Source organism: Sander lucioperca, chromosome 13 (genome assembly GCF_008315115.2).
Source record: "Sander lucioperca isolate FBNREF2018 chromosome 13, SLUC_FBN_1.2, whole genome shotgun sequence".
NCBI lineage: Eukaryota > Metazoa > Chordata > Actinopteri > Perciformes > Percidae > Sander > Sander lucioperca.
Genome location: NC_050185.1, coordinates 19,736,112 through 19,880,290, shown reverse-complemented (window position 1 = coordinate 19,880,290; position 144,179 = coordinate 19,736,112). Strand labels below are relative to the sequence as shown.

Below are 144,179 nucleotides of genomic sequence, written 5' to 3'. Positions count from 1 at the left end.
TACTTGGCACGGCCTTGACATCTAAAATAGCCCACCCCCACCTTGTAGTAAAGGGTGCATTGGATATATGTCAGAACAAGTTGAGTTTGTCATACGCGAGTGTAGCAATGTACTGAACTTCCTAAGCCCCCAGGCTTCCCTTCATTTATGTCCATCGATCCATCTTCGTCCGCTTATCCGGGGTTGGGTCACGGGGGTAGCAGCTCCAGCAGGGGACCCCTGGGTCTTCCCCGAGGCCTCCTCCCAGCTGAACGTGCCTGGAACATCTCCCTAGGGAGGCGCCCAGGGGGCATCCTTACCAGATGCCCAAACCACCTCAACTAGCTCCCTTCGACGCAAAGGAGCAGCAGTTCTACCTCCTCCTTCATTTATGTTCACTTTAAAGTGCCCATATTATGAAAAAATCACTTTTTCTGGGATTTGGGGTGTTATTTTGTGTCTCTGGTGCTTCCACACACATACAAACTTTAAAAAAAATCCATCCATGCTGTTTTGAGTGAGATACGGTTTCTGAATGTGTCCTGCCTTCAGTCTCCGGGTGAGCTGTTCAAAATCTGCACGGCTTGTGACATCACAAGCCGAAACGAGCAGGCTAACCGCAACCATTAGCATGCTAACGCTAATGCTAGCATGCTACCTCGTTCTCAATAGCAAAGCACTGCTACAACACACACAAGTTCACCATAATCTACAAAAGAACTACTTACATGTGCGCCCTCATTTAGAAGTCTCCCAGCTAATCCTGCCTTGTAACTGACCGAAGTTGTAGAAACAGCCTTTCTTTTACTGTCTATGGAGCTAGCTAGCTAGCTGACATGATCTGAGCTACTGCGCATGTGCAGTGCAATCAAAGATAGTACAGAAGAAGAAGAAGAAAAGAGGTCTCACTCTGTAGCTAAAACAGAGAGCAGGTGAAAAGAGGAGCTGCAGCAGTGAGAGAGAGCGGTGCAGTACAACAAAAATATAAACCTAGTCTGGTACAACCTTAAAATACAATTATGAACCTGAAAATGAGCATAATAAGGCTGCTTTAATATAAAAGTCCAATAAAGTACATAAAAGTGTATCATAGGGTGGCCGGGTTGGTTCAGTGGGTAGAGCAGGCGCACATATACTGAGAGGTTTATGCCTTGAGGCAGAGGTCCAGGGTTCGAATCCGACCTGTGATGATTTCCTGCATGTCTTCCCCCTCTCTCTCCCATTTCTCACCTAGCTGTCCTGTCAAAATTAAAGGCGGAAAAGTCCAAAAAATAATCGTAAAAAAAAAAAAGTGTATCATAGGTTCAACATTCACTGTTCACTCAACGTTTGATGATGCAGTGAAAGTACATCATGTGGCCAATATGTAATAGCCTTCTTTGCTCTTAGAGAGGCAGTAGCTCTCTACTCTGTGTGAATCAGAGCACAATGATCTAATTTGATATTAAGCTGTGCATCATGCATGCATGGCTGAAGACAGAGAGAGGCACTGCCTGTACAATACTGTGAGGAGAGAGCAATGAGAGAGACAGGGAGGGAAAATGACGAGTAATCGAGACAGTCAACTGATTACCATAATTGCATTTATGCATTATGATGAATATCCAGAACTTCAAAACTAAACAGCTTGTTACCTCGTTTATTATGCAAATAGTGAGCCTCCAAGCATCACAATGCTGGTCGTAAATGTTTTCTTAAGCTAATGATCAACTTTGTTGATCGTGTTTTTGAGTTCTAAGAGGAAACATTTTGAAGGTGTGTTGAAGTGTTAATGTATAATAACAGTATACGATTAGCGACCTGAATAGCTAATCAGTTTAACATAATTTAAAGGAAAAAGTCCAATTTTCTCTTCAAGCATACAATTGTTGGATTATTTTGAAAGTTGTGACCATGGTAGCAAAATATGTGTTGGATAGGGCACAGTTTGGTGCTAAGTACATTTGCTTGACTATCTGGTTATTTGACCATGTTGTCTTAATTAGCATTTGACTGTTATCCAATCTCTGTTTTCTAAAACACTGTTACATGTACCGTAAACAATACCATTTGACCGATTAAGATTTTGTACTTAGAATTTTTATATGTGCAAAAGATGCAAACATTAAATGTGTTGGTTATGTGTGTGTCACAACACTGTAAACTGTTGGCACATTGCTTGCCAAGACTGTAACCTGCTGCACAAAAAGTTCTTCACATCAATTAGTGACTTTGCACAGTCTCTCACAAGTTGAGTGGAATGCAGGCATTGTATGATTGAGCTAGCCATTGAGTGCCCATGAGTCTCTATTCAAACACACACATACACAATGGTGAGCATCCGTGTGTGCATGTACAGTATATGACATTATACATTTTAAAATCATATTCACAAATGTCTTGTGCAACTTCACATACAGATGTCAAGTCAATTCATCAGAAAACTCAACTTTTAAATAAAGTAAGTTTATTCACAAACTCTTCATCTGAAACAAATGCCAACTTCCTGGCACAGTGAGCTATTTCCACTACAGTCTGGGAACTCTCCATTCATTGTGCAGTAGCTGCTGAGCCAAAGAGCACATATTTTGATTGGTTGTCACATTTGAACGCCCCTCACCATTCTATTTACATTTCACTATGAGGTTTCCTGGAATTAGAAAAAAGGAAACAGTGATTTGTGAGAATCCAATAGGGATATGCAACCAGTGTAGGTGTTCAGGTTATTTGGTTATATTATATCTACAATGGTCTGGATATGAGGCACGTACTAATGACGTGTAATGGGGTCCTAATTGCATAATATGCCAAAAAGACTTAACAGACTCTGGACTTAGGACCCCAGTGTAATGACTAATAAAGATAAGGCTTAGAAATACAAGTATATTATCAGGCTAAATGACAAAATGGGGTTGCAGCAGATCATAACACCTCTCCAGAAGAGACCCTATTTCTTCTCCATGTTGATGCCCTAAATGAAATTTCGGTGCCAGCAAAGATTACATGCAGGAAACGTTCTAGCTGCACTTGATTTGACAAAATAGAGCAGTGATAGCAGGTCTATCTACCGAAAGTTGGACCTTGCAACAATGGTTGACCCTATACTATACATCTTGGCGTTTTTGCTGTATGCTGTATGTGCATACGCTTGATTTTCTATTTTTCAATTGCACTTATTCTTTCTTTATTGTTTGTGGCTAATCTGTGTCTTACTCTGTCTTGGTCCAGTGCGTCAAAGCAGCATTATGCATTATGTTTTTCGCTGTCCATAATATTTATAAATAGTTAAAGCCACAAGGTTTTACGAGGCCCTGTCAGAATTAATTTTTTCTGCTTGAGCTATTCCCTTTGAGTTGCAATAGGGTCCATAGGCCAATTACTTTCAGGATCCTGGAGGGAGCGGTTCAAACTACTGCTTCTGCCATTGCATGTGCTACTTTTAACTGCTGAGCTGATGACTCCTGAAATAATCATGAAGTTATCCTTACCCCACTGAGCAGCATTGAATAAATCTAACTGTTATGATGGGTAGGCTGTGACAAAAAGAAAAGTGATAGAAAAGAAGAATTTCAGTAAAAGCTCACCGCTTGGGGCAGAAGTCAATCATCCAGAGAACAAAAAAGTGCTGTGCTCTCTATTTACTACAGAGCAACATGCAATGTGCCCTCTTACATATTATTCATAGATGAGGTACACGTTTTTTGAAGGCCATGTTTACAATTCCCTAGATGTGCGCAATACTTAGGTTATTAATTTGTATTAACGTTTTTGACATAGTGTAGGTTCAGTGTCATACCACTATGTGAATATATTATAGCATGCGAGGAATGCTTCTAAAACTTTGTAGAGTTACCAGTAGAGAAAGTGACTATGCACCAGGGGTGAGGCAATTCAGCATGAACACTTATTATTATTCATTCTTCTCTTTGTTCATATAACACATATGTGAGGTTTTGATCGTTCAGCTGTAATGGTGGGGCTGTTACATAAATAACAGAGAAACACAGCCCTGTCCATAAATAGGCCACACTAGCTTTCATTAATAAATAAATAGGCAAGATGATTAAGTAAATTTATATTTTATTATGTCGGGTACTGCAGGGAAAAAGAGATACCGGCATACTTAATGCCAACATTTGTGGTTTATAAACTTAAAATATGGATGAGCAATGCTAGTTTTCTTTAGTGGAAATCTATTATCCACAAAATATACAGTCAGGTGTATTTTTATGTACAACACTAATTCTCATACATATCGGCGTAGGTACGGTACCATAAAAGTTAGGGGAAAAACGCAAGTACAGAATATAAATGATGAGTCACATTTACACTAATGAATGCACAAATATGAAATGATGTCAGCTGAGTTGCTGCTTGCTGTGGTATGCTGGTGTTCTGAATTATTATGTTTATGTCATGCATAGTGAATAAGAACACCCCCAGCAAGACCAGATTCCAGGTTTCCAGTCTTTTTAGTTGCTCTAATCTGAAGCTGAATACTATATTGTAAAGTGTGATGAGTTAATCTATATAATAAAAATCTGGAAAACATCTGCACAATTTCTTCACTGTCAATTGAGAAATATAATCGTAACGACATTTCTTCTTCTTTTCACATTGGAAGTTTTTTTTCTTAAAGATCCATTGGTGAAAATAATGTGGAGTGCAGCTGTAGATAGAGTAACATAATGGCAGGCTAGGGTTGGTGGCAGTATGCAGGCAACTGCACAATGTTTTAAAATCAATGTGGCTTGAATTCTTGTGCTTATGATAGATCCTTTTGTGTGTGTGTCTACACATGCCTGTGTGTCTGTTTCTTTGTGTTCGCATGTGGAAAATCACTGAGGGCTTACGTGTATATGTACATTTGTGTCTCTGTGTGTGTATTTATGTACTCCAACATGTTTAGTTTATGCACATATGTGTTCTTGCACACTGCAACAAGATCCACATCTTCTAAATGATTTATAAAGCTAAGCATTATTATGCTCATTATTATTAATTCCTGCCTGCATCACCCCCAGAAACACAAAGATGCTGTATGTACACAAGCACATACAAAACATGTAATGCCTGTACATACACATCTACCCATGAATACACATGAGCATGCATTCATGTACACACACAAACACACAGGTTCCTTCAGCTGGACTCTGCTGTCTGTCCCTGTTTGTGTTGGTTCATTTGAGTTCTGAATCAACTGTTAGAAGAGGCCGCAGTGCAATGAGGGGAGACAATTAGCCTAATGAAGTGCAGGAGCAAATCACACTCAGTGCTGTGCTAACAGTTGCTCAATGAATATTCATGTGCTGCTGGCTTTGCAGATGCATTAAAAGGCAGTGCTGCGTTGCTGAATAGCAATCGTTACATTTCCACCTGTCGCTTGTCTGCTCCCTCAGTGAAAATAACATCCTAATCAGCCTCATTGCTGTGAGGCTTTTTGGAGCGCATCGCGTACACTGGCCACATTTATTATGCTATCCAGCTACATCTGCTGCTGTCCGCCATTTACAAACAGAAGCACATTTTCACCTTTTACAAAATAATGAAGACACATCATGGTACTTAGGATAGAATAGATTATGTCAGACCAGAGAATTGTATTTGAAGGGATTGTATGCTTTATTCCTGTTGAGATGATGTTTTTAATGTCAAAGCCCTTTTGTGTAGTATTTTTATGTTATTATAGCATATTTAAAAATATTCTGATTTCATAATTGTGTAAAAAAATTAGACTATTACCTTAATGAAATTGTCTGCTGCATTTTATTTTTATATTATCACTAGAGGTTACCAAAGTCACAAATAGTATACATCTGAGACATAATGGGCTTTAACGAGTCAATGCAGACATAATTTAGCAAAACTGTTCCTTGTCTTTCTTTTTTATTTTGAGTGAGAAATTTCTATGCAGAGAGAATTTCGCTGTTCATGCTAACATGCACCTTTCTTGGGTTTATTCTAAACAAAATGCTGCATTAATATAATAATATATTTTTTGGTCACTTGGAAGCAGAGGAACAACAGTTTATAGACGCAACATCTGGCTGGAAACAAGACTGATGAGAGTTTGCAGGCCGGGAAACCAAAACAATGGACTAAATTAGGCTAAAAAGCTCTGTACAGCTGTTGGACAATGCAGTTTGGTGATAATTCCCTGTGGGTTTATCAATACTAGTGACATAATTCACATTAAACATAGTGATTTTAATACACATGAGCATGTAACAAATATTGATTAGTGCAACTTTAAAATATTCAAGCCCTCACCAGTAGTGTTATATAGCTCTGAGTCCTTATGTTTTTTTTTCCGCCCAGCATATTTTCTTGGATTAGGCTGGCACCAAGATCTTGGTTGCAGCTGTCGCTGTGGTCGTGCTGCACTCCCTGCTACATCCTGCTACGCTCTGCGGTGTCCTGCTGCACTCTGCAATGTCCTGCTACGTCCTGCTATGCTCTGCTATGCTATGCTCTGCTGTGCCACGCTACATCCTGTAACGCCCTGCAGTGCCCTGCTATGACATGAACTACTACGACTACCATTTGAAGTCACTGTTCCATTATCTTTATTGTGACTATTATTGCCACTGTTCATCACATCCCAACCGGCACCGTCAGACACCGCCTACCAAGAGCCTGGGTATGCCGAGGTTTCTTCGTAAAAGGGAGTTTTTCCTCGCCACTGTCACACTAAATGATTGCTCTTGGGGAATTACTAGAATTGTTGGGGCTTTGTAAACTATAGAGTGTGGTCTAGACCTACTCTATCTGTAAAGTGTCTCGAGATAACTCCTGTTATGATTCGATACTATAAATAAAACTGAATTGAATTGAATTGAATATGCATGCATTCGATTCATTTCACACCACTGACTGTGGATCAGCCACAGGATCAGCAGGTGAAACAAAGAATATAATAGGCTATTTGCTTTCTAAACATTTAGCCTTACATTTAAGATTTAGATTCAATATTTAGATTAAGGAAGGAAGAGGAAGATTAACACCACTTTTTTTTTTTATCATGTTATTAAGCTCATGACTACTGTATGAGCGCAGAGTTCACATTAAAAAGACAAAATGTCATAAAGAAATGAAGTATACAGCTTCCAGTTGTAAATGCATAACAGTGGCAGTCTAAGAAAAATGTTTTAAAGTTAAAGTTTGATGTACAACAAATCCTTTTGGGCATCAAAGAATATTGAGATTCATCTGGATGCTGTGAGGTGCATTTCTAGACATTCCTAAGACATGCAGCCCTATAGCCTGTTCATGCCACATTCACAATTAATGTGTTAAACTCATTTTTATACCGTTTTGTAACTAAGAATTTATTATGGTATGTGTTTTTCTTCTTTTAGCATTTAGTACAACTCCAGTCCGTTTCCATCCTCTCTTTCTCTCCGCCTTTATCCCTACAGCTCGATCGCTTAATGCATTTAATGCTTTCTAGCAGAGCAGGCGACGCTTTCATCATTAGCTGCTACTCACCAGTCAGCAGGGCCAGTAGGCTGGCCAGATGGAGGTGAGATTATCCTCCATTAGATAACATAACAGTACGGTGGCCCTTATTCCCAGGAGACAAGCAGACCAGTCAACTAGTCAGCTCCTTTTAAAGCAGCTGGTAATAATGAGGATGCTGATGATTATTTGCATTGTTAACAGTATTAACAAGTAGTGACGGGAAGAACAGTGATAGCAGTAGCAGCATTATTGCATGTTAATTGGGTATTATACTTATTCCAGTGATCACTATTAATCAGAATGTTTATTGCCAAGTAAGTTTTCAATTACATGGAATTTGCCTTGGTGTTTGGTGCATACATTAAACATATTAAAAGGAAATAAAAATACAGGCAAAGTATTGCAAAAGTCAAGAAAATAAATAGAAAATAGAGAAATAAAAATATAAACGTTTATAACACTTTTTTCACCAGGCAGAATTTATACCATTCAGCAATATTGTTTTTTTTATTGCAGTTTTCCCATTATTCTCACTTAAATGTTCCACCCGGAATTATTTAAGTTACACTAATAGGGTTATATATTGTGCAATAATAATCATATGTTGGAAGCCACATATACATTATATTAAGGGTTGTTTCAAATGAGAGAGAGCAAACATCACTTGAGAGGAACCTTTGTATTTCAAAGGAAACTTATAAGAACAAATGCTAAATATCACTGCATCACAACCAGAGGAGTTAATTTATGTAACAGCTGTAGTGAAGAGATGAAATCATGTACAACAATGAGCAATTTTAAGAGACTATTTAAAATGAATATACTGAATGGATATGAAAAGGACTCAAGGTGGTAGTATATATACTGACTGTATGGTTCCTGGGCTTATATACTAAGTCTAGTTTGGATGGGTTATTATTCGGTTTGATATAGACAGACGGAAACAAAGAAGATAGATTAAAAAGAAAATAAAATTGTAAATGTGTGTGTGTATGCATGTATGTATGCATCTGTGTCTGTATGCATGTGTTTATGTGAGTGTAGGTAGGTAGATATACGGTATATGTATGTGCATGTAAACATGTATTAATAAGTGAAGCATCCAATTGTTTGTATTCAACTAAAGGATAAAAATAGAAAAAGGGGGTAGGACCAGAAAAGTTTTTTTTTTAACTTCTTCCTACTCCTTTTGAACATGGGGATTTCTTATTTGAATCACTTACAATAATTTGGAAGATTGTGCTGAGATGTACATGTTCTTACTTATCTGTTATTTTAATTGTATTATATATATATATATATATATATATATATATACACACACATATATTTTTTACATGTTCAAAATAAACTAAACTAAAAATAAGGGACAAAATTAGGGACCGTTTGGGATTTCTCAGGGCACACCCATGGTAAAAGTAAGGTATGTGTATTCAGGATACTTTAAGTTTTAAAAAAAATGCATCCACCAAATGGCATGTTCCGCTATGTTATGTAAGATGTGATTATCCTACAAACTATAATCAAACAAGGAGCCAACCAAACAGATGTGTAGACAAAAGACCCATAAAACAGTCTGAGCAGTGAGTCAGTTGGACTGCAGCTCCTCATAGATGCTGATCTGATCCAGAGTGAGCCATATATTTCCTCATAATGACTGTAAGGAAGTTTCGAAAAAGATGTGGGGATATAGTCATTGCTCCAGGGGAAATATCAAGCTGTAGCCAATGAACACAGCAAAAACAATATTCAATCGGCCAAGAGGACAGACTATATGTAACTCAACACTGTCCTCTGGAGGCGGTTGGGTGTAAATGTTTCAGGAGGTCACGAAAAACAGGATGACAGCTCTTCTCTCGTACTTGTATTGGTGCTGATTTTATCGTTTCAAAAGCCATCTGGCTCCCATCAAGATTTCCATAACTTTAAGTCCAGTAAATACTCAAAATAGTTAAAGAAATAAAGATCGCAAACAGTCAAGTGGTTTGAGATGAACTTTCCTGGTTTCAAGCTTTTTTTATTACATCCACTATGTGAACACAATGAATCGTTGACTCATCACCTGTTATAAATGGAAGATTATGCACGGTCAACTCGATTAAATCCGGCTATGTAGAACATAAAAAACCCAAGTTTTAATGGTTATATTACATTGTGGATAGGAATTCCTGCAGCTGTTAAAGCCAGGCTTAAAACTGCACATTCAGAAAATTCTAAAACCATATTGGCCCCATAGAATGATAAAATACTGAAACAGAGCAACAGCTGCATACACAAGTAATCACAGTTCTCTATTAACGCTGACAATATGATTTGCTAATCATATATATTGCATTTTTTATTCAAAGATGTAGCACTACAATTTTCTGTACACACTAATGTAAAGATTTCTGTAAATTTTGTTTTGGTCAAGTGCGTCTAAAATAGTCCAGTATATTTTTGAATGCATCATACATTTGACTGAAAACTACTTAGTGTTAAAAAAAGGATTTAAACCATGGTCTTGGCACACGATCAGTTACTGTAAGGCATTTTCTGCTCTATCTGTACTACAGAATTGTTTCTGAGTACAACCTGTATACGTATTTACATGGATCATGAAACTATTGTCTGTCAAACCAGTTTGCTGGTGGTAGACATTAGACTATTATTTGAGAAGCAATCAAATGTACACAATAGAACATAACTGTACACTGTGTAAATGAAAATGTTTTCTCTCTTTTTGTTGTCCCATGAAGAGCCAATCCTAAACAGTAATGCAACATGTTAAGATACAACTTGTTTTATCCAAAATGGGGGCTTTTGTCATCAGCTGATAATAAGTCTTCAACTTTGAGTGCGATACGATTTTTACAGCTTAAAACTATTTTACACAAAGGAGAGAGAGTCACACTAACTTCTTTATACCGAAACATAACCACAGCAATGCACAAAGTAAATGTATCTATAGTTAGGACAATTAGATGGTGAAAAGGATAAAAATAAGGACTTGGTTAAAGGAAAATATGGAATTCTGGAAGGTATTCTTTCCTTAGGACCAAAAGGAAAAATGTGAGACTCTGAGATACCCCTGAGTGAATCCAGATGCAAGATATTGAAACCTGACAGGAAACTGGCTGAAACCAGATACTGTACATACACGAAGGGTGTGTGAATGTCAACATCCTGCTCACTTCACACCCAGTGTCTTCAGCTGTTTCTGAGATCGCCAGAGCTGAGATGACGCAGAACTGCAGCATCATATAGAGAGCTGCCTGAGAGAGCAGACTGCTCCGGGTTAGGTTTGCTTGAAATGCTAAGTTTCTCCTTGATGTTGAGTTTGCTGGAATAGGAAAAGCACTCAATTTTTTCATTTTTGAATTATTCATTCCTCCAAAGTGGGTTATCGTCCATTTAAGGAGCCCCTCTGTGTATATGTTTTGTGTATGTTAGTGCAAGGACAACCCAGAAGGGAGAAGAAAAAAATAATTGTGTTCTAATCATAAAATTCAATATTTCTTCTTAACCTTCTGTTTAGGTTATGCAAGTTCTTGAATTTTAAAAGCTTTACTTAAAATAAACACGTCAATCAATGCTTTTTTTTTTCTTCTGTAGGCTGACCAATCTCCTCCACACAAGCTCATGAATAGTTTGAGTTATGGTGGTTTCTATTCCCTTGAGGGTATGTAGTTTCACTGATCAAGATGACAAAATTAGACTTTCCAACAACAATCCCTGCAGAAATCTGATCTGCAATTTTCAGTAATATTTTATTGGCAACACTCAAGCTATCAAAATGGCAGAAATTACATACAGTGGTGCGTGATTACATATAAAGTATTTAATTGAGAAGTGTGGATTTGAAGAAAACTATTTACAAGTCAAATATCACTGTACACAGTTAATATGTGGTATATTACAACTAGAGATGTACCAGTATCGGAAAATCCGCCGATACTGCCTAAAATGCTGGTATCGGTAAGTTTATGGACCGATCCGATACAATGTAATTTAGCCATGAAATGAAAAAATCTACTTTAAAGTTTATGTTCTCTTTCCGTTATGACTGACTGTCAAACTGGATAAGAAAAGAAAGTTCTATGACATTCATTGTTTGTGTTTGTTCATGTTTCACAAAGACTTTAAGCTAAGCCAGGCAATCATACCCCATCCATACTGGGATAGCAGTATACAGCTGTTATGACATAATAAAATATATGACACACTGGTATCGGATCAGTACTCGGTTTTGGCCGATACGCAAGTTCAGGTATCGCAACCGGTATCGAGAAGCAAAAAATAGGATCTCTAATTACAACCACATATTAAAACCGGAAGATATGAAGGTGTGATTGAAGATGAAAGAATTTGTGAATATTGTGAGCTAAATCAGGTGAACAGCATTCAATTTAATTTATATTGTCCTTTATATCATGATATTGTAAAAAGATGAGATATGATAGCTAAGTCCCTTAGACTGGTCAGTATCTACTGCCTAGTTGACAAAAAATTGAATGATGCTAGCTATGAACTGCTCAGCTGAAAGTTTAGAAATGAGCCAATCACGATAACCAACCTATCCTGAACATGTGAAAGGTAGAAAGCCTTGAGTATTTGAAACTGATGACTTAAAAAGTAGAAATGCTCTTAGGGTAGAAGCAGGAGAGGTGATGTGTGGATAACACTGCCCTCCCCTGACCAAATTCTAGCGCTGGAGGTGTAAACATTAGGGTTGGGAAAAAAAAAAATCGATACAGCATTGTATCACGATAGTTTCCATGGAAATACTGTATTGATACACAGACTCCAATTATCAATCTATTATTATATATGTGTTGGTCAGTTTGTCTGCTTGGCAATCCCATTTTGCAGCAATACAATTGAAGTGAGATGAACAAACAGAAATTTTTTTTTTTTAGATAAAACAAATGTTGACAAAGTTTAATTTGGGGACATAAGTTGACATTTGGAAAAAATTTAAGTTTGAAAAAAAAGGTAATAAATGGCAATATATTGCAGAATATAAAAATAAATAAATAAATATAAAAAGAGGTTATACCACTTCTTATATTTATCTGCATGGCCATAAAATGTACCTTTTAATATAACAAGTCAGACAACCTTCAAAGACAACTTTAATGTACATGAGAAGACATGAACAACGGATCATACATCAAAGCATACAGAGTGAGTCAAATCTAAAATAAAGATTTAAGACATAGGAAGGCTGCAAATTAAAGCAACAACCTATAGAGACATGTCTGTACCTAGAAATATACAGTATATCTCAGACTATCATTTATCAATATCTAAACAAATTGGTTTTGTGCTAACTTTGTTTTCTCCTTGAAAGGCATCAAAACTCAAATGAATCTCAAGAGAATATAATAAAACAGCAATACATGAGATATAGATATAGCAGAGCAACTGTTTTACAATAAACATCAGATCACTGCTGTGATGAGCAAATGATGATGATTCATGACTCCAAAGTTTGAAAAAAAAAAAATAAGATGCAGAGGAGGGTATCCCCCATTTTCCATTTCCACCCACCTTTTCTGGGTGGAGAAGTAGAATGAGTTACTGTAGTCTTGTGCAGCAGGAAAGTGAGTGTTTCCCCTAGTCTTGCAGCTGTAGAATCTATAGATGTTTGTCAGAAAAGGCTCACAACAGCTTTTGCAAAATTCATGATGAGGTTTGCACTGGCTCCAAATTAGGCTGAAGGGTTTGCGGAGGGTTTGTTATCAGTCCTTTTTGGAAATTGAGAACCTTTTCCTGTCTATGTCCTAATTAAATTGTCTCCTCAGTCTTCCATTGTGTGAAATGATTGCTTCCCCTTCATGTCCTTAAAATCATAGGACTGTACTAGGCCATTCAAGGCTTAACATGGTCCACAGGAGTTTTTTTTCACCTGGTTTATTCGACAGTCCTCTCCTTTAAGATGTATGAGGGGATCAAAGTGGAGAGAAGACATGAGTGAGACAATACACTCCAGTCTGCGAATGGTCAAGTCGGAATGTAGTGAGAGGTGGAGGCTTATAAAGGAAAAGAAAAATACCTTGGTGCCGTTTTAGACAGGAGCGCTCTTTTTTCTGCAATAACAGTGTAACTGGCCGATAATTACAGTAATTACACTGATGCTAATTAGACTGAAATTACAGAAACAGGGGAGAGGCTATTTTAAAGTGTTACTCGATTTTTTTTAGAAGACAGAAATGAGTGCAAAGACCCCATATAGGAGAGCGCACGGGTAAGCAACCAACAGCTGTTGCCCATCCATGGCCAACGCCGAGATGAAGATCTTTGAGGCTGAGAGACTGCACCAGCCAATGATTGCTGCCGTTAGTATAATTCCCACCAAGCCCCTAAAGAGGACAAGAAGGAAGGTTAAAGTTAAAGTTACCTTTCACTGTTTTAACAGTTAGCTGAAGTAAACCTGCGTTTATATGTTATATTTATTATGTTATGTTTATTAAATGTACAGCTATTTGTGAAACTCCTATCAAAAAAAGTTACATAGTCCAACACATTCATATCATACTTGAGCAGAGTTTATTAAGCAACCAATGCAAATTTTAAAGTTGTACAATACCAATACAACAAAACCCTAAACGGGAAATTTAAACTACTTGACAGTGTCTAGTAGGGCTGTAACGGTTCATGCATTTGTGCCGATCTGTCATGGTACTCGGGGGGGGGGTCACGGTTCAGTGCACACAGCCAAGTTCAGCAACATGTGCTGAGGTTAGCACAACAAGCTGATATGCGTTCGAGTCAGTTATATTTTGGCTAGCGCAAATAAAACGCTGTAGCTAGAAGACCCTACTGCAGGTTCCTGCTCAGCTACACTAGCAACAGCAGTTGTGTATAAGACAAGGACGGTGCATAGCGTTGCTCCACCGTTTTAGCATATGTGGAAACACATCAAACATGCTTACGCACAGTTGACAGCATTACCCAGATGTGCTGTGGATGGACGAGGAAAAAGCAATCAGTATTTATTAATTTCAGGCATTACAGATGCTTTTCAGTTTTATAGCCTATTGAGACCTGTTGCCTTTTGGGAAAGTGTTTGTTCAGTGTTTACACAGCACAGAAGTGATTGAAGTGTTATAATGAAAATAGTTTGCCAAAGGTGCCAGTGGGCAAAATGTGTCAGTCCCCAGCAAGAGGATTTGGTCGTCTTTGGCACTACTGTCTGTTCAAAGAAAATGAAAACAAACGTATCCTTTTGCATTTGTTTTTTTTTCCCCGCTGTACTGAACTCACACCGAACCATGATTCCTAAACCTAAGTATAAACCGAACCGTGGCTTCTGTGTACAGATTCACCCCTGGTGTCTAGTACTAGACAGTGTATGGTACAGAAATAAATAAATGTGTACTTACAAAATAAAAGTCCCCTGAAATAAATAAATGTGTACTTCTGAAATAAGTCCTCTAAAATAAATAGTAAAACCTTTTTATTAAACTATATTGACTCATTTATATATGTATATTTACATTCATTTATTTATTTCAGGATATATTTCATAGGCATATTTATGTGTTCATGTATTTATTTATACATTTATTTAATATTGAAAAAAAACGGCATTCCATAGAAAAGCCTTGACTTGATTTACAGGTTATAGTAACATTAATTAGCTTTACTGTTTTCCTGTGTACTCACTGTAAAGAGAGGAGAACTCCAAAGCTGGAGAGGAGGATCATGGGCAGGAGGCAGTATCCCAGGACACTGGCCACACAGCCGAAGGAGACACCCGTCATGCTCATTAGGTTGAGTAGGCAGTACATCCCAAGGCAGCCAATTGCACTGATACCGTACACATAGCCAAACTGGATCTTACCGGACTGTTAACAGAAAAGAAAAAATTAGGGCTGTCAAAATAACGCAGATTAATCCATTCCATATTGACGTTTGACCTGGAGCCGTTCTAGCCACCATTGGACTGTAAAATGAAGGAGGGAGACGAGAATGTGCTGCCTGTATCATTGTTTGGAACATTTACTTGTAAAAATCTTCTTCCTGAATAAGGTTGGGTACCGAAATCTGGTGCCACTGATATGTCTGCACTTCTCTCTGATGCTCTGAAGACGATACAAGTAACACAAACACCGCTGCACGTGACGCTACTTAACACTATACTCAACAGCAGCTAACGTTAGCCTACCGCTAGCTAGTAGCTGGATTAAAAACGGTTAAAATGCTGACAGCTAACGCTAAACGGTGTAAAGTTTGTCTGTATTTCACTGTAGAGGATTCAACACCGGGGAGTAACAATCTGCAGCTGCCGACGTCGGAAAAACACAGACGGTGCATTCAACGAAACTGGTAAACTACAGCCTCGTGGTGTATTCGAAGTTATTGGTAAATGTCCTTTTCCCATCTGGTGGTTGTTTTTGTCGTTCAACAGCAATTTACTAGTGAAATAAGTTATAGTTATAGTACATTATTATTAAATCATTTCATTTTGACCATATGGCTTTAGTAATAAACAAGATGTTCTTTAATGTCGCCGACTGTTGTTTAGCGCCCTTCTTTTTTTTCTTTTCTTTTTTTAACTTTATTAAAAAGTTTTGGTTCAGGCACCGTTAATTATGTATGCGATTAATTTAGATTAATTAATCACAGAGTATGTAATTAATTCAATTACATTTTTAATCGATTGACAGCCCTAGAAAAAATATATATATCTTATTAATCATTGCATCGCGATGTGAATGTGGATGATTCTGCAGTGATGCAGTGAAGGACAATAATCGATTATTGCCTAATGATGTTACTTTACTTTTTACATTCAGGACGTGTCTTTTTTTAGGGCAGATGCAATACAAATGTGAGTTCTTATATATCTGACTGCTTGAATTTGTTGATGAGGATGGATCGTGATGCATCGGGATATCGAATCGCTGAGAGGATAATCGTAATCGCATTGAATTGTGAGACCTGTGAAGATTCACACCCCTAATTCATCTATAGAGTCAGATATAGATATGCACACACCTACTGTACATGACAGCTGTACAGATTGAGTGTGTATATATATATATATATATATATATATATATCTCATAAGTGTTGCAGGATGTCAGTGCCAACATCAACCAAATGATTTACCAGGAGAAGTGTCGCTCCGAACGCCAAACAGAAGACCATGGGGCCAGCCAGGTCTGTCTCATTCATGATGCTGCCGTCTGCTGCCTTCATTGGATGGAGCACCGTCAGAGTCTTCTGCCAGATGTGGTCAAAATTGATTCCTAATTCTAAGACAGAGAAAACACACATCAGAAACACTGGATAGTGGAAGTATGATCAAACACAGTTAGTAGGGAAACAAATGACACAACTCAGTTTGCAAGAGTTGTACAGGAACTTTAAAAAGGATAATGACAGAATAAAGATGGAGGAGATGAATTGGCACACAGAATGCACAACTGGTTTGCTATATAAACACACGAATCTCTTCCAAACAATATTTTTTAAAGTTTGCCACACATGTATTTACAAGTACAGGCATGTATACAATGAGAGCAATGGAGAGTGACCTCTAGGTCAAAGTGGTCTCAGCTGTATCAAACTGATTTAGTCTCTAGTTGAGTCTCTAGTCGGTAAACAGTGCGACTAGTTATTATTTTCACTAATTGTTTACTTCGCCACTTTACTCCAAATTACCAGTCCAACAAATGCATTCAATTTGCAGTTTTGAGAAGCTGTGACGAGCTTGAATTACATGTTTTATCAATTATAACAATAGCAATCAACTGACAGAATAACAATTAATTAAAACAAATAATTGTAGCACAGTTAACAATAAACATAGTGAAAAGTGCTATTTGCATTGCTGTCTGTGCTAAACTGAACTAGTCAGTTCCCTTGCAAAATATCTGCATTAACAAGTGAGAAATATTATAAGACAAGTCATATGAGAGCCAAAGAAGGATATAGAAGTCATAGACTACAGGTTGTGGTTCACCTACCTTCTAGCAGTGGCGGCTCATCGTCGAAGCCGCTACTATACATGGATTGTGACGAGGATGGGGTGTAGGTGTGTGTAGGCTGGAAGATTTGTCCCGTGTATGGCTGCTGGGGCTGCATCATTCCTGGTGGAGTGTAACCCATGGGCTGGGAGTAGTCATACTGACCACCGTATGACCTGGGAAATACATAATTATAATGCTCAATTATTACAGTACTCTTTGACTGAAAGGACATTAAATGACCAAGGATGTTATTTAGGGCTGGGCAATATGACAATAAATAACGACAAAACGATATAAAATTGTCTACTGTATAAATATTTTTCTATATCGCTTACCGCAATGTTGAAAAACCAGCAGCTGACTACGGCAATATTTACCTCCTTTGTCAGTTTGAAATACGAAATGTTTCCATATTGGCTGCACTGTTTTAGCTTCCTTTGAGCCATATATTGTCTCCGAACCCCAAAAAACACATGAACCTTCTAGTAAACAAACGCAACATGCGCTGCTCCTTCCTCCCACCGCTAGTGAAATGTGATGACCTTCACAGCACCGCTCGGCTCTGCTCTAAATTGCTGACACTACAGGTGAAACCGGAAATCTACCAGAGTCTAGTTGTGATCCTTGCACGTTATATTGATTTTGCACTAAAGTTCTTTAAAAAAAATGAGAAAACACTCAGTACTTTTCATTTGTTTGTCAAGTAGCCTATTCAATTCTCACAGAAGTTTACAAAATAGGCTTTACTATGTGGTTATTTCATATAGACTTTCTGTATTAAATTACCAGAAAACATGCTAAATCGAGATATATAACGTTATGGAGATATGAAATGACCTAAATCAGGATAGAAGATTTTGAGTATATTGTCAAGCCCTAGTGTTGTTTCAATTAGGTAGTATTACCATTTTTAAAAGCAGTTAATCAATGCAAACTTGCCCTTCACCTTAATTACAAACACACTTAACAGATGTCAAAGAAGGTATTCAGCAAGGCAACAAAATGTTAGGTAGGTAAGTCTTCAGCCGCTGAAATGGCATAAAAGAATAATAATATTGCTCTTGAAGTTGTTAAAGGTCCAATGTGTGGGAATTTTTCCCATCTAGCGTTGAGATCATATATCGCAATCAACACTCTCGTGCCACGCAGTTCGAAGTACGTATTACAGCTACGGTAGCCTTCACGTTTTTTTCTGATGACGCCAGTCTCTTGCTCTTTTCAATATCCTTTTTCTTGGTGAAGAAGAAGACTCCTGTCCCTGAAATTTGGATTTTGAATATATGTGGTCCTCCATGTTTCCTTCTTCATACTTGCCGGGGCCGGGAAGCGACGATACCCATTAGCACCACCAGTTTATCATGTGACAGCTAAAACGCGAGAGGCGGAGCAGTATGTCCTGTATGTCCCTTACCGGCTAACGTATTTCAAGATGGCGCTAGTTTCAAAGAAGCAAAGTATTCCCTCAGTTCAATTTTAAACACCATTAGGGATGGATTTTTTTTTTTTGCCATTTACATTTATGGATATGGTATTTACCCATAATTGTTATGATATTGTAAATTCTAAAAAGTTCTTTCGGAAAGTTTTCATTACCAAAAAGAATTTGCTCTAACTTTAATTGTGTCATTTTCCCCATTTTTGTTTCCAGCCAATTCATGACATCTTGCCAGAATCTTTTTATCACTGAACAAGAGAAAAACAAATGTTCAATAGTTTCATCTTCCTGGGAACAGAACACACATGACTCCACTTCAAAACCAAATCTCTTTTTAAGCATTGCTGCTGCTGGATAATATCCATTTATAATTTTGAATTGCATTTCTTTAATTTTAGGAGGTATAGGCCATTTCATGAATTTGATGTATTTATTTGTTATTTTGTCATCAAAATGCCTTATTTTTATATTTTGGTTAAAATCATGAAATAGTTTACCTTTGAATATTTTGCTAATACAATTATTGTTACATTTTTTGCTATTCAGGGGAATTTGGTTTAGTTGCAGTTTAGGCAAATTTATTTGATTTTTGGAATAATGTAAATAGTTTTGTATCATATTTAATAGGGCTATTGGTATTGCTTTACATATCTTATTATAATCCCTTATCGAACTTTGTATATTAAATTTTGTTTTAAAATCCATAAACCTAAGAAATTTACCTTGTTTATCTAATATATCTGTGATGAAAATAATTCCCTTTTCAAACCAATTTTTGAAAAAAAGTGTTTTTCTACTTATTGTTATCACTCTGTTGTTCCACAAGGTGGAGCCATGTGGTGTAAAATTATGAGTAAATACCATCTTCCAGTAATGAAGAACTTGTTTATGATAATCAGACAGTTTAACTGGCAATTTGGATACCTCGAAATCGCACTTTAAAAGAAACTCTAAGCCTCCCACTTTATCAAAAATGTTTTTGGGAATATGATACCATAGAGAATCAGGTTTATCTAAAAAAGCTTTTACCCAGTTAACTCTAAAAACTCCAACCATAGATTCAAAATTAATTGTTTTTAACCCCCCTTTATTATAGTCCTTTACAAGTTGTGATTTTTTAATGTAGTAAGTTTTATTACGCCAGATGAATTGGTAAATTATAGTATTTGCTTTTCTTATGTTTTGTGAACTAATATATAGAGAATAGCTTGGGTAAATTAATTTAGAAATCCCTTCTGATTTTGACAATAGGTTACGTCCTAAAATAGTTAAGTCTCTTGTTAACCAATGATTTAGGTTTCTTTTTATTTCTTCAAGTTTCTCTGTGATATTTTTGGATTCTCTTATTACCAAGTTTTTAGAAAGATGAATACGCAAGTATTTTACCTCAGTCTTAACTGGAATCATCTCCAAGTTTGTCTCAGTGCAATTATACAAAGGTAGTATTTCACATTTTTTAAGATTAAGGCAAAGGCCTGATGCCCTGGAGAAAACAGAAATTACATTTAAAGCCTTCTGAAGAATTGATTTGTCCTTTAGAAATATCACTGTATCGTCAGCAAATTGGCTTATTTTCAATTCGGTGTCACAAACTTTTATCCCTTCAAGGTCTTTGTTATTTACTACAAAATAGGCCAAAAGCTGCATACAGAGAATGAATAATTTTGGTAAAATTGGGCACCCTTGTCTTATTCCACAAGAGACATTGATTCTTGGAGTGATGTCTGATTGAAGTGAAATATAACTATATATTTGATCATAAAACATTCTGATTACCTTACAAAAGTTATTGCCAAACCCAAAAAGTTGAAGCGATTTCAGTAAAAAGTCATGTTCGATGGAATCAAATGCCTTGAAAAAAATCAATAAACAATATTAGGCTTTCTGTGTTAATAAGGCTCTGGTAATCTAACATGTCCATAATTAGTCTCACATTGTTATGAATATGTCTACCTTTAATAAAAGCTGACTGAAATTCGTCTATTAACTTGTTCAAGACATTTTTTACTCTGTTAGCATATACCAAAGCTAGTAATTTATAATCATTGCAAAGTAAAGATATAGGTCTCCAATTATCTAATAATAATAAGTCTTTATTGGGTTTGGGCAACAAGGTTATCAGACCAGTTTTCATTGTTGGGGATAACTGACCCTTTTTTATGCAATCGAGATACGCATTAAAGTGCCCATATTATGAAAAAAATCACTTTTTCTGGGATTTGGGGTGTTATGTTGTGTCTCTGGTGCTTCCACACACATACAAACTTTGAAAAAAATCCATCCATGCTGTTTAGAGTGAGATACGGTTTCTGAATGCGTCCTGCCTTCAGTCTCTGGGTGAGCTGTTCAAAATCGGCACGGCTTGTGACATCACAAGCCGAAACGAGCAGACTAACCGCAACCATTAGCTCGTAGCATGCTAACGCTAATGCTAACGCTAGCATGCTACCTCGTTCTCAATAGCAAAGCACTGCTACAACACACACAAGTTCACCATAATCTACAAAAGAACTACTTCCATGTGCGCCCTCATTTAGAAGTCTCCCAGCTAATCCTGCCTTGTAACTGACCGAAGTTGTAGAAACAGCCTGTCTTTTACTGTCTATGGAGCTAGCTAGCTGACATGATCTACATCTGAGCTACTGGGCATGTGCAGTGCAATCAAAGATAGTACAGAAGAAGAAGAAAAGAGGTCTCACTCTGTAGCTAAAACAGAGACCAGCTGAAAAGAGGATCTGCAGCAGTGAGAGAGAGCACTGCAATACAACAAAAATATGGTGTTTTTTGAAAATTAAACCATGTAAACCTATTCTGGTACAACCTTAAAATACAATTATGAACCTGAAAATGAGCATAATATGGCTGCTTTAAATAATACATTTTTAATATCTGTCCAAAAAGTCTTAAAAAATTCTATAGATAAACCATCAATACCCGGTGATTTACCGTTTTTCATTTGTTTTAAAGCTGTTTCAATTTCTGTTAAGGTTACATCTTTATCTAGTAAAAATTTGTCTTCATCTGTTAGTTTTGTTACATTTTCATTTACACTTTTCATAAAGGCATCACAATCGTCACTCTGAATTTTTTTCTTATACAATTGCTATAAAATTGACATACTTCCTCTTTTATTTTTTTGTGTCTTGAATGATATTTCCATTTTGGTTTAATTTTGTTATATATTTTTTAGTCTGTCTCCGTTTTTCAAGGCTATAAAAATATGATGAGTTTTTTTTCCCCCCTGTTCAATCCATTTGGCTTATGATCTAACAAAGGCGCCTTTTGCCTTCTCCAAGTATATACCATCTAATCTGTTCTGGAGCGTATGTAACTGTTGTGTCTCTTCTACAGTCATGTTAGGTTTTCCACATAATAAACTTATCTTTTCAACTATTTCCTTTTGTTTACGTTTACGGTTGTCGGCTATTCTCTTTCCAGCTTCAATAGCTTGTTGCTTTACTCGAAATTTAAACCACTCCCATTTACTTATATCTGACAAATCCATGTCATTAGTTTCAAGACATATTATTCTAATCTGGCTACAGAATTCTTCGTTCAGCAACAAGGTATTGTTAAATTTCCAAATATTGTTTGATTTTTGTTTTTGTTTGACTATTGATAGTGACAAACCAATAAGACAATGGTCCGTGAGAGGAGATGAATGAATATCACATTTTGGTGTAAGATTAGTAATATTTGGAGACACAAGCCAATAATCTAACCTTGAGCATAGGTTAGCATCTGCTGGGCTGATCCATGTAAATTGCATTGTGTTAGGGTGTGTCACTCTCCAATAATCTACCAAGTTATTGGATAGACAAAAGTTGTGTAACATGTCATTATATTCTGGTTGTAACCCCTTGGGAGGTTTTCTGTCAAGCCAGGAATTAGGTGCTATGTTAAAATCACCTCCTATTATTATGCTATCCGTGCCATAAGTTGCACTCCATTCCCTGATGGCTTGAGTTAACTTTAACATCATATTTCTATTGAGAGACCTGTTGTTGTACCCATATACATTAATCAAAATCATTATGGCGCATGAATATGGAGCGCCTACCCCAGTTCATGCGAATGCAAATGTAAAATTTCAAGCCAAAAGGAATACTTGGAATTGATAGTGGTGGTAAATATTCATAAAAAGGACAAGTTTGTGAACGGGCAACACAGATTTTGATAATGAACAACTAAACACGTTACACACTGGACCTTTAACAGCTGAAGGAGCATCGGGCAAGGGGGGCTTTCTTTACTTACTTGTCGTAGGGGGTTTCAGCGTTGGGGTAGCCATGGCCTGCCTGGCTTTGGTCATCTACACTGTAGCTGGACTGGTAAAAGTCTGTGTTGAAACTGTCAAACCCTGCCATCTCTCACACTGTTAGAAACACAGGGGAAGAAACAGGAACACGACTAATCAGCTAGGTCGAATTATTTTAGCCTATAAGGTGGTACAGAGGGTGTCAATTTAATTATTTAGTTATTGCACAACTATGCTCTGTAATAGATCGGTAATATACACTGCACTGTCTAGCTAATGTTAGTTATTTAACGTTAGTACAGCGGTAACGTTACCTCCGTATGAATTTAACTGTGAGCTAAAGTAGCTAGCTAGCTAGCTAGCTAACGTAAGTCAGCTAACGTAATCAGCTTTAACGTTAGCGTTACACACAACACCAAGATAACGTTTTATGTTGTTAGCTAGTCTGTTATGATTCTATTATTATTAACTATATGAACTATCAAATGGCTACACAATCACAATCACCTGAAAAGGATAAGTTAACACATCTTGTCAAAATACAATAGTTACTAGCTAATCGTTGGGTGGCTAACGTAACGTTACCGTTAACTTTGCTGCTAACGTTAGTTGGTTAGCTAATGCTAACGTTAGCTATAACAGTTGTGAAGACCTGGCATGCATACCTCGCGCATGTCAGCGGTGGTTTTAATATTGTATTTAACTTTTCTTACATAATCGTTATTCTTAAGCTATGAAGCATCGCAAATGCTAACACATACCTGTGATGTTTGACAAATCTATGCACAACCCTGCCAACTTGGTTGTGGTTGCTACGTGTCAGGAGAAAGCATAAAGGTAAATCTTCCGGGATGAAACGTAGCCGACGGGAAGCCGTTAGCGACAATTTTCTGAAAATCGCCCTCAGCAGAAAGAATGTGGCGCAATCTAAAGGCGAGTGGTGGTATTACATGATATTTCACCAACTGCATGATCTTACAAGCTTGGCTATTGAATGTATGAAAATAGTAAATACTATAATTTGTATGCGTCGTAGTACAGTTTTCTGGTTGAAATAGTGCAGTGCTGAATGTCATAGACCTGTGCTGAAAAAGTCCTTATGCAGTTCTTTTTGCCTGATATTGAAGTTTTTAAAAGAATGAGACATTATGGAAGCAGAAGTATTTTCATTCTAAAGGTCAAACCACTTGTTCAAGTAATTTCTAGTTTTATAAATGACCCTGATGAAAAACAAACATCTGTAGCCTATAGCTACATTATACAAGGTCATGGACACTGTGCAAATATCAATAGGCTATTAAGTGGTATTGATGCGGACACTATGGTTTAAAGTAGGAAAGGCTAAAAGGTCATTCACAACTGTGTGCAGAAACATAATAAGTCTTTTTTTAATTTTTTTTTTTTTACAAATATTCAGTTATTCTTTTATGATTAATAAACACATTCAAGACCTAAAAACATGTTGAATTCACAAAGAGTTATGGTTAGACATTTCAAACTACTGCCGGTTTTGCCCACCACTGGGTTCTGACCCATAGTTTGAGAAAACCATGGTCTAATGGTAACAAATAGTGACAGAGGTTGGAAGATGATTTAATAGGACAAGCGCTGGGCTCCTGGCAAGAACAAAGATAGCCCCTTTAATCAGGATGCAGAGGAGCAGATCAATCACTCTGCCAGTGCAGGGGAACTGCACCGCTAACAATATCTGCACGTGGAGCCATCCTCTTTGATGATGACAGATATAAAATAATAGGCTGATGACCTCTGATGAAAAGGAAATAGGGATGGGCAGGAATGAGAAGCAGACAGCATCACAGATGTGGGTTTGACCTTTAATGAATGGAGGAGTACAAATTAGAAACAGAAATACAAAAATAATCATTGTTTATCCCCTCTAATACTCATAACATTTAGATTTTTAAAGAGAAATAGCCAACAGGAACAAGAAAATGTTTATCAATATAGATGACAGAGACATATGATGAATAAAAAAATGATCAAATTGACTTTTCCTGATACTGGAAAAGAAAATTCATACCCATGTAATTCTGTCACATCTGTAAAATTATTTCTGCCTCAGTGCTGAAACAAAAACACCTCTGGCATCCATAACAATAAAATGTTTGACTTTTAGCCATAGATTAACTGGTGAAGTGTGACAAGGAACTAAATTATACAGAGTTGGCTCTGCTCATTGCCTGAAGTTACACAATTCTTTACAGAATGAGAAATGGAAAAAATAATACAGTGGAAAAAGGCATGAAGGAAAAAGTCATTATTCAGAAGAGACATACAGTATTGAGCCTCTTCCGTCTTTGACAGAGAAACTCTTATTGAGTTATGGGTCTCAGGGCCACAATACATAGAGAACCCTTTTGGTCAGTGCTCCACAAAGCACGTTGCCTCAGCAAGGCTGCATGATTTCCAAGGACATTTTCTTGCCCAGAAACTTTGTGACTAATTGTCAAATTCTGTTTCCTGTTGAAGGCAACTCTGGTAACTAGATTCCAGCCTTTATGTTGAATCACTTGTTATTGCAGGTGTCTATTCATGCTGAAGGAAGAGCAAATGCATCTCATGACACGTGAAACGTTGGGGTGGGTGAGAAAACAAAACAAACAAACCCAATAAACAAAAAAATGTCATTAACAAACCTGTCAGCTGTGCAGGTCTAACATGGATCAATTCTCTGCCTCATGATGGACAAAATCAATTTGATGCACAAAACATGAATTCCTACAGCAAACACCCATGACTAATCAAGGTGAAATGAGTCTCCTTCCCTCCATTGCATCTCATCTTCCTTTAGACTTTTAATCATTTCTAAACGTGAAGAACATGTCTTTCTTCTTAATCCACTTAATGAAAGAAAATTGAAAAGTGCCAGAGAGGGTAATTGAATTTAGGGCAGTGTATTGCTATATGCTGTCATAATTGGCTTCTTTTATACAGTCTCGGCTGTAATCCTGCTGTCACTGCCTGGGTGGATGAGTGGATTAAAACTACTGAATTTCCTCTACTGCAGCAACCCCTCTTCTCTAACCACCTACTGTACCCTCAATTAAGATTTCTCTCTCCGCCTTTCAAGGCTCAGGGAGAGAGGAAAAACCAAGGGATCAAGATATGTTATCAAATGTTCTTCTGGGTACAAAAATATGCAGATGGGAGATTTAGCTCCTTCTGCACACAACATATTGAACATGTGAATGATCATAAAACAAAAACACAGCGTTATCTTTTAGCAGAAATGGGTGCACACATTTCCTCAAAACATTTATAAGATTAAATAAATTCCATTAATTAATCTAATTCAATTTCCTGCCTCCCCATTGACATGACTGCTGCACAGATCATAAATTAGTTGGCATCTGGTCCTCACAGGATCCTTTCTCTGAAGCAGCTGTCTTCACTCTGTGAGTGGGCTACATGAGAACTAAAATAACAATCAGCAGCTAAAGAGTTTGTTAAGTTTGTTTGTTCCCAAATTAGATTTTCACCCACTCGAGATTTTACAGTTTCTGACAAAATGATAAGATGATATCTTATTCTGGAATCTAGTCATGATACTGGTAATAGCAAAGCCTTTAAAGATACAGTACCAGTCAAAGGTTTGGCACGCTTTTTCATTCACTTGAATGGGAAAGCGTGTCCAAACCTTTGACTGGTACTGTATGATGGGTGCAATTGCTCTCATGTACAACTATTTTGGACAAAAATAACAATTGCTCTTCAAAATGAATATGACTGTTGTTTTTTTCAGGAATCACATTATTATGAGAAATTTGTGCTGAATAAAGGCATTACTCAAAATAGACAAAAAGTGCATACTATAGATTATAAAAATGTGTTTCACAGAAATGTTCATGCTTTGCTTCTTATTCTATATTTTATATAAATGAACACACGCACAATTAAATAAGTGTCAAGTGTTCTGAAATGGCAGGTCAGTCCTGATGCTAGCCTGACGTCGTCATACTCAGATTCTAGTCAGAATGATCGCGGTTCTCTGTTCCTCTTTTAAAATTAATTCACTGTTGATATCTTCTATAACAGACGCGATGGCGGAATCTACACATCTCAATTCTCCAGCGGCATCCATCTTTGTTAATTCAACCCAAGCGCTCTTTGGTGACGTAGTTGATTACGTTACTGTTGATCATCTGTCAATCATCGTATAAAGCCCGCCCTCACAATTTGATTGGTCCGAACAGCTCTCGTTCGAGCATAGTTGCTCCACAACGGATCAAGTCCAGACCGAACTTCCCAACCTCAAATCTTGTGGGCGGGGCTAAGTTCGGCTGGCATCCAGGCTACACTGATACAGGACTGATGCTTTATGACTGAGTGTACTGGAGTTTTGTCATCCTTTTCTTATCTGCCTCTAGTTGGCATCAGGGACAGCACCAGTCAACCCACCAGTGTTCTACATGTTAAAACAGATTTAGAGGCTTCTAAAATAAGTCTCATATTATAAACAGCAGCATGGCCTTGGCTCTCCTTCTTCCATCCCACCCTAACAGCCACTCTGCCAAGTTTCACCTCCCAATTCCCTTAACTTTGGTTATACAGTTTGGCCATACTGATTATATTCCCTGCAAGATACTGTATGCTATGCTTGACATAAATTAGTTTTGGCCCAGTGGGTCAACGCTGTAGTATTTTGGTATTGCAGATCAAATGAAATAAAGTCAATATTTCTTCCACTTGACAGCATCTTGGGGGTTGTTGTCCATAACACTTCCAGAGTGCAGAAACAACATTTTACAATTAAAATCCTGTGTCAATAAAGTTCTTAAATTGTTGATGCAAGGATCAATGGGATTGAGGTTAGCATCAAAGTTGATGACCAGATCAATTTGTTTAGAAAGAGAACTGCTAATAAGAAATATTTGGTGTCAATGTGAAATATCTTTCAACTAGCAATTTTCACAAGGTTGAAATTTTCTTATAATGATGGAAAAGACTCGGAAATTCACAAGTGCATCTACAGAACTGCTATTGCTTCTAATAATAATAATAATAATAATAATAATAGGAATATGAATATCACAGTTCCATGCACACTCAGTTATATACATGAATATTCAATCATTCTGACCAGGCTAACATAAGGCCAATCGTAAAACTCATCCTCTGAAATGTTCCTCTACAAGTGTATTTTTCCATCTAACTGAAATGTATGACTTGACGGAGAGTGAGTCCAAGACTAAGAGGCAGATATTTATTTTGGGACTCCAGTGGAATTGCCAACTTACATTATCTGATCATCAGTCTGGCCACAAAGTTCCAGAAAATCCTCCCTCAAATGCTCTCACATTGTTTTCTAGCATCAGTTTATGCTGTTTAACAAATTCAGAAGTTTCCGAAATTATGATAAAGTGTTGCAATTTCTTTTGTGTTTTTTGTAGGCCTACCCACTGCCCCTTCATCTGCCTCCTCTATTTCTACTTCATCCTATATTTCCCAGAAGCCTTTTGACAGTCCTTTGAGAACAGGTATGATCTGTTTTAATCTCTTAACTGGACGTCAGTTGAGAAAAAATGACAGTGTGTCTTGAGGCCCTGTTGCATTGCTAAATTATTAAAGCTATTGTCAATAGAAAAATAAATATACGTCCATTGATGATGAATTTCTCTCTGTATGACTGTAGAATGTCACTGCTTTAAGATGAGATGAGACAGAACCCCTTGCTCTGATACTGTGGGACACAACAACTGAAGTATACTATTTTGTTGTAGATGGCTGGAAGATCTGTTAATAAACACCAGCTGCACTGGCAATATCCAATATTTCACACCATCAATAATAATTACAACACAAGGAAATTAGCCCACAAAATCAAAGAAAATATTTCAAAGAAATTTTCAAAAATAAATTCATTGAAAATAACTGAATATCACAATATTTGGGGTGGTCTGTCCTTTAACTTTGGATAAAGAAGATGACAAAAACTACAACTATACAGCATCTTGTGACATGCACAGTAAGTAAGGTGTATTTCAAAGCGCAAATGTAGCTGCAGACATAGCCAAGAATTCCTGTCGTACTTTGTCTGGGGTGACTCCCTACTGGACCTGGTCCTGCTTTCCAGATGAAATTACTGATGACAGGAGTGAACAGAGACCCACCGCACATTCAATTATATATCCTCTACTCACTGTCGCCTTCACTTTCTCATGCTGAGAGAAATTATTTATTTTCACTGTGTGCAGAGAGCTTCATGCAGTTCTTGATCGCTCCATTCATTGCTTCATTCATCTCACTTTATACAGTGCTGTATCTCAGTTTGAGAACGCGCTGTAGAAGATTGAAGGGCAGTCTGGAAAGTTATATATAATATAAATTATATGACTATATGTTAGTAGTATATGTGAGTATACTGTAGGCCTATGTTTCCTGTACTTCAGCAACACCTTTGCAGCATTAATCATACAAGTGAACATCCTTTAAAGCATTTACAACAAATTGCTGATGGTATTAGTTGAAGAGAAAAATTGGATACTACACCCTTAAAGCTAGGGGAGGAAGTTGCAACTAGTGTTACAGTGAAATGTAGATAACATTAAATCAGAAAGCTATGCAGTATTATGTTTGCATGTGCCTTAACTTGCTAACACATAGCTAACATTAGCTTAATAGCTTATTTATTATTTCAGCTAGCTACAGGCATTTTGTTAGCGTTTCAGCCCTTGGTTGCATATTGTGGCGCAGATTATTTTCCCTTGCAGTGGGCGTGGTTTTCAAAATATGACGCAATGTGCTCTGTCTCTATAAAAAGGCGAAGTCCCTCTTCCAGTGGACCTAATGGGACCTTATTTCAGAAAAAAAACCATCATTTTTTGATCCTGTTTGAATTGAGCCATGAATTACACATATGATGGTTGCCAATTTAAAAGATAATTTTGCAACTGAAGAAAGTCACAGTTTGTTCTAGGTTTGTTGTAGTACGAGTTTTATGTGAAACTGCTCAGTGAACTACGTATCTCGTCTCCCACAATTTACGTCACCTTGCTTGATACTTGGCTTGCTCACTAGCTCGCTAGCTTAGCTATGTTCCACAACACAGGTAATGTTCTATTTCTTATGTGCTCCGCCCTCTAACGGGCTTCGCTATTGGTTTACCCTCTCGAGGCTCTCCCTGGGCACTCTGAGAAAGATTTCTGCACTCACCACCCTATCAGGGGGGAGCAACCTGAGGCACCTGCCCCCTATAAAGCCCCAGCACTTGCGTTGTTCGTCTCCCTTTTTTACTAGGCCATCTTGAGTTACATCTGTGATTATATTTTTTTGTCACCATTGGGTGTCGCATAGTTATGGCTTCGACTAAGAACTGCACTTCTTGCTCTTCTGCTCTGATGCCGCTCGACCTCCGCAAGGAATGTTTTTTATGCCTTGGGCATATCTTACCCGATGTGTTTTATCCAGCGAAGTTTTATCAGCCGAGAAGCAAAAGAACAAGCAAGATCTGTTGCTTGTGTGAGTAACTTTACATCCCGGTATGAAAGACAGAAGCATCGTAGCTTCAGTGAGATGTCACCCATGCGACTTTGCAGTGTGTAGTCTTTCTACGTATTTTCACAGCCTTATACTTCAATAGTTTTATGACAAACTGAGACTTTGTTTACTTGTGGAACATAGCTAAGCTAGCTAGCTAGCGAGCAAGCCGAGCATCAAGCAATGTGACATAAATTGTGGGAGACGAGATATGTAGTTAACTGAGCGGTTTCACACAAAACTAAGAGGTACTTCAATAACCCTACAACTGGTAACTGTGACTTTCTTCAGTTGCAAAATTATCTTTTAAATTGACGAACATCATATGTGTAATCCATGGCTCAATTCAAACGGGATCAAAAGATAATTTGTCTCTCCCTACAGTACATATTTCTTCCGAAAGGTCCCATGGTGGTCCACTAGAAGGGGAGGGACTTCGCCTCTCTATAGCCAAAGACTCAAGGCTGCAGCTTATTCAAGGCTAAACTATAAATTATAGTTAGAGACTTTTTTTGTGATTATTCTATATGCATATAGGAACGAAATTGTGTAAGAATGTGTACAGTTATTGTTCAGGAAGCGGACATTTTTTGTGAAAACAGTCGGGAGAGATGGTCTGCTGGGGTTAGGATTTAGCATCGGACAAGCACTGGCTCATTTGCCGTGTTAACGTTTTACTCTCACACGGCCTCTGGTCTGTAGCAGGAAAATGCTGCCAACCGAACGAGGACACGCGGTAGACAAGTCTGTAGTTTAGCCTTCGGCTAATCCTAGGTCACGGCTAATTCAAATTCATGTTTATGAAGCTAACTAGAGCCTCGAATCACATCATGTTATCTCAATGGGCTTTACAAAGACAACAGGACGGTCATCCTCAAATAACTGCCGCTATATAACGTAAATGGCATGCCATCGGGATGAAATGAATGATTTGTATTTGAAAATGTTACTGTATAAAGCAGGTGCTCTTGCTAGCTTGATGGGTGGTGCTTGACATAGAGGGGATAGCTGCAGAAAGAGAGCTCACTCTACTACAAATTCTGATGTTTTTATTTTGTTTTGTTTTTAATTTACCTCCTGCAGCTTTAAATGGGTTTTACAGTTCTATGGGCTTTTGGAGATTTGGCCCCATCAAGAGATTTTTCACACATTGAAGACCTGTGGAAACCTCCCATTAATCCCAGGAGCCAAAGAGTAAAGCATGGAAAATACTGGAGGGAGGGAGAGAATGCGAGAGAGAGAGAGATGTCACACACACTAACACTCACACTACACTCAGAGGCAGAAACACACCACAGGAGAGCTGACTATGGCAGTAAACTAGCACAGCTATCTACCCCTCCACAGTGTTCCCATGGCCTTTATGCTGGCAGAGGGAGAGTGGATGCTTAGCAACATCTTGTATGGTTGCCAAATCAACATGGTCAAGATCCCTTTAGGCTTGGAGAACTCCACTGCGCTATGCACCGCCAAGAAGTGGCCACAGAGATGGAGAGAATGGTATGGATATGGGCTAACTCTCTTATTGGCAAAAAAAAATCCCTTCTTAAGTTGCTAAGTCTGAGTCTTTAGCCTTCAGGATGTATTCTTCTTAAAAAGGGCTGCCAAAGCTGTGAGGTGATCTGTACATCTGTTTTTTTTCTCTTGTTTTAGGGTTTTAAGTGTCAGAATTTGATTTTTAAGGAAGATAGCTATCTGCCCCAAGTGCCAATTGAATTCAGACTTGAATAAAAAAAGATTTGAAACCAATTGAAATGTACTACAAATAGGTTGACTTATTCAACCTAAACAGTAGTATTTGTTTTTAAATATACAGTAAACACAGACAGTGCCACCCAAAGACATAGATTGCTTAAATCCTCAAATCAAGACTAAATGGGAGATACTGGAAACAATCTAAAAGCACATTAACACAAACTTTGTCCTTCTCTTAGCTGATATGGTCTACTGAAAAATGTGCAGAACCTCAAGAATGTCATTACACACAAGCAAACCAAACACAAAAAAATTAAATAACAAGGGTTACTTGAATTGCCTGTAAATTAAGCATGCACACTCTGTTTTATTTCAATTAGGGTATGTGACATGTTACTGAAGAGTAAACCACAAAATGCTGCAAATGTACATGAATCTGACTGAATGGTTACTCTGGACATGCTCATCACAGCTCATCTGCATCTGATGCAATCCAGAAAGAAAGATGGGTCAACACACACACTGTCTTTTTTTAACAAACAGACAGTGGAGCTGTCAGATACCCCGGCCCGTCCCATCCTATCACTGCAACCACAACTTGATCCTGGTCAACTGCTTTCTCAGCCCCACATATTGAATCAAACGCCAGCTACTGTTCTGTAAGATACACACAAAACCTCCTGGTTTTAACACTGCATACACGTTTGATTATCTCTCGAAGGGATAGGCTCCAGTCCCCTGCAACCCTTGATGGAATAAAAGATACATTTTTTGATGGATGGATTATTTATCTGTTGCCTTTTTGTTTGCTAAAATATGTAATGCTGAAATGCATCATCTTCGTTAAGAACTGAAGCAAAATGTAAAACTGTTCTTCTAATAAGTCATTGTTTTGCAGTTAAGGATGGGAAATCTTTGCTGCATGAGCAATTTCTTGGATCAGCGTTTTGACACATCTGGACTTTTTCACAATAAAAGCTATAGTATGTGAGACAAGTGATTTAGATCAATGATCCAAGAAGAAGAAAGGTCATTCATCGACAAGACATACCACCAACATAAAGTAAATATGTCCACACTACACCAGCAAATACAAAACTGAGAAGTAAAAAAAAGAATAACCAAGTAGAAAAAACATTTAGATGCTTACATTCAAATCAAGTAATAAGTCTATAAAAGAATATAAATATGCATCTGAGTAACACACTGACCCCAATATTTAATTATTCTTTAAGTGAATATTTAAAAATGTAAAAAAATATTTGGATGCATAATATATATATATATATATATGTCTTCAAGAAAACACATGAATGCATTCTTGTCAAAACATCATCTAAAAATCTCACATGCAGATTGGTTTAAAACAAAGTTGTAAACAAAAAGATGTGAAAAAACAAGATCATTTGCTACTACTGCCCAAGCAAATATGTAAACACTGAAAATCACAAGTTATCAATGTGATCTGAGCCCACAAACCAACAAAAACATTATAGAAATGGTCTGATATTAATTTAGCATCATCTAGCATCGCCCCTGCTGTCAGATCCACCAAATGTGAACATATAGGCTAAACACAAGAATTAACTCAGCTCAGCTCAGCTGGCTGCATCCAAAATACGCATTCTCAAGGATGAGTTTCTATGATATTATCGAAAACTTATGTATGATATCCTACAAAATTAGGCGACCGCCGGCTGGTCACGTGATGACCGGTCATGTGACAGTTAAGTTTAATGGTCTTGCCAGTTAAATTTAGCCGACAAAAGGTGAGCCAGGTACAGGGCACTGCAAGGTGACGGTCCTTTCAGGGACCGTTGCAGTTATGTTTAGCCGACAAACGTGACCCTCATGCGGCAACGATGCGTAAAGTTTAGACACCAAAATGACTAGTTAAGATAAGAAAAAAGATTGTGGTTTGGATTAAAACACCAGTCACGGGACACAATCACACGTTTCCTGAACAAAAGTCTTGTTTTCCCCGGTATACAAAGTCAGTGCCCCCACTTGAAAGCCCTGTGTTCCCCACTTCCTCCCTACGCGGACCAGAACGCTCTTATACAGCAGCAGTCAATGTGGTGAATAGTGCAATAAATATGCGGAAAACATTTGAATTACAGTGCATAACTCTTTGTAGCTATACGTACAGATGGTTCATGAGAACAGCATGAATAGCTTTGTATCCATTTCCCTACTCTGCGCGCAAACACGCACGCATGCACGCACGCAAACACACACACACACACACACACACACACACACACACACACCTGCAGATGCAGAGTCAGTAGCGTTGGGAGTGGGATGACAGCTCTGCTGCTCTGTTGCTGGCCAGAAGACAAGCGGAGACGTTAAACTTCCCGGCTCTCTGTGGTGTCTTCCAGAGTTTTACTTATCCTGGCTCCAGGAGTCGCGTGTCTGTCCCTCACCACCCTGCTCTGCTACGGCTGCCAAAGCCCTTAATGTTTTGTGGGCTTCCTATTAAATAGCCTTGTCTCCAGGGAGAGCAGTGGACCGAGTTTAGCAGGGAAAGCTGCCTCGGCCTGTGCAGAGTGGATGAGGTGGGGATTGAGGGGCAGCAAAGCAACACAAAGAAAGAAGAAAACATTTTGACCTGCTGAATTGGGCCGAAATCCAGAGGTATTGTAATTGTATTGCTCAGTACCCAAAATAATATCACACTGTAACATTTACAACAAACATGCCCCCAATTTGTCAGTCTGCTGGCATTTAGTCTGTTTTGAGCCACAGAGGAAATAACTTTCTGCAATAATCTATTTGTAGATCATAATATTGATGTCATTATTTGGGATGTGATGATTACAGTGTAGCAACTAAATCTACATCCTCAGTTCAACTGACTCCTGTAGCATATCTGAGTGAAAGTGGAAAGAGGCTTTATGTTTGCTTGGAATCAGCTCAAAATATACTTTTTTGATACCATATCTAGGGCATTGGTTTGAAGATCAATACTGCGAAGATGATGTTTCTTAATGATTATGAGTTCATCAGCAGACTTTTAGAATAAGCTGAAAACCTTGCCGAGCAGTCTTTGAAGACACATTTCAGGTTGATGACTCATTGCATTAGCTAGAGGTGTGAAGTGTATCTGCTCAGTAGGACAGTAGGAGTTCAGTACAGGCATCAGCCTGCTAAGATGATCTCATGGGGACTGAGCATCAGCAGGCTATTTTTGTGTCACAAAAAAACTAAATAAACACAGATTTATTTTTAAAGAAATATGTCACCACAAAGAAGACTCCCATGAGAACTTTATCTGCCTTAAAATAGAAAACACTGACTCGTTGTAAGTTAGAAGTAGGTAGTAGTAGAACTAAGAAAATAGCTGTGCAACATTACTGATTATTTTTTGTATTGATTCATACTGTTGTTTTAATTGTTACTTTTACTTGACTGTATTTCTTCACATTTTGCTGGTTTCCTCAGGGCAGTTTCACAGAAAGAAATGCTCCCTTTGCAGGAACACCCTAATCATATCTCACATGCATTCACTTCTGGAAGCTACCCAGTACAACCAGTCTGACTTGATGGCTCCACTGGAGTAGGAGGGGTTAAGGACCTTGTTTGATAGGGAAAGTCTTTTCCTCCCTCCCAGACATATCCTGCCAATCTGCTTCTAGTCTGGATCAACGGAAGTACATTTCCAGGATAATTGCCTGATTGTGTGTTGTAGTTCTCGAAATACCTTCTCTACGGGAAACAACAAAAAACTTTGAGCTAGCAAGCTACACGCTAAAATTGGCAAGTTTTGAAGAAAATTTGGATCGTGCTATAAAGCAGGCCTCCATGTTTTTTCGGGGAATGGTTGTTAAGATTACCAAAGAATATGTTTCATCTTTAACTGGGACGTTTTTGGACTGATTGGTGGGATTGCTATGGACGAAGTACACACTGCGATACACTGTTAAGAGCAAACTACGTTTAACCATGCATCCAGCTAATTTAAATAGCTCACGTTACTGGGCTGTGTGAGCAGTTAACTTCATTTAATATTGTATGTGGCGTTTCCTTTTGCCAAAACAAGTTCCTTCCCGATTTTGCAGAGCCACTGTTGCTGCGTCCAGAGCTTAGCGCCGCCCAAGACGATTGTGATTGGTTTAAAGAAATGCAAACAACCCAGAGTGTTTTTTTTGTCTATCCTAGAATGTATCTGTGGTGTAGCCAGACCTTACTCCTCAGCGCTGTGGAGATAGGTCTGGCAATGCGAGACTAGTCTGCTTCTAACCTTTAGGCCACCACAGATTTTTATTTGTGGAATTTACCTTTTTTCTTGGGCTTTTTCTCACACACAAGGAGTGAAATAAAAAAGATAAGTTTGGTTTTGGGCCTCCCTTGACCCAGGGCAACTGACCCGGTGTTCACCCCCTATCTGCGGCCCAGATTTTGATCATAGTCTTTCAGTCAAGAGCTGTATGTGTGGATAAATATGATACTAACAATATCAGTTACATACTAACTGACATAACTGATGTCTGACTATGTATGATGTCATGGTCCTCATTAAAAGATGGTACAAACACACACACATGATGTCATGGTCCTCATTAAAAGATGGTACAAACACACACACATACACACTCTCTCTCTCTCTCTCTCTCTCTCTCATGCAAAAAACACACACTGCAAGATCAAAATAAACAGACATTATTCCTTCAGCAATGTCTTTTTCATGACATCTGTCACTTTCACACCGATGAAAGGTTTTGTGGTTTTTGTCATCCTCAACAGAATTCCCCCCTGCATACTTTTTTCTAACACAATTCTAAACTGACATTTAAAGTTGCTGCCTGTTGAAACTTTAGAAAATTATAAATAGCTGACCAAGTGTAAATAAGAAAAAAATAAACATACAAGTTTGAGGGATAGCTGAGGTTTACATAGAATCTCATTTTGGTAAATACTCTCTGAAACTGAATTTATGCATTGAATGTCTGCCTGCTGTACTTGCAGATTTCCCATCTAAGGCCTGGCATCATTCAGTGTGGCTGTAATGAGAGATGGAAGTGGAAGTAGTATGCTGTTTATTTCAACCATCTGTGACCAGCCTGAAAATTCCTTCTAATAGTTTTCTCTGAACTGCACAGGAAGAAAATGATTGTGCTGTGAGTTCAAGGAAGCAAAGTGCTCATGATTTTACTTGGAGTGTAGAAAGGGTATTTCTTTGGCAAGTGAAAAATTAAAAATCTCTCAGATATTGCGTCTCTCGGAAAAACAATAAATTATTAATGTTGCCGCTGTGCTTGTAGAGTAAATATTTCATCATATATTTTGTTTTGACTACCATGGAACTGAAATGAGTTTTCAAAGATATAAAACAGCAAAGAAACCAAGAAACTAAAACAAATGCCTGTTTGATGTAAATATGTGTGTCCTTTTAGCTCAGGGATTTGTTTCACTAACTGAATATGTCTTTTCAAATAACCATTTACTAAGACATGTTTCAGTCTACCTTAATATATTTCAAAATGCATGGAGAGAACAACAACCATGGAGGAATGTGTTGTATGCTTTGGTGATGAACCTGCTGGGTGATTTGGAAGGTTTTATGCCATTAACCTGTGTGCTCCTTAAGGACTGAGAAGGCTGAGTTGAAATGAATTGTGACGTCCCAAACAGGTTTAACTCCTTACAGGTGGTCAATCACCGGCCTTTAAATAGCAGAGCAGCAGGAAGCGTTGTACTGGCTACATGTATTTATGATGAAGCTACCAATGTGGCCTACTTCTGGGTGACTACTCAAGTCCCAGGCAGGCACAGATAAAGGGAGATAGGAAGAGAGATGGAAAGGGAGTGACTTTGTGAGCCAAATGAGAACACAGCCCGCTCTCTCTCTCTCTCCCTCTCTCTCTCTCTCTGTGTCTTTTATTCACTTTGTTTTGTTTCACTTGGATAATAGGACTTATTGTTAATAGTCAGGGATTGATTTTGGACCTCAGGGGTTAAGTGTCTCAAATTGTACTGACATTTGATTCAAGAAATACTTTCAATATGATTATACAGTTTGACACATACTATTTACCACTTTTATATTACCAATTCTATATACAGTACATGCTGTATATTATTCTTAATGGTGTACTAATTTGTAGATATTATACTGAGCTGCAACTTTAAAATAACCTTGAGTTTCAAATTTAAAACCACATCACAGATATAGGGCATCAATTATAGTTCCGCAGTTGGAACCAGAGTGTCCATTGATTTTAGGAGGCATGTTTGAATTTTAAAATTATTTTTGTAAATGCATCAAGTTTGACCATATACATCACGAAAACATGTTTAGAAAGTTGACACAGAGGGATAGAGTTTTTATTATAATAATAACTGGACTACTGCAACTCCCTTCTCACCGGTATCCCTTCTAAGCTTACAAACAGACTCCAACTCGTTCAGAACTCTGCTGCTAGAATCCTCACTGGTACCAGATCATCTAAACACATCACACTTATCCTTGTCAATCTGCACTGGCTCCCTGTGCAATAACGTATTGAATTTAAGACCCTCCTCATCACCTACAAAGCACTCCATAATCTCGCACCCAGCTACATCACTGACCTCCTACCAGGCTATGTCCCTTCTCGCTCCCTCCGCTCTTCCTCGACTGGCCTCCTTGTCACCCCCACATTCCGCCTCTCCACCATGGGCGCCAGGGCCTTCAGCTGTTCTGCACCAAGACTCTGGAATGCCCTCCACTTCCACGTTCGACAGGCAGACACAGTCAATTCATTTAAAAAAAATGTTAAAGACCTACCTTTTTAAGAAAGCTTTTAATCTCTAAGTCTTCATAGTACTGCATTGCCATAGAAACCCTCCCAACACACTTTTTTTTTACTGCTTTTCTGATGTTTCTTAGCACTTTTCAGATGTTGTCTATTTTGTTAAATGTATTTCTATGAAGCTAAATGTATTCTATTGTATTTTCTTCTTTTATGCCCTCTTAAACATGTAAGATGTCCTTGTGTATCTAGAAAGGCGTCCACCAAATAAAATGTATTATTATGATTATTATTAATAATAATAGTAGTAGTAGTTGTAGTAATAATAATAATAATAATAATAATAATAATAATAATAATAATAATAATAAATATTATTATTATTGTTAATAATTAAGGGCTCATACAGGTAGGGCTGCTTGAGAGGCTACAGGAGTTGAAGTCTTGCTTGCTGATTTCCTTGTAAAAGTGATGCCCAATATTGCTGAAGTGCCTTAGAGCAAGAACAAGCTCCTATTGATTCTTGTACATATACTATGAAAGTGACTGCCTCAGTGGCTCGGCCTCTGTAAACTACAGTTAATACAAGGCTAAACAGACTAAAATCTCATCATGTCCTCAGAGGTAGAACACATCTAAGTGAAGGAATGCTCACAAATGCAGTTTTGCTCGAGGCAAGGTTGGTTAAAAGTGGACAGATGACAGCAAAAGGAAAATAAAAGCATCATAGAGTCAGAAGCCAAAATAAGAACATTGTTGAGTATAAACTAGGTTTTCTGAGATACAGCAGACTGTGTATATTTTATACTTTCACCCCCACAATATTTGTATTTAATACAAGCCCTGATTTGGCCATGCAGCTGGAGCAGATGGTGTATGTTTGTGAGACTACAGATTACACTATTACTGGACTAGTTGCATTGTTTTTGATTAATCGCAAAGTGAATTATGTAAAAATCTAATGCATGTAAACTCTACCTGATAAGTCATGTTTATCTAGTCACTTTGGTCTCATGACGTCAATGATGTGGTTTTATTGTTACTTTATTTTTTGTGTGGGTGTGAAGCATGATGTAGCAAAAAAAGGAAAAAAAATCTATCTTAGTCAATTCATATATATATATATATATTAAATAAGACAGCTATCACACACTAATTCTGTCACTTTTCTGTTTGAGGATCTGTCCATGATGCTAAAAGAAGAAGTCTGGGCTTGTCACAATACAAACAGAGGGAGGCGCTGTTGCTCATGTTACAAAGACAAAAACGTCACATAAGTGCCAGTTACAGCCATTTATCTGGGTCTTGAAAATGGTATTTTCGTTAAGAGAGTGTAAAATGGCTCCAAAATCGAAGTATGTTGCAGTCAAAATGCAAAACTATGTTGGTTATCCACGGTACAAATTGTGAGCAATACTCACAATTTGTACTGTGGATAACCAACATAGGTCTTGTATTTACATACTCAAACTAAATGTCATGCAAATGGATTCAAGCTGGGGGTCAAATTGTGAGCGTTTAGCTTATTATAATAATGGCACAATGATAGATGCAGCAATTCCTTGACTATGTACTGGAATTGCTGTGAAAGCCTAGAACTTTATTTTTAAACAGTAGCATGCAGTTATTTAACCTTTGACAGCACCAAGGTACCACATGTGCATGTAGTGAGGGGTAATATTATACATTAGATATAATAATATACCGACATGTGATATATATGAATATAGGGCTTTTTTGACAATAGGACTGATTTCTGTTCAATGGTTCATGGTGATTATTAAGAGACTTTTTTCCCCACCAAGCAGCCTAGAATCGCCCCGTGAGCCTGCCTGTGTATGTATGTGTGTGTGTGTGTGTGTGTGTGTGTGTGTGTGTGTGTGTGTGTGTGTGTGTGTCACCCAGCTCTGTAGGAGAGGGGAGGCGGTGTGGAACGGAGGGTGAGAAGAGGGGGCTGAGATGCTCGTTTCAGCACCGCGGACAGCTCCCGGTGAAAGCAGCCAGCTGCAGCGGTTCTCTCCTCTCCGCTACTCTGGAAAAGAAGAGAACAATCAAATTTGAGATATTTTTTCACCTCTATAAGACCGAAAATAAGATTTTTTTCGAGGAGGGGACTAAGTTTAATTCAGTCCGGATCAGGCGACATATTTGTAGCGAGAGGCTACAGACAAAACCATTACAGGACTCCCGAGGTTTGCGTGTGCAATCTCTGCGAAGTTTCTCGCCACTGAAAGGTATTCTGCCTTCTCCCACTGGTCTGCACAGCCCGGAAAATCGGTTGGTGTTCAAGGGAAGTTGAAGAGAAAGTGACACCACATCAGCACCTTATCCTGGTTGGACTATATCCTAATATAAGTTGTTCTTTTTTCGTTTACCCAGTTCTATTGCGTAATTTTTGGTTGTGTGTGTGCAGAAGGATTTATATTTCTTGGATAATACTTCTAGTAGCAAATAGGCAAGCAAGACAAGTTTTTTTTCTTCATTCGGTGCTATAGGCATCGTACAGCCTCCAGCCTGCAGAACCACCGGTCCACCCCACCACCACCTCCTCCCCATGTAATGCTCTTACATTAGCCACTGATGCAAGGCTTTGATGCGCCCGGATACATTTCTCTCTCGCAGCACTGATTCTTTCCTCCTCCAAGTCGCCCGTCTCAGCCTTCTTTCAATTTAACAATCACAAAGGGACGCCCCGGACTGCAATCCTCCCCCCATTTTCGACAACTGCTACAGACTGGTAGGTGATAATGGCAATGGATCGATGATAAATGCTTATTTAGATTATTGTTGGATGAAGTTGGAGGCCCTGCATCCACACAAAATAACCAAAGTCACAGCTTAGCAACTTTTAACATCCTGATCCGTCGCTTTTTCTTCTTTTTTGAGACTTGCTGTAGAGATAGGTGTAGTAGTTTGTAGCAGTCCATGACGGAAACGATGGCGCTGAGTGGAAACTGTAGGACTAACCCCAAAGAGCAAGCATCAGTTCAGAACAGTTTCCCAGATGTTGTTGAATTAAACGTAGGGGGGCAGGTTTATTACACCCGTCACTCGACTTTGGTGGGCACCCCGAATTCATTACTCGGTAAGCTATTCTCCTCCAAAAAAGATGCATCTAATGACTTGGCGAGAGACCCCAAGGGCCGTTATTTCATTGACAGGGACGGGTTTTTATTCCGATATGTGTTGGACTACCTCCGAGACAAGCAAGTCGTCCTCCCGGACCACTTCCCGGAGAAAGGGAGACTCAGGAAAGAGGCGGAGTACTTCCAGTTACCCGACTTGGTGAAGCTCCTGACCCCTGACGATATCAAGCACAGCCCGGACGACTACTTCCACAGCGACTATGAAGATGGGTCGCAGGGCAGCGACAACCGGCAGTGTCCGCCGCCCTCTCTCGTCCCAGCGGACAGAAAGAGCGGCTTCATCACGGTGGGGTACCGGGGTTCGTGCACCATGGGCCGAGAGAGTCAGACCGACGCAAAGTTCAGGAGGGTGCCTCGGATACTGATATGTGGGCGGGTCGCCCTTGCCAAAGAAGTTTTTGGGGAGACCCTGAACGAGAGCCGGGACCCGGACAGAACCCCGGATCGGTACACCTCTCGGTTTTACCTCAAGTTCAAGCACTTGGAGAGGTCTTTTGACATGCTGTCGGAGTGTGGTTTCCAAATGGTGGCCTGCAACTCATCAGTCACAGCCTCGTTTGTCAACCAGCACACAGAGGACAAGATCTGGTCGAGCTACACAGAATACGTCTTCTACCGTAAGTGACACCTTTGTTTTTATTAAACAGCAGGTCAACATTCACTTGCGCACACACAAAGTTGGAATCACCACTAGAAGGCGCACTTGTTTTACTGGTCCTGTGTGTGAGAGAGAAATCTGGTCATTGAGGTTGATGGGCGTTTCAAGCATAGGACAACCCTTCTTTTGAATGATGTGGGTGTATTGAACACTTCAGTGTGGTGACACAGAATACAGGCAGTGTGATCAGAGCTGCTTCCACCGTTTCTATTCCCTATAGTCTAAGTTATGTCGCTTTTTTAAAACTTGGACAGGGCCAAATTATTTTAAAAACAGCAGAGTACATCTACATGACAAACACAGAGATTATAAAAGTTCCACTTGTCCATGACATGTGGGTAGCCTGCATCACCTTGGTTAAACACAAACATAGAGTCAAACTTACACGCTCAGTTAGCGTCTGAAGTTTTGTGTTATCTCCCCCTGGAAGTGATGAAACCTTAGCAGCAAACACAACTGGCAGGCTACTTCATGTTCTGATCACAGTGTGTTCAAACCATACAGTCTATGGTTTAAACCTATTACAGCATGTTGCAGCATTCGGTACTCTTGCAGGCTAGTTTATATTTCACAAGATTTAACCAGATTTTAATAATTTCACTCACATCTGAGCCACAGCAATCGTCAGAGCAATGATTTGTCAATGCTTTCCTTTTCTCATCTTGGTGCAATTTTCTACTCCACCTCCTGTCTGCTTTCATCCATCCCATCCTTTCAACTTCTTGCATTTCCTTCTGGTTTTTTCTATTCATTTTGTTTCTCCATCGATGCTCACTGGCTGGAATCTGACAAGAGCAGTAGTGAAGAAGAGATCATCGTGACTTTTACATTAGCTTCCATAAGATTTTATGATACAACAAAATAATCAATATTCTCTGACCTGACAGTGTATAATCTATCACAAACTATTTAATAGCTGCCATAAAACAGAGTGTAAGTAATACTGTAAATGTGCTTAAGGTCTTAGTACCCCTAAACTACTTGGATGTTATAAGACAAAACTATCTTTGAAATACAGTGACAGTAACACACTAAAAGCAGTGGCCATTTTTGAGATGCCATGAAAGATTTGGAAAATAACTAAAAACAGGTCTCTAAAATTAAAACCAAACTTTATTTTACATGTGTAACCCATAAGGAGACCCAAATGCGTAAGTGCCAGACATATCATTACAAAGAGCAGAATAAACTGTGCTTTTTTTGGAATGTATCTGACACTTACTAAACTGTGCAGATGGGCTGTAATAGGTCATACTCTTTTGGCTTTCCAAAATAGTTGCAGCGCTTTGTTTTATTTTCTGTAACTATGTCCACACAAGCCCTTCGAAATGTATGTTTTGCAGCAAGTACGCCATGGCTTTATAAATATTTGCAACATACTAGGGGACCCTGTTTTGGTCATATATAGTTCCCACAACTACTTGAGTATAATCATTTCAACAAATATGTGGACATTTGTGTTAGTGGTTTTCTATGTTAAAATCCCCAAACACTAAATCAAGTATTGTTACAGACAGATACAGTACAACAAAAAATAAAACTGGAGAAGCTGCCAACAGTACTGAGATCAATGTGGCATGGCAGCTATCATGATATCCGTTAATAACAGTTTTTCTCATAGGGACAGGGGTTTTAAATGCTTTTTTTATTTGCCTTTAAAAAGATTACACTTCGAAAACGAGTGTGACACAAACCTGTTCTCTCTGTTAACACATTTATACTGAAATCTTCAGTACTGAGTAGGTGTGGGTTTTTATTGGTATTTAAATATTGTATGTAGACTTTATATGTATCATCCCATGTGTCCTACACCCTCTCAAACTCACATTTTATCAGACAATTCTGATCCTTTTGGCATATGATGTGGTGGAGCCTGTTTTATATTCGTAGGAAACATTTTTCAGTTCAACTAGAAGGAAATCTAAGCAAGCTCTTTTTACTACTGGCTTTGCTGCCTTGTTTCAGTGCCCAAGCGTCCAGATGTTTGGCAAGTAAAAACAGTTATGGGCAGATATGCAAACATCCTTAAAAAAACTAATTTGTAGTTTGCCATGTGACTCAAGTTATATTTTATGGCGTTGTTATGGAATTATCTGCAAAATTCTTTACATCAGAAAAATATCTTTTATTCATCTTGTTCCAAAATGTCCTTGTAATGACTGGAAGGGAGAACCAGTGGATAGAAACCACTGAGCCATGCGTTCACCACCACCTTAGGGAAAACCACTGCCAGCCACATAAATCACATAAGTCAAATGATCACATGGTCACAGAGCAAACAGTAGTAAAAAAAAACATGAGAGCGATTTGCTTGGCTGACTCCAGGCTAAAGGAGCTCTGCATTAACGGCCTGCATGAAGCAGCTACAGTGACTGGATGGCTCTTGGCTCTTATAACCCCCACAAGTAGCACTAACAAGCCAAATCAAGTGGTGGTGGGGGCTACTGACACACACACACACACACACACACACACACACACACACACCTCTTGTTTACTGGCAAACAACAACTGCTTCCTGGCTTTGTTGACAAATGTTCAGCTTGTTAGAGGGTGCACACTTAAAGCGAGGGCACAGTGGCAGATGTTTTGGGCTTATATCTGAACACGGTCACACAAAAGCCTACACACACCCATGCAGAGGCAAGAGGGTGCACAAGCGCAGGTAACCGGCATAATCACAGAGACATGGTGTGCACAACACAGAGACACACACGAACAAAGGTTTAGCATGCATACACACACAGAATCAAGCAGGGAGTTTGTTAAATGCTGCAGTCACCCAGTGGATTAAATGTAGTCACTCACAGTCTCTTGTTTATCTGCCTGTCACACTTTTGGTGGGCTCGTCTTTCCCTTCCCCCCATCTTCCTCGCCATCCTTGTCTTTTCTCTCCCTCTTCTCTTTTCATGTCGTCTCATTTTGCTTCAGTCAATCATACCCGGCTTCTCTTTCTTGTCTCGGTTCCCGCCCTACCTCTTTCCAGTTTCATTTGGTCGTCCTGCCGCAGGGGCAAGGAGCAGCGTGGCGGCACCAGTTGCCTTTACATGCCTCACTGCGCCGTCACACCTCCTGTCTCGTTTCATATTCATATCTCTGTATGTCTGCCTGCCCATCTCCATGATTGTTTACTTACTTTCATCTTCGGCTGTTTCATTCAAAATTTCAGGCATTTTTGTCTGCCTCTTTGGGTTGTGCCTCTCCTTATTATACATATGCCAGAGAGTCTGTCATTCTTATTTGATGGCCCTCTATTGGCCATATTGGGCGTTCTAATTTTAGACAACATTGAGCTTTTAGGAAAGTTTAGGGAATGTCTGTTCCTGTTCCAATTTGACAATGCCCTTGGAATAAAGAGAGGTCCTTAAAGAAATGGTTTCCCCATCTTGCACGGACCTTAACCTCACTAAACATTTGAGAATTAATTGGAACGTCAGCTGCGAGCCAGGCCTTATGGCAACGTCAGTGGCCAACCTCACTAATGCTCTTGTGGTTCTTTTGGAATCCTCCAAAATCTTGTGGAAAGCCTTCCCAGAAGAGTGAAGGCTGTTTAGTATCACATTCATGCATTTGTGAATCTTTTATTGAGAGGAAAGCCTCACTTTTGCAACTGATCACACTCACACAGTTACACACATTCACACCTGGAAACTGCCCAGTACAACCACAAGTCAATCTGCTGGCTGGGTGAGGTTAAGGGCCTTGCTCAATGGCACCTCAGTGGTGGTAATCAGGGAGGGGCAAGTGCTGCTCTTTCACTTTCCCCACCCAGACTTATCCCGTCTTCGCTTCTCTAACCTTAGGCTACCACTGCCTCTGTCCTCATACTTTTGGCCACGTAGTGTATCCGCCTTTTTGACACATTTGATTTGCTGAAAAGTGGACAAAAGCTACAATTAGCATCCGTAGCTGCAAGTCATCAGCTATTAACCCTATTACCTTGCTTTGCTAAAGTAGCCTGTTGGACAGTTAGCACGCTAATATGAGCAAAACCTCGCTGTTTGTTGAGATCAACTGAGCAGCTGACTCATCTTTCAAGAGTCCAGGCTAAACTTTACAGTAAAAAGGGAGATCAATGTGTCCTGGAAAGCTACATTTGGGAACAAAGTTTAGCATTAATGAATCTGCATACCCACCACAACAATCTTTTGTTCAGGTATCTCGTTATTATTTATTTCAGACACATTCATTTCTTCATGTGGCCTCTATAAGGGAGCCATATATGTTTTGGGTAAAGTGTTTAAGGGCACAACAACAGTAGTTCACTTTCCGTTTCCAAAACAGCTTTGCCAACTTCCACTTGAGTTTCATGTTTTTCTTGCCAGAAGCCTGAACCACCTTTATCTCTTTAAATACTCATTTAGCTGGCTAACGAATGCCCTGGATTTTACACTCCTCTGATTGGGCCTATCACTCTTTGTTCAGTTTGTGGCTATTCAAATTCAGCTTCTGAAACCCCAGAAGGCAAATGTATTTAAACATTTTGTTGCATGGCTGGAGTGACTGACAATTAATCATCACTGTTGACAGTTGGTTCTGTGGTATTCACCGCAGGGCTTGACAAAGCCTACCGCAACAGAACCATCGAACAACACATTGTCTGTGTGGCAAAATAAAAAGCAAAAGTCTGGTGAGAGGATAGGAAAATAAAAATGTTTTGCCTCAGGATGTATTTCCCCAGGCTTTATTTTACCTCTGTTGAACATGCCAGAGTAAAGTATGTCATTACAAATTTTCATATGACCATGTGTGCTGGTGTGTGACACATTGTGCCATTAGCTTGTTACACACACATTGGTAACTCCTTGTGTAGCAAATGTGTTTTGGCAGGTGGGAATGAAGGGGCCGTAGTAATGTTGATGGTGTCTGTGTGTGTTAATGCGTGACCCATGTTGCACTACCTGAGGCATTTGCACACCCATTGAGCTGCTAGCTAAACACACCTGCACACCCCTAACCCCTTACACACACCCACTTGCAGACACACACACACACACTCATCACCATATGAAACTACATCACGCTCATCCTGCGAGCTTCTCTCGGCCTAGTCGGTGACGACATTAGCAACGGCGGTCCCATGCTGCAGGCCTGTAGGAAGTGATTAGCCGAGGAGCAGACAGGCCGTGACAGCTCTGAGGAGAGTCTTGATAGGGACAGCTGCTACCCTGGCCTCAGCTCCACAGGGAAGTCCACCACCACACACCTCAGCTCTGCATTATTCAGGCTGAGACCAAAAGGAAGATGAGAGGATCAGGTGGAGAACACTGTTTGATGTATGAAAGAAGAGGAAATACTGCTATTCTTCTTACTACTGTTCTGTTACTATGACTACTGGTGACGCTACTTCTTCGACTACTACTCTTACAATTCTACTAGGACTGTTACTACTATAATGCTAAATGCTACTACAACCAGAGGCGCTTTGTTAATCCAAGTACTGCTATATTTATTACTACTATAACTAATAGATTACTAAAAGTATTGCTTCTGCTAATGACTACTGCTATTAGCACTGCTATTACTACTACTTATGTTAAGTTTTTAAAACACATTTTAAAACCTCTTCATAAAATAGTACAAAAAAACAACGTCACATAAAATCAACAGCAAATGCAATACAATAGAGGATCGTAAAAGCAAGGCCAGGGCCATTGAGAATTAATTTCAAGTCATTTACATTGTAGGAAGGCTTCACAAAAATGAGAATTTGAAAAGATGACACGTTTCACATTAGTGAAAAGTGTGTATGCAAGCAACCTGGGAGATGGTTTGGTAAGTAGGCCTAGTCTATGTAGTAGTCTTTATTTACAAATACTTCTGCATCTTGTTGCTGCCTTTCATAGTGATATGCTGCTTTGGAGAGTTGATATAGCCAGATAAAACTGGAATACAGTCAAGAATACAGAGAGTTGAAATGATAGCACATGACCCTATCCCCACCTCACCGAAACGATAAAAAACTGCATTATACTGGGAATATTCTTCAGATAGAATAAACTAAATTGAAAACAATACCTAATTAATTCTGTTTTGTAAAAAGAACGCCTGATTTTAAGCAGCAATGGAAAGATTTAAAAGTTAAAGCTTGAATGTACAGTAGTTGAGAGTAAAAAAATGAACTCAATTTTCATTTTTGAAATAGAGTTTACTCACCTTTTCAAGATGATAGGCAATATGTTACAGTAAATGTTAAACCAAGTGAGTAAGATGCAAATTGAGTCTTTTCAGGGAAATAAACATAGAGTAACCTCATCCTGAAACAATACATTTTTTGCATTTATATTGCTGGTTTTCAATTGATTTTGCACAAGAGCTCACAGTGGGAGGTGCAGGTGGGGTTGTATAAAAGTAACGGGTGGACGAAATAGATTAAATAATGGATAAAGGGCAAGTGGGTCATATGGAAAGAAGATGGACTTTCTTGTTTGTCTAGCTCCCCCTTGACCTTCTCCCCTGGAAGCTTAGTGTAGCTACGTAGCGTAGATTCCCATAATCCTCAGCGTCAGGAGGATACAAGGAACTACTCTGGGAGAGAGAGAGAGAGAGAGAGAGAGAGAGAGAGAGAGAGAGAGAGAGAGAGAGAGAGAAAGAGAAAGGGAGTGAACACCGGAGTGTCAACAACAAGCTACCATAAGCCCTCTGCGACTCCCTCCTCTATTGCCGTCTATCAGCCCTTTTCTCCTCCTCTGTGACTCTCGACACTCTATTCTCTCTGCGGTGGTAGGCACAGTTGATAAAATGCTGATGCTCTTCCCCTGTTGTGTTGGAATAAGTGCTCTGTGGTGCGATGAGGTGTGGAGCGTTGCCATAATGACAGAAACTGCAGCTGGAGAGCCTCTTCACTCGCTCAACCCACCGGCTGGCTGCTGCAATGCATCAATGCTTTAATGGCCCTGCGAGCCCAGTTTGGCTGGAAACACAATTTAAAGGATGCACAGAATTCCCATCACATCAGTAATTGCATTGCCTAATCACACCAACGGCTGTTTCCACTGTGGGAGCGCATGTCCCAATTTGTTAAAGTTTCTCAAATAGAGGATCTGATGCAAAAAAAAAAAAAAAAGGACCATCCTGTTTGAGAAGTTCAGAGAATAATAAAAGGTCAAACACCTAACTTCTGATGCAGTGTTTTCGGAGTGAATTTTATGTGGGTGCTTAGGGAGAGTCTTCGCTTCAATTTTCTTCTTGCTCTCTCCTCAGTTAGCTCAGTTCCTCATTTACATGTGAAAAAATTAGGACACCCATGCTAAAGTTGACTAAAAAGAGGAATAAAAAAATCATCTTTTGGAAATTGCATCCTGATAAAGTTCCCTTGGCCTTTGGAATTAAAATAGCCCCACATCATCACATACCGTTCACCATACCTAGAGATTGGCATGGGGTACTTTCCATAAAATCATCTCTCAATGCAAATCAAACCAGCTATTAGGCTAACTGAAATAAAGCCATGCCAATCTCTAGGTATGGTGAAGGGTATGTGATGATGTGGGGCTATTTTAATTCCAAAGGCCAAGGGAACTTTATCAGGATGCATAGTATTCTGGATCCATGAAATAACCTTTAAAAATAAAAAGCTGCCTGCCTCTATGGGAATTTAACATAGGGGTGTACTTACTTATGCCCCCTGTATTTTAAGGAAGAACATTTATGTATTTACGATACATTATTCATTCACAAAGAAAATTGGTGTCCTTAAAGGTTGGATTTTCCCTCATTTTTTTAATTAAGGCACTAAGATCAATTTCCTAAAGATGTTTTTTTTATTCCTCTTTTTAGTCAACTTTAGCATGGGTGTCCTAATTTGTTCACATGACTGTACCTCTACCAGCCTCTTCATTTATCTTCTTCAGTCTGAAGCCAGTGTGACTGGTCAACATTCAAACTATTAGTATTTAAACTTCATGATGAAACTTCACAGTTTGATCGGGTTTTGGATCGTTTCGTATTCCTCTGTGCCTCATTAGAATCACACAATGTCACTCACACAGCAGTGATCTACAGCTTGATCGAGCATATGGTCATACCACTGTAATTTCATTCTGCAGTGCTTTATAGCTTCCTAGGGCAGAATGACAGTGGCATTTCATTTGTAAGTGGCAATGAAGTCTTTAAGAAAGCCAGAGGCATTAATATAGCAACTCCAGAGGAAATTAACTCCAGAGGAAATTACTGAAACCCCCAATGGTAACTTCTGATAATACCCAAATGTGTCTTGATGTTTCATAAAAATATAATATCACAGTTCTTTTCTTCTCATTTGTAGTGAAGGATAAAGGGCAGTTTGCTTCAAATTTATTTGTTCTCATTATTGTCACAGGAAGGGATACAAAAAAGCTCATCCAAAGACATACATACTTTTTTTTGCCTGTATTTAATAGACACAGAGGAAAGAGAATAGAAACATAGAGGCAGAGTTGGGAAGCATTTGTCAAATGATTGAGACTTGAGATTGATAATTTGTCATTACAGGTTTCCTCCTAGAGAACAATGAGGACACTTTATAACACATACTCAGATAGGGCTGTGTGTACTATGTAAAGAAGTTGAATAGCTTCTAGCATGATTCCAGTAACTGCCACTGCAGAGGATTTTTCAAAACTCCAATACTGTGTCTCATTAGTAATACATCGGTGTAATTTCAGAGTACTCAGCTGCTTGCTAGAGCATACCATCATCACCATTTCCTTCTTAAGTGGCTGTGAAGCCCCCTGTCCATTAAAACACACACGCACGCACGCACGCACGCACGCACGCACGCACACACACACACACACACACACACACACACACACACACACACACACACACACACACACACACACACACAATTTGGGATTGCAATAGTCTGACTCACCGGATGTAGACTGTAGGTATAAGCCTGCCATTGGCCGCCTATTTCAGACAGATCTATTTTGCAAGGGCACTGTCGCTGCATCCTGGGCTTAGTGCCACCGAAGAGGATTGTGATTGGTTGAAGAAAATACTAGCAAGCCAGAGCGTTTTTTCCCCCTATGCCAGAATGATAATGGGTGCAGCCAGACCATTCTCCAGCGCTGACACAGCACCGTGGAGATCTGACTATGCGAGACTACGATTGTAATGAATAAAGGAGGAAACACCAGCATCAGATTGGTTGGTTTCATTTGGCTGTGCTTCATCAAACATCCAGTGGATTTGAAGAAGAGTTTGCGGTTAATGACTTTGTGTTTTCTGTCTCATAGCAATGATGATTCATATAAAATGAGACTGTCTGCTATCATCCCATCTCGCTTGCGCTAGTGTTTACTATTCACGGTGTAATAAATAATTGAGTTCTGTTCAAAGAGGACGGCGCAGTCTGTGGCAGCCACACAGAGTGCCGTGGCTGTTTGTTTGCAAACGTAATGGGTTGCTACCTGGGGTCCTATGTACACATACTACCTGTATTATGGTCTCTTAACTAAACAAGCCTGTATTAGCTGTGTGTAGATAATGATTTGCTGGCTGTGAACCTGTGTGATTATGGTCTGCAGACAGCCAGTCTGTGGTAAATTGGTTTTGCAGGACAACAGCAAGCACATCAGGACGTAAACACTCGACAAGATATATTCACACACACACACACACACACACACACACACACACACACACACACACACACACACACACACACACTGGTCAAAGCTTATTAGTAAGCACTGTGTGTGTCTCTCTATGGGAACACAACCAATGTAGCCTACCAACACACTTATAGTTTTCCAATCTTCAGACCTATGTTTATGTTTGCATACCAACATGGCCAATACCATACACTGAAAATCTAGATCTGATCGCCGCAGCGCTGTACGCCTCATTTGTACATGCTTGTGTGTGTTGGGACGAGAAACAAGCAAATGAAGCAAGACATTTATCATCATCCATCACCTCAGAAACTCATTTAGCCAATTAAAACCGTTACAGGCTGACATTTAGGTGCAACAATCCCTTTTAATCATTAAGGTTCTCTGCTTCATACACATACATACAAGCACACACACACTAAACTTCACACTGTTAAAATGGAGGGATCAGAGCAATAATGTAGTTGTCTCATAGTGTAATAGCATGTCCTTATTGAAGAGCAGATCCCATTCATCTTGATTAGGCCGTTGTGTGTGTTAGATTTGCACGGATGTGTGTGAGGTGGAATAGAGGACACTGGCCTTTTCAGATCTCACTCTCCTGTTTTCATGCAACACCCAATGACAAACCTCACTTTGCCTTCCACCCTCAATAATCACTCACCCATTTGGAGAGGTCCTTCTCTTCTCTTTTTCTCTACTTCACCCAGCTTCACTTCACTTTCATGCATGTACCTCCAGTTAAAATGTCCCTAATGAATACACAATTAGCTATGCTTTGTTGTTTTTCTCAGAGCAAAGTATTGTATGGTTGGAGAGATGTGCCAGATTGTGCAGGCAAACAAACCAAAAATAGGATAAATATGCATATTGAGTTAATCAACCAATGAGCCAAAACTGAAGATTCAGAACAAATATTCAGGGTGTGTTTGCTTTGGAAATCCAAAATCTTGGCCAAATTTTGGCCCATGTTAATACTTGAACTTCTCAAGGGCATTAGAGGGCTTTGCCATGTTTGGTTTCTGATCCTCAGCTTGTTTTACTGATCAGGTGGTTTGAGTTCTCGCTGTAACACTTTGAGCATCACAATGCTGTGCTGTTAGACAGACCACATGGGCCTTCTGGGTATTCGTTAAGAAAGTGTCCAGCATACAGCATAAAATATATTATATGACACCAAATGGCACATGGCAGTATGTGCTATGAGAGACAGAGCAGAAAGGAGAACAGGAAATAAAGGTGAAAAAAATAAGAGATGGTGGGAGCAAGAAGAGCATTTCTCTCTCTCTCTCTCTCTCTCTCTCTCTCTCTCTCTCTCTCTCTCACACTCTCTCTCTCTCTCTCTCAATCTACAGTATCTCACACACACAAACACACACACACACACACACACACACACACACACACACACACACACACACACACACACACACACACACGGGGCACAGCTTAATCTCTGGTGATGGTATATCTGTGCCTGTTCAGTTCTTACCATTTAAAAGCTATGGGTAGTGGAGACAGCTGAGTGTGCATATCTATCATGGATGACAAACAGGTTTGCAAAAAATACAAATAGACGCTTATATTTGGCTCACTGGAAACATGTATCAAGTATGTATGCCACAAGCATGGTTTTTTTAGATTTCTTGTTTTTCGTCTTGGGTCCCACCTTCCTGTACTGTATCTGATGCTGCTTTGAGCATTTGACTCTCTGCCAGTTGTGCAGAGCCGATATTTTTCTCTGGTGCATTTATATACATTTATTACATAAAGGTGTTGTGCAGAGAGAGCTCAGCCTTTGTGTCTTCCGTAAACAATCTCTGGCTGGTGTTTCGCTGATTTCAAACATCTCTCCTGGAGTGCCCAGCGTGGTATAGCTGCCAGTGCTTAAGCTGCTGGCAGATGTTTTTGACTGCTGTTGCTTTCGCTGCTCTTCCTGTTCTGAGCTTCTGTTTCACTTTATAGCCTTTTTTCTTATTAACCCTCCTCTATCCCTTTCCTTCCTTCCATGCATGCCTCCCTCTGACAGCTGGAGTGGAGTGTTTGGTCAGTGCTGTTTTCAGTTCCAGGCCTTTGACTCTGTCTGTCTGCCCTTCTTTCTGTATCTGCCTCTTCTCTGCTTTTGTCTTCTTACAAGAGCTTGAGTTTGCTGTGATTTGGCTCTCATTTTCTGTAAGGGTTGTTACCATTGCTTTCAATGTCTTTATCCATTTCTCTTTATTTGGTTTGTGTCTCTATCTCTTTTTCTCTCCAAGCGCCTAAGGAGTAAAATCAACATCAGCCAAAACAACAGTATTACTGGTCCTTTTCATTCTGTTGCATTTTATTTTCTGCTCCTCTCTCACTCTACACTATTGGCTCAATTTTATTTTGTTGTTCCTTGACTAGATCATCAAATCTTCTCTGTTGGTTACTACTACCAAGGAGAGAGAAGGAGAGACTCACAGCAAGTAAGAGCAATGGAAATAGAGTCACCCTCAGAACACTTTGCTGCTCTTATATTTTATTTATTTTATTTATAAAGACAACGCACATTAAACAATATTTCTGTAAATGTACCAGTATGAACCACCTGTAGTTAACTGTAGTTCTTTGGCGAGATGTTTTCAGACCAGAGCACCAGGAAACAGCAAATCTATATTACATAAATACTCCCGTGGGGTAACCGACCGTACATTTGGGTCGACCACAGGACTGTAAAATAAACCTCTAAAGGTCAGCACAAGAAGGATGAGTGGGACTGGGAGTCATTTGTAAGTGAGGCTGGGTGCCGTGTTACGGGTATTCTATACTCAATTAGGAGGCACTGCTGCCCACGTGTGAAAAGAGAAAAGTTGGGGGAAAAAAGGTCAAAATGTAACAATTTGTCAGGGCCCTCTGGTGAAGGTTTCTGTTATTTCTGTAAACAAAATGTGTAGCTACATTTCTGAGGTACATGTTAGCTATGGTGTAGGGTAGGCACACCTTCATATCCTAAACATATAGCCTCCAAAGGCACAGTGTGGCTCCTTGAAGGGGAAGTGTGATGATTTTACACACTGTGGGTCCTATTTTAAACAATCTAAGCGCACGGCGTGAAGCGCATAGCACAGGTGCGTTTAAGGCGTGTCCAAATCCACTTTTGCTAGTTTGACGGCGGAAAAAAGAGTCCGTGCGCCGGGCGCATGGTTCAAAAGGGTTGTACTTAGTGTCTTTATTAAGGGACAATTACGGCACAAAACGAACCTAGGGGTTAATAACGGATGTGTACCCACTCTGCCGTTCTCTGGGACATGTTTTCATGCTAATTGATTGTGTGTGTAGCTTGAAAGAAGTTAGCGCGGACTGCTGATTAGCTTACAATGCTAGTATTCGGGGCACAGGGAAAGTAAAAATAAATCGCTATTTTGTACCACTAAAAAGGCTCAAAATATCACCAAACAACTAGCATAATGAGGGCCCCCTACATGTTAACCGAAGCATTGAGAACTTTGTAAGTGTACAGACAGTTTATTGAACGAAGAGCTGCGGGAGGTCCGTGAAAGGGCTACGAGAGAGAGAGAGCTATGGCGCAACAGAGCCTCGTACTTGGGAAAACCAGTCATGACTTACAGCTGGCGATGCAAACTAAAATCAAAAGTAATTTGCTCAATATATCTGAAATAATCGTACCGATGTAAAACATAACTTGTCTAGTGTACTTACTCAGTGGATAACTGTCCATCTGGGCCCTCCGGTCTGGGTCGCCGTCCCCAATTTATTTTCGGGACATGGAAAAAAGTTTCAAGTACAGCCCTGTTCATCAGAGAGTGGAAATCTTCAGACTGTACAAAACACTGCGTCTCTTGGGTGTTGCGACGCAACAGGTCCCACTCCGTGCAACACAGACACTCCTGTTCGGTGGCCATAGCATCACAATGTTCGCAGGTACACCACCAGTTTCCCGAAGTACAAGGCTCTGTTGCGGCATAGCTCTCTCTCTCTCTTGTAGCCCTTTCACAGAGCTCCCGCAGCTGTCTATACACTTACAAAGTTCTCAATGCTTTGGTTAACATGTAGGGACCCTCATTATGCTACCGTTGAAGTTTGGTGATATCTTGAGCCTTTTTAGTGGTATAAATAGCGATTTGTTTTTACTTTCCCTGTGCCCCGAATACGCGTTGTAAGCTAATCAGCGGTCCACGCTAGCTTCTTTCAAGCTACAAACACATTCGATTAGCATGAAAACATGTCCCAGAGAACGACAGAGTGGGTACACATCTGTTAATAACCCCTAGGTTCGTTTTGCGCCGGAATTGTCCTTTAATTCATAGGTGTGTTTTGGGTGTAACATGCAATAAACCACTCAGTGTCATCTCCCATTCCCTTTAAAAGCCAGACACGTTTGAACATTGGCGCATTGCTATTATGATGGCGGATTTGCACCGTAATATTTGTATTTGTAATCTTTTGCATGTTTGTGTGCTGCTGCGCTTCCCTGTGTGTGTGTAAGAGAGAAGACACACAGCCCGATAATCGGGCGTCGGGCCGTCTGGCGAGGTCCGTGACTCGAGTCTGTTCTGTGTGTCCCGTGCCGTCGGCCGTCCGAGGAGCCGTCGGCATTCATTTTGGCCGACCCGACATATTCAGTCGGGGACAGGGCAGTCGGGACTCACCCGGAAATGGGGAGCGGATGAACCGCTCAAAATCTGACGAAAATCTTTTAGACTGACCTTTGTCAATCTGAAATGAAGACAGATTCAGCAACTGCATTGCCTATTTCTCGCTTGAAATGTTTTCAGAAACACGTTTCGGTGAACTATTTTAGTACAATATGAGATCGTATTCTGAACAAGCCGCCATGACAGTCTGTCTGTCTTGTCTGTTTACAGGTCTTGGAGAGTACTACTGCAAATGTTAAAAAACCAAACAAAAATTAAAGCTGCAAGCAGCGTTGGACGGGCCCTCGCGCCTCTGCACGTGTCGGCGTTACTGGTGGACGCTGCTCCTTGCTACTGTGCATTTGCGTGGGACTCAGACATGGCAAATCGTCACCAATGAAAAGAGAACTCACTGCTGAGTTCAATGATACCTCACACAAGACTCTACATCATACAGTTCATTAGCTGTGAAACGGGGCGTGGCCAAAGCATAGGGGTCGGGGCAAACCTTTACCAATAAAAAAGCAAGTCTCCGCTGAGTTCATTGATACCTCACATAAGACTCTACATTAAACGGGTCACCAGTTATTAAAGGGGGCGTGGTTTAAGCATAGGGGGCGGGCCAAACCATCACTAATGAAGAAGGAACTCTGCTGAGTTCAATGACACCTCACATAAGACTACCTTAAACGGTTCAAAAGGTATGAAAGAGGGCGTGGCCTGAGTTAATGGGCGGCTCAGTATCACATGTAGACCACACATTGTAAGTTTCATGTAAATCGGATGATGTTTGTCATATAAGGCTGATTTCCTGTTGCCAGCGGGGGGCACTATGACCAAAAGTCAATATTGGCCTGTACATTATACAATATACAATTTCAAGCAGATATGACAATGTACACTGTAGTTACAGCCACTTTGTTGTTCATCGCTAAACACTCAAAATGGCCACCACGCCACCCCCACACCGTTTGACGAAAAGTTTTTCTTTTAAAAACCAATAAGCCATTTTTGTGCGCCTATAACCGAAACCTTTAAAATACGTACATTTTCACTAGGATTGATGCATATTTTTTGAGTATGTTAAGCACCTCAAAAGGCAATTCATTTACCAGGAAAATAATTCCTTCAGTTTCAATAGGGCCTTCGCCACTGTCGGCACTCGGGCACTAAAAAACACTTCAATGCCTTTTGTAGCTACAGAGGAATGTCAAGTGATGTCAAGCCGTTACCAGCATAAACACACAAATCTCCGACTGGAGATTGGCATTCAAGTTGCATTGTGGGTAACGTTGGTGCCAGGTTTTGACAAGGAGAAAAAATGCATGGATTAGAAAAGAAGATGTCATGTCGATGCTGCATCGATTTTTGATCATTTTTTAAAAAAACTACATCGCAAGTCCGACAATGTTCTAGAAATGCATGCTACCTAAAGCTACCTCACTACCCAAAGCCTGTGATCACTGAGGGTTGGAACTTAAGTTGAGTGTTTAATCAAGATCCTTGCTTCACTCTGACTGCTTTACATAGCCTCAGCCTTGGTGGATCCCATTACCAATTGAGAATCCACTTGACTTATTGGCAATAATGCAGAGAAATCTTAACTCTGATTACATGTATTATACTGTATGAAAAGCACTGGATGGCTTGGAGCATCGGCCCTAACATAATGTTATCTTTTGATATCTTCATTTCTGTTTTTTCTTCTTTTTTATTATTGGCGAACATTAAGATTTGTTTTGCTTTTTGTATTTTGTTCTGTCTTTGCTCCTATAGTATGCCTTTTGAATGCATGTTTAGGAGTTTTGTTTCACTTTGTGTGACTCTTTCTTCCATTCTGTCTCTGTGGAAGTGATTTATTCCTGTCTTCCATCTAACAGATAAAAACGCCTCCTACTGTAACCTTCAATCTCAAAATGAAATTGTTAGCCTGTGTACTTCTGTGCGTCCGTCTGTAGGATACTGTACACTGAATAACTAGCCAGAGATTGTGTCATGTTTCAGGCTTGTTTGTTTGTATTTACTACATCTCTAGGTTATGTTTGCATCTGTGCTAGCATGTATTCATGTGTGGAGTGATAGTGACATCCAGATATTGAAATCAAAACACTTATGACTGCTATCCAAATATCCAGAAAATAGGGCAGGACGTTTGGGAACACATTGCTTTACTGGGCACATACACACACACACACACACACACACACACACACACACACACACACACACACAAATGCTTACGGTAAGACAGGAATCCATTATCAATATGAAGTAGACCAGAGAGAGTGTGAGTGATGTGGTATGAGTGGGTGGGGTGCTAATGTGAATGGATGCCTCTCATATACTGCATGCAGCTACCAGCCAACTGAAGTGATGACTTTGTGCATTCACGCTGAGCGGAGGACTTCCTGTGATCAACTTGGTTACAGTGTGATGAATGCGAGTCAGTAAAACTTCATTTTGGGGAGGCGAGGTGCTGGAAGCCTCTGTGGCAGGATATTATAAGAACAACTTTGAAACTGACAGACTGACTTTTGTTGTAAAAAAGGTGAGATTTCCCATGTGTTTTTGATTATAAAGCAGTTTGAGGTGCTGTATACTGTATATAATACTGTGATGTATCAAAATGCTGAATCCACAGAGAAGTGCACAGTCCGTATTTAGAAACTGTGCCTTAACGAGACGTCAGGACTTCTGTAGTTGTAATGTCACAACTATACTCCATATAGGTAGAAAGTGCTGCAACAGTACGTTACAGTCATTCCCCGGCTGCAATGACCCAGAAACGCTGACCAATCAGAGCAGAGTGGGCGTTTTCGGGAGAGGTGCTTAAAAAGACAGGCGCTAAAATGGAGCGTTTCAGACAGAGGGTGAATACAGGCATATTCAGACAGACAGTATTATAAAAAAAAATGATTTTTCTGAACATTAAAGCGTGTAAACATGTTCTATTAGGAACACAAAATACAAGAATGAACATGAAAATGAGCCACTTTATCTTCTTATGATATCTTTCATTAGTACAATGGTTCAGGTAAACGTTTCGTTCTAATTGATTCGACTGGTGTTATTTTATTCAGAATGCGTGATGCCTGTTCACTTGAGTCATTTGGGTCAGATTTTCTGTTTGTCACATTATTTCAAGTTTTACGTATTTTCAATTTTAACAAAGCAAACATATAGGGATTCAATCAAACAATGTTGTTTTTCAGTTGATTTTTTTTTTTTAAATTGAGTTATTGTATATTTTATGTTATGGAAGTGGTTATAACTGCTTAGCTGTGTAGTCCATTTGTTCTGCTGTCATTCTGTGAATTAAGTGGCCATTGAACAACTGTCAGCCCCTTGGCCAATAACTTTTAAGCACTGTCACTTAGCTGCTGAAAATGCATGATGGGATGTTGCTGTCTTGCTAGAGGCACTTGAGATTTTTGAATGGGGCCAAGTGACTATTAGAAAGTTGTACACAGTTTCAATTCAATACTTAACACTGAAGCAGCGCAATGAAGTCTTGACAACAAGAAACATTGTGGACGTTGTTTTAAGGGTGTTAATCAAAAGAAGAAGCTTTAGTCTTTATTTACTGAGAAAATAAATGTTTTTTTGGGATTGCCTTGTTTTATTAGCTGCTGAGTGCAAGCATTTGCCATTTGCATCAAAGACACCTCACTGGGGCTGTTATGAGTTACAAGCATTTCTTAAAGGCACCTCAGCAGTGGAGGAGAGAATTACTCATTCACTTCCACACTTTAGCTTTCTTTTTTCCAGTTCACACACAAACATCTGGCCAAGCCAATTTATATAATCTCTGTCTCTCCTTGAAGTTTTCTTCATGTATCCCCAGCATCATATGAACCATAAAATGCAAGGTCATGTGTTATGAAAGAGGGGATCTGATCTAATATTATCAAACGATATTTCCACTCCATAGGCTGGCGTTCGCTGCTGCTTCACGCACTCATGGATCATCAGATAAGGCAGCACTCTGACAGGAAAGCTATTGGCTGGCAGCACCTCTGGAGACTGCCATTCCACAGCTCAAACTGAGACACACACACACACACACACACACACACACACACACACACACACACACACACACACACACACACACACACACACACACACACACACACAGATACATAAGATTTCACATGTACAATGCAAGGAGACGGTGACATACAATGCTATGTAAAAATAATATTACAACACTTGTCTATTTTTGACCCCTTACAAGATAGAGAATGGGGACCCCCTTATGTATGGCTATTTTTTACACTTCTATAGTCTTAGTTATGTATGAAGTATTGTAGCACAATACAATAGAAATGTATTTGATATTAGACATGTATTAAAAATATGTGCACCATACAGAATACCCATAAAACAATGCAATTGATATTAATTCAATTAGCTGCAACACCGTACCTAAACAAATTATCAAAGGCAAATCAAGAGAAAAGGACTAAGTGTTTCACTCTAATAGAGTGATACTAATAGTAATATTTGTTTAACTATGAAGCCTTTTGTAAAAAAAGATTTTATATCATGATAATTTAAATTGATGAATCTGATCAACTTTTCATGGACCCCATAATAGAGCGCCACGGACCCCACTTTGAGAATCACTGGTCTATACAATGTATATATAAGTGAGGCGGCTGTGGCTCAGGAGGTAGACTGATCATACATTAATCATCTGGTTTGTGGATCGATCCCCAGCTTCTATATAAATGCAGTCAATATAAAAGCAGTCTATTTATCATACTTATCAGGGTGTACACAAAATCCATCTATTTTCCCAAATATTACACTAATATGAGAGACATAATAATAAATGTAACATCTTATCTAGATTTACAGTTGAGAGTCACAAAGTTTGAAAAGTAAACTTTATCAATTCACTGATCTAAAAAGCCACTAGGAGATTCAAAATGTTCCTCCACTTTTTATTGTCAGAGGGTACACCACATGATCAGGGATCCAGTAGGACATTGTGAAAAAGAGTCTTGTTTTCACCAGTGTTCGTTTTAAGGCAGCCTGAAAGCATCCAAAAGAAACTCTTCAGTATAGAACCTCTCAGACATGACCTTGGAGTTTCCCTGAAAATAATTTTTCACAGTCGCTTTCAGGGTGGGGGCCTTTGAAGTCATGATTGTTCTGGTTGAAACGTACTTCGTGTCTTTTGTACATTATGATACCAGTGCTGATGGCTCCAGGAAATGTCTGGTCCCAAATGGAATTCGATATTGAATTTAATTTATGTGTCGGTGTGCTCTGGGGACCTTTAGCTTCATAGCATACAGTGAAAGTGATATACTGTATAGTATGGATGTTTCATTCTGATTTTGCAGCACCCAGCTTGGGGCCCAGAATCCAAATGAACAGAAAGAATGATTGCCTGGTACAAAAGTAAGCACATTGTTAGAAAAGAGTTGTTGAGGGAGACATTTTTGCATATTTTTGATATTTTTTAACTCCTGAATGTTAATTGTGATGATTTTAACATGAATGCTACATGATTATAGAACAATTATCATAAAAAATATTTTATTGATTAAAGATCTTCAGCTTTGTGTTCATTCAGTCATTACACAATTACAGGTTGCAATTGTGCCCCTCTTTTATACTAGCAGTGCCTAATACTATTTATATTAAAACGTAGAGACAACATCTGAGAATGTCAAAAAAGTACTGCAAAATAAAGGCTGCGGGAAATGATCTCAAGTCACACATGCACACGTTCAAAGTTAACAAATTCCTGAGCCCAATGTGAACATCTGCTGCAGGAGGTTAACAGCAGGGATTCAAGCTGATAGTTTATTAATCAAGTGTCAGGAAAGCTGCAGATGCCTTTGTAACACTGAAACTGCTTTTATTGTGTTGAAGCATTCTAAATACCAGTAAAGTACTTGGTTAGTGGTCCTTTCATATATTGGGAATTTCATTAGCAGTCATATTTCTAAACTCAAGCTAATTCACTCTTCGCCTCTGAAAGTTGAATACTGATATTTTAAGACATAATTTGGTAAAATGCAGATTTATTGTATAATACAATGTCTTTTGCAACAAAAACATAAGCATCAAGCAATCATATAACTGCCATCCCTTATAATGCCAGGTCCTTCATTATTTATTTGAATAGGAAAGTCTGTTCTGCTCTCATTGATTATGTGAACTGTTTGACCTGAGGTTTTGTATAATCGATTGCAAGATATTGGATTGAGAGTGGATATTTGATTGGATAGTTCTGTCAAAATAGTACAATACTTCATCTTAAAACATACAGCTGAAACCAGTAAGTTGTTACAATAAATTGGAAAGCTGTTATGCACTCTGACTGTTGACATATATATTTCCCTTTTTTCAACATGTTTCTTCACATGGAATTGGCAACTGATTAAGTAGGCCATTAAATCCACTGCTTGTCTCATGAATTAAAGAGTTGCTTCAGTTTTTCAGTGTTTCACCACAGTGAACCTACTGTCAGCCTATTTCCTCAGTCAGTCTATGCTATCAAGAAAAATGCAAGCTGTAATTATTGTATGTGCCCTCACCTCTGCATTGAGTGATTATTTGACGTCTGCTGAACTAAAAGGTTGGTTTAACGTATGAATTTCATGACTTGATTTGCATAAAAGCACACAATTACACAACCCACTGCGACTAATGGACAAACTAATTTGCATCTACATGATTGGATAAGCACTGACTGTGTGCCTGACCTCAATAAGTAACTGGAGGACCACAGTTTAAGTCTCTAGTACTGCACTCGATGAAAGGTAGTTGGACAGAACATGAGGCTTTCTGTTAAAGGGCAGTCTAACCATACTGTCACCCTGTCACCGTGTTCTAAGAAAAAAAGTGAAAATGTCTGCAGTAGCTCAAGCTCTCTTAAAGGTGCAGTCAGTCAGGCATGGAATTTGTAAAGTACAGACCAATATAAATTTCCCCAAAAGATTAGCATCTCCCTTAGCGAGGGAGCGCCAGTGCTCTGCAGACAGGGACTACACTGACAAAAATAGTCAGGGAAAACACAAAAGAACGATATGTGTAATACTGCAAAACAGCAGTAATTTAAGCAATTTGTAGTATACCGAACTATGAGATATATGTATGTATATCTATATATTTCCATGTGTGATATGAATAATGTGAGACCTTAATACTTAATTTATTTATTGTCTCGTCAGAGCAGTCTTTGAGTCTGTTGTTGCATAAAAGACATAACCAACCCATACATGAAAGAAAGTCGTTGCCTCAGAAGTTAAGACACACCAGAACTTGATTTGGCTATAACTGAGTCAGCCTATTAACTACGCCAATTGTTTGTCGACATCATATATTTATCAGCACAGAATATCATCAGTTAGAAAATGGAGTCTCGTGCCCTTATAGCTATGAATCACCTTCTGAAACATTGCCGCATGTCACGCTAGTTAACACTACACTCTACAGCAGGTAACGTTAGCCTACTGTTAGCTAGCAGCTGGAGTAAACACGGTTAAAATGCTGACAGCTAAACGGTGTAAAAGTTTGTCTGTATTTCACTGTAGAGGATTCCAACAACGGTCTGTAGCTGCCATCTGAAAAACAACACAGATGTTGCATTCATTTACTGGTGAAATTAGTTATTGTTATAAGTTATTGTTATTACATTTTTAATAAATCATTTAATTTTGACCCTGTGGCCTTAGCAATAAACAAGCCGTTCTTTAATGTCGCTGACTGTCGTTTTGTGCTCCTTTTAAAAAAATAAATAAATAAATATATATATATATATATATATATATATATATATACACACACACACACACACACACACACACACACACACACACACACACACTACCGGTCAAAAGTTTGGGGTCACTTAGAAATTTCCATTCCACTCCATTATAGACAGAATACCAGCTGAGATCAGTTGCATTGTTTTTTTAACCAGGGCAGCAGTTTTCAGATTACATTATGTGCTTACATAATTGCAAAAGGGTTCTCCAATGTTCTCTCAGTTAGCCTTTTAAAATGATATCAGATTAGTAAACAGAATGTGCCTTTGGAACGTTGGATGAATTGTTGCTGATAATGGGCAATGTAGATATTGCATTAATGATCAGCCACCCACTCAGATCAGCTGGTATTCTGTCTACAATGGAGTGGAATGGAAATTTCTAAGTGACCCCAAACTTTTGACCGGTAGTGTGTGTGTGTGTGTATATATATATATATATATATATATACACACACACACACACACACACACACACACACACTACCGGTATGAAATGTGTCACCTTTTTCAGCCCTTCTGAGTTTGCAGGTATGACTAGTAATGTCACTCAATGTCTGCTGCAATAGGCAACGTGTTAACAATACACACACACACACACACACACACACACACACACACACACACACACACACACACACACACACAAGCAAGCACTTAGCAGAATTCACAATATTAAAGCTCTGAAGATGAATTTGAGCAAGACGTAAAAAAGCATAAAAGAAAGTACTTAATGCAATAACTATGTAGCTAATGCTCAATCATTTCTCTGACAATACCACAGAAAATATAATTGCTACAGAGACTCTGCTTTACAGACAATGGAGAACTCCGGATGGAAGCAATTTTACAGTTGTATGCTATTAATTAATTAGACACTGCTCTCAACATGAAGCAGAGAGAGACACACAAAGACAGAGTTTAATTTGTTTTAAACAAAATGCCACTGATAGCCTTTGTGTCTGGAGGGTGAATCTTCTCTCTCCAATGTGAATAGTGAGCAAAGCTGTTGTCCCTTTATAATCAGCAATCTTCATTTATCCAGGAAATTAATCTAACTTTTTCTCCTCTAGCATCCTTTTTACAGTAACACACTTTATATTCATATCATCACTTAGGGAGGTTTTCAGAACAAAAACTTGTTACTGAGCAGCATAACTGGAGCAATTGAAGGCTATTTGCCTTGCTCAACGGCACCTTGAGTGTACTGGAACCACCCATCTAACCTTTAGGCTACACCTATAGCTAAAACAAACTATAAAAATCAACTTGGTGGGTGTAAATATGATCAAGGAACATGCATCTACAAAACAGCCAGACAGTATGACTGATGTCTATACCTTTCATTCTGTATTGGTCAACAATTTCTATTTTAATAAGTGGTGGAAGAAGTAATGGACATCTTCTGTACAAGCAGCATTACCCCAGTGGTCATTAGAAGCGCTAATGACATAAAACAATAAAACAACATTGAAAAAATAAAGCTAAATATATTAAATATGTATAAGTATATGGATTACCATTAAAATGAATTCAAGTACTCATTCTAAACTATTGAAACTGAGGCTGTCAGATTAACGTAATGGAATAAATTATACAATATTAGCCTTCTGAAATGTAATAATGTAGACATAGAAAGCTTCACAAAATGTAAACACAATATACAATTAGCTCATTTCTATTAAAACATGTTTACCTGCTTTAATGTTTGAATGTATACCTGTATTCACCCTCTGTCTGAAACGCTCCATTTTAGTGTCTGTCTCTTTAAGCCCCCCTCCTGAAAAAGCCCACTCCGCTCTGATTGAAGTGTTTCCGGGTCTTCCGCATCTGTGCTCTCGGCCCTCTGCACCATCATTGCAGTCGGGGAATGACTTTAGCGGCACTCTCTACCTATACATTGTATAGTTGTGACATCACAACCGTACAGAAGATCTGACGGATTGTTTAAAGGCAAAGTTTCTAAATATGGGCTGTGTGCATTTTTCTGTGGATTGAGTGTTTTGATACTTTCACAGTATTTATATAGCACCTCGACCTGCTTTATAATAAAAAAAGACATGAAAATCTCACGTTTTACAATATGGGACCTTTAGAATTTGTACTCAGGGCCTGTACTCTACTATATTAATGTAGTTCCTTCAGGTCTAGAAGCAAAAAGATGACGAAGTCGGGCTCCCAAAGCATCCTTTGGATTTTTGCTGCTGCTGATAAATTATTTAAATTCAGCATATTTAAGAAAAAAATATATATTTAGCATAGGTTTTTAATGTGCTTCTTGGTGCTCCATCTAACAAAATCTACAACAAATAGCATCTTTGATACTTTGATACTTTTTTACTGAAACAAAGAAACACATACAGAGGAGAAAGCCTCGTCAGGATTTCCTGTTATGCTCCTTGTGTAATGTTTATGGATCTTAGGCCACTGTGATGCCAAACTAATTTCAACCTTTTTAAGGCTACAGTTAGTTTCTGGGGTAGGTTGGCATGGTGAGTTGCCAATGTAAGTTACCAGGATGGGTTGCAAGGGCCTAGAGTCCCATTTTGATCGACAGAGATGCAGATTATGCAGAGCATTTTTCAGTGACAGTTCAGTATTCTTTGGGATGCAGCCTCCAAGCATATGTCTGGTAAGGAAGAGGGGACAGGAGGAGGACATAGAAAACATAAAGCTGACCTGAAAAGCAGGAGAGTGCACTCACTCCCCAGAGGGACAAGCAAATTAACTTGTTCCCTGACATATGCGACCTGGCATAACATTAAACTTTAAGTTACCACCGGCTCATGTACTTCAGAGGGACAGATCTGAAAACTGCACAAAATCACTGGAAAGAGAATATTTAACAACCAGCCAAATGGAGAGGAGGCATCCAGAGAAAGCGATTCTTCTTTGTTCATTTATTTTAATAGTAGAAAACAATGAGACAGAGGCTCCCATAAAGACCACAATGCGTCATTGCTTCATTAAATGAATAAATAAGATCTATTGTTTTGGTAAACTTGACATGCAGATATGGTCATTGCTAATAATAACAACATTTTTCTGGGAGTACATGTCTAATGCTGGTTTTATAGTCAATAACATTCACATCAAGGATAGTGACACATTTTCTGTCGTGTTAGCTTTGTACTCCAGACCATTTGATTTGAAATGAGACAATGACTATGAAAGTAAAGTGCTGTCTGTACGTCAGAATAAAAGCCCTTTTTTATGTGTCACAGCCCAAATACTACACTGGACAAAAGAACAGGCACGCTAGTTTATATAAACACTGAGATTTCTGTTGATGACTGACTTATAAGTGCTTGATATTATTGTACTACGTAATTATTTTTCCATCTTTTAGTTTCCTTCAAGACATATTTATAGAGTGCAAGAAACAACTCTAAACAAGTTACCTCCCTTTGAAAGTAATTCATAATAAAGAATGTTGCCACCTTTATGAAATCAGTCGAGGTTTTATGCGACTTTTCTGACTTTATAATGGGATTCATTGGAGTCTGCGGGGAAGTGGGGTATGACATCACTGGCATAACATCATCACTTATATCAGTGTGATGCACTACATACTCTAAACTACATTTGAAATTACTTTGTAGTTTGGAATTGGGGCACAGCTCCTTTATCTCTATCTCTCTGTCTCTCTCCATGGTGCTGAAATATTCAAATGCTGTCTCTCTTCGTAGTTTCTAAACATTCAAACCTTTCTTTCTATCTTTGCGTCAGAATGTGTGTGTGTGTGGGGATGAGGCATTTACTGTTACATTTAAATATTCAAGCATTTTGATGAAATTGAAATGGTTTGATGAGCAATACAATGATATGAAGGATTTCACCACATTTATTTTACAAAGCCAAGATCTGTGGTTTCCACTCACCCACACACCATTAGGCAAGTTTGTCTTCTCTCTTCAAACGTTTCTTCCCCTGTTTGGGGCCTTTGGAAGGAGCTGGAGTTTTTTTCCTCACAGTCTCAAGCATATCAAAGCAGTCAGGTTACACACAGACAGAAGAAGAGAGAGAAAGAGAGAGCACAGAGAAACAGAGGAAGAGAGAGCATGTACTGCAGATCTCATCAGTTGGATGTATTTCTCTTCCCACATTCACTCACATGCTGAGGAATGGCACACCGCCTCTTCATTCCACACCATCCACTCCTCCACTCCTCCACACACACACACACAAACACACACACACACACACACACACACACACACACACACACACACACACACACACACACACACACACACACACACACACACACACACACACACACACACACCAATATGTACCAACATTTCAGTCAATTTCCATCAATAATACAAAGAAGAAGAGTATTACTAAGAGTCAACATCTCCAATTGTCTTCAGTGATTTAGGACTAACAAGTTCATTCTTAGGGGTGGGAATCTCTTGGCACCTCACGATTTGATTCCGATTCAGAGGCCAACGATTTGATTCTAAACCGATTATCGATGCATCTCGATGCAACAATTTTTTTAATGTACATTTCCATGCGTGATTTAAAAAAATATACATATAAATCTGAGTTTGCTACTCAGAGTTTGCTAATCACTTCCTAGACAAAGCAGCTAGACAAAGCTTAGATTTTGACATATACAATATTTGTTACACACAAGTTTTAATGAAATGTTTTGTCTACTGAGGTTTTTGTTTAGTAGTCGTTCCATGCTTAAGCCTTAAACATGCTTGTGAAAGTCACCTTCTCTCCCAGTAATCTTCCATGTTAGAGGCTCAGTCATGTTTAAAGGTGGATAATTGGCTTCTTAGAACATGAAACATGAGGTGGTCAGATGTAATGTGATAAAGTAGATGAACAGCCTATATGTGTTTTGCCTAATTATTTTATGTATGTCTTATTAGATCATGTGTATATATACAAAAAAATGTTTTTCCTTTTGGCCATTTTTGTGTGTTTTTTTCTGCCTAAACTCTAAGTTGTTGTCCATTATCTCATCCTCTTTCAGTCACTCTGTTTTCTGATTTGTACTTGTCTAGAGACAGTAACTTTTAAATAAAAATCAACACATCGTTCTAGAGAGAATCACGATGCATCTAAGAATCGATTATTTTTCCCACCCCTATTCATTCTGCTCAAGAATCAACAAAGCAGCTTACTCACTTATGGTTATTTAACTTCTGTTAACTTTCTCTTTTTGCCTTCCATCTATCCATCTCCCTGTCTTCCTCTCCTCTGCCACTTCTATCTTTCATCTTTTTTCTCTGTCTGTTTGTTTTCTGTCTTTATCTACACCCAGTTGCACTACCCCTTTTACAGCTCTCTATTACACCATCATCCTCTCTGTTTATCCTTCTTTGCCCTTCTTTCCCACTGTGTTTGTCTCCTCATTACCCTTCTCCTTCTCCATCACCTATGATGCTCAAGTTCAGCCCACTGCACCAATTTGCCTTGACAGTGAATTGTGTCAAAAATAATTTTGATTGCTGAGCGGCCCGTGCTGGGCTGGGGTTCAGACAGATTGGACATGATGGGAAGGGCCATCAGCCTAGAAATTGTGCAGCCAAGGAAAACACAGAGATAGTACATGGCATAGCAAAAATAATAGCACTGCCAGTTACTGGTACAGAACAGGAAAATAATATAGTGTACTGTATGGAAACAAGTACTTTATTTATCAACTGTGTACAAGAAGCATTAGCTAAAAGATGCAGAATGAACTGATGTCTGCTTTGCATTATTTGCTATTGCGAATATCCATTTAGTCTTTTACAAAAATACACACTGTACAGGACTCATTTTTGTAATATTAATAACACTGAGCAATCAATAAATTGAATTCCATGTTACTCTAGCTATTTCCTGCACATTTAAGAACAATGTACTCCACAAATAGCATCATATCTCTTTTCCAACACAAGCATTACAAATACTCTAAACTAATTTATATAATCCGCTAATCTCCCCAGCAGTGTTCTCATCGCACAACACACACACACACACACACACACACACACACACACACACAGGTTTCTGGGGTGTTCTTAGCCACCGTGTTGTCTGGCTGACACAGATCCAACTGTACTACTTGGGTGTTGGATGCTGAGTGTGTCTGGCTTCGAGGCCAAAGTCTAATTCTTGCGCATTCAATAGCAATCTGATTAGAGCTCTAAATGGCTTTTCTGTTCAACCTCTTAGCGCTTTCACAGTGTCTCTCTCCCCGAACACCCTATCTCAGTTCCTTTCACATCTCTCTTTTTCTGTCTCCCTCACCCGCCTTCTATCTTTATAATTACTGTTCGCCTCTCTATCTATCTCCCTTTCTTTCCTCATACCTCTCACTATCTTACTACTACTATACTGTCTCTAATACTGCTGCGCATCTCACTTTTTTCCTTCCAAATCTTTCAATTGTTTACCCTTGTCACTTCATCTCGCTCATTGTCTTTCTCCCTATCTCCATTTCTTTCTTTCTCCAATTTTCTCCTGCTCACTTTCATCTTTTTTTCTCACTACCTCTACCTCAGTCTCTCTGTGTTTTTTTCCTTATCTGCACCAGTCGGAGTGGAGGCTTTTCTCCATCCTTTTCCACACTCACCCCATTAGCCCATTAGAAGCTGCAGCAAGATGTACATTATTCTGGTCTCAGGGGACAGTCTATCACTTTCACTATAGCCAGAGAGCTATAGAGAATGATGTGTACTCAAGGCGCTGAGCCCGGCACGCCTTGTTAGGTGTGTCTCAAGCTTGAACGATTAGCAATTACACTGTCTGGCTAAACTTCTTGGGACTTGATGAAGTAGGCACTCTTGACCAATCAGATATCAGAATTAAGATGTTTTCCCCCCAGAATGACTAAGTATTTGGTGGTGAGTGTTATTATGTTTTTAAAGGGAAGGTCAAGGTCTACATCCATGATTATGCAGGTTGTTTTTGACTGAATAAAATTAATTGTTGTTTAATCTGTAGAAATGTAGAGTTTGGCCTTGCCACCGTTAACATACTTCTTAAATGTACTGGTGTAAAACCACAGTATGCAAAGGTGAGGTGAAAAACATAATCAATGTTTTTATGTGCTTCTCTGATAGCATCAAATGCCACGTCTTTATACTCGTCTTTCATTTGTCGCTAACACACATTTCATGATTTGTAAAGCACTTCTGCTTCATCTAGCAATATACAGAGAGTAACAAGGGGCCGTGGTAGAATGGTCAAAAGGATGTAAATTAAATGAGTCATATTCCTTTAATAATGATAATGTGAAACCTTGATGATCACTATTGGGAAGTTCTCTTTTAGCCAGTCGCCCTCCAGCGAGGTCAGAGATCCAGGTATTCTACAGTGCACAAGCTGTAGAGATGCAGCTTGTAGACAACTGTAAGAGTTTAGTGTCATGAACATCAAAACAGTCCTGTTCTACACATAATCACTAGAAGAATCGCTTTGCACTGGCTAGAGCCATTGTTTGTCTATGGCGATTGGGATGTCGCCAAACCTCTTGGCAGCGTTAAATAGTGTGCTGTAAACCACTCTCAGTCAGACCCTGAGCTCAGACATTGAGCATTAATGTGCAAAAGCAATGTTTGTGTGAATGTGTGCCATATTCTTTGATCTCTGACAGACATAAATGTATTTCTGTACAGCTATGACAATGTGTGATGTGTGTTTGAATAGTGTTGTGGAATGTTTTTGATCATGTTTTCCCTTGTTATCCCAGATTGTGGATCATAGAGAACTCTGATCACAGACAGCCAGTGATAATCTCCATCCCTCTTCATCCCTGACTTTAAACATCCTCAGTCTGCTGTCTTCTCTGGCTAGCTCAGCCTTGCTTAGCATCATTCCAACACACACACACACACACACACACACACACACACACACACACACACACACACACACACACACACACACACACACACCATTCATCCCTGCCTATCCGTAACCTAAAGCTCTTCTGCAACCCCTGTAGCCCTTCAGCTCTCTGGCCTGTTACCCAGGCAGAAAAGTGATGGATTTGTTTTCATCAGACCTTGTGACCTCGCCTCTGGCCATGCACTGGCTACACTGCCCAGACCGGGAATGACATTAAGCCCTCTACCATCACCCCCACCTCGTCCCTGCAAGGACTGTGGATGACCTTTAAACTCTCAATCACTGCCGGCATATTTACTCTGCTGATACAACACATATATAGGCAGATCAGGAGAGAGGGCAGAAATGAATAGAAGAGAGGGTGGTAACTTTAGAAAGCAAGGGTTCATAAGCTAGGGCAAGTTCATGCTGTACCCATTGATCACTGACAGCACTTCACTGAGTTGATAAAGTCAGACAGCTGAGCATCAACTGAAATAAAAACAGGTAAAGGGGCATCAGCATAAATTCTGCATTCAAGTTATCTTTATTATTTGCTTCATATTTAGTGAGCATGTTGTCACGTTAATGTGTCTTAAGAGCCCTGTTGTGTCTTCATGAGTGTGGCTTCCAAGAGTGTTACACATTTACTCAATTTGGACCGTAAGCTGAAACCTCATACCTCATAGAACACTAGCCCCCAGTCCTGGTGTTCTCCCAGTATTACTTGTCCAGCTGTTATGAATAGTCTTGGGGAGGCACACAAGTTATATCTGAGCATATCCTATTTAATCAGTTTATTGTAGATGCAGATGCAGCAGCATACCAGAGGTGTGGACTCGAGTCATGTGACTTGGACTCGAGTCAGACTCGAGTCATGAATTTGATGACTTCAGACTCGACTCGACAAAATGTACAAAGACTTGCAACTCGACTTGGACTTTAACATCAATGACTCGTGACTTCACTTGGACTTGCACCTTTTGACTCGAGAAGACTTGCTACTTCCCATGAAAACTGGGGAAGAAAATGTTCACACGGCCGCGCCGCTCTCAGTTTATCTGCATCTGTGAAAAAAATGTGCACCACCTGTATGCATGCAGAGAGCACGCGCGCTGCCTGCACGACATCCAATCACTGTAGTCCCACGTTGTTTTGATTCGACAGCATCTAAGCAGGCACATTGCAAGACAGCCAATGAAGCACAAGCAACAACGCGCCAGTTGGCAAAATGATACCGAAGATAGTTTCGTTTGGTTATAACAATTATGAGGTAGTCGACAAAAAAAGAGTTGCAATTTGCAAAACATGCGGGTCGAAGATTACAGACGGAGCTGCCACAACGTCCAACTTTGTTCGACACCTGAAGTTGCACAAAGAAAGGTAAGTTTTGAATGAATGCTAAGCACCTTATCGGATGTATGTACCGTAACATACTAGCTGCTGCATATTTACTGTCTCAACGACACAGTAAACGCACGTCTCCCTTGCTGGTTCATGCTTACAAAAATAGGGATTTTTGAACCCTGATTATATGAGGTACATGAGTGTAGCACACTCAGATGGAAAACCTCGCCAACATCATGTCAACGTCCGTTTTAAAGTAACGTTACCATAACACAGTCACAGTAGATCCACCATTAGCCTTCCCTTTTCATATCAGGGGTTGTATTCGCTATAACTACCGCCTCGCTATACATTATCCCGCTTATTACATGACTACCTATCAAATAAATCATTACTTTGACACAAAATATTGATTTAAAAAAGAGTTTATTGATTTAAAAGCGATTGTATTGCTTCCGCTAAACCGAACTGCGTCCATAGCAACGTTCTGTTTTTCATGGCAACGGTCTGTTATCAAGAAATAACAGACCGCATTCTACACTGGAATTCAACCAAGCCATGTAATAAAATAAAATAATAACGATTACAGTAGTAATGTTCAGAGATGCAATAGATTATTATAGTGCAGTTCTTAACTAATGGGAATATTGTTTAGCTTATTTTTGGTTTAATTTGGTTTACTTTAGTTATTTAATTTATTCAATTATTTTGTTTTGCTATACTTTTCATGCCAACTTGCCATGGCCCCCCTAGCACCCCCTCGCAGCACCCAGGGGTCCCCGTCCCCACTTTGAAAACCACTGCTATAAAGCATATGACTTCAGTTTCTTGAGAGAAAGGGCTTTCTTATGACTTTTGAAGCAGTGAAAATATTCTTAATATTGCATACACTGAAACTGAAATGACTCGAAACGAAAATGGTAGGACTTTGGACTCGACTTGAGACTTGTTGGCTTTGACTTGTGACTCGACTCGGGACTTGCCTCATCTTTGACTCGACTTGACTCGGGACTCGAGGGCAAAGACTTGAGACTTACTTGTGACTTGCATAACAATGACTTTGTCCCACCTCTGCAGCATACACTTGCATAGTAATTAATGGTTGGACCACAAAGAAAATTTTCTGCAGCAATGAAACAAAGAGATCCATGGCTGTAATTGGCTACTGCTTCTCTGGTGGACAATCTGTCTGGTTTCTTAAGGGGGAATTCTGCTGATTTTACACATCAAAATGTGTTTACTCATCATTGTTCGTACTGCTCAGCATGTGAAAACTTGTTGTATAATTTTTTTTTGTGGCTCTGGAGGGAGATTTATCAAGTCTGAGAAAATATGAAGAGAGTTATCTTGGCAAATTACAAAATAATAGCATAATGTCTGTGTTACAACCTGGGGGTGTGAAGTTTGAAAGATGTGGCTTTTAACCATCTTTAAAAAAAATATGTGTTTCAGTTGCATTATGGGAAGCGTAGGATCGAGCGTTTTTGGAGATTGACCCACACTAGAGACGATGAGTCAAGATATCTCAGCTTCTGCTCCACTCTTTTTTAATCTGCCTTTCAGGGCACCCTTAAGTTCATGGAAGTACAATATGTTCTATACTATCTGACAACCATCAATCAATTTAAATGTAAATGTCAGTATTTTACTAACACAGAGCACCTTATTTTAAATGAGATGATGAAATAAACAGTGGGGGCAAATGTGCACTGTGTGTGGTTATATTTTCTCTTTGTGCAACATCATAACATGGTTTTTCAGCAGATATTGAAAGACAGGACTAGGATTGGGCATCGAGAACCGATTCCGGAATCGTTTCAAAAATTACGATTCCAGTAGAATCGTTTCTTTATTGGAATCGTTTGGAATCGTTTGGAGGGTTTGGTTTCAAATCTGATCATGGGTTCCAAATTTAACATGCGCAAGTTTTGGTTTCCGTAGCGGCCAGGCGCTTCTTGTGTTGCAGCCATGGAGCACAGTAAGCAGCGCTCTAGTGTGGCTTTATTTTACGTTGAAAAAGCCCTGTAAAACTGCAAACCACCATTGAATCAAAATAAAACTTTCCTCTTATTTGTGAAATAAGCATGTGTCCCGTTTCAACTCCACCCCTCAAAGAATCGGAATCGAGAATCGATAAGAACCGGAATCGAAAGGAAGAATCGGAATTGGAATCAGAATCGTTAAAATCCAAATGATGCCCAACCCTAGACAGGACCACTTACTTTCACATAAAAGCATTGTGTTCCACTGTTGGGCATGTTGTAGTAACACTGTGTCCAAAGTACTTTCCAGGCTTTTCCCCTAAACCATGTAGTGTCTATCCAAAAGCAGGCATGCAAATGTTACAGCCCTGGTACTGCCCCCTGCGGCGACACAAGATGTGTGCTTCATCATGACAAGCCCTTAGACCCTTGCAATTGTTCTGCCATCACTTGAGCTGTCTCTTTGTCTTATTCCGTCTCTCACTCTCTCCCCTCTGTCTCGCACAGTTTCTCTCTCTCGCTTTCTTGTTCTGGGTTTCAGAGCCACTATGACAAGTCCTCACCACCCTGCGTGCTATATTGGTCCAGGCAAGCCATTTCAAAAATGCGCCAAACAAATGTTAGCTACGGATGTGTGGGTGCAGGGAGGAGGAATGTAGGCTTCTTCAATTCCATTTCCTATAGGTCTCCTCATATAGCAAAATAGCAGCACTAGAAATGTCAGACACACTCACTGCTCTCTCTCTCTCTCTTTCTCTGTGTGTTTGTCTGGCTCTCTCTGCAGAGGCACATTCCCCAATCCTTTTTTTTCCCCAGCTCCTGGGTCTTCCGCTGTCCACGGTTTTGACACGCACCAAGCTTGTTTAGGCCAATGATAAGGAGGCTTGTCATTGATGTGTGGTCAAAGTGTTTCTCTGTGGAAGTTAGAGGTGGCTGTTTTGACAGCAGATAAGGTGGAAGGTGGGTGTCTGAATGCTAATGCATGCCAAAGGAGTCAGCAGCTCCTTTCATCTATGAAGCGCAGAGGTGAAGCACAGGAGGTGAGCTGAGGCGTCTGGTACAACACAGGGAAGGAATTTCAGGTGGTGTTGTTTATTTCTGCAATCTTTCAACTGCTCTTTGACCCATTTATGTCTGCTTGTACGCTGTAAGTAATATCAAAGCTTACTGTATGCTTGTATGCCATGAGCACCCAAATAAAGGACTGCTGTGTTTGTTATTGTGTGCACATAAACATACATGCAGAGGCATCTGAATGCATGTCTTTGTGTGCAACTGTGCATTACACACATAGATAATCACTATGAACAGTCCGATTATATTCTCTTTGTATTTTAGTCAGTTTTCCCATTTCCCTGTAATATTCTGTGGAAGGCAAGCCAATTACAAAGGGCGCACTGTTCAAATTACACAAACACTGATATCTAGCTTTGCAGTGGCAGCTGGTTAAATGGTGTTCTTGTTATGCTTAGCTGTTGCTTCATTCCTCTCCTCACTAATTGCATCCCCAGAAAACAGGAAATTAAGAAGGTCAAGTGCCTCCTAAGATAACCCCTAAGATTTCGCCTCTCTCATTGGTAAGTCATTGGCAAGGAGTGAGTGAGTGTCAAGGCAGGAGAAAAGGAAGGAACAAAGGGAAGGTGAAGAAATATGAGGGAAGAGAGCTGGAAAGGAAATAAGTGAGACAGTGAGCTAAAACTTGGCAAAAAGTGAAAAAGATAGAGGGAAACACAAATGGAAAAAAAGACCTGCATGGCTCATTGAGTCGCCCCCAGAAAACCTGCAGGTGTGACATCTAAACACTTACCATTATCACTGCAACCTCGCTTCCCCATGTCCCCTGATAGCTTCTTGAGGGCGGCATATTGGGGTCAAGGAGGATGTTGTACCAGCAGTGGAGGCTGTGTTTGCGGCCATACCCCCGGTGTGCCCATCTAGAGATGAGCTCAGGGCCCAGCTCTCAGCAGGGCTGTGGACAGGTAAGCAAGAAGATGACTCATGGGAGACAGGATCACAGTGGCAGGTTTACTCAGTCTTATGCAGCCAGTCAATGGCCTCCTTCACACAGCTCTATTTAGACAGACAGACAGACAGACAGACAGACAGACAGACACACACACACACACACACACACACACACACACACACACACACACACACACACACACACACACACACACACACACACACACACACACACACACACACACACACACACACACACACACACACACACACTCCCTGTACTTCTTTATTGCATTGAAAACATCATTATAACCAGAAGTAGTTGCCTCACAAGAATCAATTTTCATGTTGAAGCCCAGTGAAGGAATAGCTCATTCCATTTCCTAAATGTTCTCATCATTGATCTGGGGCTTGACCACTTTCTGATAAATGGCTTAAGCCTTTAAGAGAGACACGCATGCACACACACACACACACACACACACACACACACACACACACACACACACACACACACACACACACAGAGGAGGTCTCATTCACCGTGTTTTCAGCACAAGGCAGTTAAAGTAAATCTATTCTAATAAAGAAATAAGGTTTTATTTGTAATTGTACTTGTAAAAATGAAGATGAAAAAGTATTTTAAGGGTGAAACATGGAGGATTTGTTTTTGTTGTTTTTTTACATATAACATATGTGAGATGTGATGTTTTCCTGGAATTAAGATGGTTTCCCAATAAACTTGCTGCAAAGAGGGCTTTTGCTATCAGTTCTCTATTCTGCTGTCAACAGTAAACATGCTGGAAGTGATTAGCCTTTTACACACAACACTATCTCGCTTTGTGAGAGACTTTGGAATGTTGAGCGCACTGAAAGAACAGGATGCTGTTTTATGAATCTTTTTATAATTAGTCTACCTGTCAAAATGATTGAATGATCCCATAATGCTTCAGTGCTGATATGTGATAGCAACTGCAGCTCAGTCAGAAAACACTCTGCTGCAATGCTTTGCTGCAATGACAGCAAAGAGACGTATAAGATGTACTAAGATTACTGAAGGTTAACTAACATTTCACTAGATTGGTTAGTGATACACATTACACATGCACATTACCCAGTGAGTTCACTAGATAGTAATTGAGAGGTAGAGATGAGTGTGATGAGAGAATTAGAATGGTAATTCCCTTCCTTCCACTAAAAGCTTCATTCCCACTATTAGTGCAGGTACATTCAATTTCCTGAATTTAAGGCCCTACCATTGCCTCACCATGTGGAGGGAAAAAACACAAAAATTAACATCCTAATTTAAGGTCCACTTACGAGGCTTTTTCTGGCGCTTTAAACTCTGATGGAAAACATAGGAACCTCCATCTGCCGATAAAGATAATGACTGTCCTCATATACAGTGTGTTGTCCTCCTACCCATGTTGATGAAACCTATAGTTTGTTTTGCATACTGCATCTGGAGTTCTGCATATTCATCCCTGTTTTCCCACTAGACTTCTTAAAAGGTTGACTTGTACTTCAATCACTGTGACTGTCAGACAATTATTTTTTTCAGTCATTCGTATTAACATCATACATTGGTGCTGCTCAGGGTCTAACCTTCTGCTTGTACAACCCTGAACTCAAGCTTCCTGCAACCATAATGTGAAAAAGGAGGTATATAAAATGGATGGATGAACTTAAATTAATACAACATGCAAGCAGTGACAAGAGTTATCATTCCACAAGAGAATGAGGCCAGTAGAAAATTATGAATTATTTGACCGTCTTCTTAGAAATTTACAAATCCTACATGCATTAGATGACAAAGGTTTTCTACAGAGGGACTGTAATTATGCCCTTATCTACAAAAAGAATAATAGATTACTATAATCATACCACTGGCCCCAAAATTGCTGTGCTACTGTGCCATGGTCAGTTTGATCTGGCTGATGTAGTAAGATGACAAACATGCAACTGAAAAATGGGATGACCACTAAAATCAGCTAATGCTTCTGTGGGTGAAGAGGCTGTGTGGAAGTCAGTATCTGAGGATTAATTTGCCATTTGCAGCAACACTAATAATCCTATACTCATAAAAGTGTGTGTGTGTGTGTGTGTGTGTGTGTGTGTGTGTGTGTGTGTGTGTGTGTGTGTGTGTGTGTGAGACCAGGAAAGAGTGTACTGTATGTAGTGAAAATACTGCACCACACAGTAAAGTGAACCGTGGCTCGAATCACTGAACTGACAACTGGGCGAAGCACATGAATACACAGTGCATCTAAATGGAAAATACCTTGCCTTGAGCAATTCAAACTAGTGCCACTGTGTTTCCAAAAGCACACTATCTGTGCTCTGCCTCTGAGCCACTTCCTTTGTAAATGAACAATTTCAATGGTGTGTTAAAGTCTGTGTGGGGAGCTCTGCCCCACTCTTTCTTTTTCATTTTTCCCCATTTCCATCGTTTCTTCCTGCTCTCATTTGCTGGATGCTTTTTCTATGTCTGTTTCTCCATTTTCTCCTGTCCAATCCCTTTCTCCTCTCTCACACATCCTATTTTGAATGAATATGAAAACCTTTCTTCCTCTCCCTCCTTCTTACTCTTAGGCAAGTCTAGCTGCTGAAGTGAACCCAGCATTATTTGCATTCTTAATGAGTGCTCTTTGAAAGGCACTCTGCTGTAACAGCACAGGCTGGGGCAATAAAAAAGAAAAAAATAACAAAAACATACATAGCCTGCTCTTTTAGTCCTCTGTAATGAGTCACTTGGGGGAGGGGCAGTGCTCTCTTCCAATTAATAATTGCAAATGTCTTTCAATCATTTTTTAAATTAGAGCATATCTTGGTTCATCTTGCTTCCTAACTGGTCTGAAATGCAGCCTCCAACTCCTTATATACATCAAAATATTCTGTGACAAACAGAGATGATACTATTAGCTTACAAAATGCACAATGCAGAATGTTCACATTGTCCTGGGGGAAACTCAGTTTTCAAGCCTAGCAAAGAAACAGTGTGAGGCATGCGACACTGTTGCAACAGTAGACAACATACACCATGCTGAGTGGTAAAAAAATATTCTAAGATTACAGTTTAGTAACACCAGCTCCCTTTTAAACTTATTTTTTTTCCCAGACATGGTGAATGTTAAGCCCCGTCTTCTTCATAAAACTTTAGCGAGATATGCTAAGCTATGATATACTTATATTTTTTCTACATTGTATTCATATTAGTTTCAAAACATTTAATGGGTATTGCAGTTCACTACCACAACATCCTATTATAATTAGATCCAACTGATGATACTGATGCATCTACTGTACACGACAAAGCATAAAACCTTTTTACTTAGCACCGTATTCTGACACATTCTACTGGAACTTAAAGGCATACTATGTAACTTTTCCCTCTTCGGTCCCCCTACAGGTTGTCTCATTGGAACTACAGCTTTTTGAGTTGACTTGATTCCCTTCTTTATTTGAAAATGTAAGCTAACTTCTTGAATTAGTTCAACTGTAGGGGTTAAGGATTTGATTAAGGCAACCAAAACATCCTGAAGATTAGTTTGAGGTTTTGTTGATGATAAAATACAAAATTATATATAATATATATTATATATAATATGTTTTGCTCAAAATTAAAAAAAAAACAATTAAGCTGCTTTAATCAATATTTTTATGTATACAATGGTTCAAATGACTCTGTGTATGTATGGTTCACTCTCAACACTCTCATTAGCATTGTTACCAGACGCAGCAGGAACAAGTTATGGCGCTGACACACCAACCCGATAATCGGCCGTTGGACAGTCTGGCGAGGTCAGTGACTCGAGTCTGTTCCGTGTGTGACAGGGCAGTCGGGACTCACCCGGAAATGGTGAGCGGATGAGCCTCTCAAAATCTGATGAAAATCTTTTAAACTGACCTTTGTCAATCTGAAATGAAGACAGATTCAGCAACTGTATGGACTATTTCTCGCTTAAAAGGTTTTCAGAAACACATTTCGGTGAACTATTTTAATACAATATGAGATCATATTCTGGACAAGCCGCCATGACAGTCTGGCTGTGAATTTCCGGAGAAAAAAAGACCCACGTGACACGTTCGTACAGATTAGCGCCGCCTGCTGCTATGGTGACGTATTACGTTTCGCGTACGCGCACAGCATATGCTCAAGTCGGCGTTGCCTCAGTGTGTTTTGACGCATTTTTTTGGACCTCGGGGACCCGACTGATCAGTCCGACTGCCTTTTCTGCCGACGGTCGGCCGTCTGGTTGGTGTGTAACCTCTCTTAGAAAAACCCACACACATCTGAGCCCTCTCCTTTATAGGTTACCTATGATATACTGAGATTTTCAGGCTGGTTATTTAGAAACTGAATGACAGCAAATTGCATGTAGCGGTATAATCTTCTGTGGTAATGACACCAGTGATAGGCTTTTCAGTATTTAAATAGCACTGGCAAGATGATGTATATCAGACAGTCCCACATTTTATCATGGCTCTCCTGCACAAATTCATTTTTCACTCCATTTCCCAGAGCCCATCGAACTAGGAAGGAAGCATTGACCTCCTTTACCTGTAATAAATCAAGAGTGGGCACTGTGTATCCACTCAAACATTTCTTGCATTGTAATGAGGATCTCATAATGGCCCAAAATGTGAAAAAAGAAGTGATTGTTCTTGAGAATAAAGGCTGCTCCTTTTCATTGTTTTCCAACTTTATAAAGCACCAATATGCAAGTGAGAGGGAAGGGAATTGTCCTGCTGCAATTTGTCTATTTCTATCACCATGCATAATTTAAAACACAGGACTATTTTAGGGCCATTGTGCAGGCTGGCAAGAGTGCGGGTAGAGTGTGAGCCAAGTGAATATGAGTGTAATCTGAGTACAAGACTAATGATGGTAATATATATATATATATATATATATATATATATATATATATATATATATATATATATATATATATATATATATATAGAGAGAGAGAGAGAGAGAGAGAGAGAGAGAGAGAGAGAGAGAGAGAGAGAGCTGTGTTCTCATTTGGCTCACAAAGTCACTCCTTTCCATCTTTCTCCCTGCCTATCTCCCTTTATCTGGACATCACTTTGAAAGACAGCCACCTGATCTGCCTCTACCCTCTTCTTCCATTTCTCACTTTCTCTACATCTCTCTTAGTCTATTTTACCATCTGTGTCTGTGCAGACAGGTGAGGAGAGAGGGCTCTAAGTCGTCTCGGTTCTGCTAACCTATCTATAGGCACAGTGACGCTGCCGTTGCACTGACAAAAATCCCAGAGTGCGTGACACCAATCAGAAGGAGATGCACTGTCATCAACGGTCACCCAGCTCACTATTTGACATCTTTAGGGTGCTTGATCCGAAGTTTTAAAAAAGCACTCTCCAGAGACATACACATTTTCAAATTGTCACAGCCATTTTGAAAAATGGTTTTATAACGTTTTTGAGGAGTTGGCCTTCAAAACTACACTTGACAGGATTTCTGTGGTAATATATGCTGTAGACATGTTATAAAGAAAAAAAAACGACAATCTACCCTTCCGTTACTGAACAGATTCAAGTTGTTTGGTATGGTAATCTTTGCTCAAAGTAAGAGAGGAAATCCACGTTAAAAATGAAAAAATGGCAATCATGGTGGTAGACATGAGCATGTCGTGCTTAGTAAGGTGTTGCAGCTCACTTCTGGTAACAAAAGTCTTTTAAATATAAAGATACCTCCACTATTGATCAATATTGCCTAGTGCAACTTTGATTTCTCAGCTTGCATTACTAGCTTTCCTTCTTGTCCGCCGACTTTTTCCAACACCCTCTTCATTATAGCAATTATTCATGTGTAGTTTAAATATTTGAAACTGTTATATACATTCCCAGACACCTCTGCTCTCCTTACCGTATTATAATACTGCATGTGCTCTTTACAGTGACCTAGTTATATGAATATGCGGCACAAACTATGACACTTTCATGTTTGGCCTTTACACTTTTCAACATTCAGGTGTTTCTCTAGAGGATGACGTTAGCTCAACACTGACGCTAACTGCACCAGTGTCACAATGTTCTAGGGGAAGCATGCACACGTTCATATTTCTCTCCTTCTCCTTCAGGAGGCATCACATGCTGGTCAGGTTGGCATGATTTATAGAGTTCCTTTTGAATAAATAATCCATTGCAGTACTGTGGAATCAGGAATGGGTGATGCATGGCTTAGTAGAGAAAGAGTAATGGAGAAGAGTGGGAATGGGAATGGGACAATAAAGAAGATGAGAGTAGAGGGTGCGGGGGGGGGGTTAACGTTAAGATAAGGAGAGAAGACGGACACTCAATGAGGTCGTTTGTTCACTTTTTAAAAGCCATTTGTCTGTCAGCGTAATACGCATGCATTAAATTCTAGTGAATCGACAACATTTGTTTTATACATGCAATTGGATTTCTTTCAGTGGGTTTTGGATTGGTTTTCCTTCAAAACCCGTAAAATATTAAGTTAAACCTAAATTGTTGTGAAACAGCTATACTATCTGTTAGATTAAGTTTACAATGTTCCTACAAGTGTGTCTGTCCAAACATATTACATGTCAAGCTGCTGGGAATTGTTTTACCTTCTGCATAATGTTGTTCAGCCTGTTCTCATGAACCATACATTCGAAAAGCTTTGAAAAGATAATTACTGTAATTCGTATGAGTTCCAAGTTTTTTTGGTGTATGCACCACATTGATTGCTGATGTATAAGAATGCAGCTTGCCCCATAGGGAGTTGGTTGGGGTGATGGACGGGCGTTAACACACAGGACTTTCAAGCAAGGGAGCGGAGTCCGCTTCCTGGGGAAAACAAAAGACTTTCACCCAGGAAATGTGTGTTCCTTGGGAGTGTTTTAATACAAACCACAATCTTTTTCCTAAACTTAACTAGTCGTTTCGGTGCCTTAGGGACTGTTCGTTATTTATTTAAGGAGCCACCGGAGGAGTTTCAGGACCTTCAGCCAAAATAGACCTGACCTTCCCTCCAAAATTATATGAATAAAAGGGATGTATGGAGCTAGAACAGTGACAGTAACCTGTGGTATTGAAAATAAAAATTGGCATTGAAACAACAACACTGGCACTGAAAAATGTTTAACTGAAATATAAAACACAAACATCAAAAAGTTATAATCTCACAATCCTACTATTTTATTTCACTTTGACATTTGTTTGCATTATGATAGATTTTTCAATGTCAATCTACATTTTTTCTTGATGTTTGTCTTTTTTCAGTGACAGTTTTTTTTTTTACGCTGTCAGGATTTTTACAATGTCACTGGTTTTCAGTTTCAACTTTGTGTCACTGTTTTGGCATAGGGAGGAGGGACCTGAGGGGAGGGACAAAGGGCGTGGTTTACAGGTAATTTGCATAGGCTACTGGGAGAGACCGCAGCTCCACAGGAATCCTCACAGATCCATGTTATAACCACATATCTGCAAAGGCTTCCACAAGTTCACCTGGAACCTCCAAATCTAAGTAAGTCTGCTTATCTCTGCCATTTTTTTTCACGTAGAAGCAGGCTGGTTTAGTGTTAACTTTAAATGTAGGCCTAAGCTGTGCTGTTTTGGCAGAGGTTGAAAAACCTATCATAATGCAAACAAATGTCAAAGTGAAATAAAATAGTAGGATTGTGAGATTATAACTTTTTAATGTTTGAGTTTTATATTTCAGTTCAACATTTTTCAGTGCCAATATTTGTTGTTTCAATGCCAATTTTTATTTTCAATACCACAGGTTACTGTCACTGTTCTAGCTCCATAGGGATGACCCTCCCCAACAATTTATTGATGCCTTCTGTACTGGTTTGCACTTGGCAAAGATACACAGATAGCCATTGTTTTTTTACAGCCATGGCATACATTACTAAACCTCTGCATTCTCATCTTACGCATCACACTCCTCTGTTATGGTGTGATGGCCATTTCAGTAGATTTACTCACTGACATTGTTGTGGAAACACAATAAGCATGGAAACTAAATGCATACTTCCTGCATTACTGCATTACTTCAAATACTAAGTTACTCATCTAGTAAACTAGTATTCACATGAAATAAAACAATAAAACACTGAGACCACTCAGCAAAGCACACTGGGTAATTCAACACTGGTTGCTATGGACTCGTCACTAGGCTTCCTTAGTCATTGTATATTTTAGCATATAGGTAAAGCTGCCGAAGCTGAACATTATCCAAAACTCCATTTCTCAGACGAGCGTCAATTTGGGAGCTTGCATGCTACCACTCCTTCCTTCTCAAATGCCTTGAAAAGGCTGTCGTTTATACATATATAATATCACTGGGACCGAAAGGATATTTGGTCCATTATGTTTCGTACAGTGTTTTGGATGTTTTTGAACTAAACAGTACGGCAATCATGCTAATGAATACAATTATTTTTTCATCAGATGTCTTAGTTACAACACGATGGAGCTAGCAAAGCAGTTTTGTGTTTATATGTGCGAGCAGATTTATTGAGTTTGGGAAATCCCACAGTCTCTAAAGCTACAGTTCAAATTGTCTGGCTGACTAAATAGGGAGGGACCCATCTACTAGTGATAGGGGCCAAGACTGAGAGAGCTACATGGAGCTACATGGATAAATATGCACCAAATAAGCCACTTTGAAATGTTGCTGTTATCACGAATACAAAAGTTGGGTGACCCTCCCCCCTAGACTAAAAAAATGTGGATGACCCTCCCCTCAACAAAGAATAAAAAGACATGACCCTCCCCTATTTTCCTCCGGTGGTCCATTCCATAAATACCGAACGGTCCCTTAACTTAACTTTCGTCACTGCATTACGCTCACTTTTTCTTGCCTAAACTTAACCATAATCTCCACCAAAATGACCGGCAGCTCGCAGTGCTCTGTACCTGGCACACAGTCACCTATTCTCGGGTAACTGAACCACCAACTACCGCTGACCTGACGGAGCACCATGCGGCTAAACACATCTACAAACTGCTGCTGATACGAGCTGTGACGGAGGTCTGTAGCGGCTTAAACAGCTAGCAACTGCCGCTCTGTAGCACGGAGCTCTGTAGCCGATGTCACGTGACCAGCCGGCAGTCTCCTAGTTTTTTGTATGATATCATACGTTAACTTTTCTTATGATATTATACGAACCCGTTCATTAGAATGCATTGTGTTGTTTGGGTCCACAATCGGATGAATCATGGAAGATGGGTGGAAGTAGTCACAGTATCTATGTTCCTCGTTATTGCAGCAACTTTTCAAATATTTTTTGTAAACAGGTGTACAATTCTTTTAACATAGATCTTACAAAAAGAGATCAGGAATTCTCAGCCTCTGAAAACGTTTGCACAATCTGCAAAGGTTTGTCTGCATATCATTCATTACTGTAGCCTCTCAGCAGATGAAAGGTGAAGAAGAAAAGCTGCTGCACAAATGAGCAAGGTTGTGAATAAAGTGGCGCGATAAACATAAACATGTGATATGAAGTAGTAAGTAAGGGTAACAATGTACACAGAGAGTGTTGAAAGCAATATGAGAAGCAGAAAGGAAGAAGTGTGATAAATAGAATGATACTACGTGCCAACCCGGGAGAGATCTATTTATAGAAAACATTATGTTTTTCACGTCTGGATCAAAAAGTTGTGCAGCAAAAAACATACAGTAGAATGAGTGAAGGTAGTACACGGCACAAAAGAAGTCATAAAGCACTCAACCCAAACCCATACAAAAGATATTTTTAGCTTCACATAAATGTGTTAGAAGTACTACTGGCATTTGCTTGTTTTTCCTTATTTTCACTTCCATTGGAAAGCTGCAGTTGTTTGGGCTTTGTGCATCAATTATGCATGTTACGCGGGGTGTTTGCAAAGCATTTATGCAAATGAGACTCATGAGCATCTGGCTAGCTCAAAGGTAGCTACGGTGAAGGTGATGGCAGTGGAAGCTACAGCAGTGAATAGAGGATGATACGAGTGAGGGAGATAGAGGCCACGTACTTTTGTTGAAGCTAAGTATTTTATTAAAAGGTAGTGATAAGAGAAATAAAAGGAAAACTGCAACATGCACCTTCACCTTTCTCTGAATTGAGCACCTTGGCCATGTCTTCGATGTCAAATTGAGCCCTTGAACTCTACAGTAATTTACACTGCAAATAAAGCCAACATAATGTGAGATAGAGTGCATGCAACATATAGACATTAACAAAAAGTTATTTTTTGTATTCAGTAACGAAATTATATCTTTATCAATCCATATATCTTAAATGAAATGCACAACCTCAAATTCCAAACAGAAGTAATGTTATAGATTCATTGTTCACTGCTCAGTTTAAAGGTGATGCTATTACCTTAAGCTATACTGTACACTGAGTTATTTAAATCATCTCCAGCTTGTTTTATCCACCATTTGCTTGTTAAGCTACCTAAATACAAGTGCGCAGTGTGCAGAATAAAGTTTATTGCCTAATCAATTGACAGATCTTGTGATCAGGTGAAGTTCATCATTTTGCAATCAGTATATTCCAGGTAAATTAGCCTAATTATCATTAGCAACCCAGCAAATCTAATCTATACATTTGTGGTTAGAGGCTGAATCTGTATCCCGGTGGATCCAGCTGTTTGATGTGAAAACCCTATTCCTTGCCTCATCAGCAACTGTGTGTACCTTTCTGATGTAATGTGAAGGAATTATGTAAGGGGCTTGTCGTTTAATGTGGTGGCCCCTGCGTTTCAAAGTCCCTGCTGGGGTGGAAATTTGCTGCCACTTCTTCAGGGAGCCCAATCAGAGTGGTTTGGGTGTCTTATAGTCTCTCATTACAGTGATGGAAGACTGGATCAATCTCTCTGTCCCTGAGATCATTATCCAGTCATTCTGATTCTGCTGCTGCTTCCAGACAGACTATTGCTAACTGACAGACGTGTGTAACTCAGCTCACCTCTGAAACTTCAGTTACATAATTACGCTTCACAAAGTCATTTGGTCTGATTAGTGCATTTCAACTGAGTCTGGTCATGCAGATATCCAAGGATAGCCTTTGAAGAAAGTGTTGTGTAATATCCAAATGTATATGCAGCCCTGTTAACTGGACTTTGGACTTTGGTCGCTGCAAAGATGTGAGAGGCCGATATGACTTGTGAATTTTTTAATTCAGAAAGTGTACGTCAGTCATTCATGTATTCATGCTTTGTCCTATAATTAAACAAACAACACTACAGCTCACAACCAGCGCCCACCAATAATGGATGTGATTTAAATTCCCGAATGATTTACCTGACCTGTGTTCTACATTCAAGCTGTTATTGGAGTGGGATAGTAATACATCACTGGGAACCAATGATATGTCGACAGAGAGCACCGGAGTGTGTTAACGTCGAACTGAAACCACCCACACTGACCGACCCAATACAAGGTAGAACAGAAAGTCAGGGAAAACAAACTGTGGTCCAGTAGGGTGTTCTCGTTGTTCTTTTATCTCCCCTTCAGGAGAATCTGGTGTTCTCTTTGATATTCGTCCCACATGTTCTTCAGATGAGCACAAGAGTGGAGTGAAGAGTGTGTTTGAGAGTGCTCTGTGATTGTCTGTTCTGCCTTGTTTGACCCACAATCCCCCATTTGTAGACATGGACACACACTCTCTCCATCTATCTCTCTCGATTGATTGCTGTAATCAAACAGCAGGATGTAGCCAGGTCGTATAAGAGTGCCGTGCTATTTTCCACTTCTCCAACCCATGCTGGGTGGAATACTCCCATTTTTTGCACAATCACGTCACAGAGTGAATGAGGTCACAGGTAAGAGGAGAAACAAAAGGTCAACACAAAAGCATCATCACTTAAAAAAAACAAACACCATTCCCTGAAGTAAAAGAATCAGACAGATATGATGCGATAGACTTTATGTGGGTGGCAGAGAAAATGAGAGATGAAATAAAAGGTAAACTGTGAGAATGATTAGGGCCTCGCTGTGTGTTTATTTTATTTCATCATATAATGTGGCGTTTTCTGCTCTTTGAAAGAGAGAAAATATTCCTTCCTGGCACGAGGAGACAAGTGACAGCAAAGTGCGGGCAGGTTAATAGGCTGGCAGAGAGACAAGCTGGCAGACAGGCAACAGATAGGAAGTCAGAGCAGACGAGGTGCTTCACAGCAGAGACAGACAAAGGCTACATTCAGCCTGCAAACCTTCAGACTCAGGTTGGACTCAAGCTCATGGCTGATGCTTTTGTTTGTGCCTGATCTGTGATGCAACCCACATCTCATACGAAGAGGCACGTAAACAAGAAATGGGTCATAACAACAAAACTTCACATCAGTTGTTGTATTCTTCTCATTCTCACTTGATGGTGTGTTCCATGAGCAAGTCTCCTCCTATTCACCTATTTTAATGCACTTTCAATTTGTCCATAAAACTCAATGCAAAAGCCTGAAAATTCGAGGAAAACAAAGTTGTTGTTTTTTAACACTTGGCTGGGGTTGGAAAGTTGGCGTATCAATAAAAGGAAGCCTAAAGAAAAAAAAAAATAGCAGCAAATGGTAACCTCGTGTAGCCTGGTCCTACCAGACTCTGAGTCTGGCCACTCTCCATTGACAAGTATTAACTTCCTTGAAGGCGGGTACTCTGTTGAAGTTTAAAACTATTGGATCTGCCCAGAGCCACTCTGGTAGCCTGGCTCCGCCCTCCTACGTACTGTCTGATAGGACCAGGCTAACAAGAGGGGAGACAGCAACAACTATTGGATTAGCATCGCTAGCGTTAGCCTTAGCCAACTCATTCACCCCTAACGGAGCGAGCTGGAAAATCCAACTGTTCCCGAACCCCGTGGGGAGGAGGGCCACAACATCATGGCCTCCAACAAAACTCAGCAAAGACTGTTCTTGCTCGGGCTTTAACTTCTGGATATTCGGCAGCGTTGCCACAACAACCTGTTCTCACTCTGAACTCGTAAAACACGGATGTTTGGACAGTGGCTGTCAGTGACGAAAAAAAGTGCCCTCAGCGTGTTTGTATAACGTACCGGGGAGAGCAGCAGCTACACGGGGTTTAGCGAGTAGCATGTAAGGACGAAATTCAGCATAAGGAGGTTGGTTGGGGTGGCGGATGGGTCAAACACGACTTTCACCCAGGAGACCGGGGTTCGTGTCCCGTGTGTTTCCTTAAGTCGCTTTCTTCTTTAACCATCCCGTTATTCCTGCGTGTCACGGAAGCATAAGCCCGCCCACGACCTTTTCCTAAACCCAACCGTCCCTTTATTCCCATGTGTCACGGAAACGTAAGCCCACCCATGACCTTTTCCTAAACTCAACCATCCCATTGCCGCGTGTCACGGACCTTTACCTTAGCATAACTGCGTCAAAAGGGACGCCAATAGTCCTGACCAAGCGCATTTAGTTAAAGCACGTTATATGACGCTAAGGAAGACTTTTAGCATCAATAACAACGACAAAGGCACCTGACCAAGTGTCCCTTTTTTTTACGAGATGGGAGTGAGAATGTGTTGGCCACAACGGACCGCATCTTTCTCCACCGCCATTACGGAACTATAACTCAAACTAGCGCACGTCACGACTAGAGTTGTTCCGATTCCGATACCAGTATCAGAAATGTCTCCGATACTGCCGAAAATGCTGGCATCGGTAACGGCGAGTACTGGAGTCCAGGCACCGATCTGATACCACGTAATTTATTAGAAATAGGAATCTATTTACTGGTTAGCTCCGTTAGCTCTGACACAGTTCTTCTTCGCTGATCTTAAAACAGTTGCGCTGTGTTCTGCTGTTTTAGAGGGGCGAAGAAGAATTGATCACCTGACGCCTCCTTAAAAGAAGCTAACGTTAGCGCATCATGTCGGCGGTTTGGCAGTACTTTACAGTGGATGTTCCCACCAGTAAGACGGCAACATGCAACATATGCAAAGAAGCAATTTCGAGGGGTGGCACGAGTGTTGCAAATTTCAACACCAGCAACTTAATCAAACATTTGAAGACGTGTCACGCTAAAGAGCACGACAAATTTACCAAAGCTAAGGGGAAAAAGAAGGACGAACTGCAGCAGCAAACTCTGGAAACTGCCTTCCAGCGACGAGATAAATTCCCCAAAGACAGCCAAAAAGCAACAAAGATAACCGACAAAATTTTGGAGTTTATTGTCCTGGATGACCAACCCCTATCTGTCGTCGAAAATGTGGGATTTCGCCGTTTAATGGAGCATTTGGAGCCAAGGTACTGTTTGCCACGTCGTAAATACATCTCCGATACTGCGCTACCCAAATTAATTAATAATAATTAATTAATAATTAATTTAAGTTGCTGTTGCACAACTGTTTTATACTGTTCTATTTAAAGAGAAATTTAAAAAGAGATGGCTTCCATTTGCTGTATTCATTCATGTTTTACAAAGGGTTTAATATGATTCAGGCCTTACCACAATGATAATCATATCACAGTCATGCAGGCGTAGTAGTTTTTTTTTTTCCTTTTTGTTTTTTTAAACACACTGGTATTGGTATCGGTACTCGGTATCGGCCGATACCCACAGCACGAGTATTGGAATCGGTATCGGGAGGGGAAAAATGGTATCGGAACATCTCTAGTCACAACCTCAACGTCAAAATTCTCAGCCACTCCCTCTGTTGGTCTGATTGGACCGCCAAATATTTGGTCGGAGAAAACCCAAGACTATACCGCAAACCCAGACAGAATACTGAAGTAAAATGAAAATTGAGCGGAAGTACGTAGGAGGGCGGAGCCAGGCTAAACCTCATGTTCCATACAGACAGAAGAAACAAACTGCAGTAGTTAATAAAAGGTAACAGATGGGAAGCACCCATGGCATGCCATGATCTACTGTATATAGAGTTACAAAATAATTACATGTCCAGGCATTTTTTTATGTTTTGTAATCTTGTGGTGCCCTCTTCTGAATGCTGAAGCAAACACACATTGGTTCGTATTGTCTTTGGTGACTATTGTCAAAAGCATTTCTTTTGTAGCTAAATGCTTTTTTTCTTTTCTGTTTTTTCAAACAAACTGATAAAAACATCTGACATAATATCAAAGTTGCTATGACAAACTTTTGCAAACAGTTGCCTAGTGACATGTCCAGCAGACACGGAGTATAATTAACATTCATTTATTCATTAGTCATGTTTCTTGGCATTTGATGAATAAGTGTCCAACAGTCATTTCTAAAATTCCAGAGAGAAATATATAATAATATTCTTTACTGAAAACATCATCTTCATCAGAAGACAAGGTTGATTAAGGCGAAAACAAGCAGAATGAATACAATGAGCGAAAGGAAGCCAAAAAGCTCTGCATTAGGTGATAATTCTCTGTTGGTTCATCACTGCAGGCAACACCTTTGCATGTAGCCATTCAGCCCTGTCTCCTAAAAATTACATTCCAGCATTTCACAATGTGCGCTTGTTGCTGGTATGGAGTTGAATCTGGGAGAAAATAAAAATTGAAATGTAATTGAGAATGCAGTTCAGTTGTATGGGAACACAGTCTTTTAGGAGATAAGGTTGAGCCATTTGACCCAACTGGTAAATGATTGTGAAATTAACAAAGCACAAAATATTAATTAGTGCAGCTTTAATGGCTTGCAGAACTGACATGTAGCCAAACAGACTAACAGATATACACAAGCAAATAGAGACAGACAGCCAGGAAGAAAGACAGTTGAGATATGATTATTTTAAATACATGCAGACGACTGCATAAACTTAAGTCTTGTGGTACTGAATTATCGAATGCAATAAATATGCTTCTTTTTACATGTGTTTGTGTGAATATTTTTCTATTTTTTGTTTGCTAACGTCTTTTCACTGTGTCCTTCAGACAAAGTAGTGGTTGTTTGATCTTGTGAAATGATTATAGGAATTTGCGTGTTTGTGAGCATGTTGGTGTGTGCAAACAAGGACAGAGAGAGCAGCAGCAGCAGCGTTGGAGAGGCAGAGCAAGAGGCGCAGAACTGTCAGAAAACAAAGAACTGAGACATCATAAGACCTCGTAAGGACTTGATGAGAGGTGAGCGAGGGAGAGATAATAAAGGAAGTATAGAGAAAAGAGAGAGGGCAGAGACAAAAGATATGAGTCAGAGCAGAACTGAGGAAAACAAGAAAGAAAGAGGGAGATGGAGGTGTGTGTGTGTGTGTGTGTGTGTGTGTGTGTGTGTGTGTGTGTGTGTGTGTGTGTGTGTGTGTGTGTGTGTGTGTGTGTGTGTGTGTGTGCGTGCAAGATTGTGTGTGTGAGACTGAGTGGAGGCAAGATTAGGGAGGCAATATCAGACTGTCCATCAATGTCACAGTGCTTGTGTCCTCTGTAAGCCATTTCATCCATCAGCCTGGAAGGCCTGGCTGTGTGGAGACAGCAGGCCGCCTGTCTACCTATTTTACATCGATAAACTCAAATCCCTTTCTCTAAAACCTGGTCTAGATCAGGGCTTTCTGGAATCAAGCTCAGATGCTATTACTAATAAAGTATTGAAGACACTCTCCAAATTAGAATATTTTGGAATATGGGAAACTAAATGTGTAGTGGTGAGTATAGAATGTTGCAGGAAGACAACAGCTTGGAGCTATTTCTTGACAAACCAGTTAATCCATTCACGCAGTACCTCTGTGCAGCATCTCAAGCTATAATGCCGGTTCACATAGGGTTGGTCTCTGTACAGGCACAATGGTACCAAACCTGGTAAACTTACTGTGACAACAAGACTTTCAGGAAACTCTGCAGTGTACACAGTTGTTGTCCGCCAAGAAATAACTCCAACACATAGGCCTAACTCTCCCTACCATATATTGCTGTTTTGACATTTCTCTTTCTGTATGAGTCGAACAAAAACATATACAAAAGTAATTAGTGAGTCTCAGAGGTGGTGGCAGAGCCTTGGGTAGCTGTTTCCCCTTGCTTCCAGTCTTTAATCTAAGTTAGGCTAAACATACCAACTGCATGCCGACATGCTGACTGTACTAATTTGCGCGTACATAAGATCTCATCTCACTTTCAGAAAAAAGCAAATATGCATGTAAAAAAAATGTAGACCGTCTAAAGTTGGGAAAAAAGGGCAACATGTTTATTCAACTATTGCATGATTCACACCTTTAGATCTATCATCTCATTTTTGTGGGCATTCTAAAAAGTAGAAATGAATTTAGACAATAAAATATCAAATCTTAAGGGCATAACGTACAAAATACAATGTTTAAAGCAGATTCTACATGTACATGTCTCACCACTCAACTCACCACCCAGCTGAACATTTACTGTTAAGTTTTGACAAGGTCTATCACATTCTGTCAGCATGTTCTTAACACTGATGCTAATAAAAAAATCTGAAGGGCTTCTACAACAAAAATCCCCTGTGCACCGCTGTCTAAAAGTGACATTGCTTTAAAAAATGGAGTAAGGGCTTATGTAGGTTACAAGTGCTACAGAGTAAGTCTATGCTGATCCAGATGCTGTGATTAACCCCCTGCCCTCCCTTCTTAATACAGAAGTACTGGCTCAGTATCAGTATAATGATATTGGTTTCTGTGCTCTATACAAATATCTTCTCTGCCAGATAAGTTTTGACAGAGAGCCTGTCGAGCACAAGGTGAGACTACCTAAGGGGCCCTTCGAGGCTGTTTTGCACACTGTATTTTAATTGGTCTGGAGAACAGTAAGAACTTTTCAGGAATATTCACAGATTACCAGGCTAAAACTCAGAACATGTCCTAATTATAAGGCAAGCAGGAGCTGTTTCAAATAAAGGAGATACTATTCTTAGCTTGCAGAGATATTACGCCAGATTCAAATGTAATTCTGGTAGTAGGAAAGTTAATTCCTATAACACTGAATAAATCTGCTCATTTTACAGTCCTCCTTGTGTTCTATCAAAATCCCTGTATCTATTAATCATGCCGTTTTGAAAGCAGGGAACCATTTACTGTATCTTTTTTCACCTCTGGCTTGTTTGTTTTGTCAGCATATAGAGTACAAGTTGTGATGATGGATCGGTGCTGTTTTCCTACCAGGAGAGTGATTGACAAAATCTTATGTTAAAGTAAATAGGGAGCGGAAAAAAATTAATTGTGTTTCTTATTCTGGGGCGTAGCAGATCTGGTTTGTCCACCTCTATTTATTTTCATGTTATTTCTGACATTTAAATGACAGTTTTTTCTTTGGATTACATTAAATTAAATTCAATTCAATTTATTTATAGTATCAAATCATAACAAGAGTTATCTCGAGACACTTTACAGATAGAGTAGGTCTAGACCACACTCTATAATTTACAAAGACCCAACAATTCCAGTAATTCCCCCAAGAGCAAGCATTTAGTGTGACAGTGGCGAGGAAAAACTCCCTTTTAGGCATAAACCTTGCCAAAAGGTATATTATACACAACTGTTGTCAAAAGATGTCGAACCCATTGACATTGACAGATATTGACAGATATTGAAGATAAAACTATTTTCATAAACTTGATGAATTTCTCCTTCACTCTCATCCATCATACATTTTTTTTGTTTAGTAGTATTTTGTCGACCATGACAGAAGTTTTATGAAGTTTTGCCCTGCGCTAGAAATCACTGATTGTCACCATTTTCTGCCTCCGCTTAGGAGAATAATCTGGTGGGACTGCTCACTGCAGGCTTCAAATAAGATTTTTAAACCCTACATTATTCTACTGGAGAGAATTTGTTCATTTTCTGCTCTGTATGCATGCACATATTCGAGAAGCTCAGACGTGACAATGGTCCAAGAAGTGCATTCTATTCACACAGCTTGGAGTGAAGGTGCCTTTATTTAAATAGTGTGCCACATTGCAAAGAAAGGATAAATGTTTACTCACAATGAGGTCCTACTCTGAGAGTGTTTGTATATGCCTCTATGTGAATGTTAACTGTATCGTGATGATAATCATGATGATGATGATGATATTGATGTGCTTATTATAAAATGACAAGAGGGATGAGCAGAAAGTGGAAATGATAAGCAACTATGAAACCAGCACAGACTAATTTTTTTCTTTCTCTGTCTCATTAAAAAATGTTTATCCTCATTGTGCTAAATAGGCATGTACTATCGACTCCTCTTTCTTTTTCAATTGCCTCTTCTCTCTATTTCTCTGGCATGATGTTCCCTCCATTTACATCTGTCATCAAAGTTCATTAAATGACTGTTCATCAAACATGACGCACTATGTCATGCAGTGACACAGTGAACAATGCATGATTTGAGAGCGGTGGGGGGTGGTGGGGGTAAATTACTGGCATTGATTGAGAACCAGGTTTCCATTGATTCTAAGCTGATGGAGCATGGAGGAACATTTTGCAAACCTTGCTTATTATTTCATATGGAATGTGTATGCAATATGGAAAGAAGATGAAGGAAAGAACAAGAGGGCAGTAATAAAAACAAATTAATAATAAAGAGTGTTTATTTCACCGCCATGTTGAGATTGAATGGCTGTTGCCTTGGATACCGTGAATTTAAACAGAGAGGGTAATAGAGAGAGCACACAGACTGAGAAATAGACAGAGAGAAAGTAGAGAAAGAGAGAAACAGCAGGACACATCGTTTAGCATTGTGCCTCTTATCGATTCCACCCTGTCATCGCTCAGGTAATGGCCGAGACTACCTACCAATTAGAAGATTAGGGATATGGTATATCTCACACGGACAGATGGATGACTGGAGAGTGAAGGGGTAGCGGGAGAGTTGTCTTTGCAATCTAGGCCATTAAGAGTCCTCAAAATGCAATCGAACATGAACAGCAACATATGGTTAACAGAGCATAACAGTAAAAGAGGACTACAGAAGCGATTCAGGGAGATTTTCATTCCCTGTGTTGTCCTGCTGAGTCACGTATTGCTACGGGGAACTGACATCTGGCACATGAAATCCTTCAAGCACACATTCAAACACTGCAACCAACACCTGCCTCCTGCAATCAACATTCACGCTACGAGCTTTAACTTTCTCTCTTACACATCTACATCATCTTATAGACACACATTTAAATGGCTGTTGGGGTAGTTTTTCTTTCAATAATATCACAATATCTAACTGGTCACACAGAAAAAAAGTTAAGAGAGATTAATACTAGGATTTTGGAGCATTGAGATAAAAAGCTGGTGGCGCTAATTCTCCAGTCAGGTGCCATTAAACCACTGCAGAGGAAGAGGGCACAATGAGATAACGTATTTAAAAAAGGTGCCATACAAACCATTATGAAAATATGGCATTCATTTGTTTGTTTTATGTATTAATTTGAGGAAAGTTACAGTCTCTTTATCGTTCCACACAGATCTGATGTTTTTGTCTACTTCAATTTTTGCCTACTGTTGATACACCAACTTTTTCACTTCAGATAAGCATAAACAGTTTTTTGTTGAGATATCTTGACTTTCTTTTCTCCATTGTTTCCACACAGGTTTTTGTATGGATGGAGTGAGCCAATATGCACAATGCAGGATGCAGAAACTGATGCAGCTGAATAGAATTCAGCCATTGCTAATGTTATTATTTACACCTGTGCTTTTCCTACTGTGACATGTCAAAATGTCTTCCGTGAAAAAAAGCCCTTATTTTAGCCAATGTCACATGGCATCAAGCAGCTTACAAATAATATGTCTAAATTTCCTCTTGGTAACAGCAGAAAAGCTGTTTTTGCCTTGCCTCCCTAAGAGTATGTTGCTGCTGCCAGGGGTAGTATGATGTACTGTAAATGTGTTTACCCCTGGTGGGGAGGAGAGGAATACAGACCCTCCTACTGTGCCATCTGGGCTCATTACAGGACAACGTCTGTATATTATTGAACAGGAGTTTACCTGTGGGAAACAAGCCTGCGACTGAATCATATGCCAGAAATAACTAGTCGTATATATACATTAGCATGCATTTGCATACACAGTATGTGTGTGTCTTTTTTACACTGCAGATCGGATCGGATGACTGGAAGCTATATGAGTAGCTTTGAGGCATAAAATACCTCTGAGCTGCTTTTTTATCAGTCACAGATGCTTACGTAAAATATTCTCTGCAGTCAGTCTGCACATACAGTATAGCTAAATAAATCAATTAACAGACTGAAAATAAACAATGTAAAACTCCCCATCTTTAGCGATTAACTTACAAAACAGCAACAGCTTACATTGTACTATTACATGTATTTTTAATTGACATGGTGGAGAAATAACTGTTTTAGTGGCTGGGCAGTTAGTGGTCTTAATCTAGTGGTTAATGTTATTGAAACCTGTTTCAATATGAAATAAAATAAAAACATATACATTTTTTTTTTTCTAATTACATATTGAGAAGCATTGCTGATTTACTGACAATGAGCTATTTATATGTTTATGTGTGTCATGTATGTATGTTGAAACAAATCAATTTTTGATGATACGATCCCTAAACAAAATACTATACAATGAGTAAAACTGTTTTCTGTAAAAGAGAGTTTAACATATTTCAACCATGGTGTTTCCATTTACTGCGTATTAAATAGAATTATATGTGACATTTCCACAGAATCTGTCTTTAAGGGAGCATATCTACAGTACAAGTGAAAAGTGACAGGGATTATGTGTGAGGGAGAGCAGATGATTATGTGGGTTGGATTTAATCTTTGACATAGTGAGCAAACGGTAGCTACTGAACACACATGCTTCATCTTGCTGAGCCAAAAAAACTCTGTCATTTATTAGAAATATGTTTCCTTTTTTTCTACAGTATATGAGAAAATAAAAAATAAATAAATAAGAAATTTAGTTTTTTTACTGCATCATTACAGAGTGCCCTGTCTGTATGTGTATGTATGTATGTAGACCAGCATATTAAAAAAACATAAATCACACATCGTGACGGGTGAGTGAGGTAGAAACTGAGAGACACCATATGGAGCTCCGTCACTGAGCTGTACAAAAGCTAAATGTAGGGTGTCGGAACACAGCCTGCTCCCAGTATATGCGCACACACACACACACACACACACACACACACACACACACACACACACACACACACACACACACACACACACACACACACTAAGATGTACACACTCATGCTCACCAGCTGCGTGAAAAGACGAGTGGCTTAATGAGTGAGATCAACTCTGGAGACGCTCTAAAAGTCACAATGAGCCAAAGCTGTTGTAGCTAATGACCCAACACAGACGCGCACACACACACACACACACACACACACACACACACACACACACACACACACACACACACACAAAATTAACAAAACTTACAAAATAACAACATATCTTACAAAACTAGGCTTTCAATTAGCCCTTTGGCTTTTGCTGTAAAGAAATTTCATGTGACACAATCAAATTTTTCATCCGTCTTAACTTTTGCATGGCACTTGGTGTACACATCAGTCCTGACACAACACTTTACTGCCAATTACTTTTGCACTCTGTCATGCTCTAAGGCTCTCACTCGCCCCCTGCTATGTGTCTGCATGTATTAATGTGTGTGGGCAAGAGAGAGAGAAACAGCATACGTCTGTGTATGCATGTGCACTCGTGTGTGAGAATGTGTGATTTTGTGTTGTGTCTGAATGTTTGGTCGCTGTGCCCCACTTCCTCCATCTACCCATCATGCATAGTCCCTAATGAGGCCCCTGGGAAGCTGTCCGGAGCTTGTGGTTCTCCAAAACTCAAACTCTATTTCAAAGCTGTTCCCTCCCTGGTTACCATGGTTGGTAACCAGCAGTCCAGCTTTGTCTTTGTCGTTAATGACATTATCACCATCAGATCTGGCCTATATGATGATGTTTGAAAAAATGTTGAACACCCATTTGTTAACAATTTGCACAAACTGAGAAACTTCCTAAAGAGCCAAGCTAACACTCACATACAAATTGCTTAGAGCCACTTGCATGATGTGAATTTTATTTGCCCAGGCTGTTTCGTTTTCATTTTGCCCTAATTTCTCTCCTGTTTGTCGGTCATTTAATCGTGAGCAGCGCATTTGAGGAGAATCAGTGGTTAAACTTAAAACAAAGCGACCACACAGAGAGAAAAATGATGCCTCTATTTTTAACAAAATGCCTACAAATGGGCAACACAATGTATTACTGGCAGGGAAGCAGAAATGCAAATCTGCAAAATAAATGAGAAAATGAAGGAGAACGAGGATGCAAAATGTACTGTAGAGAGAGAAAGAGAGAGCACCAACATGTAGAGATTTACAGTAGGTTAAGTTAAATAATGTGACTTCTCCTCAGGGAATATCCTATTCCTTTTGGTTCACCAACCATGCTTTTTTATTGCACATCCTGTCCTGTGCTGTTTTCTTTAAACCCTCCCTGCTGGGAATACTCCAGGTAAAATGGGACAACTGTGATGAGCCTTTTACAGATGATGCTCCAGACTGAGGCACTTAACATAGAGTAGATGCTTGGAGTGGAGTGTAAAGAGGAAATACAGTTCTCAGGTTCACGTAGTGTTTTGTTTTTGCAGAATTCATGGGGATGAGATGTTAAACTCTCCTAAGCATGCACTCTCACAACCACCTGCGCAGAGAGAAAGCATTAAAGAGAGAGATTCACATCACCAGACGATGGTGTTGTGGTAAAACCCTGCCCAAATGCTTAAATTGAACATTATCTTTGCTGGCTTCAGACCAAATCTCTCCAGAGCTCATCAAATGTGTTTCCTCTCTCAGCCTCATAATAAAGAAAAACAATTCTGGAGCATGTGGCCCATTGTTAAAAAAAAAGAGTGAAACAGATTGAGTAAAAAAAGAGAGCATGATGGAATCAGAGATAAAGAGGCCAAGTACAGAGAGTCCTGCCAGGACGTGAGAGGATTTAACACCACGATAAGGTTGTATTGATCAGACGCCTTTCAGTCTGTTTACCTTTCAGAGCCAGCAAATGCCTTTCTTAATCTTTTGATTCCTCTACTTTTGAGTCAGTCCTTTCATCAGTTCAACAATCCATCATGGACATCCGCATTGATTCTGTCTGAATCCAGAACTGCTCATGTTTGTTTTAAACTACTTATTATGTGATTCAGAGGTGCGGTAAAAGTCTTTTTCAAAACTGTAATTTTCTATAGCTGTAACATTTCAGATGTCTGCCTGGATTGTTCCTGACAGTCCACTACTTCTCACGGTCGCCTCAGTTATGCACATGTCGGCCACAAAATCAATGCACTTGCTGCCCAGGCACTTGAGATGTCTGGCTGCAGACTCCTCAGGGAAAATCAGTGCCAGTCCCATGAATTGTTAAATTCAAGTGGTCATATGGCGCTGTTCATGAAAGGCAGTAGAGCAATAATACAATTGTCATATTCATACACGTGGCTTTCCCTGATGTACACAAATGTGACAAAGATGCCATTGGTAACACAGAAAAATGTCTTCAGAGAGATAAATAAGATTTTCATCATTCTTACAAGTCAAAACACATGTTCGACCAGTTAGATTGCTTTGATGGATCTAAACATCAACAAACCATGATCCTTTATCATTATCCATTATTTCAATAAGTAAATCCACACTTTTAATGTATGTAACTGATCACATAAGGTATATGTTGTAGGGGGAAAAAGACATTTCAGCATAAGTTAATACACCAAGAGACCACTTAATTTCCACCTCCTTGTAGTTACATACAGCTCAGTCATGCATTCACTAATGCAGACAGCGTTGAAAGTTGCACTTACACATTACAGTTTCACATTACAACGGACAAGATGTGTGACTTAATTAACGGAACATGGTATTATCATTACCGTTCAGAAACAGCCTGCCTCCTGGGATTCTCATGCACCACAGTATCTTTCGCCTCCTGAGAATGACAATAAACAAAAACGCCAGCAATCAGTGGCAGTCTTGTAGCTGAAAACGTCTAAAGAATGAGAAACGTGAGAAGGGGAAGCCATGATTTTTGTTGAACATTTCCTGCACACTGTTGAATCCAAGCCTCAAAGAAATTCTGGATGAACCTGCAGGCAAAAAAGGTCAAATGTGCTACTAAGTAGGCATAACTGATGCATGGGCCACTGAGCATAAGAGAAGGCATGATCTGTTTATACGTTGAGGATAGTACTGTATGTAGATGAAGTCTTCTTCTTCTTGACATCATTTACAGACTATATTGGATACTGGTTCATGGATCTAAGGGGCAGGTCAAGGCTGACACTCATTATTATAGACACCTATAAAAAGGCCGTCACATAGCTTACTGCTGAATCCAGCATCACAGCAAAAGTGCTGTCATAAGTTCCAACCGAAGATAGAGCTACAAAGGACAGAATTAGAGTGAGTGCCTATGACAGATGTTGAGAAAAAAACCTAAAAAGTGAGACTGAGACAGAGAAAAAAAGACAGAGAGAGAAAAGTCTGCGTAGGCACTCCTTGTTGGCAGACAGGGGTAAGAGGGGTCAGATGAGATTGGAGAGACAAAGGGTGGAGATTGACTGAGAATGAATGAAACAAGTGGATAGAAACTGAACAAAAATGAGATTGATAGTGACCTAAGGGGAAAGAAAAAGAGGAGAAAATGAGACAATAAAGCTCGATGTTAATAATGATGAAAAAGAAATTAATAAAGTAATCATATAAAAGATGAAAAATGGATGATCATTCTTGCAAATGATGGTAATGGTGATATTAAAATGAAATGAACGGCCATTTAATCTCCGATTCAAGAGTTATGCAGATATAACTAAAGCCATCGCAGTCAGCACAGTGTCTGGATTACTACAGTCAAGAAGAAACATTTGTATCTGTAACATCTGCAAAAGTTACATTTTGAAAGTACCCTTCCCAACCTTGTATGTGTGTGTAACAGATGGATAATGAGTGACTGTGTGACAGAGGGACAGAGATAGTGGCTGGTGAATACTCTGCTGGGAAGTGATAATGCTTGTGTGATTGTTTGCCGATTACAGTCTGTTTGTTGATGCTGACATCATAGATAATTCCTCCCCGGACTGTGTAAATTGCTCCTGACACAAATGCTCTGGCAGTGTGCACTTTTATTATCGCAAACGTAACTGTTGTGTGTACACGTCTTCACCTATTGTATAAATGTCCACATTGTGTAAGCTCTTAAACTTCATTGTTTTGTCATTTAATTTTTAATACAACACCCAACAACAGAAATCAACTTTTTTAGGGGGCTTCAGTTTGATATTTGGTTTTTCCAAGCAATGAAATAATGTTCTATTTCAAATGATACCAATACGTATCTAAAGTGTTCTAAAATCCTTTCAGAAGTTACAAAATGTTCCTCTCTGTACACTTTCCACCCCTCTACCATAGAGTTCAGTTGTTTTATTTATTGATAACGCAGCACTCTACTATATGTGTGGTCTGTATTTCCTTCTACTGCTGGCTGCCTGGTGCCAACAGTTTCTGCTGCTTCAGGCTGCTCGCTTGGTTGCTTTCAGATTAAAAACCACTCTATTTGTCTCACTGTAAAGAACCACATGGTCATAGGCTCCCATTAATCACCCATGTTTGCACACTGGAGACATTCTTAGATGAATGTCTGAAATCAGTACCAAGGAACTGGCCAGGAACTGGCCACGTAAACTCATTTTTTATTTTACCAGCATTTTTAAACTCCAAGGGCCACTTTTGCCCTTTGCATCAATGCTGTGTTGATATCTGTCTTTTACTTGTATTTCTTACACATGTTTTAAGTAACATTGATGTTTGCTGTTCCAAGAATAGATGGTTGATTAATGAATGGATGGGTCAAAGGTAAAGAAGTAATAGAAAAATAGTAGATGTATTGATTGACATATCTGTGGGTCGATGGATGGCTGTGAATAGACCTGGAGACAATTTTACAGACCCCGACATAGCAAAAAAGCTGACTAACAATGTGACAATCAATACATATTTTACATAAGGCTGGTACATGCAATATCTATGTATTGTCATGCAGTAATAACAAGTCTTACAGGCTGTGACATCACTCTGTGTGATCTTAAAAAAGGAGAAAGCTATTGATTCATCTCTACACTTATGGAAGAAATTCTACCGTTTTTTACGTTGTTTCAGGTCTAACATTTATTAAATATAAGCAGTCTAATTAAAAGAAAGCTGTAAATACAAACAGTAACAGTGTGATGGCCGCTGATCAGTGTGAGCTGCGAGAGACAGACCAGAGTTGGTGTTTTTTTCCGAGAAGGATCATTCATTTGCATCATGAATGTTTAAGAGAGCAGTCTGGATATAATGGGTTGAAAGTAATAATTTGCAAGTACTATTAATGAATGCCAACAAAGGCTCTAAAATGGAAACTTTTTGAACTTTGGAGAGGAGGCTTGATTAGTAATCAGTAGGATTGGTCTTCAATAGGAAAATATCACTTCATCACAGTCCCTACGCAGGTCCCCATTACAATTAGGGCACTGCTGGTCTATGTCAGTCATAAATGGGTAATTTTCCTTCATGTTCAAACTATCTTGAACTGCAAAACATACTTTAGAAAATTGCCATCTCTCTCTGTAACTATTTTTTCTTTGCATCGTTCTGTTCACCTCCCCAATACTACTACATTCAATAGACATCAACTACTGAATTCAACTTGAAATGAGAATAAAAGCCAGGCAGCGAGTGGGAACTTGCGCTAACGTGCCTCTTGTACTCTGATTAAATAGCCTGCCAGTTTTCTTCTGTAACATATGGTGAATTATACTGTACATGCATCGGCATGTGTTACATACATTTTTTGACGTACTGTTTTAGATTGCTGTGGCTTTGTCATAGACGCACTAAGATTTACAGTAAAGACCCTCGGGGTGGAAAAGTGGAGGAAATCAATAGGCACAAAGAATGAAGGACAGGAAGAGGAAAATAAATTTGCTGCTAGAAATGGAAACTCCTGTCACCACATAGTGTCACTCCCAGAAGCAAAATGTAACACCTGCTTGTAGGGAAGAGGGGCATTTTCACTCAGCAGCCACACAAAAAAAACACAAGTGTGTGTGCAGAAGCACAGTCACCAAGGCATATGGGCCTTAAATACAGGGGTGAGAACACATTAGCATGAAAGAAGTGGCTGGTTTAAGAATCTGAACAGTCAAACACATCATTTCACGCTGCCTTGTGAGGGACTAATTATGCTGCATCAAGAGAAAGACAGGGAGTAGAAGAGAGAGGGAAGGGAAGAGTGATAAGAAATGCTTCATTCTTGTTATTTATTATGCCAACCTTGCAAATATAGCTCGAACCAACAATCTGCCGAACACGCGCCTCTTGCATTCTGAATATGCTGAATTTTCATTTGGCAGCTGACATCTTTGTCCAGAACTCATTTCCAGGGCCAGTTCAATCAATATCTGACCGACCGTGCTTCTTCCCACAGGTAAAAGACAGACAGCTGAGATGTAAAGCAGGCTCCTGCAGGTTCAGACTCCTGATTTGACCAGCATCTGTCATTCTGAAGTGTCCTTGGGCAAGACTGGCTGAATTACTGCCAACTTTAGTTGCCGTTCTTTTTCTCTTTGCCCCGGAAGAGGGCATTTGGAAATATAATCTCCTTAAGGGATAAACACATTATCGCATTTTTATTACATTTGACCTGTGATGACATCAGGTTGTGCCTTAGCGCTGTGAGCTGCTCTGCTAACAATCAAAGAAGACTGATTTGTGGACCAAAAGAGCATTTGTCTGAGCTTTTGAACTAAAATAAAATCCATTTCATAGCAGTGATATCAGCTATGAAGCAGAAAATAGACTTGTATGCCCAGAAAATCACAGGGTACAGCCAGCGTCTCATTTTCCCTCTTTTCTGATTGATTCTTATGGTGCTACACATCGGTCTGATGCTCAAGGGAGGAACAGACTAGTTCATTGTGTCTTTCACATTGTTTTTGGTCTGGTAGACTGAACACTCACTCATATAATCTCAATTTTCCTTGGGATTGTAGTAATAGCATAGCAGGGTTGAGTCCTTTAATTATTCAGTTAGTATTCAATGTAGTATGGTAATTGATCAAAGCCACTAGCCTTCTGATTGTAAAATACAGTAGAAACTGTATGTATGATTTAAGGCTTTTGCAGAATGAGGTTTATACAGAAAGACTTGGGGCTTATCCTTGTGGTATTATGTTGCTATGGCACCCTTTGACAAATACCTCATGGACTGGTGTGACTCATTCCCATCCAGTGGACAGTGTCTCTCAAAAGAGAAAAAACATGGACCAACAGCATTATTTATATGAAGCACTCAGGCCAAGGGAGTCGCAGAACTGCAGTCTTAAAACTTGGGCAAACTTGGTCAATAATTTACATATCTGTTGCGTATTGATAGAATAGCTGTGTAAAGGTGATTATGATGTGACTCAAATGCACGACTCAGACAGGGAATCACAGGTAAGAATTTATTGTTCAAAGAACAATGAGGGCGAAAGTACAAAAAGTGGCAGGCAAAAATCGTAGTCAGGAACAAAGCAATAGTCGGATAAACACTGGTAAAACAAACACTAGGAATAACACCGGAGAGAGTGACTTACGTACAACTACAATCTGGCACAGGTAAGTGGGAATGGTGAGTATTTAAGCATGGAGACTGGGGAAGCTGAAAACAAACAGGTGAAACACATTAGGGGCGGGGACGGTAATCACAGGCGGGAAAGCAGAGAAAGGGAGGAAGGCAAGAGACCTGAAATGAGAGTAGGTAATTATTTCAAAATAAAACAGGAAGTGCAAATAAACAAACAAAACACAGAATAAAAGCAGGAGGTGAACCTGACAAATGTACGCTCAAACACAGACATGTGGGCTAGCTGACAGGTAGCCACAGACATTAAGGCTAACATTTTGGTTCTCTAGTCGATCCAGTGCCTGATTAAAGGTAATGTTAGGGCAGTTAGGGAAATAAATGATCATTTGGTATTTTACAGCCACATGCTGACTTAGGTTTAAATTTCATAAATCCACTGGAGGACAGTGTGAAACAATGATTGAATACAAGTAGATGAGGAGAGGCAGGTTGAGGAGATGTGGATATATGAAAAAAAGTTAATTGGAACACTTAATCACAAACTAGGCATTGATGGTATGTTACAAGTGTCTGAGTGCTTATAGTTTCCACATTATGTAGCCTAAATTAGATGACAACCATTGTCAAAACAAATGCTGAAAGGACTTAATGGTTTGTTTTCGTTTTCATTTAGAGCTTTCTGGCCATATTGTTGGATCGCCAAGCTAATTTGCATTATTTCCAAAAAAATATAAACAATATGAATCAGAAAGAATCAGAATCAGAAAGGGCTTTATTGCCAAGTACGTTGCACATACGAGGAATTTGTCATGGTGTTGTTGGAGCATGTCACACATACAAATATAAGAAGGATAAAAAGATATAAACAATATAAGTATAAACATATACACACAGTACGTATTAAAGATAAAATAAATTTAAATAAATAGTAAAATAAGTTAAACAGTAGTGAAAAGGGACGCTACAGCAGAGTAGGTACAGTGGCATGAGGAGCCAGAGGTGGGGTGTGGAGAGAGTCAGGATGGATTCCGAGCCTTGTTTAGAAGGCTAGTGGCGGAGGGGAAAAAACTGTTTATGTGGCGTGAGGTTTTGGTCCTAATGGACCTCATCCTCCTGCCAGAGGGGAGTGGCTCAAAGAGCTTGTGCCACAATCTTTCCAGCACGCTTCAGAGTCCTGGTGGCGTATAGGTCCTGGAGCGGCGGCAGATTGCAGCCAATCACCTTCTCAGCTGACCGAATGACACGCTGCAGCCTGCCCTTGTCCTTGGCAGTGGCAGCAGCGTACCAGATGGTGATGGAGGATGTGAGGATGGACTCAATGATGGCTGTGTAAAAGTGCACCATCATTGTCTTTGGCAGGTTGAATTTCTTCAGCTGCCGCAGGAAGTACATCCTCTGTTGTGCTTTCTTGACGAGGGAGCTGATGTTCAGCTCCCACTTGAGGTCCTGGGAGATGGTAGTTCCCAGGAAGCGGAAAGACTCCACAGTGTCAATTGTGGAGCCACAGAGGGTGATGGGGGCAGGTGAGGCTGGGTTCTTTCTGAAGTCCACAACCATCTCCACTGTCTTTAGAGCGTTGAGCTCTAGATTGTTTTGCTTGCACCAGGTCACCAGGTGGTCAGCCTCCCACCTGTAGGCGGACTCGTCTCCATCAGAGATGAGTCCGATGAGGGAGGTGTCGTCCGCAAACTTCAGAAGCTTGACGGACTGGTGACTGGAGGTGCAGCTGTTGGTGTACAGGGAGAAGAGCAGAGGAGAAAGAACGCAGCCCTGGGGGGATCCGGTGCTGATGGTCTGTGAGTCGGAGACGTGTTTCCCCAGCTTCACATGCTGCTTCCTGTCAGACAGGAAGTCAGTGATCCACCTGCAGGTGGAGTCAGGCACACCAAGCTGGGAGAGTTTCTGCTGAAGCAGAGCCAGGATGATGGTATTGAAGGCAGAGCTGAAGTCCACAAACAGGATCCTGGCGTAGGTTCCTGCGGAGTCCAGGTGCCGGAGGATGTAGTGGAGGGCCAGGTTGACTGCATCGTCTACAGACCTATTGGCTCTGTAGGCAAACTGCAGGGGGTCCAGGAGGGGGTCGGTGAGGTCTTTGAGGTGTGAAAACACAAGGCGCTCAAAGGACTTCATAACCACAGAGGTCAGGGCGACGGGTCTGAAGTCATTAAGTCCTGTGGTCCTTGGCTTCTTGGGGACAGGGATTATGGTTGAGGTCTTGAAGCAGGCTGGCACGTGACATGTCTCCAGTGAGGTGTTAAAAATGTCTGTGAACACTGGAGACAGCTGGTCAGCGCAGTGCTTCAAGCTGGATGGGGAGACAGCATCCGGTCCAGCAGCTTTCCTGGGATTCTGTCTCCTGAACAGTCTGTTGACGTCCCTCTCGTGAATGGAGAGAGTCGTCACTGAGGTGGGAGGGGGGGTGGAGGTGGAGGGGACCTTTAAGGAGGGCATTGGTGGGGGGGGGCCCAGGACCCTGCTGAGGTGGGCGAGGTGGAGGTGATGCACAGTGGCTGTAGCTGTAGGGAGGTGTCGTGGGGGATGGTGTCAGGACTGTCCTTTTGTCTTTCAAATTGACAGTAGAACTCGTTCAGGTCATTGGCTAGGTGTCGGTCATTGAAGGAGTGGGGGGTTTTAGGCTTGAAGTTGGTGATCTGCCTAAGTCCTTTCCAGACAGTCGCAGAGTCATTAGCTGAGAACTGGCGTTGGAGCTTCTCAGAGTACCGATGTTTAGCCTCCTTCACTGCCTTGCTAAATTTGTACTTTGACTCTTTAAATCTGTCTTTGTCCCCACTCCTGAACGCCTCTTCCTTAGCCAGCCTTAACCTTCTGAGTTTGGCTGTGAACCAGGGTTTGTCATTGTTGTAACTCACCCTGGTGCTTGATGGAACACAGCAGTCCTCACAGAAGCTGATGTATGACGTCACAGCCTCTGTGTACTCATCCAGACTGTGGGTAGCAGTCCTGAACACATCCCAGTCAGTACAATCCAAACACGACTGGAGATCCTCCACAGCTACACTGGTCCACTTCCTTGATGTCCTCGCTACAGGTTTGCAGAGCTTTAGTTTCTGCCTGTAGGCGGGGATCAGGTGGACCATGACGTGGTCAGAGTGCCCCAGTGCAGCACGGGGGACGGCGTGATAAGCATCCCTGACTGTGGTGTAACAGTAATCCAGAATGTTCTCCTCTCTGGTCGGGCATTTAATATGTTGACTATATTTAGGGAGTTCATGAGTGAGGTTCCCTTTATTAAAGTCACCAAGGACAATAACTAGGGAGTCCGGGTTGGTCCGCTCCACACACAGTATCTGGTCGGCAAGCATGCGCTGCGCGTCCTGCACGTTGGCCTGCGGTGAGATGTAAACACCGACCAGAATGAATGAATGGAACTCACGGGGTGAATAAAAAGGCTTACAGTTTATGGTGAAATACTCCAGGTCAGGAGAACAATACTGCTGGATCACTGTCACGTCGTTGCACCAACCGCTGTTGATGTAGAAACAGATTCCTCCACCTTTAGTTTTGCCGGAGAGAGCCGTGTCTCTGTCCGCTCTGAAAAGCTGGAAGCCTGCCAGCAACAGCGCAGAGTCCGGTATTAATCCACAGAGCCACGTCTCCGTGAAGCACAAAACAGCAGATGAAGAAAAGTCCCTGTTTCCCCTCAACAGCAGTTGTAATTCCTCCACTTTGTTGGGCAGAGAGCGCACTTTAGAGAGGAATATTCCAGGTAACGGTGTGCGTGATCCTCGCTGGCGGAGACGCACCAGCGCACCGGCCCGTTTCCCTCTCCTCGGCGTTTCTCTGCGTGAGCAAAGGTGAGCGCACCTTTGACCAGAATGTCCAAAATTTCCAGTGAAGGGAGAAGAAAAGTGGGAAATAAGTCTGATGGTGTTGTTGCCCTGAAGTTCACGAGCTCTTCACTTGTGAATGAGATCCGGGTACCATCGCAAGAAACAGAATTAAAACACAAAACAAAACAAAACAGAGCGCTCCAACACACCGTGTCGCCATTCTGTTCAGTACATATTCAAGAATAAGCTTAAGGTGCAGTGCAGGAGTCTGACACACAGAACATTCTACTAGGATTTGCCAAAATGAAGCAAAGTTAGAGAGAAAGAACATTGGACAAAGGCGAAACCTCAATCTGAGCGAGGACAGAAGAAGATGAGAGAGACTGAGGAAGAGACAACAAGGCAGGAAGAGAAGGCGTGGGGAGTGAGACACAGTGGCAGAGAGAAGCAGACGGCAGAGTTGAGGTTGGACACAGAAAAAAACTGACGGAGAGAGAGTGATGGATAGTAGAAGTTTATTTGCTTTTGTTGTGCTAACATCATTTATCTCCGGTGAACATCCTCCCAGTGCTGAGCGGCTGTATGACAAAAATCAATCAGAGGGCAATCGTCCATACACTTCCAGTGATGTGCCAAGCCATCGATACAGGCATGAGAGAAAGGGTAAGGGAGAGATAGATACATGGGGAGAGCAAGAGAGAAAGGTAAAAAAGTGCAGAAAAAATATAGAAGTTAAGAAAGTAAAAATAATCAAAATAGAGTAGAAGGAAAGAGATGGGAACTCATTATCCCAAAATGATTGTTGTGGATGTGTTAATACTTATTCGAAGTGTCAGTCAAAAGTCCTTTCATGTTTGTATGACCACCAAACACTCCAGCAGTTGTAGCCTTTCCCATAAGAAAACATCATTTCTTTTTCCCAAAATAACCCAACACTATGAGGGAAATATCTGAGTCTGCTTGCAATTTTTGGGAACAAAATAGTTGCGTCATGCTGCATGAGTTGTTTAAAGACATTTGAAAGTAATTTCATGTGCTTTTTGAATCTCTGCTGTCTTTGATTTTACAAACTTCAGTGGTGTTAAAAGGTAAAATGGGGATAGAGGACGATACTAGAATTAAAGACGCTTGCTAATGTCCTCAGTAAGTGTTTACCTCAAGAGTGTGTACTGATGTTGACAAGTGAAATGGTTATGTTTAGCATTATATGGTTAAAAATAGGTCAGTGGTAGGGGCTCAATTCTGCCAATCCTAGCAAAGGATACAAAATGTATACTCTGCCTGGTAGTTGGAGAGTCCGATGATGATTGAAGTGATAAAGCACCTGTTGTAAAATTCTGCAAGTATATTAAGTGTGCAGTGTGTGTGCGTGTAAGTGTGTTTGTTCTATTCAACTCTCCGTGCAGTGTAAGTCAACTAGGTCTTTTTACTGGCCAGAGCTAACACAAGTTGTGAAGGTCCCTGCTGAGATCAATACATCAGAGCCTGGAGCACATGTCAGGAAGCATTGTGTGTGTGTGTGTGTGTGTGTGTGTGTGTGTGTGTGTGTGTGTGTGTAATAGCATGTGACAGTCATTAGACTTCAGTCAGAACTCCTGTCCACCTACCTCGAGGAGAAACAACATAAGATCACATGAATCAACTGCTGCAACGCAACACAACACACACACACACACACACACACACACACACACAAAGTGCGGGTGTGTGCGCTGAGTGATGCTGGCCAAAGGCACGGCTGACAGTCTGTCACCTCTGAAGACAAGAATGGGAATTCCACCTGACATCAGCCTCCCTTTCTCTGCCCAATGGCATAAAGATAATAGTTCCAAGGCCAATGTCACTTACACACTGAGGGATGACCACAGGCGTGCACACATCCGCTGCTGGTGCATACTTCACACACATACATGCCGCACTACAACATGTATGATGTATGTGGAGAAAAGGAGGCTGTCGGGAAGTATGGAAAGTGACCTACATCAGCTTAGGGTGCATCATCTTTCACAAGTTACAATGTATGTGCATGTACACATATGCATTCCCATGTGCACTCACACAAACAAACCTGAAGGAAAGTCTGACCTTACGCTCACATGAGAGCACAGGTTGCCACATACATTATACTATACCATATTTACACACACATGCTAGTCTGGCTCACAGGATGTACATGGGATAAAGCCTGACATCCAGCACATCCTCACACGTCGGATTGCCCTTTTTTTGTTTTTCCAAGGTACCATAGAGTTGCTGAGCAAAAACGCCCTTCCTCCCTGCTTCAAAGTTAAACACAATCTCACCTAGGAGCAGCTCAGTAAAACCAAAGTATTTTGTGTTGGTCCCTGGAGCAGTTTGGGGATTAAGTGCCTTGCCAAAGACAAGGAAAGCTCTCCGATGCACGCACTTTCCCAATTTTAGCCTGAGGATCCAGGTTGGAGCTGTCGGCCTTCCACAAGCCCACTTCTCTTCCTTTGGACTGCAGTTTTTGCATTTAACAATGCAGTAGATTTATTGGACAGTGTAGTGTACAGTCTAGTTTGAATAGATTCGAGGTTGTTTGATGTCATCACACGACTTTGCCTGCACTATTCTTGTTACTTTAGTTTATCAGCAGGTTTTCTGGCTTGTTGGTAATTTAATTAATTTGATAAATAAACCAATATATTATTAATGAGGTTATATTAGCAAGAGGCAGCTGGGCCATTTAATGGTTGAAAAAAGTTGTTAAGGAGGGAGGCATAAAAAAGTTCTTAATTAAGAAAAAACCTTAAGAAATAATGCAAACAGGAGTGAGAGTGAGGTTTTGTGTTTTCCTTTCCTGTGACTGTACTTAAGTTATATTCTTATCATTTACTAAATGATTAGCTTACAGAAGGCACAAAATATAGCATTCATTTTCAGTTCAAATTCAGACACAGTCTTGCTACAGTAGCTATGCCTCCTCTGCACCTCCGGTGATTTATTCTACATCTTTCCAAAAATGCTGACAAGCACGTGGGCGTGATTGACAGGATGTTGGGACGCGCTCCTCCCAAGATATCTCCTGATTGGTATGAACAATGCACCTTTGAGTGAGTGGATCATTCAGTAGCGTTACCTACCTGTCATAGAGAGAAAATGTCAAATTCCTGCCATTTAAAGAGCTAAAACATTGTGTCTATGACAATGACAGGAAATTGGTCCTTTTCTATAATTATGTATGCTTTTTCATAAGATCTACAAAGATCTTGTCCCAGTAAGTGGATTACCCAGGTAGGGAAGGAAAGTGATCACAGTTGCTGCAGTTTACATTACCTCAATTGCAGAAGAAGAAGAAAAAGAAGAAGAAGAAGAAGAAGAAGAAGAAGATGTTTCAATTCGAAATGCTCACCTTGAGTGATGGATGCAGGCATCCTTTGGGCCACTTAGTAACCAGATGCATCATTCCTCCCCAGTATAATTAAAATCAAACAGTTTGTGTGGCAGCTATAGCCTTTAAAATCTGAAACCTTGACCTTTAATTATGGCACCTCCATCAGTGTAAATTTCGAAGCTGCCAAAATGCATCATTAATCTACGGTTAGGCAAAATTGGACTAAGGGGTGTCAGGCAAATGCTTTGACCCTTAATCGGACCAACTGTGGAAAATAGTGCATTGTATATTGAAAAATCTAATTAGTGGTGTTATTATAGTATTACCTGAGATTTTATAAATATTAGGGATGAGCGAGTACAGCATTATCTGTATCTGTATCTGTATCTGTTAACCATATGAATTATCTGTATCTGTATCTGTACTCGGACTGGGCGGGGCCTAACCCGGAAGTGGGCGGGATTTAACCCGGAGGTGGGTCGGTTTGTCTTGAAATGGGCGGGGCTTTAACCGGTATGTTATTTTAAGCATGCAATTGATATGGGTTGATCAGAAATTGTTATATTTATTGCTGATTAGAAAACTATTTACATGACAGCATCAGCATTGAGCTTCAGATCAATGGTTTTGATCACGATAACAAACTATATACAGAACAAGAACAATGAATACAACACATGCGGTTGCAATTATGAAGTAAAATGTAATGAACAAAAGTTTTCATACTCAACATAACTTTTTTTTTTTAACTTTTAATTTTTTTATGATCAGTGTGATTTTTTTTTTTTTTGGTTCTTTTTTATTTTTTTATTTCCACACCAGGTATGTGTGTGTGTGTGTGTGTGTGTGTGTGTGTGTGTGTGTGTGTGTGTGTGTGTGTGTGTGTGTGTGTGTGAGAGTATGTGTGAGTGAGTATCAGAGAGACAGAGAGAGAGAGAGAAAGAGAGAGAGGGGGGCGGGGGGGGGACTGTGTTCTACGGATCAAATAGTCCGACGCTGTTTTTCAGATCTGTTTAGAGCCAGCTGACGGTTTAAAAAAGAAAAAAAATCTCCGACAGGCAGAGACGCAAAGCGAGTCACATTCTACCAAGCACCACGTCTGAACAAACCCCACGTTTACCAGAACTCTACTGGTTAATAAGTAAGTACTACAAACCAAAGTAAAAAACAAACCTGAAGCTGAAAAAACCCTAAACGTTAACGGAAAAGACCCGCGAACCTGAGTGACTGAGGGAGAGACAGACAGAGAGAGTTGTTCTGTGTGATTGAGCAGAGCGGGACACAGCAACACAATACATCTGTATGTGTGTAGGGGAGGGGCGCTGTGACGACTAGCCTATCACAGAACGCAGACACAGTCAGCTACCAAATGAAGATTTTTATTCAATCCGAGCACAGATATTGACTCGTATTACTCGTATAATACTCGTACTTGGCAAAAGTGCTTTATCCGTACCGGATACTCGTTTCAGCCGAGTATCCGGCTCAACTCTAATAAATATATATATGGCAGGCGCAATAAAGAAAGATAGAAATGAGTTCAACCAGACAGAAAATTATATATATAAATATATATATCATATATATATATAAATATAAACAGTTTAATGTTCACCTCAATTAGTAAGATAACCCTACAGTGTAAATACTAATGAGAAATTGCAGGTCTTTACATTTACACATTTTCTTTCACTTCAATTAACAGGAGAAGTTGTTTTTTACCACTAACATGACTCAATGTGCTACGAAGCATCAACACTGCACACTGATATATCTTTTGGGAACGTAATTAAAGTATCACTTTGTAGCTGAGAGTGAGACACCACAAAGACTGACTTATTTTACAAATCTGACTTATCAGGGCTTGGATTTTGCAGTCCATTTAAGTGGTGTTCTCAATAGAACTTTTCGCAAGACAATTTGTCATGAAGCTAAAGGTTTGACAGGAAATCCAACTGGTCAAAATAATAAATCAGATCCCTCCCTGGTAGTCTTTAGTGTTAGCGAGGCTAATAGCTGTTCACAATACCTGTAAATTAAAGCAGCATGTTACTGTCAAAACCTGTGAAGCCAGTATGAAGAGCTATATGGAGGTGGATATAATTATTAAGTTTAATCAGAATGTCATATGTCAAATGTACAGATGCAAGGCCACACACACACACACACACACACACACACACACACACACACAGCTCTTTTAGACGTTTGTTACTGCAGCTTTAGCCGTCTCATCACATTAATTTTATTTGGACAGGCTGATTGGCTACTGGCAGACTTAACAATTCACCAGAGTCTGGGGTCATTTTTCAAAACACCAATTACTTGTCTGCATCTCATCGATCACAGGGCTAGCTATTCACTCAGAGTGACATAAATTAACTCATGTGTCCCTAAACAAAGGTTGGGAAGAGACTTAATTGCATCTATCATGGGGTTACGTCCTCTATCCCGCAACTGTATAACATGAACATCTTTTTATCTGAGGCTGATACATTTCTAATTGTGTGTTTACCTTCAAATCACACTAATATATGATAGTGTATGTGTGCATGTGAAAGCTGCAAATGCCATAAAGAGATCTAGAGCTGCTGTGAGTGACAAAGGGTGTAGTGTTCCATTTCTGTCACTGCCTTTGATGGGTGATGCTTATTTCACATACAGTAGGCAGCAGTGTATGTGTGTGTATATACTGTATATATATTTAGTTTTATACCGAATGTGTGTCCTCCTGCAGTTTAGAATAACAGTTGGTGTAAGTGTCAAAGCCGTCCAAGAAATATTTCTTCTATTTATACTCACATAAATATAGTTACAATACGTGTAGCTGTTTATGAGCGCTGGTCAGAGGAACAAATGTTGGTTGGTTGGATGAATTGATTTCGGTTCTGCTGCCTCTCTATAAACAAGCCAAATATGTTGAAGAGTACAAAAAAAGCAGGGTGGGGGGTGGCATTTATTTTAAGCAGCCTTATTTATAGTGTTGTACTATCTCGCTTGAGTGCAATGCTCAACAGCACATGAAATGAAACCATGGTACTATTGAAGTTGATGAGTAGAGAATTCTTCAAAAGTGGAAGCTTACGCTTGTGTGTGGGGTAGTGTTGATGGTGACGGGTGGGGCTCGAAATCAGAATAGGGGGACGTTGCATGCGTGTGTGTTTGCCTCGTGGGTTTTGATCTCTTTCCTCACTAAACACAGTGGAGTCCATCAGCAACAGATACCCCTTCAATTATTCAGGAGGTTTGCATGAAAAATAAATGGCTTCTTCCTGCAGTGAGAGGTGTAGTGCTGCTCTGGTTTCTGTGAGTTTTTCAGCTTTTCACTGTACACTCACACAGAGGTTAGGCTGGACAATTGATTCCGTTCAGCTATGATTGCGGATCACTGCATTCGTCTCATTATTGGTCAAGACCAAAACTTCTGGGCAGCTGCCTGAAACTCATCAACACAGAGATACTCTGCAACTTTTTTGACACAAATGCCTGCTCACTGTAAGCTCCAGGTCAGGTGAAAACAGAAAAAAAGTTTGAGAAAAATGTAATTCAACAGAAACTCTCCTCTGACCAGTAACACTTCAATTGCAAGCAAGACACAGACTTTACAAAACATTTTATAGAGGGGGATGGAAAAATACCCCAGAAGGTTCAAAGAACAGGTTGTTTTTTTCTTTAAAATATTGCCAAGCTAATTGTTTCAACAGTGTTTGAATGATTTATTATATTTAATATTATTTATTATCATTTAATCACTGTTGAAACTAATTTGAATGTTACTAAAACAATATGTAACCTAGACATCTTTAGACAACTCTTCTACATCTTTATATATATATATATATATCAAACAATTCTTTGAATTGATTAAATGTGTATTGTTCCTGGGTTTTAGTTACAGATTCAGTTACAGATAAATTCGTTGGCTGGTGAACGGGACAGAATGAAATTAAGAAATTAAGCTGCACATACAGTCTTTGTACAGTTTAACCTCTATTCATCATTATATTGACAGACTCCAGTTTGCTATAGTGTTGTACCAATAATTCTGTGTGCAGCTAAAAAAATCTAACTGCACGGCAAAGTTAAGAATTTTTCAATTTGTTCTGCAGTGGAACACTCCTGCATTGAATCCAAATATTATTGCCTTCAGTGTTTTACTGTATGTGCATGACAATCTGGACTTCTGTTGTGTGGTTGCAAACGGTTTAGCTCCTTTGTTTCATGTGACAGCATGAATCTATGAAGGTAGTTCTCTGAACAATATAGGCTTGTCACACAGTCAGCCAGCTCACTTCAATGATTAGACTGGAATGGAGCCAGGTGTCTCTGATGTCACGTTACTTTGTTCTAGGTGAAAGCCATTTGGCATTAGCCGACTTTTCTCTTTGTCTGTCTTCAGTGCTTCTTACTTTGCCTTTCTTCTGCTGTCTGACTAATTTTTGGCTCTTTGTGTCACCGTCTCATTTTTCTCTTCATGATGATCGACCCAGAAAGAAAGAAAAGGTGGAAGAAATAGCTCTGCAATAAACTCTAATGTTAGCTTCCTCTCTGGTTCTCTCTCTTTCCAGGTGGTCCATCACGTTGGTCCTCCCCTCCATGTGACTGCTGCTGCAAGAACCACAAGGGCGACGGAGAGGGCGAGAGCGGCACCTCTTTTAATGAGCTCTCCACCTCCAGCTCTGAGAGCCAGTCAGAAGCCAGCTCTCCCCAGGGAACAGTCATCTGTGGACCGGTCAACCGCCAGTCACACCCTCACGCTAATGTCCAAACCCTGGACAGGCCTGCGAAAAAGGGCCCCATTACCATGCTTCAGCAGTCTGACCAGCGGCGAAAGAGTGACTTGCTGCGCACGCTTACAGCAAGCTCCCGCGATACCAGCACCTGCAAGAAAAGGCCAGCGAAAGAGAAGCTGACAGTTGAAGAGGAGCTGGATAAGTGCATTCAAGACTTCCGCAAGATCAAGATCCCGGAGAGGTTCCCTGAGAGGAAGTACATGTGGCAGGCCGACCTGCTGAGAAAGTACCGCCTCTGAGCCAGGAAACAGGACAGAGGTAGCAGACGCATAAGGCCAAGGATCAGTTTACATGTTTTTTGATCTTGACTTTTGCAACAAAGGGGAGATAACAATTAACTCATTTGAATCCACACCTTTATGCCAGATGGATGAAAGTCTACAAAGAAGCTAGTAAGAAGCATAAAAAATCTTATTGACATATGTAGTGCATATGTGTGTGTGTATGTAGTTTAGGCCTACTGTATGTACTTTAAGTATGTGCTGTACCTTGCTGAATGCTTCAGAGCTATGAATAATGTATCCCTGAGGACTAATCCAAGTGGGCGAAAGACATCCTCTATGAACCGATCAACCAACCGATTGCTTGCTAATGGATATTTAGCATTAATGGGGGTTGCCGAGGGTTTACTGGACTGCACACACTATCATCTGTCAAAATTTCTCTGGAAAAACCATCACAGGAGCCACAGTTTTGGCCCACAAAGACACATTGATTTAGTATGTGAATGTGTGGTAATTTGTGTGTGTGTGTGTGTGTGTGTGTGTGTGTGTGTGTGTGTGTGTGTGTGTGTGTGTGTGTGTGTATGTGTGTGTTCTTGCACCCAGTTGGCCTAGAGGTCACAGATAAATCTGCATCAGGACCCAGAATTAATAATTCATGCAATCCTGACAGTGCTCTCACTATAAATACACCCAGAGCTCTCTACTGCCAGGGTGGCGTAAACAGCTTGGTCAATTACTTAACTTTTAGGCAAGGAGGTAGGAGGAGGTACATTTTCATTAAGAGCACAATCAATTTTCTTCTTCTAATATCAGTTGTATTGCAAAGTACCCCAAGTGCATCAAACTAGCCTGCATTGCATTGATTTTAGAAGTGTTGACTAGATGTGGAGCAATTACCAGGTTACTGTGTGACGGATAAGTGAGTGAGGGTGAGGGTGACTTTTGTACACACCTAAACTACCGGTCAAAAGTTTGGGGTCACTTATAAATTTCCATTCCACTCCATTCCAGACAGAATACCAGCTGAGATCAGTTGCATTGTTTTTTTTAATCAGGGCAGCAGTTTTCAGATTACATTATGTGTTTACATAATTGCAAAAGGGTTCTCAACTGTTGTAGACAGAAGTGGCTGAAGAAACGCTTGAAATCCATACATTTTGGTCTAGACGTCATACCCAAATTAAAAGTGGTACAGCTCCCATATACTTTGACACTCAGGGGTGTGCCTGATATCATTGGAAAGGTGATTGATGTAGGTGTGTTTGTGTATTTGAGAAGTGTTGTATTTTGTAGTTTTTTGGCTTTTTTCTTTGCACTTTTCAAATGGAAATAAAAAACGCACAGACATATCTGTAGAAAAAAAATCATATAAAATCCATTTTTGAGTCTTTTGGCTTCATTTTTTTCTGTAGTAAGCTGAGACATGTGGCTAATGCCCTGTGTTGTCTGTCACCTGTCAGATGTGTTTACAGCAGTGTATTCTAATCATTTTACAGATGTATGACTTGGACGGAAATAAAAAAACTCCATTCTAGCCTCTGTAACTCTGTGTCAGTAAGGCCTAGAATCACCCTGACATTTGTAACAAAAACTTGAGGGTGTTACCTTTCCAATGATATCAGGCACACCCCAGAGTGTCAAAGTATATGGGAGCTGTACCACCTTTAATTTGGGTATGACGTTTAGACCAAAAAGCATGGAATTTCAAGCTTTTCTTCAGCCACTTCTTTCTACAACAGTCGAGAACCCTTTTGCAGTTATGTAAGGACATAATGTAATCTGAAAACTGCTGCCCTGATTAAAAAAACAATGCAACTGATCTCAGGTATTCTGTCTGGAATGGAGTGGAATGGACATTTCTAAGTGACCCTAAACTTTTGACCGGTAGTGTATACACACACACTTTTCCATTTACATAATTTACTAATTAATAATTACTTCACCTAAATGAACACAACACTCACAAACATTCATTCCCACACAGAAAGCAATCAATCGTGAGGTCATTTAAACCATGCTCAATATGACACCTACAGTAAACACAGACAGAATGGGACAGGATTGCTACACAGGCTAGCCCATCAACACAGACGGATGATTTCTTCCCTGACTGTTTACACGGTGATCGATAGTTATTGATGAAAGGGTCCAGTGATAGAACTGATAGATGTGATTCTTGTTTACAGTTATTAATGAAGCCCCTGGGTTATTTACGAAGAGAAGCTGGTCGTGTATTTCATTAATATTAGCCATTATTCATGTATGCATTTATGCGCACCTTGCTCAATCCAAGTCAATGTGTTGTGATGTGGTTACAGAAAGATGACAGACAGGTATTATTAGTAAATAGTGCAATTCAAAAACACAATTCAATTTCCCCAGTAAATTGACTGTTATTTATGTAAGGCTCTTGCTGGATTATATCTTACTGACAGAATGATTTAGAAATTATTTCAGGGTGCAAATTAAATAGTTGACCACCGCAAATGGAAAAAGCACACAGATATTCAGCAATGTTGTAAATGTAAAACAATTCTTTTGAGAGTTATGATGGCAAACTTTTGAAGACGATAAATGCCATTTAACACAATCATTGTCAGATTAGTTAATTGTTTATTTAAACAGGTAGTGTAATTGACATCACAAGCTGTGTTTTTTTGGAGAGATGTGTAAAAGAGAGAACATATATAAAAATGGATTGGCTATATTGAACAGCTGATTGTAACAGTCAAAACAACTAAGGAAACAAATACATGAGAATTAAAGTTAAAGATGTTAAAATATTTTAATGGTAGAAGAAAAACTATCTTTAATGTGTCATCTGTGAGGGGCAAATAAAAAGGATGATGTCTGTAGAAGGAAGCTTCTTAACACTCACTACGTCCAATGTATGAGACACATTTGATTAGATTTCGTTTAAGTTTCAATAAGAGGAAGTAGCTGATAAGATTGGTAAACAACTGAAGACATGTTTGTTGATCGCAGGTAAAAATCTTGGTATTTATGAATAGTGTGATAGACAGCTGTGATGAAAAATGTAGCTTTGGTTAGAAAAATATTAATATTGATGAAATATCTTGTATAGATGACATTTCAGAATGACCTTTGCAGTAAGGACAATAAAAACAGAGACAATGAAAAAGAGAAAACTTTTCACACAGGAACTTGATTAAAGCTTCTTATTATTTGTCATTGTTGCAGCTTATGAAAGTGCAGAGGAATGTGCTTTATAAACAATCATAGCTTTTACACAGCACAAAGTTTAAAGTTAAATTAAAAGCACACACACATGAGAATAAAACAAGCATAAACCTATTTAAAGATCAGTTTATTTAAAACATATCCCTTATATCTAAATATAAACAGACAAAACAAAGTTCTATTATAATTATTTTTCTATCTAAATGCCTTTAAATCAATAGATTATCAAATGCCCTTATGTTGCCCATAAAATGTATTTCCTGTGAGAGAAGTGATTCATGGGTAATAAGACATTTCTAGTTATAGTATATTCAGTGATGCCCATATGTCTGTGGTTTATTACAGTATATACATTCATATGCTTGAAATAGGTGCTCGATAAAAGCCAACCATTTTTCTCATGTCAGTACAATGAATACAACTTATTTTTCTACATTGCTGGGATAATACATTATCATTTCAAAGTAATTTATCTTGTGCGCTGAAGTGGAAATATGTTAATCCAGACTACACATTATATGTAAATAAACACAATAAATCATACCTAACCAGAATAATGTATTATACTCTCTGTATATAACAGGCAAATCCATGACGTGTGGCTGCTGCGCTGTTTTTAGTGATGCAGTAGACTGACGCTAATGTAATACAGCCATTCTTGTTTTATCATTTAGATTGTTGGGCCATCAGGGACGAGGGGACAATATAATACACACCTGTAACATATTATATATTTACCACTATAACTTTCAATTTTCAAGACAACAGTGTCATAAACTGACGGTCAGCACATTTGTCTGAGTGCCACAGAGGCAAGAGGCAAAGACATTTCAGCGATGCTGAATTGCAATCAATAAATCTGAAGACAACCAAAAAAAACAATAAAAAAAAAAGTTTGTTCAAAACTCAAAAGGTACAAACTGTTCAACTGTAACCCTGAAGCGTTTGTTACCATACAGTGCAGTCACAAAGGACAGAGGCTTTTTGTTGTTTTGGCTCTGTACTCCAGAACATTGGTTTTGAAATGAAATGACTATAAGGTGAAAGTGCTGACTTTCCACTTCCACAGTCTTTGAGGGTGTTTACATCCACATTGGGCGAATAGTGTGAGATTTCTCCCCAATTATAGGACAATGCAGCAGGACGATTCCTGCTAAAAACCAGACTGACGGCAAAAGCCCCTGAAACCAGCAAGAAGTGAAGACAGCTTCAGTAGAGGCCTGGCAGAGTGGGTAACACTGTTCACAAAGGATTTGCAAACCAAATATTGAATAAGACAACCTTATTTGGGAGCCACATTTCTACATTTCCCAACAAGTTAAAGCTGAGAATCAGAACTTTAACATCACATCTGTTTCAATTTAAATAATAAGTGCTGGAGTAAAGAGCCAGCACACAACTAAACTGCCTGCACTATATGTGAATCTGTGTACAGGTATTGTATTCCCTGTTAGTTTTCCTGGTCTGAACCAAAACAAAAAAGTTAAATTTTTTTCAGACATTGCATACAGTACAGTAGGTTTACACTGACCATTTACAAACAACAATAGCTTATGAACAAAAGTCACACGTATGCTGGTCTTCTTACAGCTCATGAATACAGAAGGAATTTGAGTGTTAGGCCAGACAATAGTTTGCATTAGGTTGATTTTTGCTTCAAGCTTTCTGAGAACAGCATGCTGACCTAAAATACTGTATCACGTTGTTTCTCCTTTTACCAATAGAACGTGTTTTCAGTTGCTGGTACAATTATTATCTGGCCAAATGATCCAAGCACAGTAAACAGTTTGAATAAACACGGTTCATGTGAAAGGGGAAAGTGTCCAATTGTCAAGGGAGAATTGTTTTTATAGCTTTTTTCATACAATTTCTGAGTCTTGTGTTGTTCATAATCAGCCCAGCTTAAGCGGAGGGATATTACGGATTGTGTTTGCTTGACTCTGCCTGCCATTTTGAAAATGTGCTGGGTTTGTTTACTGTGAGATGTTTCAACAACAAGGTCGATCAGTCACAGAAATCTATGAGAGCATTTTCAAACACAGATTTGTCGTGAGGCGCGATTAGAAATGCTGTTGAACAGACACAGAGGTAAAATAAATACCAAGACACCTGGTGGCCTTCTAGAGTAGAATACAGCTGTTTTTGCACAATGTATAAAGAAACACAAACAAGAAAGTATTTGAAAAGGAAATAAATATGAATAATCCCCTAACATGCACAACACAGCCACAAATAATGAGAGAAAGCTGACCAGTTTTCACCTTCAGAGCACATGAGATAATTTTAAGTTCTTTAGGCCTGAAAAGAACAACATATGATGTAAATCTTATTGATAAAGAATGACTGTTTTCAAGTCAAATGTGATGTATGAAAAAGAGACTGAACTGATGTTAAGTTTGTCGATTTATGTTATCTTGGAGTGCCCGACTACCGTCTGTGATTTTCTTTCCTGCATTTATAGTCATGCCCTGCAAGTAAAGCCTGTGTATGACTGTAAGACCTGTTATTTTCCTCCTGCCTTTGATGAGCCTGCAGACCACAAAGAAAATCACACTATTCTGATATATGGTAGACCTGGCACACACTTTTCGAAACAAAAGGGCATCTGTTTTTATGTATGTTATTCTAACACAAAAAAAGAGGAAAAAATGGTTCAGATACATTGTGAGCATGTTGGTATACAAAACATATAACAGATAACTTAGTCTGTTCTTGTGAAAAAGATTATGTCAAAAACTGATATTTAACAAAAAAAAGAAAAAAAGAAAAGCACAAATGTGTTGATAGTGTCTGCTGTTCCTCCACAGGTGTATAACATTATCAATTAAAGAGTCAACTCTGCAGTGTGACTGAAAACAGAGTGATTCTCACCAGGGGCATATGAACATAGTTCAAGGAAATGTTTGATTCACCAAGAATCCTTCAGAAAATATTATATAGTTTAATTATGGAAAATTATGCAATTATGAAAACCTGCCTATCAAAGTTTTTCTGATCTTAAAATTATACATGGATTTATGTCCAGAAATTAAATTGAATGTTATTCGTTAACAGCCAAACATCTGTGGTGAGAGTTGCCCTGTGTTCCAGGTGTTAATTTGTCTGCCTTTAGAGACAGTACAAATCATCTGAGAGTCTTTAGATACGAAGCATATAGTCATTTTGAAAATGTATGACGACAACCAATAAACAAGATATTCTGTACAGCGACCTAAGACTTGTATTTATTCCTAGTTCTCATCAGCTTTTGCTGTGGCCGTCCTAATTCTCTGGGGTCCACACATTATTAAGAAAGATAGCGACATTTTAAAATTGATTATGGATTTGAGATGAATGCTTCACAGATGAGTGGATGCCTGATCATCTCCACCTCAGTTGTAAAATGGTGTTTTGCTCATTGCAAACTACTGCCTTGATACACTGAATATTGTGGCAAAGGGTTTTTAGTCATATTATTGGGCGCTGGCAGAAGAACATCAGCATTTGTGGTTAGATCCTAGTCTAAACATATAATGCCTGCAACTCCCTGCAAATGCATCTATCGGGGCTTCACTTGACACAAGATGTCCTCACATTTCATTGCATCTGCCCAATGCCCTGTTTATGTCTAAAACATGTTTTCTGAGTTTAGTGTGTGCTCATTACATGAAATATAACATTAGTATTGAAAGTATTATCTTTTTTATGCAGGTGCAGAAAGGAAAGGTAAGTTGTGAGCTGTGTCCAAAATCAATCCCTATTTACTGCATATATAAGGTAGTACTATATTTATATACTTTACTATAGTACTATATTTACTCTCAATCCATTTTGAGTGTCTCAAGAATTCCCACAAACGAACGAAAAACCTAGTGTCATGCACTACTTATGCTCATAGTCCCACAATGCAACGCTACCCATTTTATACATGCAAAAATGACAGTTGTGCGACTCAGTGATGACACAAAATGAAAATTATTTAAAGTGTCTAATCTCAATTTACTGCTCACTATATAGAGTAAACTACCATGTTTACTATATAGAGAGTAGTGAATAAAGGAAGAAAGAAGAAAATGATTTTGGATGCTGCTGTAGATTAGGATCCCACATTTACTATACAGCCCAGGGTAATGTGTTCTTTTTACGCAACATGTATACCATTGAATGAGCTTGCTGGGGTTATGACAGAACTTAGAGCCATAAGCAGACAGTCTGGATAAAACAGCTACAGTTAAGAGCCTTCGCTCAAAGGTCACTCAGGCTTACAGTTGGCAACAAGCAGACAGTTGAAAGAATCAGGCAGAAACCAACAGCTAAATTGCTCAGGCCAGTTGTACAATCAGACAAACAACAAGGGTAATCTGCCCACTATAGCTGAGTTCAAAACCGTTCCCTCATTCACTTACTCACTATTCCCTATATAGTGTTTATTAAATAGTGAACTATATAGGGAATGACCAAACGAGATTTCGGACACTACACTTAAAACACATCGTTGCGTGACTTGCGTCAGTAGATGTGGCAGATATTTGTGTGACGGAGGCGGGGCGCCCAGCATCATGCAAACAAACAGAAACAAAAATACTTCTAATACGTCTCTGAAACAAACCAAGCACTCAAGAGGATGTTAAAAGGTTGTTTATGTTGCATATTACATTTCCACTGTTTAGAAATGAAAGCCAGTTCCATTTTTCCTTTTCAGTTTTTGCATTTGCTTCTGCTTCTTCTTCTCCTCCGGGAAAACACAACCACGCTGCATTGTGGTTTACGGGAGTTAAATGTAGGGTACATCATATGTACACTGAAATTAGCTGTGCATTGTGGGTATTTTATAGTGGACTAAATTGAGAATGAAATTAACCAAGGAGAATTTGAACACCACTACAAAATGGCGAACACACAATATAGTGCACTATTTCCGTGATAGGGAACGGTTACGAACACAGTTTATATGTAATGAGAAGCTAATGAGTAAATGAGAGGCAGATGTGCAGGCAAGTGATTGGATCAGGTGATCTGCAGGAACAGGAAAGCTTGACAATGCTGTCTGCTGGGAGGGTTGGAAATGTCAGGTGAGTACAGTACACAAAAACACAAGCTGTGTCTTACATCCACACATTGCAAAGCCCGCATTGTAGATATCATCATAGTAAAGTGTTTCCAATGAGTACACAATGATAGCATTTTTATTTCTTACTAGGAAATGAAGCAAATCAGCAAAATCAGCCAAAAGAATGTCAATCGAACTGCATCATTGGGAGTGTTTACAAGTGTAAAAACATGGTACATACGAGGAGAAAGCAAACAAAATTAGTAAAATTAGTACTGTAACAAAAAACAAAAGGTCCACCATATTTTCCTTGCATGCCAAACAGGGCAGACTGGGCTTTTCGGGAGGGGGGGTTAAAAAGACAGGCGCTTTATATACTGTCTGTTTATTTAGATAAACAGTAGTGTGTTTTATGAACATTAAAGCATGTAGACATGTTCCAGTAGAATCCCCAAATTAAAAGTATAAACCTGAAATGTATCCTTTAGAGTTGAGGGTTGGCCACTGGGACTGGGCCAGAGACTAATTAGACAGAGGAGATGGAAATGGAGCAGGAATCATGGTCATATTTTCTTTTCCACTTTAAAAAATTGAAAACATACTAAAACAGTCCTCTGACAAGACTTCAAGACAATTCTATTTGGCAATGGCATATGGAGAGAAATCTGCTATTTCTGTCAGACTGGCTCGTCCCCTGACAATACAGTTAATTATACTGATTTCAAAGTCACAATCAGGAAGTGAAAGTCTGGTTGTGAGGGAAGAATGCCTGTTTCATGTCCCTCTTTGTGGCTGCCAGCTCTCCGTGGAAGGGAAGAGGAGGGAGACTATGCATGACAGGCTTAAAATAGCATCAGTGGGATCAGCTATCTTCTCAAGATCAGACGATGAGGGCTACATGGGGCTTTTAGAGCTGGCCTGAGCCAGTGATGAAAAGACTGATAAAACAAGAAATGGGTTGATGTAGGGTGTGGATGGAAGTGTAAGGGGCAGGTGATAAAAGAGTGTTGAAAGAGGAAAAGGTATTAAATTAGGATTAAAGGTGAGAAAATGGAGGAAAATGAGAGGCAATAGGCGGAGGGAGAGGTTAGAGGAAAAGATAGATGGGAAGTAGGCTGAAGGAATGGAGATTGAAGAGAGAAAAGGTAAAACGTTATAAAATAAAAATAAGTCACAGAAACTGTAGATAGGAAAAAGCACTTTGTAGGCAGAGAAGGAGCATAAAGGCAAAAGAAGCAGGAGTATAGACAAGTGGAGGAGTAAGGGAGGAAAGGAGCAAAAGATCTATGAGAAGTCTATAGGAGGGAGGTGCAGGAGAGGAAATAAAAGATTAAGCTAGGAGGGGGAAAAAAAACAGGAGGATGCGCACAGAGCCTGTGTTGGCTGTCAGCATCCATCTCCAAGATAAGAGCTCCAGCTACATGATCTGTTTTCCAGCATTACAGATCAAAAGTGAACGCTCCTGCACTGCAATCAGATCAGCCGTGTGTATCGCCATTGTTGCCACTAGTTGGGATGATTTTCTCAGCTGCACAGCAGAATGATGCACACTGCCAGGCATTGTGGAGCAAACAATGGTACAAGCCTTTGTGCACAATAAGCTGATCCAGCTTCAGCTGTGTCCTGAGCCACTATTGCATTGACAAGATTAGTAAAAGGACATTTAATATGTTGTCTCTTTTTCTCTGTCAACTGAACCGTGCCAAAAATTAGTAAAGGTCCTGCTGTGCAATGTCACATAATAGATGCAGCAAGCTTTTTAATATATAGTACAGAAGACATTTCAGTGGAGGGCTAACAACGGCAATCATAACTGGAAGCTTTGTGAGTATTTATTCGTCTTTTCAGTGTTGAACATGGCATTTTCCTGACCTCCTTAGTCAGTCTGTATCTTTGAGGAGTCCCTTCATAAGATTAAAGTCCAACTAAAATTGCGGAACGCAGCATAGAGGCACCTAATGGAAAATCGGGGTTAGTGTTGTGAAAATAGATTTGTTGTCTTTAGTGTGTCTAGTGTGGGGAAAAAGAGATGGAGGTATTTTGGGGTGCTAGATGAATCTCTCCGTACTTTGTTGTTTATCTTCATCTCTCCTCACCGGCTATATACAGCATTGATCTTGAATTGAGTTAGACAAAATCAATAGATACCCAAACTTACAATCTATCTGTAAATTGCAGGAACGTCTGTCTGTCTGTCTGTCTGTCTGTCTGTTATGCGCATATCTCTCTAACTGTTATTCCGATGGATTCAGGTGTCTTGCTACGGGCACGAGTAAGTGCGGTGCCAAGTTTGACGTTGTTTGGATTAGAAATGCAAAAGATATTGTTAAATATATATCAGTAAAAGAAGCACACATTGGCTTTTGCCGCTGTAGCCGCTGGCCACGCCCCCTCTCACACTGCACACTGAGTGAGCACTGCGCAGGACCACAATACACCTCAGACCCACAAAAATGTGCAAAGCAGCACTACTTTGGACCGTCTTTGACTTTGAATAAACAAACGACAATTCCCGAATTTAAGGACCTTTCAGAATCCTGCACATGCAAAGCACAACCAGCTACAGACAACAAGTGGCAGACAGAGCGTGATGCCACTTATAGGCAGGCTATCTATCTAATAAAGCAATACGTATCTGTATGTACTGAATGTATGTGTGTCCGTGTTTGGGGGCGTGTTAGGGGGGAAGGTAACCTGCACATCACACGCAGACGCCACATGCAGAACACTTTACAACAGTGGGGGGTTGGGGGGTGTTACAGCCTTTTACTCTTTTCCTGCTATTGTATTAAATTGCTGTGAGCTGGCAGAACATAACGTAATCTCGGAGATTATTCCTTCACAGCGCTGTGCAATGCTAGAAAATCTCAGAGTTGAACCGGGCAGACACATCAGTTTTCATCAGACTCACCCTGGGTCGGGTTAATTAAGTCTACTGCTAACTTAAAACACTAATAACATTACCGTTGCCAAAATACCCCTGCGAATAAAATCCATACTTCACCGTTAACCGTCAATCCACTAGACAATCTCTCTCTCTCTCTCTCTCTCTGATATCTGCTGATTAGCTCTCATAAACGGGCCAGGTGGGTAGTGCACTGCCATGAGTCCATGATGTTAATATCAACGATTAATCCACATTGTCATTGTGATATTTTGTGATTACATTCTGAATCTGCCTTGTTCTCTGTCAGGTAAATACAGTAGTACAATGTCTTCCTCTGATGTAGAAGTAGCCTACACTGTAAGTCAGTAGTAGGCTATTCAGTGGAGTTGCATACTAAGTGGTTTGGGGTCCTTCTGTAAGTAAATTTGGGGTACAATTTGATTTTGAAGAATTCTAAAAGCAGCAATTCCACAGGCCAAGCAATCGCTCGTTCCAAACAGGCACATTTTCAACGGGCACTGTACTAGTTTCATTTGAAAGTGCAATTCAATTCAGAAATTAATAAAGAGGAGGGACTTATTTCAGCCTCAATATTAATAAAAAAATATCTTTTGAGGTCACAGTCTTGCAAACCTAGACTGAAGACGCTTATGGAGAACTGGTTGCATACTGTACTGTGTTAAAGCCTTTTCAGCTATGTAATATTGGCATTCAGGTTTTATTTTATTGCTTGAATGCTTTCTTAAAAGTTGAACACACGTACCAACAAATATGAGTTATTATTTACTGTATGTTATAGTTATTCAGAGTACACATACATTTCTTCATTCAAACTATTTTTATCTCACTGTGGTATATTTTTAGATATGTTGACTCATAATATTTGGCTGCCTCTACTGTCAACAGCTTGTGTATCTTAGCTGCTGATGCCGGATCAACGAAGCCAATCAGCTCATGACGGCTCAATCAGGAAAACGTGTCATTATCGCTGTTTGAAGGCCTTGGATATTGGACCGTATTGTTATTCTACAGAATGTGTTCCAGAAGCATCTAAAAACCAACCCCAAGACAGAACGCCAAATTTCACAAGTGCCAAAACAAAATTAAAAAACTAAAATCAGCCACCATTTTCACAGTGCTTTTGGCAGTTGGCTGTAATTGCAAGATAGACATTTCCTACACCTCATTAGTTCGAACAATAAAAAATAAATCTTCAAAAGCAGTTTATATATAAAAATGCCAGAGGTGGAAAAACTAAAATACTAAAATATTGTACTCAAGTAAAAGTACCAATACTTTGATGTAGGGGTGTAACGGTACGCTAAAATCACGGTTCGGTACGTACCTCGGTTTTAAAGTCACGGTCCGGTTCATTTTCGGTACAGTAAGGGAAAGAAATGCAAACATTAAACTGCAGGTTGTTTATTACTATAAACTTTTTTTTAACAATTTGTTTACACTTTTTGAAACACTTTTTAATATAATAAATAAAATATATATAAAATAAAAAAAGAATAAGAAAAATACTGCTGCAAAGTTCTCCACTAAATAAAATACTCAGTCTCAAACCAATATCACATAATAAAATATAATGAAAAATATAAATAAATAACTATGGATTACAGTACAGCATTATCAATCCCAGCTTGTCAACAACCGAGTATGGTCGTAGATCAGCTGCTATAAAAACACCAATGGCTTTCGTTATTGCGTTGGCCCGATCGGATTTACCAGCAAAGGTCTGTTTAAATGCCAACGGGAGCTGCGTTTGAATTACGGTCGTTTTTTTCCTTGTAGTAGTGATGTTCACACTCGCGTGATGCCTTTTCAAGTGCGTTAACAAGTTTGAAGTGTTGCCAGAAACATACCCGATCATTCCTGAGCAACGTCGGCACACTGCTTTCGTCTTATCGACTAGTCTTTGTCCGTTGACGTATTTCACTGGGAAACCGAAGTGTTCCCAAACAGGAGACCTTAATGATAAGGGTGGCTCTTCATGCTCCGGCTTGTCCGTACTGTCTATGGGCTTGTCTGCATTGGCCATGACGCTAGCTAGCGAGAGGCTGGGCTAAATTGTGCCGTGTATGTTGCTGTACAGCACGCGGTGTGTAATTTTTATTTTTTTCCCCAAACCACTTCAGCAGAAATCCCGCCCTGCAGTCGATTTCATTGGTTTAGGTTACAGTGACGGCGGGTAGGTTTAGAGATCAGTGTTTGGTGTCTGTACAGTGATTGACATATTGACATGACCAATGAAAACTTTAGAATCAGCTGCAGGGCGGGATTTGCGCTGAACGCGGAGACTTCCGCCACTTAATATCTTCGTGTGGAAACACGAAAATTGACCTATGTTCCGCACACAAAAGATTGCACAAAAACTCCACCTCCTCGTCTGTCCAGACAAAATTGTCAGCTTTTGTTGTTCGCTTCGCCATGTTTTGGTTTTGCACTACTAGGGAGAGGAGAGGGAGAGAAGTAAAAGGAAGGTTCTATGCTGGCACGCGGACTTAGTGGTGTTGTGTGGCAGTGCTTCACACTACCACCTAGCTGCCTGGTGTGCATACTACATCGAATTTCACACACTTTTGCGTCGATATGCACGCAGATTCCCTCCCCAAAACGTTCTTCTAAACACGGAATAAAAAGTGAGAATGCAACGCCACTTTTGCGTTTTCTCTTCAGATCGTTTCCGTCTAAACATAGCTTTAATTACATAAAAAACCCTGTAAAACGGGGTGGGTGCCCCGGGGTGGGGCGGGTGGGATCTCTCCCATGTAGTGAAAATAGGAAATGGGGTCATAAATCCAAAACTATTTTGTTTTTAATTAAAGAAAAATCTATACAAATGTATAAACATCTATAAAAATGTATACACATGTAATAACAACATAACATGTCACACATGACATGATGGCAAAGTGCCTCATGCTACAATCCTCTCCAAAAAAATTGAGCTCTCCCTTTACCATCCACACTGCTGATACATTTGATGTGACTATAAATTCAAAAGGCTCATTTACATTCAAACCGGTGACAATATTGGTGGGGCACAGCCTATTTGTTCAACCGAGACTAATGTTTACAGCCCAGACAAGCAGCTAGCTGAGCTAATTAGATGTATGTGAATTAATTTAGCCAGTGTCCTGCATACGTTATCCTACGGGTTGCTAGTGCTAGACAAAAATTAGCAATGCCACGAAACATGTTGTTTTGCTAATTGGCAATTTGCTATTAGTCATGAAAACTTTGTTTGAAGTACCAATGCACAAATACTTGCCAAAATATGCTTCTGCGAATTAGATTTATTGGAGTGGAGTTATTGAATGTTGCCAGTTCAGTCACCTTTGGCAGGAACATCTGGCATTGCATGATGATACTATTGGCCCTCTTGAATTTAAATGAAAAACAGTCTTTCAAATGTGGCCAAGGATTTTCGTCGTTTTGGGCAGCAGAATTCAATGTTTCAGCTAGTATTTCTACTGAAGCAGTCTCTGAACCATTGTTGCTTGCCTGATCCACCTCCATCTCGTTCTAAATCTCCTACAGAAAGACCTGGCGCCTGGTAGGCAGCCTAGATGCTGATCATTCATCACTGTAGTGGTTCCGGGCGCGATTTGTTTTCTTCCTTTCGGTTTTCGTTAGTCAAAGTTTTTGTTTTTACTCAGTAACGGATGGAATTTGTAATGTAGCGAAATAAAATACTTCACTCAGAACGTAATCAAGTACATTTTAAATTACTGATTTTAAAAACTACTCGAAAAATACAAAATACACAACAAAACTACTCAATACAGTAACGTGAGTACATGTATTTCATTACTTTCCACCTCTGAAAAATGCACACAAACATATTCTATGTACATGCATAAACACACAAACAGCCTTTATGCATACACCATCAGGGAATGGGGGGTAGCACTACGTGTTAGACATTAATATTGCACCATGTTGTAATATTTATTGTGTTAATGAATCGATTTGGTGCAAAATCACCTTTACATCTTTTAAGTCAGCAAAGTATGTGCATACTTGTATTTCTGTGTGTGTGTGTTTAACTATTTCTGTGTATGTGCATTATCATATGATAAATTTAGTTTTAGTATTACACCTCGTGACCAAGCCCTGTTAGCTATGCTACAAGGCTGTGACTATTTATGTAACACTCTGTCGGATTAATAAAGGATGCTCATTAATACACACACCATTATTAATTGTGCTATGCATGGCTGGAAACAAATACAGTATCACACATAAGTATAGCCTTGTCTTGTATAATAAATCATGTTAGATCTGTACTGTCAAAGATTAATTTAACATTCAGTGTGTGCTGTACGTTTCCTTCAAAATGTCTTTAAGTTCACTTTGTCACCACAATCTATTCAATACTATTCTGTATGGAAGTAAAATAAAACAACGTACAATTAAGAATGTGTCACATACCATATCAGTCTGCATAAACTAGGTCGGTGTGGAGCTCACCTAAGGGATTTTCACACTGCACTTAGCAGGGAGCTGAGGGAGCTGTTAGCTGGGGGCGAAGAACCCATTTACACTGGCACAATCCTGGCACACCAAGTGGGCTAACCCTGACTTTAGCCTAGGGCTGGCTTGCCCTTCTCCGGAGCAGGTTAGTCCAGAGTTTGCAGTTATTCTCCGTTCATAAAATGGTTAGCATAGCCTAAACATATTGCTAAAAACTACCAAATCTATCAAATTGACCCTAACAGTAGAACTTGACAAAAACTTGAATAATCTAAACTAACTAAGTTAGCGCACCCAAATATGTATTTTTATTGGAGTAATGGTTTTAGCATTCTCCATTCACATGCATGAAACGATAAGCATTTGAGCGAACATTATTTATGTGATTAATACAGATTTGGGTGATGTACCCCAGCCTGCCAGTAGTTTTCAAACCATGTCAGGCTGATTTGAATTCTCTGCTTTGATTTCCCATGAGGGAGATGATTGGAAGTGTTGTAAAGTTAGCTTAAGGGCTTCTTACATAAAGCCCTAATGACAACATTTTAACATTGCTGCTTGTTAAACAGTAGTTAGGCATCATTCTAGAGTGCACACATCAGTCATATGTTCCAACGGACATTCAACCCAGGGCTAGTAGAAGTACCGTGTGAATCATAGGTCAAACCTGTGTTAACAATGTGTTTGTAAAAAGAGGCTAAGAATATGCACTGTGAAAAGCCCTGATAAGGAATTAGTATTGTGATGCACAGACTTAAACACAACTATCAATAAAGTTACTTTAATTATGTGTACAAAGGTGTCGTACCAGCTGTTTAGCTATAGCCTATATGCATGATTTTTGGTCTTGCTCTGTTTTGTTGTACTGCAGCACTTCAGGGAGCCTGGCTGGCTGGTGTAACATGGTACATACTGTGGCTGTTTACAGTTTGCTCTACATTGGATGCCCAAACCAGCTGCCAGTTTTTTAATGACCTTAGTCTTTGTCACACCTATAAAAAGGACCTGCTCATACGTATCGACCATACACCTGATAGATAGAGTTTCCAGTGTACCAAAGTTTTTGAGAAAGCCAAAACAACATGGATTTAGATTTTGGAGGATTTATGGAAAGCTTGTTAACTCTAAACCACAAGTCAGCTCTTTCCACATCCTCCATTAAAGCCAGCTGACACAACTTTTTCATTCTCACAAAGTAGTAAAGAACAGTGTCATCTACATACATATGGATTAAGCAGTTATTCATATATGCAGAACAATATAGGCAAAAGTACATTTACCTGTGAAATGCCATATCGACATGGTGAAAGGCTGACTAGGCTATTTGGAAATGAACGATGACTCCTTTTTGTAAATAAGACTTGTGACGGCCCCTGTGTGATCTGGTGGGGCCTCTCTGTAGGAGTGATACCTCTCTGGTCTTACCCATCTTTGTTCGAGTTGATTGCAGATCTGGTGCACCTGAGAGCTGTGAGCTGATAAAGTTCCACCTGGTCAGACTACACTCTCGCTCTTCACTGCGATCCAGACATCAACCATGGCCTGATCACCCTGCCTGCCACATCTTGTTTTGAGTTTATTTCAGTTACAGAGACACACTTTGCACATTACTACGATATGTTTAGTTTATTCTTTTGTTAAATAAATCACTTTTGATAATTTACAATGCCTCGCTCCCTCTTTTGTCATGGCCCTTGAGCCAGGTTATGACAAAATGGGGGCTCGTGCCATTCTTTGTGTTCGGTTAGTGTTTGCTGTGGTTTAGTTTGTTGGGAGCGTGGCAGCCCGTCGGACTGGTAAGAAGTTTTTTTTGTGTGCTTTGGTTATTGTTTGCTTGTTTGTTCGTTTGGTAGTGCGGTGGTGCTGTACGTTGGTTTGGCTGGTTGAGCGGGATAGTGAGGGCTTATTTTCTGGCATTTGTATTGACTTTGTTGGTGTCTTTTTTTTTTGTTTTATAAGTTGTTTGTTGGGGCTACGGTCGACAGGTGATCCGGGTGGCTGGTGTGGGTCCTCGTGTACGTGCTGTTGGTTGTTGTGGGTGGAGTTTTCTCTTGTAGGCTGTAGCGATGTTCCATTTTTGGGCTTGTTGAGCTGATTCTTGATAGTGTTGTGGCAAACGTGGGTGAAGCTTTTGGCTTGGGAGCATGTCCGTCGTTTTCGGAGGGTTGCTAGCGTGCTAGTTGCTCTCCCTAGCCAGCGGTCGTTAGTGCATAAGTACCCACAAGTAGCTGCATGAAGACTAGGGTTGAGTTAGTTAGCTGGGTTGATCTAGAGAGCGGGGAAGCTCCATGCCAGGTGGGGGTTAATCCTCTTAATGCGCACGGGGACGTTGCACCGTCTTGCTGGGTCTGTTGCTGTGGTTTTGTTTTGCCGGTTGTAGTGTGTTGTTGTGCGTTTATTGCGGCTCCGTCTGAGGAGGCATTGGGGCGTTGTACTAAGGAGCAGTTGCTGAAGATTGCGGAACACTTCTCGGTAGTGGTAAGTGACAAACGCCTTAAGGAGAACATTAGGTTAGTTTTGAAGTCTGAGTTGAGGGAGAAAGGTGTGTTGGCTATGGATATGGATGATGAGTCTCCAGTCTCCACGGTTTCCACGGGTGCATTTGTTCAGACTCAGGGCTTATCGTTTGATCAACAGAGGGAGTTGTTGTTGCTTCAGCTTGAGCATAACAGATGTAAACATGAATTGCTAATGAAGAAGCAGATTGAGGTAGAGAGGATTCGGCAAGAAATAGAGCAGGCCAAATTGGATCTGGAGGGGCGCCGTTTATCTTTAGCGGCTGACAGTACGGGGTCCAGTGGAGCTCAGAGCGGGCAGTTGTCTGGAGCTGTGCATTCCTTTGATATTAATAACTTACGGCTACTGCCACCGTTTAATGAGAAAGATCCCGATACGTTTTTCTTGTTGTTTGAGCGTGTCGCTAGGGCTAGGGGTTGGCCTGATGAAGATTGTGCGTTGATGCTTCAATGTGTGCTGACGGGACGGGCGCAGGAAGCTTATTCATCGTTGAATACAGAGGATAGCTCAGGCTATGCGACTATCAAATCTGCTGTGTTAAAAGCGTATGAGTTAGTGCCAGAGGCATATCGCCAATGTTTCAGGTCCTGGGAGAGACGTAGTGGTCAAACTTATATGGAGTTTGCTCGGGACCTGACTGGTCATTTTAAACGTTGGTTGGCTGCGCTGGAGGTCACTACTTTTGAGGGTCTGTGTGATCTTGTGGTTTTGGAGCAGTTTAAGGTATATGCTTCCTGGTTACATTGCAACATATGTTAGTGAGAAGCAGTGTGTTACGGCGGCGGGTGCGGCTGCGTCAGCAGATGAGTACTTGTTGCTTCATAAAGGAGGTTTTAGAGAGCGGGCTACAACGCGTGAGCGTTCTTGGAGAGCTGGTGCGCCAATGTCGGAGGCGGCATCGCGAGGTGATGCTGTCCACACTAACTGTAACTACTGTCATGAAAAGGGTCACTGGAAGGCTGATTGTCCGCTCCTGCATTTTAAAAACAAACCTGGAGTATCGAAGGTTAAGCCTGTGGCAGCCGCTACGCCGGTTATTGTGGACTGTGTATCTGAGTTGCTTACTACAGAGCTTGAACCGGATGTCTTGGCAGCCTATGCTCCTTTTATTAAAGATGGCTTTGTGTCACTGGTAGGAAGTGGGGCTAAGGTGCCTGTAAAAATCCTGAGGGACACGGGGGCCTTTGACTCCTACGTTGTCGCATCTGTGCTGCCGCTGTCAGAAGACACTGATACGGGTGACTGTATCCTTAGTCGTGGCATGGGTTTATCTGTTTTGCCCATACCATTACATAAGGTGGTCCTGGACTGTGAGCTGGTGAAGGGCGAGGTAGCCGTTGGTGTGCGTCCGGCGTTGCCCATTGAGGGGATTCATTTCATTCTGGGTAACGGGCTGGCTGGTGGCCGTGTTTGGGCTGATTTTCCCCCTTTGCCAGTAGTTACATCTTGCCCAGTTGAGTCTGTTGTTGACCATATTGCCGCGGACTTGCCTAGAGTTTTCTCAGCCTGTGTAAGTACACGAGCTATGAGTAATGCTGAGTCTGTGAGGGAAACTGATGGGGGTGAAGTTGAGTTTCTGGCTCCATCACTGTCAGAGTTTCCGCTATCTGTGTCATTAACTGAGTTGGTACAGGAACAGCAGGGTGACTCTTCCCTTAAGGTAATGTTTGATTGTGTTGCATCTGCTAAGGAGATTACCAGTGTAGCACGTGGGTATTTTGTTCAAAATGGCTTGTTGTTTAGGAAGTGGTTGACTCTGGGTACTGACTTTGTTGGAGATGCTGTCGTTCAGTTGGTGGTACCGACTAGATTTCGTCCTCTTGTCTTAAAAGTTGCTCATGATGAGAGTGGGCACTTTGGTGTGAGAAAGACTTATCTTAACATCTTGAAGCATTTTTTTTTTGGCCGCGGGTGAAGAAAGATGTTGCGGCATACATTAAGACATGTCATGTGTGTCAGCTAACGGGTAAGCCCAATCAGTCTGTTAAACCTGCTCCATTACAACCTATTCTGGTTGTAAATGAACCATTTGAGCATCTGATTGTGGACTGTGTGGGTCCGGTGCCGTGCTCTAAGTCTGGCTGTAAGTACCTACTAACTGTAATGTGTCAAAACATTCGGTATCCTGCTGCTTATCCGTTGAGGGCTAATACCACTAAGGCGGTGGTGAAAGCACTAAGTCAGTTTATTTCGGTCTTTGGCATTCCGAAGGCCATCCAGAGCGATCAGGGGTCCAATTTCTCTTCGCACATGTTTGGTCAAGTTTTGAAGTTGTTGCATGTCCGTCATAACCAGTCATCAGCCTATCATGCACAGAGTCAGGGGGCCTTGGAAAGATTCCATCAGACTCTGAAGTCTCTCCTGCGTGCATACTGCACAGAGCTGGATAGAGACTGGGAGGGGGGGTCTTCCTTGGCTTATACTGGCTGCAAGAGAAGCTGTTCAGGAGAGTACTGGGTTTAGTCCTAATGACTTGGTTTTTGGACACAAAGTGCGTGGGCCCTTGGCTGTTTTAAAGGATTGCTTGGAAAAAGCTTAGAAATTTGGTTGATTTTGTCAATGGCTTTAGGCATCGTTTGTTTGTTGCAGGTGAAATGGCAAGGGAGAACTTGCAAGTGTCACAGAGTAAGATGAAAAATGTCTATGAACGCCGTGCGAGGCATCAGGAGTTTAGTCCGGGGGATCAAGTTCTTGCTCGGTTGCCTGTTGTGAGCTCGCCGTTTCAGGCTAAATATGCTGGTCCTTATAGAGTTGTTGAGTGCAGGTCTGACCTCAATTACATCATTGCTACACCAGGTCGGAAAAAGTCAACACAGTTATGTCATGTCAAGCTTCTCAAGCCCTATTATAGACGTGAGGCTGATGTAAGCCAGTCAGTGAGTGATGAGGTACATCCTGTTTTGCTTGTGAGTTCGGTGTCTGAATCTCAGGGCGTAGATGGAGTGCCGGAACCAGATGACAGTTTGTTGTATGGTCGTCTAAAAAATTCTGAGACGCTTTGTAACCTTGATAGTCTGTTGGTGCATTTAACTGAGTCTAAGCGTGATGAGTTGTCTGGTCTGATACAGCAATATCTGTGTCTGTTTGGTGATGTTCCTACATGCACAAATTGGATCGAACATGATGTTGATGTCGGAGATGCACAACCAATTAAACAGCGTTTTTACCGTATGTCTCCAGAGAAATTTAAACATCTGGACTCTGAAGTTGCTTACATGCTGGAAAATAATATTGCTCTCCCGTCATTTTCTAGTTGGTCCTCTCCGTGTATTTTGGTCCCGAAGCCTGATAAATCACTTAGGTTTTGTACAGACTTCAGAAAGGTAAACTCAGTAACTAAACCAGATTCCTTTCCGCTGCCGCGGATGGACGACTGTATAGATCAGGTTGGTTCTGCCAAGTTTGTTAGCAAGTTTGACTTGCTTAAGGGATATTGGCAGGTTCCATTGTCTGCGCGTGCTCGGGAGGTCTCGGCATTTGTTACACCGTCTGGACTCCATTCTTATAGAGTCATGCCATTTGGTTTGAGGAACGCTCCGGCCACATTTCAACGATTGATGAATCGTGTTGTGTCTGGTCTAGACGGTTGTTCTGTTTACGTAGATGATCTCGTTATATATAGTGAGACGTGGCATGCTCATCTTAAACGCATTCGGGTTGTCTGAGGCGCGACTGACTGTCAATTTGGCCAAATGTGAGTTTGCGAGGGCTACTGTGACGTATTTGGGACGTGTAGTGGGGCAGGGCCGTGTAGCTCCGGTCCAGGCCAAAGTTAGGGCAGTAGAACATTTTCCTGTGCCTACTACTAAAAAAGAGTGTTCGTCTCCTGTTTTAATAGCGCCGCGGTTTGATAAGCCTTTCATGATTCAAGTGGATGCAAGTCAGTTTGGGGCGGGTGCTGTTTTGCTGCAGGAGGATGGTCAGGGACTGGCGAGACCAGTTAGCTTCTTTTTGAAAAAATTCAACCGTTATCAGCTGAATTATTCGGTGATAGAGAAAGAAGCGCTGGCACTCGTTTGGTCTTTGCAGCATTTCGAGGTGTACGTTGGTGGGAGGCCCCTTGTCTATACGGATCACAATCCGCTGACATTTTTGCAGTCACTTAAATGTCCCAATCAGAGACTCATGAGGTGGTCGTTGTTTTTGCAAGCCTACGCGCTTGAGATTAGACATATTAAAGGAGTGGACAACGTAATAGCTGATGCGTTGTCACGTGCCCCTCTGCTCTAGGTCGATATTGCCATTTTTTGTTTTGTACCCTGTTTGTTTTTTGTGTGCCTGTTCTCTTCCTTTGCTTCCCAGGTACCTGGTTTTGCTCAAGATGGGATCGGCGCAATTTGGAGGTCAACGGTTCCTTTCTGCTTGGTATAAGTCTGTGTATTATATTTTGGTGGTTTTGGTAACACTTGCTTTTTCTGAATAATGTTCGGTTGTGACGGCTGGATGTGGTAGTTGGTTTTGCCGTTGGCTCCTTTGGGCCACCGGCTTTATGGGGGAGGTGTGACGGCCCCTGTGTGATCTGGTGGGGCCTCTCTGTAGGAGTGATACCTCTCTGGTCTTACCCATCTTTGTTTGAGTTGATTGCAGATCTGGTGCACCTGGGAGCTGTGAGCTGATAAAGTTCCACCTGGTCAGACTACACTCTCGCTCTTCACTGCGATCCAGACATCAACCATGGCCTGATCACCCTGCCTGCCACATCTTGTTTTGAGTTTACTTCAGTTACAGAGACACACTTTGCACATTACAAAAGATATGTTTAGTTTATTCTTTTGTTAAATAAATCACTTTTGATAATTTACAATGCCTCGCTCCCTCTTTTGTCATGGCCCTTGAGCCAGGTTATGACAGACTTTAAACTACTTAATCTTCATAAAGTCAAGCGCAAAATGTCATCATTTCCTTATTACTGGGAGATCATCATAATTCTAGTTCACAAAAATGTGATCAACCTTTCTAATGTTAGGGGCTCAGAATACCAGGTGAAAAACAACAACAATGATATAGAGAATCCAGTCTGGCACTGTAGAGGCTACTGATGATGTGCTTTGCAAAACAATACCTTTCAGGTAAAATACATGAAAAATAGAGGATGGTGAAAAAAGTAAATCACAAAGGCAGTGTTTCCCACACATAGACTAATTTGTGGCAGTGTGCCGCACAATCAACACCTGCTGCCGCACATTGCGTTTTGTTATTTTTTTTAACGCTATTTAAAACACGCAGCGCATTCGTTCAGCTGCATTTCCTTTCCCTGCTATCCTCCGTCTCTGTCACTTGCGTCTCGCTCACATACACACACACACAAAGTTAACTAGTCGCAAGTTTGCGGTAAAATGCAGTTGGGTTGTCGAGGTACTAAATACTACATGTAGCAGCTGTGAATCAAATAAACTTATTATAAATAATGTTATGTCATTTTTCTACTCTTACACTGAACAAGGCACGTGTTGAGGATGAGGACAGCCTGAACCAGAGTTATCAGTCTGAAACAGAGCTGAACCAGTGTAATTAGTTATGTTATTAATTTGTTTACAATATTTTCAGGCTTCAACCAGTGCTGCTCAAGCAGAAAGAGCTAGATTTGTTAGGCATTGAGGAGAGGAGGACAGCATCCAACAGCATGTCATCCTCAGTTTTTGATACTTGATTGTATGAAAATAACTATCTCTGTGTATATGAACGGGGGTGACCGACCCCCCCCCCGCCACAAATTGCTTTCTAATCTGTGGGAAACACTGAAAGGAAATAAAAAAAGATAATTGATTGACACATGAGAGGAAAATTAGCAACTGTACAAATACAAACAAGCCAAAAAGCAGCACCTAGCTATAGAGGCTCCTTACTCACCAAAATATAAGTGAATGACATTTGTGTTATTTTTAGAAAATGGAGGTGCTCAGTAAACCGCAGATTCAATTTAGATATTTCTTGTGAACAGTTGGAAACTCTGACCTGATAGCAGAGCTAGATTGAAGTTTATTGGTGTTTTAAGCCCCCCAACATCTCCTTCCAGGCAGCGCTGCCTGGAAGGTACAAGGATTAGGCAATGGTTATGGTTAGGGTTAGGTGCCTTGAAGTCAACTGTCGCAGCGCTGCCTGGAAGGAGATGTTGGGGGCTTAAAACATCATCGAGCTAGATTGAAGGTCAGATGTCACCAAATCTTAGAAATCATTTACTGGTAACCATGGAATAGTTGTTGGGGACCACATCCCTCGATTTTGGACATACCAGATGACAGATCAAATGACAATGCCACCCTTACTGTAAGTAGGCCATGATTCTAGCAGGGCAAATGTGCATCTATCGTTTACAAATATCCATGTCTGCATTTTATTCGAATTTAATTCCAATGTTTCAGTTCTAAAAAATACTTACACTAATTACAATTAGCAATTTTCTTCATTATTCACATTGCCTGATCCATTACTGGGCTTGCACAGTCAAATTGTCCAGCTCCCAGTTGTAGAA

At 40.0% G+C, this 144,179-nt stretch overlaps 2 protein-coding genes across 2 annotated transcripts; one reads left to right on the top strand and one right to left on the bottom strand.

Moving 5' to 3' along the window:
• Positions 1-12,519: 12,519 nt before the first annotated feature.
• yipf5 (Yip1 domain family, member 5) lies at positions 12,520-24,120 on the bottom strand. Its single transcript, XM_031280836.2, has 6 exons — positions 23,839-24,120; positions 23,077-23,194; positions 17,382-17,557; positions 16,522-16,667; positions 15,073-15,254; positions 12,520-13,766 (listed from the first exon to the last, which is right to left on the bottom strand). Exons 2-6 carry the CDS (start codon positions 23,184-23,186, stop codon positions 13,604-13,606), a joined length of 777 nt encoding a protein of 258 aa, XP_031136696.1. The 5' UTR covers positions 23,187-23,194; positions 23,839-24,120; the 3' UTR covers positions 12,520-13,603.
• A 16,802-nt stretch (positions 24,121-40,922) lies between these two features.
• Positions 40,923-120,034, top strand: kctd16b (potassium channel tetramerization domain containing 16b). Its single transcript, XM_031280919.2, has 2 exons — positions 40,923-42,769; positions 119,143-120,034. The coding sequence occupies exons 1-2, from the start codon at positions 41,932-41,934 to the stop codon at positions 119,604-119,606; spliced, it is 1,302 nt and encodes a 433-aa protein (XP_031136779.1). The 5' UTR covers positions 40,923-41,931; the 3' UTR covers positions 119,607-120,034.
• Positions 120,035-144,179: the final 24,145 nt, after the last annotated feature.

Excerpts from the sequence above, each read along its gene's own strand:
- kctd16b (XM_031280919.2), top strand. The coding sequence starts at position 41,932 with ATGACGGAAACGATGGCGCTGAGTGGAAACTGTAGGACTAACCCCAAA. Across the intron at positions 42,770-119,142 it reads CACAGAATACGTCTTCTACC|GTGGTCCATCACGTTGGTCC; the intron begins GTAAGTGACACC and ends CTCTCTTTCCAG.
- yipf5 (XM_031280836.2), bottom strand. The coding sequence starts at position 23,186 with ATGGCAGGGTTTGACAGTTTCAACACAGACTTTTACCAGTCCAGCTAC. Across the intron at positions 16,668-17,381 it reads TGAGCCGCCACTGCTAGAAG|AATTAGGAATCAATTTTGAC; the intron begins GTAGGTGAACCA and ends TCTCTGTCTTAG. Across the intron at positions 13,767-15,072 it reads GGAGTTCTCCTCTCTTTACA|GGGCTTGGTGGGAATTATAC; the intron begins GTGAGTACACAG and ends TGTCCTCTTTAG.